We start from the raw sequence: 144,179 nt of genomic DNA, 5'->3' as shown, positions 1-144,179 counted from the left end.
TTCCAAGATTTTAGGTTTCCCCCTCCCAACTCCCCCAGTGTCACCAGATCCGGTCGGGATTTAAAATAATAGCTTTGAGACATGATATCCTTCCAAACATCAAATTTCACTAATATCTGATCAACCGTTTGTAAGTTAAAAATACTTCAATTTTTCTATTTTTTCCGAATTAACGGGCCCCTCACTCCCCTCCAGATGGTCACATCGGGAAAACGACTATTTCTAATTTAATCTGGTTCAGTCCCTGATACGCCTGCCGAATTTCATCGCCCTAGCTTACCTGGAAGTGCCTAAAGTAGCAAAACCGGGACCGACAGACCGACAGAATTTGCGATTGCTATATGTCACTTAGTTAATACCATGTGCCATACAAACAATGAAAAATTAAACATGGGAAAGTTTTTTCAATTGAATGTAAGGTGTAGCATTGAAACTTAAAACGAACAGAGATTATTACGCATATGAGGGGTTCTAAAAATACTTTAGCATAAAGAGCGAGGTATTTAGGAGGAGATAAATACCTCGCTCTCTATGCTATAGTATTTTTAGTAATTTCAACTATTTATTCTACGACCTTTCTGATTCAGGGGTCATTCTTAAAGAATTGGGACAAAACTTACGATTTAGTGTAAAAAGCGAGGTATTAACGAGGGTATAAACCCCCTCACATACACATTAAACATTTTAGAATATAAAAGTTTGTTAAGTAAGTTAATTCTTAAGTTACGTATATTTTTTACTAATAAAAACATTCGTTAAAAATTAAAATTTATAGTTGCCTTTTTATGGAACCGAAAAATTGCAGGGCAACTAGTTCCTCCTTCCCCACCCCTTATTTCTCAAAATGGTCTGATCAAAACTAAGAGAAAGCCATTTAGCCAAAAAAGGAATTAATATGCAAATTTCATTTTAATTATTTATGTTTGGAGAGCGAAAATCAAACATGCATTAATTCAAAAAAGTTCAGAAATTACATAAAAAAACTAGCTTTTTTTACTGAAAGTAAGGAGCGACATTAAAACTTAAAACGAACAGAAATTACTCCGTATATGAAATGGGTTGTCCCCTCCGCAATCCTTCGATCTTTACGCTAAAGTTTGACTCTTTGCCACAATTCTGCTTGTTAAAACAATTAAAAGCTTTAGCGCAAAGAGCGAGGGATTGCGGAGGGGACAACCAATTTCATATACGGAGTAATTTCTGTTCGTTTTAAGTTTTAATGTTGCTCCTTACTTTCAGTTAAAAAAACTAGTTTTTTTTATGTAATTTCATATAAGGAAGTATGCGCATATTGCCTTTTCGTCAGTTGTACATCCCCCTCATCAAGTCCTGAAAGTTTCCACTTAATATTCTTAAGCCATTCATAAAATTAAAAATCTTTATTACGATCTGAATGTTTATATTTCTCATAATATCAGAAAAAAAACGTTATAACCGAGATTACCAAGAAAATGAATTTAATTCAAAGAAGATGCCTGCAGTATACTGATATGCTGCAGTATTGAACTAGCTCTCAAAGGGATTACATCTGTTTGAACTTTTGAATTGTTTGAACTTGATTCCTTAGCCATGAATTAATTCAGTGACTACAGAAAATGTTCAATCTGATACTTGAATTTATAACACAATCAGATTTTTGGCGTTTTGAATTGAGAAAATTAGATACGATAGCCAAGTGTGGTGTGTAGAGAAAATTGGATATAATTTTCCTGCGCGTTAATTACACTTTTTAGTTTAGAGAAGGATTAGCAGTTGGGCCGACCTCGCACAGTTTGGACTGATTGTTCACTTGGATACATTAGTGAGGCTCGGCCCTCACGGAAAGATAAGTTTCTTTCGCTTTATTATCTTTCATTTACTAGGTATATATCCTGCGAACATTAAAATCGGTGATTTATTCCTAGCCAAATTTGTGGGCTATCCCCTCTGGCCAATTCGAATCCTAGAGATAATGACAACGAATACCAGAGATTGCAAATTTGCTGTTTTTTTGCTACGACAAAAAACACGTCTTTTGCTACGGCAAAAAAAGGGGCTGTTCCCTCTTCAACGTCCTGCTCTTTGCGCAAAAGTTTGACTCTTTCTCTCAACTCTAATTTTTAAAACAGTAAAAACTTCAGCGTAAAGAGCAGGGCGTTGAAGAGGGAACAGCCCCTTTCATATACGGGGTAATTTCTGTTCGTTTTAAGTTTTAATGTTGCTCCTTACTTTTAGTTAAAAAACTTGTTTGTTTTATTTAATCATGTTTAAAAGGCAAACCATCAGGAGAGGTGATGCACTGTATCTCTTGCTTGGAACTGATTTTATAAATGATCTTTCTTAGGGTCATTACCTTGATCAGATGCCATCCCCTGCGATAGAAGGCTGCTGCTCCAGAAGCGATATTTCGTCCACATCAATCGGCTCTCTAATCAGGTTCTTCGTGAGCCCCAAAGTTAGTAAGAGGCGACCTTATTTTGAACCATTAAAGCAGATAAAATGTCATAATTTTTCACAATGGGTAGCATTTACTGAAATTAAAATGAAAGATATGTTATTCTGGGTAAAACATACCTTTGTCGTAGAAAACAGGACTTAGTCAGAGAAGAAAAAAAACGAGATTTTAATACTAGAAAAGAAATAGTTGAATATGATCACAAAAAGCTGCGAGGTTTTTTAAAGAATAAAAGTGACTATAAACTTGTTTGCGATCGAAGATAACTTTAACATCTATTATTTTTCAATTTGACATTTCAGTTGATGGATTATTCTCCTGATCAGCAGGATTTTGACTTTGGGGAGCAGACTTAGAATGTGCCTAGTTTTAGCCCAGATGCACATTTTAAATGACTAAATTTTTACTAAAATTTTGTTGTTTTGTTGAACTCAGAGTGTAAATGAACGATTAAAAAAAATACCTGCAGTTAAGCAAAACAGTTATTCAGTGGTAAATTGTTAAATAGGAATACTTTTTAAATATTTGCTTGGTCGAAAGGGGAGGGCTCGTAAAGCTACAAAAGGTGCCTTTACAACCCCAAATTTTCATACATTCCATGAGAGGTCCTTGAGATAAATATGGAGAGGAGAATTTTTAAAACATATCCCTCACCTCACAATTTAATCCAGGAAAAGAGTCTCCCTATAGGCCCGCTCACCTCCTCCTCCTCCTGACAATAACAGGATTATCACTAACAGGTTTTTACGTGTGCCTTTCTACGTAAGATCTATCATAATCTAAAAAAGGTGCATGATGCGGCACTAGACTTCTTCAAGTCCAAACCGGAGATGCTGACCTCCGTTTCAAGGCCCTTCAGCCAAAGTGCAGTGGGAGGATGTGAACTACCGATTCTGTGCTTTCGCACACCCTTCCTATCATGACGTTACAACCGTTACGTCCATTCTCTCATTTATTGCTCTTCACAATGGATATACCTATGAAAAAGAAACCTAAAAATAACCTTATTAGCAAGAAAATAATCAGTTACAATCAAAAGCATGATTGTTGCTCCCTTTTTCAACTGCCTTAGGCGTAGAGAAGTCCTTACCTCATAGCTAGGAGACCTCTTTTATTGCGTAAAGCATATGTTATTGACCCCATTATTCCCTAAGCATTGTTATAAGAAACAATGCTATAAAGATTGAAATATTGCTAACATTGTTATAAGAACATCAATACGAGTGGCATGGCTATTTGACCACTGGACTATTTCAAACAAAATGGCTATCTCAAACTTTTGATCAGATATATTTGAAGAAAAAGGGTGCAAGGGGGGAGAGGTCTGGTTACCTTATGCTCACTTTTGACTGCTAAAAAGGATAATAGAACTTTTAGTTTCCAATCCAATGAGCCTCCTCCAAGTATATATGATCACCCCTTCCATACAATCCGGAATGTTAACAATGGGTAAATTACATAACTTACAGCCCTTGCCTCGGGGGCTGTGGTGTTTTTCCAATCCAAGAGGGATAGCTTTTTCGGCCTTTGGACTACTTTGAACAGGATGGCTCTCTCAAAATTTTGATAAAATTCTTTTAGGAAAAGGGCGTGGGGGCTGGGTGCCCTTCGGTCACTTTTGACTCTAAAGGGTACTAGAACTTTCAATTTCCAATTAAATGAGTCTCCTCCAAAGTTTATCGGACCACCCCTTCCATAAAAACCATATATGTGAACAGTGAGCAACTTGCATAACTTACAGCCCTTGCCCTGGGGGCAGTTCCCTTAATACAATTAATTCCTCAATAGAGGAATAAAATGGGCGTTTTTCATTGGCTTTTGTCTCTCCTTCTCAGTGTTCTGCTTGTCTTCAAAGAAACATTGAAATGGCATACCAGGTGCTGCTTAGTTTTAAGCTGTTAAGTGGTGCAGTAGTTGAACATAATGATAACTTCACTCCTTAAAAATGATTTGAAAGCTTAGTCTTGTTCAAAGCATTCTGATCTTTTTATACTATGCACTGTCGCATACTTACAAAAATACCAGTATTGCACCTTCACGCTTGTAACAGCCGGACTAACTCAACCGAATTAAACGATTTCGTCTGGAATCAATGAAAGAGCAATAAAACAAAACGCGAAAAAACTTTCGCGCTTCAATGCCTTGTCTTTAAAGTGAAAAGATGACATTCAAAGAGACCACCCAGAGTCAGATATCGCGATAAACTAGCCGAAATTGAGACTGGTAATTAGACTCAAAAGTTTGATAGTAAAACAACGGTTATTCATTACGAAAAAGAAGCATTTGGGCAGCCACAGGAAAAAAGTCTAATCTGCTTCTTTTGGGTGTATGATCATCAATTAGTCAGTTTTGATTGATCGATCGATTTTGACATTCCAGCTTTTTTTTAGAAGCAACTTAATAATGCCAATACTCACCGCTAATGCTGAAAAAGAAGGGAATAAATATTATCATAGGCAGCACCTGAATAAAGAACTGTGTGGATATAATGTATTATTATTATTATCTTTTTTTTTCTTTAGACCAGGGCACTTCGCATAGAAGGAGTTGTCGTAAAAACTTCGAAAGCACTCAATGGATTGGGAATTGCAAGTTCAATTGCCCTTTCTAATGCTCGAAAGTGATTGGAGGGTAACCAGCCCCCCACCATCTCTTCCCCAAACAAATCAAAATTTTGAGACATCCATTTTGCTAAATATATTTGAAGGTTCCAGTAATTAGGACTTTGGAAATGACAACTCCCCCTCCTGCGGCCCTCGGAGCAAGGGCTACAAGTTATATTTGTTGCCCATTGTTAATATTTGACGTTTTTATGAACAATAAATAAAAACCATAAATTTTTGTGGTCGTATAACCTACACTTCGAACTTGGCTCATTTAAAGTCAAAAGCCCTTGTGTCATTTTTAGGGTCAAAAGTAATAGGACGGCAACTAGCCCCACTCTTTATTTTTGCCCCAAATGCACCCGATAGAAATATTGGGATATCCATTTTGTTAAAAAATTTCTGAAGATCACATGAAAAAGGCCTTCGGATGGAAAAAAGCCCCTAAGAACCTTGGGCCGAGGGTTATAAGTTATGCCCCGAAGGCATATGAGGCTCTTATAGAATGGGTAGTTGTATAAACTTTAGATAGAGCTCTTTTGATTGGAAATTGGAAGTTATAGGGCCCTTTTTAAGAGTCAAAAGTAAATTGAGGGCAACCAGCCCCCCTCCCACAACCTTCATTTTCCAAAAAAACATCCAATGAAACTTTTGAAACGTCTACTTTCTTCAGCATTGTTGAAAGATCCTATAATTACGCCTTTGGGGATGTCAACCCCCTCACAGCCACCAGAACAAGGGCTGTACGTTAAGCAATTCGTTCACTGTTTACATTTAGTATATGCTATTGGGAAAGGTATGCATGTTTTACCTTTAGTTTTTAAAAAGAAAGAAGGCAGTCAGGTGAGCCTTTCAGAGAAGGTTGAGGGGGGTGTTGAACTAGGTCGAAACACGTCATTTGTATACGACCTGTCCTAAGAACGTAATTCATGAATTACTGAGTATATTAATTTGGAATTTTCGGGAAATGATAATGGGGATGATCGAATGACAAAAAAGAAAATATTTGTACGCTACTACCGCTACTACAACTACCACAACTGCTACTACTTCCACTAATACAACTACTGCAGACACAGTACTACATTTAAAATATTAAGGGGAAATTTGAACTAAATTAAAAGGGACTATGTGCATACACATTGTCAAAAACGCGTAGGCTACCTCAAAAACAAATTTGGGTATTAAGTTGGAACTTTCAGAAAATACTTAAAAGGGAAGATTAGTTAGCCAAAAGTCAGTATGTGCATGCTACTACCCCTGCTGCATTTATTACTTATACTGCTGCTGCTGCTTCAACTACCAGGTCTATTGCAACTACTTGTAAGGCTAAGAGCATTAAGATGGAAATCGCAAAATATATAATATACAGGTCATCAAAAGGATATGTCAGTAATGTCATAGCAACGGCTAACTGTGTTAAGTTGAAAATTTGAGGACTCGATGAGAATGATATTCAAATCACCAAAAGGCAATATATACATATACAATTAATACTACCACTGGAGTTACTGTAACTAATGACGCTAAGGTATTTAAGGTGAAAATTTCAGGGAACGTTTAGCGGGAGTTTCAATTAAACGAACAAATTATATGCATGCAGGTTTTCAAAAGGGCAACTAAGCAATATCATAAGCAGTGCCGCTCTACAATAGCTAGGAATATCATTGAAACTTTTAAAGGAGCCAATTCGATTCAAGATTAAAATATCTACTGCAATTTTTCAGAGTAAAAAGAGATTGGAGGGCAAGCAGCCCTCTTCCCAAGCCCATTCATTTTCCAAACACAACCAGTCAAAATTTTGATATAGCTATTGGGTTCGGCGTAGTAGAAGATTCCAGCAGCTCTGTCTATGTCTTTAGGAATATCGGGTATGTCAAACCCGCCCCCCCCCCACAATTATGCAATTGGTCCATTATGCTTTAGAACTAAATGTCGCTTTAAAATTAAATCTAAAGACACTATGTGTATGGCTCTCATAAGATGCCTCAGCAATATATCGAGAACAACCGGGGGTATTAATTTGAAACTCTCGGCGCTGCTGCAATTACTACTTTTGCTGCCACAATTTAAATAAATCAAAAGAGAATAAGTTTTTCACAAAAAAAAATTTCAAAGAAAAGTAAAGAGCTCCAACAAGCCAAAAATGAGCGGAAATAAAGGCAAATCATCAATAAATAAATGAAACTCGAAACGAAGAGAAATTATAATAAATAATCGAGTCAAACTCAAAACAAGCAAAAATTAACATGGGCAGTCCTGACAGCCCCCATGCCTTCTCAAGACCGAAACATAATTTTTCCTTTACTGAAAACAAGATACATTTAAAATGTTTTCACTTTTTCACTTTAAATAATAAAAAGCTATGACAAATTTAAGGAATAAATATCAGTATATGTATATTAAATTGATAATCCACGGTATTTTTTTTTTATTAAAGCCCAAATTATGTTCTGGTCTTGGGAAGGCTTAGTGGAGCTCTTTACTTTTCTTTGAAAAACTTGTTTTGTGGAAAAAGTTTTTTTTAATTAATAATATTAAAACGTTCAAAATTACTTGAAGAAAGATCTAACTCAAGCCAACAAAATCTCTGCATTAGAAATAAATAACGATTATTACAGATTGAATTAAAACTATTTTTCTGTCATTATAATTGACGAAAAAATATAAATTTAATTTTCTAGGTGAAAATGTAATAATATTTCTTAAATAAAAGTAACCGAATGAATTCAGTTAAGACGGTGAATAAATTCAGTTAAAAGTTAAGACAGTGACTGAATTGACTGTATACGGAAGGGGGGTTGCTTTATTTATCTCTCCTAGCCAAACCCCTGCTACCGCTTATAACCTATATTTATGTGAGTTTACTTGTAAAAGCTATACGAGCATATTCAGTTTTATTTTTATTTTTTTTAGTTGCAACTGACGGGAAGACAATCGTTTAGAAGATACATACACGAAATGACCATTCTACGAGAATAGGGGCGCAATGCTACATATCAACAAAACAACCCATAGCATGGGAGACCATTCATATATCTTTCTGTCCGTCAGCTCGACATAAGTTAAGAATTAGTTCTTCTCCTTTTCGAGAACTTTTTTTTTATCCTAAAAACATCAACCATTGAGACATGTTTATTTCGCCCAGCATTTTTATGCTAACAAATTTCTCACGCCACTTATACCCCTCTACCGCAGAAACTGAGAAAATTTAGGGGCCATGGTTCTTTATAACAAAACAGCAATATACATGTAACACTTTTATGGTATGGGTGTCCCGACTGTGGCAATTTAAGGTAACCTCAAGAATGTGACAAGAATTTGGTCTTTTTTGCCCAATGGGACCTAATGTCTGACCAACAATTGGATTCACTTGTAATCGCTATATTTGTCATCTTTTGGTTTCTGTGGAATTCTCTACGTTGCAGGCTTCGTGGGAAACGTTGTGTACACAAAGGGGATGTTTTCGTTTAAAACGTATTAGTAAGTTAATTTTCTTATCAGTTAATTTGAAACAAATCTTCCCTGCATTAGGTAATTGTTAAGCTTAATCATAATTAAAAAACAGATTTTCTGACGAGAGTAAAACGAAAAATTGAAACTTCAATCCAGCAAAAATTGCTGTTTTGAGATTCATATTACATATTTTAGAAATTTTTTTTCAAACTGGCTCGTGATATTTCCCTATCTTGTATAATTCTGAAAAACTATTGATTTACTGAAAACTAAGCTTGCTTGAGTTTTGTAGACAATTAAAACTGTGTAGTAAAAATAATGGATTTCATGGTCGGTTAAAGATTATTGAGAGCTTTATAGATTACGTTTTGATTTTCTGCAGGTCACTTAAGAATTTTTTGCCTCTAATCCTGTTTTGTTGTGTCAGTTTTGTATTTTCATTATTACACTACTATGTAAGAATTCTACAAATATTTGAAAATATATCGAGGAAGTTTGTTTGAAACAGGTTTTCAAAAGTATGCTGCATAAACTGAGCAGTATACTTGTCGGTTATTGGAAACACACAAAAAAACTGAAGTTAGGTTAATCATAATGAAAAACAACGAAACATGATGATAAAATAATACTTTAGAAAGAAAATTATGGAAAACTAACCTAGCCCACAAAACCTTTCCTAGCCCCCACCCCCACCCCTAACGTGCAAATATATAGCCCAAATTATACAAGTCCAATGCATTGTATCATCCACCTTTGTTTTTGTAGCTATGAAACCAATTTTCTGAGATGTAACCTAAGCGTAATTCTTGAATGTGCTTCCAATAACCAACAAGTACCTGCGCAGTACTAATTTCGTCCGTTTCAAGTTTCATCTTTGCTCTTTGATTTCATCAGAAAACTTGGTTTTTTTTAAATTAATTTTTGTACGTTTATTAGGTTTAAAAATTAAGACAGTAAATCTTATAAGAAGATATTTTTCCAACTTAGGCAGAGAAACCATAGTAGTCAACACGAGATAAAATAAAGCATTAAATATATATATATATATTTAACTTCGAATATATCTTAAAGATTCCCTAAAAAAAAAGACCAGAAATGTCTCCTTATCGGTACCGGTACGCTAAGTGTCCTTACCGGCACATTACCAAGTCTTATTTACTAGTGTTGGTTTTATACTTTTTCCTGATCTCAATCACTTGTTTATTACATAATAGAAATTTATAATGATAAGATAACCTAAACCTTAAAGTTCTATCATCCCTAAATGCGGTTTTTTATGTTCTTTTTGATAATAAATCTGCCAAAAAGCAAGCTAAATAATCAATGAATTTGAATTGACTGTTTAAACAATGTGGTAGTCGCATGGTAGTTGCAGTGTCTTCAGTGGAAGGGGAGGAGGTAGGAGTGCTGTGAGCCCCCAGTTCTTCACCCCCACCTAAACCTTGAAAATCCTCCTTTTTTGGGGGTATTTTCATTGAAAACTATCGCTTTTTGGCATTCTCAGAAAAAAATATCACGTTTCGGTATTCTCGCTGAAAAATATTGCATTTTGACAATTTTCATTGAAAAATTGAAAAAAAATTGCTCCCCTCTAGATGTAAAAAATACACTTTGCTCCCGTATCCAAATATTTGTGAATTGAGGCCACTCGCCTTGCCACTACAACTAGCCTAGTTCTGTTTGTCAGCACATGACTTACGAAAAATATTAAGCGGACTGGGAGAGATAGTACCCTAAAGGGCAGGGTTGTAATGTAAACTCCAGGTATGCGATTTTTGACGGTACCCTTTTCATGCTTCCCAGTCTTTCCACCCTAGAAATGGCATCCAAAATACGCTTTTCAGATGCCATATGGTACTTCATGTTGGCGTTATCATGTCAAACTTATAAAATGCTAGTAGATATAAAAAAGTGCCCCTGTAGAGACGAAAAAAAAAAGAAAAAAGGGACACATCAAAGCTTCCCATGCAGAAAAAAATGGAAGTTCCTTACTCCTCAAGGTGTGTGGTTGTAATTTTCGTGTAAGAGGTTTTAAACAATGACTATTTAATGATGTATTTTTCATTTTGATCTGACATAATTTTTGAGGGGTTTGCATGCTCTTTTTCAAAATTCAAACAAGTCCGTTTTTGCAGTGCCATGTTACTATTCAGATTAATTGACATAATAGTTACCACTCCCAAATCAACTAAAATCAGAAATTTTCTTTTCACTATGCATTTTTTTTTCAAAACGTGTTTTTCTAAACGTTTGGGGTCCGCTCTTAACTAGGTTGTGGCTACCGCTGTAACCATAGTACAGTAGCAAACCTATTAAGAGCCATGTACAAAAAGACGGGTTCTAGACCCGTATCCCCCTTAAATTTTGGGGTTCCAACATTTGAAAAAAATGTAGTATTTGTATAATTCTCTCATTTGTTTTTTTTTTCGAAGTTTCCACCCTATCCTCGGAACAAATTTCTGCATACGTATATTCTTATCTAGAGTTTATTTGATGAAGGAAGTAGCTAGATTTTCAAATTTTTGAAATAAAGAGACGATCAGCAGCAACATTTCTGCATCGAATGCTGATTGGCTTTTTATGCTGATTCCAAATATCTAAAACTCCTACAGTTTTATGTTATTGATTAAAATCTAAGGCCTTGAGAAAATTTACCTGATTTTCAAAAAAGGAAGGGGGCCACCAAAAAGTCAAGCAATCTTCAAGAAAATCACACCATCATATTCAGACATTAAAGAATCTTACTGTAGAGGTTTCAAGTTCCTATCTACAAAAATGTGGGTTGTTTTTTTCTTTTTACCGGAAGAAAGATCACGGACGCGTGTTTAATATTATTTTTTATCCAGTGGCGATAGTCTCGAACCAATAGTCCTATAAGATCGGGAAAGACCTCGTTCGAAATTAAACAAAAAGTTCTAGTGCGCTATTTCAGTGACCAAAAAAATTGCAGGGTCACTAGCCAACTCCCTCCCTCTTTCTCCCCCAAAGACAATCAATTAAAATTTTGAGATGGGAGGTCTCAAAATTTCGATTTTGAGATGAACTCAAAATACAAATTTTGACTTGGTTTAGCTTTGTTGAAAGGTCCAATAGTATTCTTTTGAGGATGACAAGACGCCAATAATCCCTAGGGAAAGGACTATAGGCTACACAATTTGCCCATTGTTCGCGTATAGTATTTGCTATTGGGGAATATATAGCGATTTCTTAGGGGATATTTTCGGCAGGAGGGATTTTCCACGGGGATAATTTTTCACGGCAAGGAAAGATTCCTGGGGGACTTTGAAGAGGAAGGGAAGGGGGTTTGATGGCATGATTTGGAAAAAATCAGAAATGAAATAAAAACAATTTTTTTCAACTGAAAGTAAGTAGCAGCATTAAAAGTTAAAACGGACAGAAATAATTCCGTAATCGAGTGTGACTACCCCTTCCTCAATCATCGCTCTTTGCACCAAAATTTGAGTTTCGTCACAACTCTTTAAGATAGATTGCTCAAATACGGAATAATTTTTGTTCGCTTTAATTTTCAATGTTGCTTCTTACTTTCAGTTGAAAAAGGTATTTTAAAAAAAATCTATTTAATAGCACAAAAGAGAAGACCAAACTGCTGTCAAAAGTTTTCCAGGCCGATCTGGTCTGGGCCTTGAGACCAGCGAGGAGAATCTCCTCCTAGACTCTCCCCTCCTCCCCATCCCACTTCCTGCTATATTACAAAAAATCTGTGTTCACCGTTTTTATTGAAAAAATACTTTTTTTATTTTCATTATAAATAGAAAAATGCCCCTTAGATTTTGAAAGATGTCGTTTCCCCGCCTTGTAAATTTTCATGAATTTATTTACTATTCCCAGGACTTGATCCGGCTTATAGGGCAAACTTTTTTTCTTCTTTTTTTAAGACCTTTCTATACTAACCTGGTTGTAGCCCTAACTTTAATGAGTATCCTGATCCCTGTCTTGCATATGGGGAAGGGGTAGAACAAAAAGTTGAATTGACGACAGAAAACCTAAAATACAGTGTCTGGGCCGAATACCCACCAAAAGGTTCATGCAATTATTAAGAACATAAAATGATTTTCTGCAGTTTCACAGCCAAAGCCAACTCCAGGATTTTTTTCGGGGGGAGGGGATTAAAAAAAAAACACTTTGAAAAACGTATCAATTTCTGTTTATATTTATTTTTGTTATGTTCTTATGAGTAGGAAAAACATTCTGGGGACGGGGTTCAGCCTCCTTACCCCCTCCTTCCAGATACGGCCTTGCTCGCAGCATATAATGATTTTATGTTAGGGTAAGGAATGAAATTAATTTGTCGAGAAGCAACCCAAGTTGGAATTTACCTCTTAAAGATTATCGATTGTGCAATGCATTACACTGTCAGGTATTTTTGTACTCCTTGTGCATTATGTGCATATTCTGTCACAGTAGTGACGTTCTCCTCAACATATGTACACCCTTTCATAAGCAAAAATCTCCACCCACAAGAAGGATATTGCATTTGAATTCGGATATCAGAAATGAGAACGGAACTCGGGGAAAATGCGTCAGGCTCGATTGATGGATTTATACCGCTAATGACTACTTCAATTAACGAAGATATAAGATGAATGATTAGAGGTTGTGGGTTGGATACGTGTTGGTTTCCTGATTTTGCTTAAATGATTATTTGTTATGACAACAGGGTGATGGGAGGGCGAGCGCACCCTTGTATTGTAAACATAAAATAAATCAAAGACTAGTCATGTGTGGTCCCCGAATGATTTCTGGATGACTAAATCGGAAACGTAGGCTGTATTGTTATCTTTTAGACAATTGATTAAGTTTGGGGTGTATAGCTAGTTTAGAAGATTAAGCCTAATGTTACAAAAGCTGAAAGTCAACATCCACTCAACCACCAGCTTACATTATTTCCAGCGAATGTTAGAACATTTAGATGCACACTGATAAACACAATTGTTGGCTTATTGGATAAATGGGATTTTGATTTTAGTCGAGCTTTTGCACAGAATCCAGGTTGATGTTTTTGAAGAATCACTCATTTGGACTATCTGTCTTGGCTTTTTCTACAATTAACAATGACTTGATGCCCACAACTATTCGATTTTAATTCAAAAATTATAATTCAGCCTTTCTATGATGCGCAAATGAAAGTTCAAATAGGGATAAATGCTTTTATTAGACAGTGAAAAACAATAAAAAAAAAACCAATGACGGTCACATATACTGTGACGGTCATCAGCAGGTAAAACAAACGTCATCAGGGAAAGCACATGACGGTCAACGCATATGCGATCGAAATATCCAGATTTTTTGTGTCATTGTTTTCGCAGTCTTATAAAAGTATGGATCCCTATTTGAACTGTTATTTATATTGAATTCAAGAATTGTAATCATGGTTCTTTGTTACTATTTTCCATACTCAGGGAAGGGTTTGCACAAAGAAAGAGCTGTTTTCTGCCTTAACACATCAACTTCGTCCCAAAGTTGGGTCAAAATGCCTAAAGATACAAACTCTGAGATAGTCAGAGTTGTTACTATTTCCTTGGCCTAAAACTCTAAAGCTGAGGGTTTATAGCTTTCTAACCTTAAAACTGAGAAACCTCAGATTTCAGCACTGGTAATCGAACTTTTGTGTCTCTAGTGGATTTGAACACTATGATAAGCACATTGTTTAGAATTATCCAATCATCAAAGTGGAACTACTGCAGTTGTTACCGAGTCAAAGGGTCAGGAAGAATATATGATAGGGAAGAAAATGTGGATTAATGTTGATGCTTCATACCTAAGGTATCTGGCAAAGTTGAAGAGCTTACCCCTGAAGGTACGTTTATGGTAGTGAAGAATGCATCCACTTTTCAAAACCAGTTGAACGTTAAAATATTCCAGTGCCAGTCTGTGCTTTCACACCTCCTTCCTGTTTACTTTCCCCATATTTTCTAGGTATCCGTTTATAGCTGGGTCAACTCTGGATAATCTTACAGAGTCACGACCCAAACTCGTGTTTCAAGACAAATAACATCCAAAACTAGGATTCGAACCCCTGTCCTCATGGACGAAGGATTTGAAGTTTAGCGTACTATCCAATTAATACCCTGTGTTGCATTTCCCATGATGAATAACGTAGCCAAAGATAAAAATTCGAAGCTTCAGCATGGGACATGGTACTTTTAATATTTACTTTCTCCTTTTTCAAATTCAGGCCAATTTTACTCCATATGGGTTTGCTGAGGCTTTTTATTATTTTCCAAAAATTTTAACCACAATATATTCATTAAATCTATTCCCCCCTGCTCCGAAAACTAAATATACTTTATTCTTCTCAGGAATACGTTTCCTGTTATACCCTTGTTTTATACAAAAGTAATCCAAGGCTTGCCATTTGAAGTTTTTTCTTTTGGTAGTTCCAATTTGGATAGGGAGATATACTCTCAACAACCCTCATAATCTTTTTATTACATCCATGGCGTCTCTTTCATATCCAATTTCATTCTAAGCGACGTCGGCAAGCGCTTGGATAATTGTTTTACAAGACTTTTTAGAGATGAATTTCCCACAATCCGGGTGGCCCCAGATTTCTCCTGCCAATCATCTAATTAGAACATCCTTAGAATGAAACACATCCAAGGCGCGTGGCATTCCGGAATCATTGATATAGCTGACGGTTTTGTGTGTGATATGTGACGCTTAAGAAGATGGATCGGTTGACAAAAAGCGGGTGGCAGTGGAACATCGTGAGTGTCTCTTGGAGAAGAACTCTTTGCCGGAAAACTAACTAGAAATTAGAAGCTGATTGATGATTAAGATTGGTTTTAGATATTCGGAGAGGAATTAGACATTCACTAAGAAAATTTGAACAAGTTGGACCAAGAGTGTCAAGCTCAATCCTTTTCAAGGTTCAAATTATCATGGAAAGCACATCTGGAGGCCAAAATCTAATTGAAGGTTAATAAAATAATGGAGAAGCATACATATATTGTATTGTAGCTAGTTGACGTTAAGTTACAGTATAATAAAAGGACTATATATTATTTGAACATCAGCTACCTAGTAATATCTTTTAGATGTAATTGTAATGGTAATCGTACCTGGGTAAAAAGTACTTCCTTCTATTCTAGAATGATATCATATTGATTCGTGTAAATTACCTTTGTAGTTTACTATGCACATTTGAAGGCAGCATCAGGTTAGAATCAATAGGTTTGCATCAATTTCTTTAATTTTTTGTTTAGCGTAGTGATTTATAATTATAATGGTTATTATTTTTGTTTATTATGTTAAATAAAAGTAAAGTAAAAAAAATAGGAATTCGAGGAGTCTGAGAATACAAAAAAAACATTCTTCATTTAAGGACAGTTCTTTTTCGATCCTTTGACGAAACGCGAGCGTCGCTAATTCACATTGAAGAAATTTAAAGGTCTTAAAAGTGACTCGTAGCCAGTGGGTCATTTTTTTTTATTTTTCTGATTAAGGACGATAATCTAGCTTTTCAAGTCTAAATTTGAATGGTGTTTTCAAATTGATAATTAGAAATGAAGTTGTTCTACAAATTACATTTCTCAAAGAAAATAGAAGATGTACAATAAACCAAAGACGAGCAGAAATAAAGACAAATAGCAACTCAAGTGTAAAATGACCGTAAGTCACTATCTATCATTAAAAGGAGCCCAAAATGAAAAGAAATTACAATAAATAATCAAGTCCAGCTTAAAACGAACAACAATTACCACAAACAGAGGTATGGCAAAGGTCCCAATACCATCTATAGACCAGAGCGTTATTTGTTCTTTGCTGAAAACATTTTAATTTTGATCTTTTCTTCTGTTTTTGTTTCTTATGAAATAAAAAAAAATCACCATGATAAAACAGATTGCAGAAAAGAACAAATGAATGTGGATTGATAGTTTAATATATATTGATAATAATTCCTGGAAGTCTCAAAAAATTTGGATTTACTAGCATTGAAAAGAGAAGATGCTTAAAAGGTATACTGTTTCCAGTAAAGCAAAAACAAAAAACGTTCCAGGTTTAAGACGGTATATCTCTACTCCTGTTTGTGATAAATTCTGTTAGTTTTTAAGTTTGACTTGACTTTTGCAATCTTGCAATTTCTATTCGTTCTAGGTTCCAGGTATTTATTGATACTATTTTACGGTCGTTATTTCTGCTAATCTTTTATTAAATAATTTATTCAAAAAGCTTCTTTTGCGGTAATAGTTTTTAATTAATCTATGTTTATTGTTAATTGACGGTTTTTTCGTTGATCAGTAAAAGAATAGTTTTGAACCCTTTTTCAGTTTTCCTCCGTAAGAATCAAAAATTTGGCATACTATTCATATTTTGGATAAAATTGTTTATCAAATTTTAGTACTAGTTACACTACAGTACTTTGGATGGATGAGTACGGGGAATCCTGTTAAAAAAATGGGTTGTAAATCTGCATAATCTTGGGAGTTCTAACGGTATGGAAGGAGTTCTAACTCCACCATGTTAAAACCATGTGTGTATACAGATATTAATCAGCTAACCCACTGAATATGCCCTGAAATTTTCAACTTAATTCGCTTCACTGCTCCCGAGAATCGCTGATACACCCTTTTGACAACCTTGGATATATATATTGTCTTTTGATTTAGTTCAGTATAACCTTCAGTATGCCCTGAAAACTTTATTTTAATATCCTTAGTCCTTCCTGATCCTGAGATATCGCCGGTCCGCTCTTATTGACAAACTTGGGTACACATAGTTTCTTTTGGTTTTATTCAACGTTTCCAGCGATTTGCCCTGAAAGTTCCAACGTAATATCCTTAGGTATTCCTGGTAATTTGTACAGACACACTTTTGACGGTCTGGATACACGGAATATTTTTTTGTTGTTGTTTAGTTTTACATCCCCCTCAATTTTTCCTTAAGTTTCAACTTAATACCCTATTTCATAACCTGAGATATTGCTGATTCGCCCTTTTGACAATCTGGACGCACTTAAACTCTGTTGATATAATTCAATGGTAGTAGAAGTAGTAGTGATAGTATTAGTAGTAGCAGCCACTGTCGAGGTAGAAGTAGTAGCAATCACAAGTAGTCGAAATTACAAGTAGTCATAGTCGTAAGTAGTCGCAGATGTACTTCCTTGTAGTAGCAGTCGCAGTCAAAAGTAGCTGCAGTCATAAGTAATCGTAATCGCAGTCCCAAGTAGTCAAAATCACAGTCACAAGTAGTTACAGTCATAGTCGCAATCAGTTGCAATCGCTAGTAGTTGCTGCACTAGCAGTCACAGTCACAATTAGTTGGAGTCACTAGTAGTCATTGTCACAAGTAGTTGCAGTCACAATTAGTAAAAATGCCAGTGAAAGGTTAGGACCCCTTGTTTAAAATCTTTCACCTTTTAGGCCCCTTTTTAGATGGAATATATTGAAACCTCTGCACTGAAAACTTTACCTCTGAAGCCCCGCTGTTGAGATCAGCTTGTAAATGACGTTGTTATTGTTTGGGATCATAGAGAGTCTTCACTTACCACTTTTTTGGAACATTCTGAACACTTTGGATTCATATCTTCATTTCACCTTATAACTAGCAGAAAACCATAGACTGGCTTTTTTAAACTTCTTTAATTTTTAAGAAGTCTCCGAACCTTGAGTTTTGCAGTTAAAGGAAATCCAAACATAACAATAGATATTTGCATTTCTCTCCCCCCCCACTATGTAAAATTGAAGTGTTTACATCCTTGGTTGATTGGATGATACAGATATGTTCTGAAGTTCACATAGTCCCAGGACAAGATGACTACATAAAAGAAATTCTATTTTGCAATGAATACCCAATAAAATTACTGGAATCAGTTATAGAAAAGGTAAAAAACAGCAGTAAAAGGTGTTACCACAGCACAATCTCTAATTGAAAGCGTCCCATTGGTTGGCGAAACAAAAACTCCACGGTTTTTTCTTACTTTCTGAAATTAGGAGACCGATGGAAAAAAAATCCAGAAGATACAATCTGAACGTTGCATTCAAAAACCTGAATAAGATAAAAACTTTTTTTCAAATGTGACAAATATTAAACTAGCCCTATTCTGGTTAGTGGTGTTTGTAGGATCCCCTATTCTTGTGGTTGTTTCTATATTGGATGGACCCCAGTGGCGGATCTAGAAAAATCTTGGGGGGGGCTCTGGAACAAGGGCACCAATGTGACTCGAGGTGGGCACCAAATTTAAAGTCTATTATAAAAAAAGGTTAAAAAATAAAATGGAACGGAATAAGGGTGCCAGAAGTGTCTTGAGGGGGGGGGGAGGATCGCCCCCTCCGAACCCATGGATCTGTTTCTAGCCTAAATTACTTTTAATTCTTTCATTCATCTAACTTCAACCATGTTCGCTATACAGTTAAAATAAATTGATAGATAGATTTATCATACGAAAGCTCTATTGGGCCATTCACTATTTAATTAGTCACAAAACTAAAATTAAGGATTTTTTGAGTGGGGAGTGGGTAGAGCAGTTCAAAAATAACTCCTTAACATAAATTAATGTTGTAAGTTGCCTTATCATATCCCCATCATTGACGCTCAGAAACCGTACCCTAAATCGACAGGCTCTTAACATAGAGAAAAAAAAAGAAAAAAAGAAAACACAATCTGAAGATGAAGATCTAGCAAAGCAAGTTTAATTATATGATTAACTTTTCCTGAAAACGAGGTTTATCTTATAATTTTATGACGAAATGACTCGTAAACTGATCGTTCGAGCAGTTTCATGTCTGAATCTCTAAGAGATCAAGAGTAAAATCTTGGGTGCGGGGGCCACTGGACCGAGGGTGACAATGTGACTCGAGGTGGGCACCAAATTGACAAGTTTATTTTAAAAAGATTAAAGAAAAGAAAAAAGAACGGAATAAGTGTGCCAGAAGTGTCTTGGGGGAGGGTCGCCCCCTCCGACCCCATGGATCTGTTCCTGGCCTAAATTTCTTTTAACTCTTTTATTCATCTAATTTCAACCAAATTAGGTATATAGTTATAATAAATAGATAGATAGATTTATTCACACGAAAGCCCTATTGGGCCATTCGCTATTTAATTAGTCACAAAACTAAAATTAAGGTTTTTTGATGGTGGATGGGGTTTATTATTAGTCAAAAATTACTTTTAGATTCCGGGTATTTTCGGATATTTTACCAAAATATCTAGAAATATCTTTCGATCCCCTTGCACATTCTGCCATCAGTCTTAGTCTCTTATCCATTCTATGCTCGTGAGAGATTTTTATCGGATTTTTTATTTTTATCCATTTTGAACTTTTAGCTACAAAGCTATTTTTCAATCTGTCATTGTGAATAGACAAATAACCATATTTTCCTGTGTTACCGAACGTTTAGAACAAAGACAAACTAAGATAGGGGAAAGTTCCACGTTCGTAGAAAAATCTTTGCAGCAATAAAAGATTTTTATGCCAATTTTGCAGATACATACTGAACAAGCTGAAGATAAATAATTTTTTGTTCGTTTTTAGTTTCAATTTTGCTCTACATTCATAGGAAAGCTTTGCTTTTTGTTGTTAATTGGGTAAATCAGCTACGAATAATTGAACAAATTGACAAGTTTACTTTGAAAAAAGAGTTAAAAAAGAAAAAGAAGAACGGAATGTGAATGAGGGCACCTTTCCCCTAGATCTGCCCCTGATGGACCCCACCTACAATTGGGAGAGAGGTTTGGATTACAAATTTTCCATCGACGGAGTTATAACCTATTAAATAAATAAAACAAGTTTTTTTAACTGAAAGTAAGGAGCAACATTAAAAATTAAAACGAGCAAAAATAATTCCGTACATGAAAGGGGCTGTACCCTCCTCAACACCTCACTCTTTACGCTAAAGTTTTTATTTTTAAACGTCACTGTACTTCCCAATAACAAATACTATATGTAAACAATAAACTAAGTTCATAACTTACAGCCCTTCCTCTGGAGACTTTGGAGGACTAAGTCGTCCTAAAGGACATATTTATTAGGTTTTTTGACTATTCTGAAGAAAATGGCAATCTCAAAATTTTGGTCCAGTGAATTTGAGAAAAATTGAGCGTTGGAAGGGGGCCTAGTTGCCCACCAACGTTTTTGGTCACTTAATAAGGGCCCTAGAATTTTTAGTTTCCGTTAAAATGTGCCCTCTCGCAAAATTCTAGGACCACTGGATCGGTACGATCACCCCTGGGAAAAAAGACAAACAAACAAACACGCATCCGTGATCTTTCTTCTGGCAAAAAATACAATATTCTACATTTTATCAGATAGGAGCTTGAAACCTCTACAGTAGGGTTCTCTGATACATTGAATGTGATGGTATAATTTTTGTTAAGATTCTATGACCTTTAGAGGGTGTTTCCCCCTCTTTTTGAAAATAATGCCAATTTTCGCAGGCTCCTAACTTTTGATGGGTAAGAGTAAACTTTATGAAACTTTTATATTTAAAATCAGCATAGAACTCAGGTTCTTTTGATGTATATATTGGTATCAAAGTTCTGTTTTTTAGTGTTTTGGCTGTTTTTTAGTGTCTGGAAATTAAGAAATATATTCACCAAATTTTAGCTCTTAATAGAGTTTAAATAATAAAAAAACAAGTCTTTTATTCGCTAAAAGTGAGGAGCGAAATTAAAACTGAAAACAAACAGAAAACTTTTCGTACATGAGGGGTTTCGCCCCGCTCAATGCCAAGCTTTCCGCGCTCAGTTTTTAAGCTACTTTTGAGAAAGCTACATGCTCTAACTAAATGGCCAGTGCATTTCAGGAATCGTTTTTAAAAAATTAGAACCTAAAGCCCAACTTAAAGGTAAAAATTATTGTATTCAAAAAGGGGTCACCTCCTTCGTATAGATAATGATTTCTGTTTGTTTTAAATTTTAATGTTGCTCCTTACTTCCAGCTGAAAAAACTTGTTTTTTTCGTTTAATTTCGTTTTTTAATATTGTCTGGAAATTCTGCCCTCCCCCACTGAAATCCTCCAACAAATAATTCGTCCACGGAAGTTCCTCTCCCCTTAAATACCCCCACCCGCAAAATTCCACCTGACAATTCTATCCCCGCTGAGATCCCCTCGGAAAATTTCTTGCAGACGATTCGGCCAGAAAAATTCTAATGAACATACCTTCATATGAAAAACATTTGAATTTCCAATCATGCCGGACATCCCCCTAATCCGTAGAAAAGCATTCCTAGAAATCTCCCAGTAAAAAGCTACTACCGTGAAAAATTTCTCCATGGGATTTCTCACGCAGACACCCACCCCACTGAAAATCCTTTAAAATCTCCCTAATTCTCTCAAATCTCCCAAATTAAACTTTTCCTTGGACACCCCCCCCCTCCTGAAACTTCCGTCCCTACGGAAAATTATCCCTGTGGACAATCGTCTCAGAAGAAAATCTTTCCCTCGAAAAATGTATGTATACTTCCCAAAACAAATACTATATGCAAACAATAGGCAAATATCATAACTTGTGGTGCTTTCAGTGGCGGATCCAGGGGATTCGGGGACACCACTCCTGACGTGGTGGTGGAATTGTGGTTGGGACCGCTTGCTCTGGTTTGAGTTGGGAAGAAAGTTATTTTTTTTCTTACTTGGTTTTTAATAGTTGAGTGTTTAATTATTGAGACTGTTTCTTTTTGCAAACAAGTTTGAAACAAGGTTTCAGTTACTTTGTGCGGTCTCTGTTAGATTTTTCTACTGACGCATAGTGCCAAAAACTATATAATTAAATTTAGGTTTACCAAGGGAACCATACCGTATTACCACAAAAGCCAACTGGGAGGCAAAGATCTTAATTTCGTAATAACAACGACAACAACTACTACTGACAACTCACCGCAGCACCAAGCCACTTTAGGCCAACATATCCACGCATGCTCCTCCTGCATCCCAATCTATTCAAAGCCTCCCTCTTTACACCCTCCTAGGAAGTTACCATTTCCTTTGAATCTTTCTTTATGACATCCTCCCACCCCAGAAGATGACAACCTGCTTTCCGTCTAGACCTAGACGGTTGGCTAAAAAGGACAATCTTCGGCAATCTGTCATCCTTCACCCGCAGAACGTGTCCTAGTCCTCTCAACCTGTATCTCATTATCAAACAGTTCGTGGTAACGAACGGTGCTAAAGAGCGAACCGGTTCAATAGTAACCGAAAATCTAAAAGCAGAATTTTGATACCAATAGTTACATCAAAAGAATCGCATTTTATTGCTGATTTTAAATATATATATAAGTTTCATCAACTTTAGTCTTACCCATCAAAAGTGACGAGCCTGAGAAAATTTGCCTTATTTTAGAAAATAGGGGAAAACATCCCTTAAAAGTCATAGAATCTCAACGAAAATCACACCGTCAGATTCAGCGTATCAGAGAACCCTACAGTCAAAGTTTCAAGCTCCTATCTACAAAAATGTGGAATTTTGCATTTTTTCCCACAAGACAGATCAGGGGTGCGTGTTTATTTGTTTGTAATACGAATTTAGAAGTTCGTTACGTAAATTAATTCGTAAGCTATGTATATTTTACTGATAACGTAAAATTAAAAGTTCTAGTTGCCTTTTTAAGTAACCAAAAAATTGGAGGGTAACTAGGCCTACTCACCCGCTCCATTTTTTCTCAAATGTCCGATCAAAACTATGAGAAAGCCATTTACCCCAAAAAAAATTGATATGCCATTTTCGTTTTAATTATTGATGTGCGGAGAGCCAAAATCAAAAACATGCATTAATTCAAAAACCTTCAGAAATTAAATAAAAAAAAACAAGTTTTTTAACTGAATGTAAGGAGCGACATTAAAACTTAAAACGAGCAGAAATTACTCCGTACATGAAAGGAGCTGTTCCCTCCTCAACACCCCGCTCCTTATGCTAAAGTTTTTATTTTTTTTTAAAGTAGAGTTGAGAGAAAGAGTCAAACTTTAACGTAAAGAGCGGGGCGTTGAGAAGGAACAGCTCCTTTCATATATGGAGTTATTTCTGTTCGTTTTAATGTTTAATGTCGCTCCTTACTTTCTGTTAAAAAAACTTTTTTTTTTATTTAAAGCCCTAGAAAGCGGGATATTTTTCTGGCTCTCTGTTTTGTTTTTTGGGGTTTGCTTTTTTTGGAAAGTGGGGTGGTTTTTTCAACACTATTTTTTTAAGAGATTTGTATAATAAAAAGAAAATGTATTAGAAGTGCAAAAATTATTAAACTTAAGTTTTGAATTTTGGTGAGCAAATGGTGGCCGCTTTACTGCCTATTTTCATTTAATTAAAGCTATGCATTATATGACATATCACCTCCTCTGTTCACCCTAAAACATTAAAATAAAGGCCGAACTCTTTAGAACTTTAATAAAGGTTCGTATAAGTATATACTTAAAACTAGGTATATGAGTCGAAATGCTCCTTGAAAGGTCAGAGCAATCATTTAAGAAGAAAAAATTTTCACAAAATTGTTTATAAAAGAAGGCAAATAATTATGCGTTTATTTTTTCTTATCAAGCTGGTATCAGTCCCTTTCATGCACAGAACAATTTCTGTTCGCTTTAATTTTGAATGTCACTCCTTACTTTCAGTTGAAAAAATTTGTTTTTTTAATTTAATTCTAAACGTTTTTGAATTAATGCATGTTTTGATTTTAGCTCTCCGCACAAGAATAATTAAAACGAAATTTTTATATTAATTTTGTTTTGGCTAAATGGCTTTCTCATAGTTTTAATAGGACAATTTTGAAAAAAGGGGCGGGGGAGGAGGTCTAGTTGCCCTTCAATTTTTTGGTTCCTTAAAAAGGCAGCTAGAACTTTTAATTTTCTTACGAACGTTTATGTTAGTAATAAATATACGCAACTTACGAATTACCTTACGTAACGAGCTTCTATATTCATATATTTGTATTACGTATATGAGAGGGTTCGTCCCCTCGTCAATACCTTGCTCTTTACACTAAAGCTTAAATTTTTTCGCAATTCTTTAAGAAGGACCCCTGAATCACAAAGGTCGTAGAATAAATAGTTTAAATTACAAAAAAAAATTAGCGTAAAGATCAAGGTATTTAGGAGGAGATGAACCTCCTCATATGCGTAATAATTTCTGTTCGTTTTAAATTTTAATGCTGCTCCTTACATCCAGTTGAAAAAAAAACTTTTTTCATGTTCAATTTTCCATTGTTTTTTTTTCTTAAAGAATGCTAGAAAATCCTGCACATGGAAATTCTTTTCCCCCAAATTCTCCATGGAAAGATTATCCCACTCAACCCCCTCCCCTCGACCCTCCTTCCCCCAGCCAGAAAAAGTCCCCTTGAAAACGTCTGTACATAGGCAGGTACGCTGGAATTTTTTTCTCGGGGGGGGGGGCAAAACTTTCGAAATAGCAGATATAAAGTAGCACTTTTTTTATTTAGTAACTAAATAAATGCAAAAAGCACTTATATCGGAAAATACAGATTAACTTTAATCTTTAGTATTGTAGCGGATGGGGGGAAGAAGACTGAAGCATCAAAAGTACGTTTTAGGCTGAGGTTATGTTCATCAAACAGTTCGTGGTAACGAACTGTAGTAAGGAGCGACCCGGCTCAATAGCAATCAAAACTCTAAAAAATAGAACTTTGATATCAATAGCTACATCAAAAGAATCGCATCTTAATGCTGATTTTAAATATATAAGTTTAATCATGTTTAGTCTTACCCATCAAAAGTTACGAGTCTGAGAAAATTTGCCGTATTTTAGAAAATAGAGGGAAATAACCCCTAAAACTCATAGAATCTTAACGAAAATCACACCATCAGATTCAGCGTATCAGAGAACCCTATCAAACAGTTCGTGGTAACGAACTGTAGTAAGGAGCGATCCGGCTCAATAGTAACCAAAACTCTAAAAAATTGAATTTTGATATCAATAGTTACATCAAAAGAATCGCATTTTATTGCTGATTTTAAATATATAAGTTTCATCAAGTTTAGTTTTACCCATCAAAAGTTACGAGCCTGAGAAAATTTGCCTTATTTAGGAAAATAGGGGGAAACATCCCCTAAAAGTCGTAGGATCTTAACGAAAATGACATCGTCAGATTCAGCGTATCAGAGAACCCTACTGTAGAAGTTTCAAGCTCCTATCTACAAAAATGTGGAATTTTGTATTTTTTGCCAGAAGACAAATCACGGGTGCGTGTTTATTTTTTTTTTTTTTTTTTCCCCCAGGGGTCATCGTATCGACCAAGTGGTCCTAGAATATCGCAAGAGGGCTCATTCTAACGGAAATGAAAAGTTCTAGTGCCCTTTTTAAGTGACCAAAAATATTGGAGGGCATCTAGGCCCCATCCCACGCTCATTTTTTCCCAAATTCAACGGATCAAAATTTTGAGATAGCCATTTTTTTCAGCATAGTCGAAAACCATAATAACTATGTCTTTGGGGATGACTTACTCCCCCACAGTCCCTGGGGGAGGGGCTGCAAGTTACAAACTTCGACCAGTGTTTACATATAATAATGGTTATTGGGAAGTGTACAGACGTTTTCAGGGGTATTTTTTCGGTTTTGGGGGTAGGGTTGAGGGAAGGAGGCTATGTGGGAGGATCTTTCCTTGGAGAAATATGTCATGGGGGAAGAAAAATTCAATGAAAAGGGCGCAGGGCGTAGGACGAATTTGGTCACGTTAGAAAAAAACGTCAAATTCAGAGCTTAATATACAATGCTGGGTGTTCGGAGCCTCTCTATTATGGAGTATAATTTGAAAATAACACAACTATACGAGCGATAAAACATATATACCACAGCAATAACTCAACTAACGAAAGAACTGCTAAGAGATAACACAACTATAAAGCGAAAACATGTGAAAACTAACGGGAAAATAAACGAACTAAGAGGTGGAAGGGGCCCAGAGAAAAAAATATAATCCTTTTACAATTTTGAGCCTAACTTCCGCAAAGGAGTAATAATGTCAGAAGCCCCGAAATACCGAATTATTTTCTTTCAAACAGTTCGTTGTAACGAACTGTAGTAAGGAGCGACCCGGCTCAATAGTAAACGACACTCTAAATAATAGAATTTTGATGCTAAAATATACATCAAAAGAATTGGATTTTCATGCTGATTTTAAATATATAAGATTCATCAAATTTGGTTTTTGTCATCAAAAGTTACGAGCCTGAGAAAATTTGTCTTATTTTAGAAAATAGGGGAGAACACCCCCTAAAAGTCACACAATCTTAACGAAAATCACACCATCGCATTCGGCGTATCAGAGAACCCTATAGCAAAATTTTCAAACTCCGATCTACAAAAAATGTGGAATTTCGTATTTTTTGCCATAAGACAAATCACGGGTGCGTGTTTATTTGTTTGTTTTTTTTTTTGTTTTTTTTCTTTTCCCCAGGGGTCATTGTGTCGACCAAGTGGTCCTAGAATGTTGCAAGAGGGCTCATTCTAACGGAAATGAAAAGTTCTAGTGCCCTTTTTAAGTGACCAAAAAAATTGGAGGGCACCTAGGCCCCCTCCCACGCTCATTTTTTCTCCAAAGTCAACAGATCAAAATTTTGAGATAGCCATTTTGTTTCGCATAGTCAAAAACCATAATAACTATGTCTTTGGGAATGACTTACTCCCCCACAGTCCCTGGGGGAGGGGCTGCAAGTTACAAACTTCGACCAGTGTTTACATATAATAATGGTTATAGGGAAGTGTACAGTCGTTTTCAGGGGATTTTTCTTGGTTTTGGGGTGGGGTTGAGGAGAGGGGGCTATTTGGGAGGATCTTTCCCTGGAGAAATATGTCATGGGGGAACAGAAATTCAATGAAAAGGGCGCAGGATTTTCTAAAATTACTATAAAAAAACAATGAAAAAATAAACATGGAAAAGTTTTTTTCAATTGAAAGCAAGGAGTAGCACCTAGGCCTCCTTCCCCATCCCTTATTTCTCAAAATCGTCTGATCAGAACTAAGCGAAAGCCATTTAGCCAAAAAAGGAATTAAAATGTAAATTTCATTTTAATAATTTATGTGTGGAGAGCCAAAATCAAACATGCATTAATTCAAAAACATTCAGAAATTACATAAAAAAAACTAGTTTTTCTAACTGAAAGTAAGGAGTGACATTAAAACTTAAAACGAACAGAAATTACTCCGTATATGAAATGGGTTGTCCCCTCCGCAATCCTTCGCTCTTTACGCTAAAGTTTGACTCTTTACCACAATTCTGCTTTGCGGAGGGGACAACCCATTTCATATACGGAGTAATTTCTGTTCGTTTTAAGTTTTAATGTCGCTCCTTACTTTCAGTTAGAAAAACTAGTTTTTTTATGTAATTGTAGAAGGTTCAAGCTCCTATCTACAAAAATATGGAATCTTGTATTTTTTGTCAGAAGGCAGATCACGGATGCGTGTTTATTTGTTTGTTTGTTTTTTTTCCCAAGGGGTGATCGTATCGACCCAGGGGTCCTAGAATCTTGTGAGAGGGCTCATTCTAAAGGAAATGAAAAGTTCTAGTGCCCTGTTTAAGTGACCGAAAAAATTAGAGGGCACCTAGGCCCCCTCCCACGCTAATTATTTTCCCAAAGTCGCCAAATCAAAATTCTGAGATAGCCATTTTATTCAACGTAGTCAAAAAACCTTATAACTATGTCTTTGGGGACGACTTACTCCCCCACAGTCCCCGTGAGAGGGGCCACAAGTTGCAAACTTTGACCAGTGCTTACATATAGTAATGGTTATTTGGAAGTGTACAGACGTTTCTAGGGGAATTTTTGGGCTGGTGGGGGGGGGGTGATAAGAGGAGATATGTTAGGGGAACTTCCCTTGGAGGAATTTGAAAAGGGGGAAGAAAATTTTCATGAAGAGAGCGCAGGATTTTCTAGCATTATTTAAAATAAAACAATGAAAAAAAATATGAAAAATTTTTTCAACTGAAAGTAAGGAGAAGCATTAAAACTTAAAACAAACAGAAATTATTAGGCATGTGAGGGGTTCACCTTCTCCTAATATCTCGATCTTTACGCTAAACTATTTTTAGTAATTTCAACTATTTATTTTACGGCTTTTGTGATTCAGGGGTCATTCTTAAGAAATTGGGAAAAATTTAAGCTTTAGTGTAAAGAGCGAGGTACTGACGAGGGGGTGAATCCCTTCATATACGTAATAAAAACATGAGAATACAGAAGTTCGTTACGTATGCTAATTTGTAAGTTACGTATATCTTTTACTAATAAAAACATTCGTAAAAAATTAAAAGTTCTAGTTGCCTTTTTAAGTAACCAAAAAATCGGAGGGCAACTAGGCCTCCTCCCCCACTCCTTTTTTTCTCAAAATCATTCGATCAAAACTATGAGAAAGCCATTTAGCCAAAAAAATAAATATACAAATTTGTTTTAATTATTCATCTGCGGAGAGCCAAAATCAAAACATGCATTGATTCAAAAACGTTCAGAAATTAAATTAAAAAAAAAAGTTTTTTCTTTAACGGAAAGTAAGAAACGACATTAAAACTTAAACCGAACAGAAATTACTTCGTATATGAAAGGGGCTGCTTCCTCATCAGCGCCCCGCTCTTTGCGCTAAAGTTTTTTACTGTTTTAAAAAAGTAGAGTTAAGAGAAAGAGTCAAACTTTAGTGTAAAGAGTGGGACGCTGATGAGGAAGCAGCCCCTTTCATATACGAAGTAATTTCTGTTCATTTTAAGTTTTAGTGTCGCTCCTTACTTTCCGTTAAAGAAAAACTTGTTTTTTTTGTTTAATAGCGATTTAGAACCAGTGATTAATCTATTATATACCACTGAAAGGGAAATTTTAGGGTTAACAATGGAATATGGGTGCTGTGGGGGGTAATTCTTCTATTGCGAAAACCTCAATTTTAATGAAAAATGATAGTTTCCAAAATTGATCCATTAAAGCAGTACTTTATTCTGAAAAAGGGGGATAAACGCCCTAATATCAAGGATAATTCTATTTTGCTGTGGAAAGCAAACTCTGTTTACAAAAAAAAAAAAAATAATAACAGTACAATCGCTAATTACTTCAAAGAGGGTAAAAAGTTAGACAGAAAATGGGTTAATAATTGGGCAGTGACTTGACCGGATAATTGCATGCTGTAAAATCCCAAAAAAAGGCTTCAGACATGTATCTAGATTCTTAATAAATCTCCTACTTTTGCCAGAAATCCCAAGAAACCATGGGGAAATTAAACATTTCACAAAATTTGGGGGGCAGGCCCAAAGTCCCCCCCCCCCTGCGTACGTGCCTGTCTGTACACCTCCCAATAATCATTACTAGATGTAAACGATGGTCAAAGTTCGTAACTTGCAGCCCCTCCCCCGGGGACTGTGAGGAAGTAAGTCACCCCAAACACAAAGTTATTAGGTATTTCGACTATGTTGAACAAAATGGCTATCTCAAAATTTTCATCCGGTGACTTTGGGAAAAAATTGAGCGTGGGAGGGGGCCTAGATGCCCTCCAATCTTTTTAGTCACTTTAAAACGACACTAGAGCTTTTATTTTCCGTTAGAATGAACCCTTTCTCAGCATTCTAGGAGCACTGGGTCGATACGATCACCCCTAGGGAGAAGAAAAAAAAACATACAAATAAACACGCACCCGTGATCGGTATTCTGGCAAAAAATACGAAATTCGACATTTTTGTAGATAGGAGCTTGAAACTTCCACAATATGGTTCTCTGATACGCTGAATGTGATGGTGTGATTTTCGTTAAGATACTATGATGTTTAGGGGGTGTTCCCCCTCTTTTCCAAAATAAGGCAAATTTTCTCAGGCTCTTAACTTTTTATAGGTACGACTAAATTTGATAAGAGCTATATATTTAAAATCAGCATAAGAATCCAATTCTTGTGATGCATCTATTAGTATCGAAATTCCGTTTTTTAGAGTTTTGGTTACTATTGAGCCGGGTCTCTCCTTACTACAGTTTGTTACCACGAACTGTTTGATTACTATCCTTGCCTGTTGGGATTAAGCTATTAAAGTCCTCTTTACTAGCTCAAGTGAGGTCGTATCTAAGTGAGGTTGGATTTTTGGCTCTGATTTACATTGAAACTAAGTAAAGAAATAAAATGGATATACTAATCTCACTGCAATTAAAAGTAACTAAAGTTGATGCTGAAACTGTAATGAAGAAAAATCGGAGACAAATGCATCTTTCCCATTGAAATAACTTAAGAAAACTTGCAGGTGTAGTTATGTAAGTAATAGAATAATTCTTTAAATTGTTTTTCTAATTTTAACAGCCCTTCATTCATAGCCTACTAAATCCTTTCAATTAGAACAAGTAAGTTCCGTTACTCGCCACTACGGAATCTGGGCTATTATCAATATTATGCTCGTGACCATGACCCACTGATGGGTCACGACCCATATTTTGGGAACCACTGTCCTGAGCCACTTATGAGATACTGCTGATACACCCTTTTGATAACCTGTATGCGTGAAGTGTGTGTTGATTTAGTTCAACATCTCGTAAACATTAACTAAGAATTTCACCGTAATACCATTGGTCCATTACCCCAAGGGCCGAGGGGGGCAAGGCAACCCCGGAGGCATAGTTATTGAACCTTTGAACTCTTTTTAACAAAATGGCTTTCTCAAAATTTGATCGGACGTCTTCGAAGCGAGGGGCGCTGGAGGGGGCTGGCTGCCCTCAATTCATTTATAACTCTTGGAAGGGACACTAAAGCTTTCAGTTCTCCCTCCAAAACTTCTGCGATAACTTTTTTCATACGAAGTGGCTTGGGGAAAAGATACTCCATGATAGATGGAGTCCAATTAGCTCTTTACTTAGGGAGCACTATGGTGCTGCCTATGATGAAGATATGGTACCTTAGCTGTCCGTCCAAATTGTTTCTTTATGAGCTATACGATATCCGATATAAAACTTGATATTCATGTTGTGTCATATAAACTCATTCATATGAGCATTAACTATGTCAACTAGAACGCTAACTACAAAACTCTTTCGAATCTAAAAAACGTCCCCAACTTCTTTAACGTATTTGATTTTTAGAATAAATAATGTGAAACTAAAAAAAAAATAAAATAAAAGAGGACAAAGAAACAAAAACAAACAAACAATAGTCTCTTATTGTTTTATATTCACAGTCTTTTCCCATCATTTGAGAGCAATGACCTGGTTGATGGGGATTGATACTTCATCCAATTTGGCCGACTATCGTCACCAACAGTTTTTACAGCATGGTATTCAACAGAAGTCTGGTTAATAAAAGCCAGAAGAGGAATCTTAAGTAAAGGTACTACCAAAGACAAAATTGTTTCGGCCAACAAACATGAGGAGCATTTTTTTTCCTTTTTTTAGTGAAAAATGTACAAATCATTTTATTTATAATTTGAAATATTTAAATAAGATATTCCAGTAATTTTAGTAAGACAAACTAACTGGATACTCGCTTTTTCACACCACAACTCTTTTTTGCAGAGATTTTGTTAAATGTAAACGTGCGTCCCTTTAGTACAGTTTTCCAAAAATCACATTATCCTTTTAGAAGCAAGTTGCTTAGGTGTAATCTAGTTTCCTCATGAACTTGTCAGTGAATTCAGTTATAGAATTTAATTTTTCTGAATATCTTTTGGCTGACTCATCAGATATAATTTTGCTAAATTCAAAAACTTTGAATATTTATGTCTGATAAGAACCACGATGCAGAGCCTAAATTTTATTGTACGTCCACAATATATCAAATGTTATGCTCTAACCATTCGCTAAGCCAGTGTAAGTTGTTTTGGAGGTTATTTTACACCTCTCTTTACCCTCATTATTCCCCATTCTCTCTTGTTTACCAAATATCTGCTAAAGAGTTAAACTTTCCGGATTCTCATTTCACTTATATTGCAGCTGCATCTCCACGTAGCTGCGGGGCCCTGCTTAGCTTCGGGAGCTAATGTCCCCAGAAGTGATTTTCTGTCTTCTGGGGTTGATATTCTTTGATGATGAACCATGCATATTATTTGATCTGCTTTACCTACAAAACATTTCGGGTTTGAGCTACGGATCCTTTTGGCTGATGACCCCCCCCCCCCCAAGATTTTTAGTATTTTGCCAAACATTTCCTCATATTTTTGATATATTATGTCTATTTTTACTTTGATGCACGTAACGTAACGTGTTGTACGTACATAAGTAGTGATACGTTCTGCGTCTATTTTTACGGAGTTGTAATACATTTTTGTGCTCTGAATGAAGCTGGACTACATAAATAATGTTAAAATCCTCGTAGTATTAGCACAGTTTAAACATTAACAGTAATGTTCGTTACATTTTACATTGTGGTTTAAAAAATGGTGTTATCATTTTTTCCTTATTCTGTTTTTTTTTCTTATTAAGATTCTTACTAAAGGCATAAATCTAGAATAATTAAATTTTAGCATGAACAAATTTTAAATAACACCTCGATTAGGCAAATATAATTGAAAATTAGAATTCAATTCAAGGTAGAAAATTTGAGAATAATGACTTAATAATGACAAAAAATTGAATAATGACAAGTTGTAACAGAAAATGGCAAAGCAAGAAGTTGCATGTTTAGACGGGAATCTAGACACTAAATTCATCATTTTTTAATATTGAAAGATAATTACTCTCTACTTTCCACTACGAGCTTCAATGTAATCAATAAAACGTTTCAATATAATTAAATTGTAGCAAAGACAGAAATCCCTATGTTAGCTTGTGCTATGGCAATTTTGTCATTTACACTATGTACTGTTGCTATCCAACTAAACCCTACAACCTTCTTCTAAACACACAAAAACTGTGCTTAAATTTCTTTGTATTTTTCAATAGCGTAAACTCATATTGAATAATCGATAAAAACTCTTAATTTACATCATTAATGATCATCACTATAATGGTTTGGATCATTAACTGTAAACGAACCATTTGTGTTTTTCTTCTCTTTAAGTCAACTCTCATCTCCTTCTTCTTGTAGGGTTGAATGGTTATACAACCCCTCAGCCATAAGCTTTAAAGCTAATGTATTTTTGTGACCCGTTGCTTTTTTCATTTTTGCTCTTTTGTTTTGAAACCAGATTTTGATTTGATTATCATGAAGGCTCAGTTCTCTAGCCAAATCATGCCGTCTTTTCTCAGTCAAGTATCGATTCTGGTTAAATTCGATCTTGAGTCGAGCTAGCTGCTCTGTTGAAAATGCAGTACGAGGTCGCTTGTTATCAGGTGATATTGACTTCCTTTTTAACTTTCTCGTCCGTGGACCTAGAAACGAAAAAAAATGTAAGTATTTTCTACGGGTTGTACATGTTGTTTTGCTTCTAATGTTAATATATATCTGGGAGTTCATAAAACAAGAAAATGTCACCTCATACAAAAAAAATAATTATAAAAAATATATGCTTCTCCTTACTTTCAGTTGAAAAAACTTTTCATATTTATTTTTTCATTGTTTTTTTTAATTATGCTAGAAAATTCTGCTCTACCTTCATGAAAATTTTCTTTCCCCATAACAAATTCCTCCAAGAAAAGTCCCCTCAACATACCCCCCTCTTCTCAACCCCCCCTAACCTAAAAATCCCCCAGAAAACGTCTGTACTCTTCCAAATAACCATTACTATATGCAAGCACTGGTCAAAGTTTGTAATTTGTGGCCCCTCCCACGGGAACTGTGGGGGAGTAAGTCGTCCCCAAAAACATAGTTATAAGGTTTTTTGACTACGCTGAATAAAATGGCTGTCTCAGAATTTTGATCCGTTGACTTTGGGAAAATAATTAGCGTGGGAGGGGGCCTAGGTGCCCTCCAATTTTTTGGTCACTTAAAAAGGGCACTAGAACTTTTCATTTCCGTTAGAATGAGCCCTCTCGCAAGATTTTCGGACCACTGGGTCGATACGATCACCCCTGGGAAAAAAAAAACAAATAAAAAAACAAATAAACACGCATCCGTGATCTGCCTTCTGGCAAAAAAATACAAAATTCCGCATTTTTGTAGATAGGAGCTTGAAACTTCTACAATAGGATTCTCTGATATGCTGAATGTGATGGTGTGATTTTCGTTAAGATTCTATGACTTTTAGGGGTTGTTTCCCCTATTTTCTAAAATAAGGCAAATTTTCTCAGGCTCGTAACTTTTGATGGGTAAGATTAAACTTGATGAAACTTATATATTTAAAATCAGAATTAAAATGCAATTCTTTTGATGTAGCTATTGGTATCAAAATTCCATTTTTTAGAGTTTTGGTTACCATTGAGCCGGGTCGCTCCTTCCTACAGTTCGTTACCACGAACTGTTTGAAAACAGAGTTACACGGAGTTTACAAATAATGTTCTCAAGCAACTTTCCATTTATATAGACACATCAAACAGTTCGTGGTAGCGACAGGGCCCAATAGTGGCCAAAACCCTAAAAACTAAAATAATGATAATAATTGATACATCAAAAGAATGGGCTTTTTTGTGCTGATTTCAAATATATAAGATTCGTTAAGTTTAATGTTACCAATCAAAATCTATGAGCCTAAGATTATTTGCTGGATTTTAGAAAAAGAGGAGAAACCTTTCCCAAAAGTCGAGAAATGTTACTGAAAATGGCACCGTCAGATTCAGCGTATCAGATAACTTTACAGTAGAGTTTCCATGCTTCCATCTTCAAAAACGTGGAATCATGTATTTCTTGTCAGAAGGAACATCACGGATGCATGTTTATTTTCTTCTTTTTTTTGTCTTTTTTTTCTTTAATCTTCCCAGCGATAATCGTGTCGGACCAATGTTCCTAGAAGAATGGGGGCTCATTTAAGCTGAAATTAAAGGTTCTAGCTCCCTTTTTTAAGTGAACAAAAAATTGGAGGGCAACTAGACCCCCTCCCACACTCTTTCCCCCAAAATTCATCCAATCAAATTTGGAGATAGCCATTTTGTTCCATATAGTCGAAATATCTGATAACCATGTCTTTGGGGATGACATAATCCCCCCAACCCTGAAGGAACGGCATTATGTTATAAAATTTTCCCATTGTTCAAATATAATATTTGTTATTAGAAAGTAGAGAAATTTTTTTCAGTGGGGATTTTTTTTTCCTACAGAGAAAATTGGCAATTGGGATGAAAGTTTTGAGAGGCTAACTTTACAGGGGGAACTTTCTATGGAGTAAATTCGCCAGAATTAATATACGAAATTTGTTTTATTTTTCTTACTTTCTCATTGGCATGTGGACTTACTTTCTCATGATGCCTCATTGGCATTTTCTCATTTTACATGTCGAGATTTTCTGGAGGAAGTGTCCGGGGGAAATTTCTAAAGGCGTTGGAATTATCCGGAAGGTTTTTACGTTCGGTGAATTTCCCACGGGAGAAATTCTCGATGGGGAAATTTTCCGTGGGGGAAACTTTCCATCGGTGGGGGGACTCCCGGGAAAAATTCTTCACACAGGGAGATTCCGCTAGGATCTGAAACTGATCACAAAGTAAACAAAAAACAAGTCTTTTCTCAAATGAAAGTATACTGTGGAGTATTTTTCAGGTGGAGTCGTCCACAAGAACTTTTCTGGGGGGAATTCGTAGTGAGGATAGTATATTCTGGGGGTAGTTTACAGGGGAAGGGTTTTACGTGGGAAAAACCTTCTATGGAGGAATTTCAAGTGGGAAGAGAGTATTTTTCATAGAGGGGATGTGGATATCCTGGTACTGTCGAAAAAAAAATCAGGAATTAGATATTAAATAAACAATTTTTTACTTAAATTAAGGGGCAACATTAAAACTTAAAACAAATAGAAATTATGCTATACTAGGGGGGGGGTTGTCACTCCTCAATGCACTAATCCTCCCTTAGAATCAATACTCTTAGAATCATTACTTACAGTAACTGTAGTGGTAGCATAGGCTTACGGAGAGGGGGACAGGGGGGCAGATCCACCCCTAGAATTTCAAATTTACCTTAGATATGGCTGAAAAAGCAGATGGTTGAAAAAGCTAGATGGCTAAAAAGCAGTTGATAAAATGTAGATGAAGCAATTGAGCAATTATCCATAATTCCTTGGAAAGATTTAGTTTTAATCTAAGAAGATTAATGCTGGGGCTTATGGATGGTTCGTAATTTTGCTGATTACTTCTTAGTAAAGATTTAATAGGTATGATAAAACTTACTGGCAAAGTAAGGTTTTGTGAGCTGGCAATATAGCTTCAGCCCCCCAACCTTCATTACAGAAGTGGCTGCCCCCCTGTAGACAAGAAGCTACGTACGCCCATGAGTGGTAGCAGTAATTGTATACATATAGTGCCTTCTGACTAGTTCAATATCCACCACAACGTACCATTAAAGGTCTAACTTAATAGTGGAATCTGTTCTTGAAATATTGCTTTGTCACCTTTTAGAAAATCCACATTTTCATAGCTCGTTTTAATTTAGTTCAATACCCACCGAAATAATCCTTAAAGCTTCATTTCTCAAAAGCTTCGCGTCCCCCCTTAGAATTTCTTGAAAATTTCACCTTCTTACCCTTAGTCATAACTGTAATTGCAGTCATAGTAGTAGCATTGGTGTCACTAGTAGTAATATTAATAGTAATAGCGGTAGTAGCAGCAGTAGTATTAACGTATTGCCTTTTGGTCAGTAAATATGTCCTTTTGATAACCTGAATTTTCATATACTTCTTGAAATTTTCATCTCAATGCTCTTAGCATTACAAGTAGTTGCAATAGATATAGTGGCAGTAATAGTAAATGTAGTAGTGATAGTAGTAGCTTATTAGTAGTAACATACACATATTACGTTTTTGTCAGATGATCTTCCCCTTTAAGCATTCTCTGAAATTTCCAACTTGATACCCAAATCAATTCTTGAGATACGCTCTTTTGACAATGTAAATGCACATAGCGTCTTTTGATTTAGTTCAATACCCTCACCCATAATTGTAAATGGAGTAGTGTGGTAGTAGTAGTGGTGGTGGTAGTTTTAGTAGTTGTGGTAGCATGGAAATATTGCCTTTGTGATTATTTCCCTTATTATTTCCTAAAAGTTCAAAATTAATATACCCAGTCATTACTGAGTTACGCCATTTTATAACCCGCATACACATAACGTGTTTTGTTTTATTTCAACAATAAAAGGCTCATTAGAATTGCCTTCGTCTTTTTCGACTGTAAAGTTCAAACATGCATACTTTTCTCAATAACATATACTATATCTAAATGATGAACGTTTAGAAGAATTGCCTAACTTAGAGCCTTTGCCCTTAGGATTGTGAGGAGGTTGACATCACCAAAAACACAATTACTGGATCTTTAGTCAATTCCGAACAAAATATCTCTCTTATAGTTTTGTAGGATGTGAATTTTAGAAATGATAGGCTTGGGGAGAGTGATTGCCCTTCATTTACTTTTGACTCTTAAAAACGACATTGGAACTTTTAGCTTCCAGTCAAATAAGCCTCCTCCAATCCAAAGTAAACACAACAACCATCCAATACATAAAAACCATATATGCCCCAGGGCATAGCATAAAAACCTTGTTCCTAGGCAATGGGGGGTTGTGTCAATCCTTAAGACATTGTTATACGCTCTTCGGACCATTGTGAACAAAATGGCTATCTTACAATTTCAATCGGATGCGTTTGAGGAAAAGAGGATGTAGGGGAGGGGGAGCCTAGTTGCCATATATCGCGTTTGAATTTTAAAAGGGAACTAGAACTATATATTTTCGATCAAATGAGTCTCCTCTAAAGTTCACGCGACCACTCCTTCCATATAGAACTTTATATTTTCCCGAGGCATAACTTACAATCCTTACCCTAGACCCTGGGGGACTGTGTCAGTCCCAAGAGGCTTGTTATGTGATCTTTAGACCATTTCCTGAATAAATGGCATCTCAAAATTTCTACCTTGTGTATTTGGAAAAAATACGACGTGTGGAGGAGGGGGGTAAATGCCCTCAGATCACTTTGAATTTAAGAAGGACTTTAGAACTGCTGATTTCCAATTCAATGAGCCCACTTCAAAGTTTATACGACCACCCTTTCTATTAACACCTTATATGTCCCGTATAACTTACAACCCTTGCCCTGAGGGCTGTGGGGGGTTTGTCAGCCACAGAGACATAATTTCCGAACCTTAAAACTACGCTGAATCAAATGGCTATCTCAAAATTTGATTGGATATATTTGGTGAAATGATAGGCGTAGGCGGCGGGGGGGGGATGCTTGCCCTCATGCTCATACTTTCCATACTTGAGAGCAGCCTAAGAAGAAAATAAACTAGATGGATGAATTGTTATAAAACTCCATATTTCAGAATTTCCGCTACTACTAACAAGGTGGAATACGCATTATCAACTGCTGTGAACGCTCGTATATTTTGCTGATACACCTGAACCGCAATAAAACCGACACACTTTTTTCATTCGTTTCTAGTTTAAATTAAATAAAAAAAAAACGTCAAGGTTTTTCAACTGAAAGTAAGGAGCAGCATTATAACTTAAACCGAACCGAAACTGTTACATATATTAGGAGGGTCACCTTCTGCTCAAAACCTCACTCTTGACGCTAAAATTTTTCGGTTCTTCTAAAAAGTTTCTTATTGTTCTAATTAAACACCCCTTGTGTTTCAGGAGTCGTTTTCAATGAATTGGGAAAAAATTTAGACTGTAGCGTAACGAGTGAGGTGTTGAGAAGAAGGTAATTCCCCCTTCAAATACGTAATAATTTCTGTCCATTTTGAGTTTTAATGTTGCTCCTTACTTTCAGTTGAAAAAACTGTCATTTCATTTAAATTTCTGATCGTTTTTTAAACACGTCAGGAAATCCGGCTCTACCTTTACGAAAAAATCCTCTTTCCCACGGAAATATTATTAGAACACTTCGATTACGGTTAAAAATTGCACCGGATAATTACTCTCAACATCCCCAAGCGTAAGATTGAGTCGGCAAAGAGTAAGCAAGATATATGAAAAAAAATTCACATAGAAATTCTGGTAAATTCCCCAGTGTAAAATTTTCCCTGAAAAACCCATCCCCTGTAAACTTCCCTCCCCATGGAAAATTCTCCCCGTGTAAAATATTCCCAGCAGAAAATTTATCCTCCCCGCCCGAAAAATGTATTCATACTTCCCAATAGCAAATACTATATGTAAGCAATGGGTAGATTTATTACTTTAAGACCTTTCCCCAGAGGATGTGGGGGGTCATGTTATCTCCAAAGACATATTTATTGGGCCTTTCGACTATGCTGAACAAAATTACTTTCTCAAACTCTTGATTGGACGGTTTTGGGGAAAATGCGTGGGGAGCCTAGTTGCCCTCCGAATTTTTGGGTCACTTAAAAAGAAAAATCGATTGTTTTTGTTTCTGCTCGAATGAATTCTCTCTCGGTGTTCTTGGCCCAAAGGAGCAATAAGCTGCGTTGCTCCTTACTTACAGTTTGTTACCACGAACTGTTTGACATAGAAAAAACTTGAAGGTAAACGAATAAGACTTAAAGTGTTCCCCTAAGACAGGCGGAATCAATATAGTATTTTCCTTTCTCTTATCTTTAGGATTAGAATTTTCTCTTGGCAGTTGCTAGCAAAAATGATGTTTCTGTGTCATGCTACGCATCAATTTTAAATTAAACTTTAAAAATATACACATTTAATCCGACCCAAATCTGAAATACCAGACTGTCTTTGTTGATTAAGTCTTTTTTTGTGGTTAATATAATGGCGTGAAAAACACTTCTATTCATTTGAGACACCATAGAGTTACTAAACCGAAAGCGTGAACTTATATCGATGGTAATAAAACCATAAATAGTAAAGGCTGAAATTAACGTCATACCACAAAATACTTTTTTCAGAAGCAATTTGATAATCGATCAGCGGGGAATTCAATTAATAGATAAATAATTTTGTTACAGTAGAAGACAAAAACAGAGATGTATCAAAGACCACCCAAAAAGACTGTCTTAGACAAAAGGGTATAAATAACAATTTCCGACAAAATTTTGGGGCATAGTGTCGCTGACATAAATTTAAATTAGTGTCGCCAAGAAACAGGTGTGAAAAGTTACTTTAAGTGAAGTAATGCATAATTTGGATTTTAAAAGCTTTTAAAAACCTTGATCTTTTTATAATTAATTAGTTTTTACATAAAACTTAAGACAAACAAAACTTTTATCACATCACTTAATTTGACAAATTGGAAAATAGAAGGTAAATTAAAGATATTCATGAGTCAGACGGCAATAATCTGAGATCAAAATTATTGGCTGCTTATAAGAAGCATCGCTTTTATAAACTTATGGGATGGAGAGAGATCAACGTCTAAAATAACTTACTAAAGATATTCTTTTTATCTTGAATTTAACCAAAACTGAATAATTAATGCCATAACATGGATGAAAGGACAGAACTTTGGCCTTTCAAGTCAACGTACTCGCCCTGACTTAGTAAAGAGCAAAGTTTGCCCTGGAGAGTTAATTCACGAAAATGCTGGGATGAACCAAAATGTTTCTCTTCAGAATCTAGGGACGGGTAGTATTGTATTTTTCATTTTATATAACGGTTATGTTACCTTGAAAGACCGAACTCCGGTGAATTTCAACATCCACCGGTGAAAGTCCAAAATAAGGATATTTAACGAATATTTCGGAAAGACACCAAGCGACAATGTCTTTGTTGACCAGTCAGCTTTGTCTGTATTGCGCAAGGTTTTTTGGTCGCAGGTTACCTTAGGTTATAAACCTTAAGAATGGGTTAATAATTAGATTGGAATCTCAGAAGTATAAACCTACGAAACGCTCAACATTCACCATTAGTGCATGGTGAATGTCTACAAACACATATTCACTTGGCGTATGTCCAAAATTCTTAATATCGGTATTTCAGACTTTCACTGGAGAATGTCGAAATGTCTCAACTTTGGTTTTTCAGCGTAACAGATATGAAAAAAAAACGTATTTTCCAATGATACAAGAAGATACGGTATTATTTATCACTGAAAGCCTTTGTTGACCATGGCTAGTAAAAAAAAAACAATTACGTACCAATATAAAATTTTTAAACAGAGAAACACCTTTAAATCGAAACTAATAACTAAATAAATTGAAGAAAATTGCTCTATATGCCATTCCTGTGCCCATTAACTCTCCCTAGTTTTTAATCCGTGCATTACATCTGTGGCTTAATATAAAATTTATCCGCTTCTACCTTTAAAATTTCCTCCCTTGGATCATTTAATTTCTCAAAAAACATAAAATGCAAATCTATCTTCAAACTCACCCTTTCCAAATATTTTCTTATCACCAAGTGATGACATATTACCTTTTGCTCATATCATCCACTTTAATTCCTCCTTATTAAGCCTTGGCTTATAAAATTACTTTCCCATGCTTCCTTGATCCTAACATACAGAGAAAGAGACAGGAATTTGTTTTCTCACATTGCCATTTCTGAATGTTCTGGTTCTCCAAAATAGTCTTTACTTGTTTGGCTATCCCTCTCTCCGTAAAGAAGTAAGTGAAAAGAAGAGCTAAGAGCTAGTATGGCACTTGTGACGAGGCAAGAAGAGCTACGAGCCAAGAGCTCATATGGTATGAGCTATAACAAAACTCTAAAAATCAATAGATTGATTTATAAGGAAAATCAGAGGCTTAATGCCGGTTAGGATTTAAAATAAGAGCTCTGAGTCACGATGTCCTTCTAAATATCAAAATTCATCAAGATCCGATCACCCACTCGTAAGTTATAAATACCTAATTTTTTCTAGTTTTTCTTCTCCCTTTCCCTCCCCCCCAGATGGTCGAATCTGGGAAAACGACTTTATCAAGTCAATTTGTGCGGCTCCCTGACACGCCTACAAATCTTCATCGTCCTAGCACCTCCAGAAACACCAAACTCACCAAATCACTGAACCCCTCCCCCAAAAGAAAGCGAATCCAGTACGGTTACGTAAATCACATATCAAGGACATTTGCTTATTCTATCCACCAAGCTTCATCCCAATTCCTCCACTCCAAGTGTTTTCCAAGATCCCCCCCAACTTCCCCCAATGTCAAAAGATCTGGTCGGAATTTGAAATAAGAGCTCTGAGAGATGAATTCCTTCTAAATATCAAATCAAACAGTTCGTGGTAACGAACCGTAGTAAGGAGCGACCCGGCTCAATAGTAAACGAAACTCTAAAAAACGGAATTTTGATGCCAATATATACATCAAAAGAATCAGTTTTTCATGCTGATTTTAAATATATAAGTTTCATCAAAAGTAAAATTTAGTCTTTATCATCAAAAGTTACGAGCCTGAAAAAATTTGCCTTATTTTAGAAAATAGGGGAAAACACCCCCTAAAAGTCACAGAATCTTAACGAAAGTCACACCATCACATTCGGCGTATCAGAGAACCCTATAGAAAAATTTTCAAGCTCCTATCTACAAAAATGAGGAATTTCGTATTTTTTGCCAAAAGACAAATCACGGGTGCGTGTTTATTTGTTTGTTTTTTTTCCCAGGGGTCATCGTATCGACCAAGTGGTCCTAGAATGTCGCAAGAGGGCTCAATCTAACGGAAATGAAAAGTTCTAGTGCCCTTTTTAAGTGACCAAAAAAATTGGAGGGCACCTAGGCCCCCTCCCACACTCATTTTTTCTCCAAAGTCAACAGATCAAAATTTTGAGACATCCATTTTGTTCCTCATAGTCAAAAACCATAATAATTATGTCTTTGGGAATGAATTACCCCCCCCCCCCCCACAGTCCCTGGGGGAGGGGCTGCAAGTTACAAACTTCAACCAATGTTTACATATAATAATGGTTATTGGGAAGTGTACAGTCGTTTTCAGGGGATTTTTTTTTGGTTTTTGGGGGTGGGGTTGAGGGGAGGGGGCTATGCAAGAGGATCTTTCCTTGGAGAAATATGTCATGGGGGAACAGAAATTCAATGAAAAGGGCGCAGGATTTTCTAAAATAACTATAAAAAACAATGAAAAAATTAACATGGAAAAGTTTTTTCAGTTGAAAGTAAAGAGTAGCATTGAAACTTAAAACGAACAGAGATTATTACGCATATGAGGGGTTCTAAAAATACTTTAGCATAAAGAGCGAGGTATTTAGGAGGAGATAAATACCTCGCTCTTTATGCTATAGTATTTTTAGTAATTTCAACTATTTATTCTACGGCCTTTCTGATTCAGGGGTCATTCTTAAAGAATTGGGACAAAACTTACGATTTAGTGTAAAGAACGAGATATTAACGAGGGTACAAACCCCCTCATATACATAATAAAAATTAAAGAATATAAAAGTTTGTTACGTAAGTTAATTCTTAAATTACGTATATTTTTTACTAATAAAAAAATTCGTTAAAAATTAAAATTTATAGTTGCCTTTTTATGTAACCGAAAAATTGCATGGCAACTAGGCCTCCTTCCCCATCCCTTATTTCTCAAAATCGTCTGATCAAAACTAAGAAAATGCCATTTAGCCAAAAAAGGGATTAATATGCAAATTTCATTTTAATAATTTATGTATGGAGAGCCAAAATCAAACATGCATTAATTCAAAAACGTTCAGAAATTACATAAAAAACCAGTTTTTTTAACTGAAAGTAAGGAGCGACATTAAAACTTAAAACGAACAGAAATTACTCCGTATATGAAATGGGTTGTCCCCTCCGCAATCCCTCGCTCTTTAGCTAAAGTTTGACTCTTTGCCACGATTCTGCTTTTGAAAACAGTTAAAAGCTTTAGCGTAAAGAGCGAGGGATTGCGGAGGGGACAACCCATTTCATATACGGAGTAATTTTTGTTCGTTTTAAGTTTTAATGTCGCTCCTTACTTTCAGTTAAAAAATCTAGTTTTTTTATGTAATTTCATTAAGATCCGATCACCTATTCATAAGATAAAAATACCCCAATTTTCAAGTTTTCTAAGAATTCCGGTTAATGTCACAGGATCTTGTCGGAATTTAAAATTAGAGCTTTAAAGAACAAGATCCTTCTAAATATCAAATTTCATTAAGATCTGGTCACCCTTTCGTAAGTTACAAATACCTCAATTTTCAAAATTACCCCCCCCCCCCCAACTCCACTTAAGAGAGCAGATCCTGTCCAGTTATGTCAGTTTCGTATCTTAGACAGGTTTTTATTCTACCCATACAGTTTCATCCTGATCTCTCCGCTTTAAGTATTTTCTAAGATTTCTGGTCCCTTCCCCCAAACTGCCTCCCCCAAATGACGCTGGATCCGGTTGTGATTCTAAATATGAAGTTTCATGAAGATCCGATCACTCCTTCGTAAGTTAAAAATTCGTCATTTTTTCTAATTTTTCATAATTAAACCCCCTCCCAATAGAGCGGATCCGTTCCAATTATGTAAATAACCGTTCGTAAGTTAAAAATACTACAATTTTCTATTTTTTCCGAATTAACAGGCCCCCCACTCCCTCCCCAAGATGGTCAAATTGGGAAAACGACTATTTCTAATTTAATCTGATCTGGTCCCTGATACGCCAGCCAAATTTCATCGTCCTAGCTTACCTGGAAGTGCCTAAAGTAGCAAAACCGGGACCGACAGACCAACAGAATTTGCGATTGCTATATGTCACTTGGTTAATATCAAGTGCCATAAAAGCGTCTGGTAAGAGAAGAGACAATACTAAATGAGAATTAAATACAAAAAACAAGTTTTTTTAACTGAAAGTAAGGAGCGACATTAAAACTTAAAACGACCAGAAATTACTTCGTATATGAAAGAGGCTGCTTCCTCATCAACGCCTCGCTCTTTACGCTAAAGTTTGACTCTTCCTCTCAATTCTTCTTTTTAAAACAGTAAAAAACTTTAGCGTAAAGAGCGGGGCGTTGATGAGGAAGCAGCCTCTTTCATATACGAAGTAATTTCTGGTCGTTTTAAGTTTTAATGTCGCTCCTTACTTTCAGTTAAAAAAACTTGTTTTTTTGTATTTAATTTCTGGACGTTTTTGAATCAATGCATGTTTTGATTTTGGCTCTCCGCAGAGGAATAATTAAAACAAAATTTGCATTTTTTTTTGGCTAAATGGCTTTCTCATAATTTTGATCGAATCATTTTGAGAAAAAAAGAGCGGGGGGGAAGCCTAGTTACCCTCCAATTTTTTGGTTAATTAAAAAGGCAACTAGAATTTTTAATTTTTTACGAATATTTTTATTAGTAAAAGATTTACGTAACTTATAAATTAGCTTACGTAAAGAACTTTTGTATTCTCATATTTTTATTACATATATGAGGGGGTTCGCCCCCTTGTCAGATCCTCGCTCTTTACACTAAAGCTTAAATTTTGTCCCAATTCATTAAGAATGACCCCAGAATCACAAAAGCCGTAGAATAAATAGTTGAAATTACTAAAAATACTTTAGCGTAAAGAGCGAGGTATTAGGAGGAGGTGAACCCCTCAAATGGGTAATAATTTCTGTTTGTTTTAAGTTTTAATGCTGCTCCTTACTTCCAGCTGAAAGAACTTTTTCATATTTATTTTTTCATTGTTTTTTTTTTTTTAATAATGCTAGTAAATACTGCGCTCCCTTCATGGAGATTTTCTTCCCCCATGACAAACTATCGATGGAAAGTTCCCCCAGCATATCCCCCTCTTCTCAACCCCTCCCCCAACCAAAAAAATCCTCCTGAAAACGCCTGTACACTTCCCAATAACCATTACTATATGTAAGCACTGGTCAAAGTTTGTAACTTGTTGCCCTCCCACGGGGACTGTGGGGGAGTAAGTCGTCCCCAAAGACATAGTTATAAGGTTTTTCGACTACGTTGAATAAAATGGCTATCTCAGAATTTGGATCCGTTGAATTTGGTAAAATAATTAGCGTGGGAGGGGGCCTAGGTGCCCTCCAATTTTTTTGGTCACTTAGAAAGGGCACTAAAACTTTTCATTTCCGTTAGAATGAGCCCTCTTGCATCATTCTAGGACAACTGGGTCGATACGATCACCCCTGGGAAAAAAAAAAAAAAAAAAAAAAAAACAAATAAACACGCATCCGTGATCTGCCTTCTGGCAAAAAATACAAAATTCCACATTTTTGTAGATAGGAGCTTGAAACTTCTAGAGGAGGGTTCTCTGATGCGCTGAATCTGATGGTGTAATTTTCGTCAAGATTCTATGACTTCTAGGGTGCGTTTCCCCCTATTTTCTAAAATAACGCAAATTTTCTCAGCCTCGCAACTTTTGATGGGTAAGACTAAACTTGATGAAACTTATATATTTAAAATCATCATTAAAATGTGATTCTTTTGATGTAGGTATTGGTATCAAAATTCCATTTTTTAGAGTTTTGGTTACTATTGAGCCGGGTCGCTCCTTACTACAGTTCGTTACCACGAACTGTTTGACAAGAGCTGAGAGCTCATATGGCACTTGTGACGAGGTAGTAAGAGCCAACAGCTCATATGGTATGAGCTCTAGCAAAATTCTAAGAATCAATAGATTGCTTTAAAAGGAAAATCAGAGGCTTAATACCGGTCGAGATTTGAAGTAAGTGCTCTGAGTCACGAGGTCCTTCTAAATATTAAAATTCATTAAGATCCAATCACCCACTCGTAAGTTAAAAATACCTCGATTTTTCTAATTTTTCCTCTCCCTTCAGCCCTACAGATGAACGAATCGGGGAAAACGACTTTATCAAGTAAATTTGTGCAGCTCCCTGACACGCCTATCAATTTTCATTGTCCTAGCACGTCCAGAAGCACGAAACTCGCCAAAGGACTGAACCCCACCCCCTAACTCCCCCAAAGAGAGCGGATCCAGTCCAGTTACGTCAATCACGTATCTACGACATTTATAACCGTTTTCCAAGATTTCTGGTTTCCCCCTCAATCTCCCCCCAATGTCAATAGATCTGGTCGGGATTTGAAATAAGAGCTCTGAGACACGAGTTCCTTCTAAATATAAAATTTCATTAAGATCCGGTCACCCGTTCTTAAGTTAAAATTACCTCAATTTTTCTAACTTTTCCGAATTAACAACCTCCAGCTCCCCCAGAGGGAACGGATCCGTCCCAATTATGTCAATCTCGTATCTATAACGCGTGCTTATTCTTCCCATCAAGTTTCATTCCAATCTCTCCACTCTAAGCGTTTTCCAAGATTTCCAGTTTCCAAGATTTCTATTATCCCCCCCATCCCTCTATGTCCCCGGATCCAATTCGAATTGAAAATGGAGCATCTGAAACATCAGATTCTTCTTTATATCAAGTTTCATTAAGACCCGCAAAGAGAGCGGATCCGGTCCGGTTATGTCAGTCACCTATCTTGGACTTGTGCTTGTTCTTTCCACCAAGTTTTATCCTGATCTCTCCGCTTTAAGCGTTTCCCAAGTGTTCCCCCCCCCCCCTAATGACACTGGATCTGGTCGGAATTTAAAATAAGAGATCTGAGTTTTGAGGTCCTTCTAATTATGAAATTTCATTCAGATAGGATCACTTTTTCGTAAGTTAAAAATACCTCATTTTTCTATTTTATTTGATTAATCCTCCACAGCCAACTCCCCCAAAGAGAGCAGATCCGTTCCTATTATGTCAATCCCGTATCTAGGACTTGGGCTTATTTTTCCCACCAAGTTTCATCCCAATCACTCTAAGCGTTTTCCAAGATTTTAGGCTCCGCCCCCCCCCCAACTTCCTCTTCACCGGATCCGGTCGGGATTTAAAATAAGAGCTCTGAGACATGATATCCTTCCAAACATCAAATTTCATTAAGATCCGATCACTCCTTCGTAAGTTAATAATACCTCATTTTTCTAATTTTTCAGAATTAGCCCCCCCCCCCCAAACTCCCCCAAACAGAGCGGATCCGTTCCGATTATGTCAATCACGAATCTAGGACTTGTGCTTATTTTTCCCGCCAGGTTTCATCCCGATCCCTCCACACTAAGCGTTTTACAAGATTTTAGGCTCCCCCCTGTCAATTCCCCCAATGTCACCGGATCAAGTCGGGATTTAAAATAAAAGCTCTGAGACACAATATCCTTCCAAACTTCAAATTTCATTAAAATCCGATCACTCCTTCGTAAGTTAAAAACGCCTCATTTTTTCTAATTTTTCGAAATTAACCCTCCCCCCACAACTCCCCCAAACAGAGCAGATCCGTTATGGTTATGTAAATCCCGTATCTAGGGTTTCTGCGTTTTCCAAGATTTTAGGTTTCCCCCCTCCAACTCCCTTTAATGTCACCGGGTCTGGTCGGAATTTAAAATAAGAGCTTTGAGAGACGATATCTTTCCAAACATCAAATTTCATTAAAATCCCATCATCCGTTCGTAAGTTAAAAACACCTCATTTTTTCTATTTTTTTTCGAATTAACCGGTCCCCCACTCCACCCCCCCCCCCCCCAGATGGTCAAATCGGAAACTATTTCTAACTCAAACTTGTCTGGTCCCTGATATGCCTGCCAAATTTCATCGTCCTAGCTTACCTGGAAGTGCCTAAAATATCAAACCCGGGACAGAATTTGCGACCGCTATATGTCACTTGGTTAATACCAAGTGCCATAAAAATAGAATTGCGGAAGAAAGAACCCGTAGAGGCAATACGAGGTCTGTCTACCACCAAACCAAGGAAACTGTCAGAAAGACCAATGCAGAAAAAGGACTTGTCAAGGTTGCCTCGTACTGCCCGATTACTGTGTCACCGTTTTAATGTAAGCTTCTAGAAATGCTAGCATTATTGAATGTTAGACATTGTTGCCAAATGCCATGCCACCAGTTTAGTTTTGCGGTAGGGCTCGGTTGCATTGATGCTCTGTTTGCCCTTGCTGCTACTTTTTCTGATTCTGAGGCAACGGGGGATCCCCAGTTATTGGCTCTTTTGATGCGATCTGGGCTTTTGGCTTGTCGGTACACGCCCAGATTCTTTTAGAAGCGCATAAGCAAGGGCTAAATCTGAGTGTTGTCAGATACATTATATGCACAATCACCTTGGACCGCAAATAAAAACATCGTCAAATCTGGTCGAGTCCGCTGTGTTCCAGTCCGTAAATGAATCAGGCAAGGCTCACATGTCTCCGAGTGCTTGTATCCAACGCAAGCGTAATCACGGAAGCGTACTACCACGAAATGTTGATACATTGATTGCCTGGTTTATTATCAATTGCTGTAGCATAATAAATTGTTATGTTCAATTGAATTTCAGTAGCAATTATTAATTAAAGCAATACTTTATTTAAATGTAGATGCATGCGAATATTGAGGTTTTTGTGGTCAGTAAGCGTTACACTATTCTTCAAATCTTAAGCGTATTATTTGGCTCTAAAAAAGATTTAAAGATTACAATTCTGTCTTAATTCCGAATTTATCATGATTTCTTGGTCGTATTGATGACGATGTGTAAAAATGATTAATTGGAGTACTAATCTGATAGAGCTACTGGCCCATTTAGACTTGATGATTTAACAAATTCATCGGAGTCCTTCACAAAATTTTTTGCTCCCCCGAATGGTCCGGGTTTTTAAATTGGTCAATATTTTTAGTTGAATTTTTTAGGGTTTCATGGAACTTGACTCCAATCAAATACATCCCCTTTCCTTACTGCGTACATATCTCCTCTGATGATACCGGCCCTTGATGAAGCCTACCAGAGGTGCGTTAGTCTCTAGCTAATCTGTAAAAATGACATATGACACACTTGCCACATAACGAAATACGAAAAATGAAGAGAACAGAAAGGTAAAACCAAACAAGAATAATATTCTATTCCACATTGTTTTATTGTTCTGGTTTCTTTTTTTATATTTTCTTTCTCGTATTCCAAGCTAGTGGTATCCAATAGATTGGTACTATCGCGTCCATAGGGATATACTAGAGCTAAAAGGAGTTGCCGAATCCTTGTATATTGGTCAATGGATACTAAGACGCCCATATGGTGCATACTAGACCGAAAAAGAGTTGCCAACCCCTCGTGTATAGGTTAAATGGTAATAGGACTGCCATAAGGGGATGTATCTGGAGCCAAAAGGAGTTGCCAACCCCTCGTATATTGGTCAATAGATTGCAGTGCCAAACGGGGTACACTTGGAGTCAAAAGAAGCTACCAGCCCCCCGCTTATGGTCTGTCAGCCATCTGGTATTGCTGTCGAAATAACTGTTTCTGGAACAAGCATTTGAATACTGAGCATATTGTTTTGGTACTGCAACAGCCTCATATCATAAAAGCCGTATCTCAGTGTTCTAATGGAGAAGACCTGACTCTCTGGTGAGCATCACGTTATCATTTTGGCCTTGAGTGTCGGTATAAGAAAAGAAAACTGATCCGAAAATTGCTGAAGTGAGCTTCAGGTGACAAGATGTCGAATAAAAGAAGTTTTAATATGGATTTTAATATGCATTAGGAAGAGGTTCATAATCTATGTATTTTTTTTGTCGTATGCTTAGTGGATGAGAACTGTTTTTATACAATTTTGTTTTATCAAAACATATTTATAATCCCTCTAGTTACCAAAGTGTATGTGTTTGTATACCATATATCATCTTTATTTTTAAAAAAACCTAATTTTTTTTTAAAATTAATTTTTTTCTAAGAAACTTAAGGGGATGGTGAAAAGCTCTATCAAAACTAAAAGTGAGCATAAACACTGCTTTTGGCTGGTTTACGGGCTTAGTCCTTAAGTTGAGTCTTATTTATTTTTGATTCAGAATATTTTTTAAACTTAGAATATTTTCTTTATCTTAGAATTTGTTTCTCAACTTAGAATTTTTTTAACTTAGAGATAATTTTTTGAACTTATATTTTTTTTAATTTTTTAATTAACTTACAAATTTTTCAACTGTTCTTTAATGACATAATAAATACTTATAACACTTGTTTAGTTCTCACTGAAGATCATTAATTTTATTCCACGATCACACGCACATAGCATATTTTCTTATTCAAAACCCATAGACACGGCAATTGGAATTTTCAGGTTTTTTTTTACTAAAACCTGTGACATATGAACAGGATTTTCACACTTTTACTGAACCAAAACGAACCCACCGTAAAATCAGTTTACATATTATAATATATGTAAAAAAAACACTTGTTCTGACATCTATAATTATATGTTATAGACCGCAGCACTAAGGTAGTCAAAAAACATCACCATCTATGACTGTAAACAAATAGATGGTACCAGTAGAGATGCGACAAAACTCATATTTTGGAATGTGAATCTGTGTCAATTCGAGATGGATGTGCGAATTGAAATTGACCTTTCTCTGACTTTTGAAAACAATTCAGTTTGCTCGATTCTGAATTCGAAAAAAATCCTGTTAATATGTCAGAGACTTCAGTAATAACAACCATGACAAATCCAATTGATGTGTCTCTGATTTTTGAGCATTAAGAATAAAATATGTTACGCATATATGAACAAGGAATAAAATCCAGTTCATCTCTATTAAACTTTGGTAAAAACTTTATCCAACTATTTCAAATTCTAGTACACACCCTTAGAGCTCGGTAGCGGTGTCTATGTCTAAAAATTTCTTTTTTTGTATATCTGAAGTTTTAATAAACATTGCAAGCAATGGGGCTACTAGCGTACCCTAGAAATAGTCAAAAAATAACAAAGTAATGCAATAAAATATTTTTGTTTAAATAAGGCTACGGACAATTTACATGTTATTGCGTTACACTTTAGTAATATCATCATAAGAAATTTAAAATGATTCAAATCCCTTGCAAAAAATAATTCATCATGTTTTTATCTTGATTTTTGCACTAACTTCATTTTGGGGTAATATACGACTTTTAAGATGGCTTCACCTACAAGCTCATCGCACATTTCATCATTACAATTATTCTATTCAATGACGTTATCTGTTAGTAAACTACTAATGATACTATTAACGTTCACCAATTCTGTGTTTTTCTTTGAATTGTCTTTAATTGCCTTAGTGGTATTAACTGCCAATACGCTTTTATTCTTCCTGCGATTTGGTTGTCTATTACAACATAATTTTTGCACAGGTAACAGTTCCGGCACAAGACAAGATTTGACTTGTGCCATTAGTGCAACAGTACGCCTGTCTTTTTGTTACCTTCTGTTGAATACTAATACACAAAAGATAGCGATAGAATTTATGAACAGGTAACGTATGACCCACACAATGAGCAAGGAGTTGACCCTCGTCGTCATTTCAGTTTTCAGTTCACTCGGGATTTATATTCATAACTTACATACTCTCTCATCTCTATGCAAAAAAAATATTAAGGCCTCTAAACTTATCACGCACTATGGGTCTCCCTCCACTCCTCAATACAACCATGGACCTTACCTTCAGTATTATCCTTACAAGCCCCTGTCATTTCATCCAGGTGCAAACCACTCCAATCTCTACTTAAGAAATTGCTCAATAATGACTAAACTTTTAGTTATACTTTTTCAGTAGGAGTCAACTATTACTTTTAGGCTTGCATTATCTTTAAGCACTATCATCTCTGAAAGTTTCGTTTAGTATATCCACCATCAATAGTGATGAATTTTTCTGGGTAGTCCAAAAAAATATAGTCTCTCACTGTCATGACAACGCTCGCATACAATTCCAACTATGTTACCATCAGTGGCTGTTTCATAATTCAGATATTTGCCTTTGTCAGCATCCAATGCTAAGATAACACTATCATATGCATAAAATATCTTGAAAAATTTCATCCTCACTTTTTCATCATTGCTATTATTCTGTCCAATGATGATATCTGTAGGTAAACTACCAATAATACTATTAACGCTCTCTGTTGCTTTGCTTTGCAATGAACTGTCTTTAATTTCCTTGGTAATATTATCTGTCCATGCTCTTTTTATTTTGCCCTCGATTTTACTGTCTATTACGACATTTTTTTTTCCCAAGTAACACTTCGGGCACAATGACAACATATGATTTATGACATTGGTGCAGGAGTAAGCCAGTCTTCTTTTAAGTTCCGTCAAATGCTAATACCCAAAATTTAACCATACATGTGATCAGTCAATAAGGTATTACAAGCAGTATAGCCAAAAAGTTGGCACTCCTCATCAAATATTATTCTTAGGTAAATTTCAACTTTAAGCACTTTCATATCTGGAGATACTACTCTTCCATATCCACCGTTTTGCGATTTGATTTTTTTTGGCACTACAAAGGAATATAATTTCTCATTGTCATGACAATACTGGTATACATTTCCAGTTATGTCACCATTAGTGCTTGTTTCGTAGTTCAAGAATTTGTCTTTGACAGCATTCAATGCCACGACAGCTCTAGTATGTGCACACACTTTTTTGAAAAATTTCATCTTCAATTTCTTATAGAAAATCATATGAATGTGTTTATCCTTCCACTGCACAATTCGTGGTGATCGGAACATACAATAAACTACCCACTGATGGTGATCAACCAGAGAGAACCGCGGGAGCAGCCGCATAAATAAAATTTAAAATCATATTCATCAAAGAGTACGTAATAATACCCGTCAAATGCACATGTATTGCACAGACAATTTCACTACCCTGTAATTTCGTAAGACATTCCTAAGGATTAACGTACTCTTGAAACACTTGGTGAGCTTTTGAATAATATCAAACATGATTTTACTATCATTTTATACTTTAAAAAATGGGAACCGAATTTGTTGTGAGTACATGCAATATCATTTAAAGACAAAAAAATAAGTTAAGAAAATACAGTGTTAAAAAAAAGTTGAAAAAATTTCAAAGATCCAAAAAATAAGTCCCCAAAAAATTGTCGCTACAAATATTGTTTTTCTAAAAGAAAAAATCACGAATAGCATGTGTATACAATTTTCATTTTGTATTTCAAAAATATTACTAGCAAATTTATTTTGCTATAAGTATATTTACTGTTATTTTAGATACGAATAAAAAGTTGAAAAATTTCCAAGTTAAAAAAAAATTAAGCCCTGCCAAAAAACGAGATATTACCTATGTCGTGCTCATCACCGATACACCATGTCCAATCTTAATAAGCACCTGTTAATAACCCGAAAAAATTTCAAAGCAAGGGATGGGGCTCAGGGTACATTCAATTATTTGATTTTATTTCTAGTATACAACTTCAAACATTTCCTTAAAACATGCCAATTGCGAGACAAATCCTTCATTTAAATATGCAATTTTCTCAATGTAACAAATTGCTCTCCTAAGGCCCACCCTTGAAAGATATACAAATAAAAAAAACCACTTGTTAATAACCCGTCAGATGTCCGAATACACATTAATAGGACTTTTTTTAGAGTCAGAAAGATGTGAAAGTTTTCTTTTAATTTATGCATATCCCAAACGCCAAGCAATACTTTTTGAAAAGGCTTCATAATATCATTTAAATACAAATTCCTTCCTTGGGACTTTCAGACTTAGATTTTTTTTTACTCGTTAACCCAGAAAAGCTACGACCAAATTGATAGGGTAAAAAGAGATTTACTGCAAATATAAAAGATAAAACATTCTTATAAGTGCCATCAGTAATGAGATTTGGTATAAATGGATAAATGGGAGTTCTTCCAGAAAAATAATGAATTCTTGTGTGCCATATTTTTTTTATACAAATCTGCTCTGTCATTTCTCAAGGAACGTGAAGAATTCCTGTAAGGAGACTCACGTTTTCTTCTTTACTTTGCTCTTCGTGATCACTTTCTAGTATACTGTATCTCCTCTTCCAGGATCATCTTTGTGCTTTTGAGCTTTCTAGGGGTGTTAAGGGCGTCATTTCCTCCATTAGTTTCTACTTGACCACTCAAAACTGAGCCTGTCTCCATTTCAGTTGATTTCATTTAATTCATTGTTTTTCTTATCACCTCTTTCAGATTCAGCTCATCTATTCAAATGTTCACATGTTCTAAATTGTTTGCATTAGACACATAAGAATTGGTGAAACCATGATAACGGCCTTTACAGATACTATAATCGCAGTAAAAAGATATTTCTATTTCAGTATTTTTATCCATCATAGCTTAATTTGAAACTATCAGTGCGATTGCTTTTGATAATAGTTCTAAAAATAAAGACGGGTTAAACTTGAAAATATTTCTTGCTTCAAGTTCCATATTACACATCCACAAACGGGGGTAAAATTTTAAACAATGGAGTTACTAGCGTACCCTAAAATATTGACTTCATGTTTCTTTCTCTGTCACGTCGCTTGGATTCATTCCAAGCAAAAAAGCCAATTCATTGACCTATTCGTTGGATTTGGCAGCTTTCCACTAGAGTTCTTGCTAATTCTTTGGTTCTATCGATAGATCTAAATTGTCCAAGAGTTAAAGAAAAGTGTTATCAATATATTTAATGTCATTTTAAAAAACGAAAAAAAAATATTCCAAGTTCGAAAGGAAGAGCTCTAAGTTAAAATAAAATTCTAACTTCAAACGAAAATTCGAAGTTGAAAAAAATTAAAAATGTTCAGAATCAAAAATAAATAAAATTTGCCTAAATGGCTAAGCCCTTAAACCACCAAAGGCAGTGTTTTTCTTCAATTTTAACATTGTTCTTCAGCAGCCCCTGAAGGTCCAGGTTAAAAAAAATCCATGGATTTGATTGGAAAACTAAAGGATGGCTAGTGGGGAGGGGTGTTTAAAAATCTCAATATGATATACAAACACATGCAGTTTGATAAATATTGTTCTTGGTTTCTTATATAGTTCTTTACCATCCTCTGAAGGTCTTTATTAAAAAATAATCCATGGATTGAATTCAATCGTTCAAGAATGGCTAGTAGGGGGGTGGGTGTTTTTAAAACTAATGATGTTATATGATATACAAACACAAACAATTTGATTAATACTCTTTTTAGTTGTTATTTGCTCTTTACCGTCCCCTGAAGGTCCAGGTAAAAAAATAATCCCTGTAATGAATTTAAAAGTCAAAGAATGGCTAGTAGGGAGAGGTTTTTTTAAAACTAAAGATGATATCTAAAAAAGGAAAAAGGTGAAGAATACGGCATTAGACTTTACAGTCCGTACCGGCGGTGCTGATCTCCGTTTCTTGGCCCTTCAGCCAGGAAGTGCAATGGGGGGTTGGGGTCCAGCCATCCCGTGCTTTCGCACACCCTTCCTGTTTACCTTCCCCAGATTTCTCCAGGTACCCATTTAGAGCTGGGTCGACTCTGGCTAAGCTTACAGAGTCACGCCACTGACCCCCGTCCCAAACTGAAGAATTGGGTACACCGGGATTCGAACCCGCGTCCTCTCAGACAAGGGATCCCGAATCCAGCGCACCAACCCACTCGGCCAGGACGGCTGTTAATGATATAAGATGATATATGATATAAAAACACATATAACTCGGTAACTAAAGGGATTCTAAATATTTTTTAATAGACTAAAACTGACAGAAAAACAGTTCCCATCCACTAAGCATACGACAAAAAGAATACATAGATTACCAACCTCTTCCAAATGTATATTAGAATCAAAATTAAAATAATAGTACTTTGAGTATAACAAACTGAGCTACTTGGTAAATCCTGATTCTTTTAATTGTTGACTGAGCATCCCATACTTAATAAATGCACTTTTGACTACAGTAAACTTAGATAGTTGATATATTCGACGTAATTTACTTGCTGGATGAGTACCAAATAAATTAATAAAAGCACTTTTGACTAGAGCAAGCTCAACTACTTGGCAAATTCCGAGTCTTTCAATTGGTGAAAGAGTATCAAATTCAATAAAAAGCACTTTTGCACAAAAGAAACTCAGCTAGTATGTAAATTCCGAGTATCTTAGTTGCTGAATGAGAATTAAAAATTTAATAATAGCACTTTTGACTACAATAAACAGAGGGAATTGATGAATTCCAAGTGTTTTAGTTACTGACTGAGTAGCAAAAAATGGATAAAAGCACTTTTGACCACAACAAACTCAGCTACTTGGGAAATAGGTGCTTGAGAATGGTAATAAAAAAGCACTTTTGCATAAAAAAACTCAGCTTGTAAAAAAGTTCCGCATGTTTTTTGCTGACTGAGCATACAAATTTAATAAAATCACCTTTGACTATCAATCAACTGAGGCAGTTGATAAATCACGTGTGTTTTAGTTGCTGGCTGAGTACAAAAAATTCATAGAAACACTTAAAACTACAACAAAATCGACTATTCGGTAAATTCCAAGTCTTTTAATTGGTGACTGAGCATAGAAAAATTAATAAAAAGCACTTTTTCAAAGAACAAACTCAGCAAGTACGTAAATACCGAGTGTAATAGTTGCTGACTTAAATAAATTAATAAAATCAGTTTTGACTAAAAAAAAACTCGGCTGCCTGGTAAATTTCGAGTGTTTCAGTTACCAAGGTGTATCAAAAAATTTAATAATGGAATTTTTGATTACAACAAACTGAGCTATTTGGTGAATTCTGAGTCTTTCAAATGGTGACTGAGCATCAAATACTAATAAAAAGCACTTTTGCATAAAATAAACTCAACTAGCAGGTAAATTCCGAGTGTCTTAGTTGCTGACTGAGCATCAAAAATTTAATAAAAGCACTTTTGACTACAACAAACTGAGGGAATTGATAAATTCTGAGTGTTTTAGGGGCTGGATGAGTAGCAAAACTTGATCAAAGCACTTTTGACTACAACAAACTCAGATACTTGATAAATTCTGAGTCTTTTAATTTGCGACTGAGTACCAAACAATTAATGAAAAAGCACTTTTGCATACAACCAACTCAACTAGTAGGTAAATTTTGAAAGTCTTAGCTGCTGACTGGATCTCGAAATATATTAAAAAGCACTTTTGACTACAGTAAACTAAGGTAGTTGATAAATTCCGAGTGTTTTACTTGCTAGCTGAATACTAAAATTGATAAAAGCACTTTTGACTAAAACAAACTCATCTACTTGGTAAATTTCGAGTCATTTTATTAGCAACAGAGTATCGAAAAATGAATAAAACAGCAATCTTGCATAAAACAAACCCAGATAGTGGGTAAACTCCAAGTGTCTTAGTCGCTGATAAACAGCACTTATAACTACAATAAACTAAGGTATTTGACAATTTCAGAGGAACTTACTTGCTAGCTGAATACCAAAAAAATAATAAAAGCACTTTTGACTAAAACAAACTCAACAATTTGGTAAATTCCGAGTCTTTTAATTGAATACTGAGTATTAAAAAATAATAACAAAAAAGCACTTTTGCATAGAACAAACTCACCTAGTAGGTAAATTTCGAGTGTGTTAGTTGCTGGCTGAGTCCGAAAAATCTAATAAAAGCACTTTTGACTACAATAAACTGAGGGAGTTGACAAATTCAGAGTGTTTTAGGTTCTGGCAGAGTACCAAAATAAAATTAATCAAATCATTTTTAACTACAACGAACTCAGTATACTGGTAAATTTCGAGTATTTTATTCCCCGACAGGCTATCAAAAAACTTGTTGAGAGATTTTTTGAGTAAAACAATTTCAGCTACTTGGTAAATTTCAAGTATTTTAATTGGGGAATTAGTATCAAAAATTAATAAAAAAAAAAGCACTTTTGCATATAACAAACTCAACTTGTATGTAATTTCCGAGTGTCTTAGTTGCTGACTGAGTATCAAAAATTTAATGAAAGTACTTTTGACTAGAACTACTAGAACTCTTGACTAAACTAAGGGAGTTGATGAATTCGAATGTTTTTGTTGCTGAGAAAGTGCCAAAATAAAATTAATAGAAGCACTTTTGACTACAACAAACTCAGTACGCTGGTAAATTCTGAGTATTTAAGGTACCGACAGCTTATCAAAAAATTTAATAAATGCAGTTTAGAGTCCAACAATCTGAGCTACTTGGTAAATTCCGTGACTGAGCATCAACAATCTAATAAAAGATTTTTTGACTGCAATAAGCTCAGATGCTTCATAAATTATGATTGTTTACTTGCAGGATCAGTACCAAAAAAATTAATGAAAGCACTTTTGACTACAACAAACTCAGCTACTTGGGAAATTCCAAGTCTTTTAATTGGTGCCTTAGCATCCAAAAATTATCAAAAAGCACTTTGCATATAACCTAAAGCCCTTGCCCCGAAAACTGCAGTTTTTTTGTTAATCATGTATATTAGTCACTTTTTATTATTTGATTGTAAATTGAAAGTTGTTGCGCCCTTTTTAAAATTCAAAAGTGATTGGTGGGCAACCACCTCTTATCCCCCCTCCCCCGTGAAAACACCTCTTGTGAAAAATACCTCTAGGAAATACCACCTCGCAGAAAATATCTCCCCCTGAAAAGTTTATCCCTGTGAAAAGCTCCCCCCAAAAATGCCCCTTGTGGTTGGTTGGTATCCAATCTCTTTCGACTTACAAAAAGACTAGAGCTGTCTGGGGAATTTAAAACAATTTCTGCCTCCATCCTCCTCTCGTCTCTCCTTAGAGCTAATTCTGTATTTATTCGAAGGTTCAGTGAGAGCTGAGATATTCTGGGCTGAAAATACATCCTTTTAGGTATCTCCCTCTCTCCCTAGCTACAAAACAATCAAAGAGCCCCATTACAGATGTTTAAGTGCCTTTTAAAATCGTTATTAATGTCCATTGCTTATAGATAGTTTTGTTATTGGGAAACATACGGACATTTTCTGTGTGGGTGTTTTCTGATGGGGGGCCTGGATAATTTTCCATTAGAAGTACATTTCTGATTGGAGGAGGGGGGCAAACCTTATACATAGATTTTCTTTTCCGCTTTCCTTAGCACTTCTCAACTAAACTAAAAAATAGCATAACTCAAATAAAATATTCAAATTCGTAAAGCCATATTTTCCACGGGTGGTTGTATTTTTCAGGGGAGGGTTTTCCATTGGAGAGGGTGGATAAATGCCAAGACCCGTATACAGTGACAGGGCAAAGGGAACCCCATTGACAGACATGAAAAGAGGATTAATAAATCTGGCTTTAAGAGTTTGTGACGTCCGGTTTTATTTCATGTTCAGTTGACCAAAGGGCAAAATGTACCAGCTACTACTGCTATTAATATATCTGCTACTACTGTTATCACTAATAATAATACACTATTACTGCTACCACTGTTCCTACTTCCACAACTACTACTATGATACTAGCACAATTAAGACTACACGTCTGAGGATGAAGATTTGACAGAATATCGAGGGGAAATGAACTAAATCAAAACAAACTATGCGCATGCAGATTGTCAAAAGAGCGTATCTCAAAAATTGATTTAGGTACTAACTTGAAACTTTCAGAGAATACTTGAAGGGAAAGATCAATTGACAAAAATGTAATATATGCATGTCACTTCTAATACTACCACGTAACTTATAAACTAGCTTACGTAAAGAATTTTTTATTCTCATGATTTTATTACACATATGAGAGGGTTCGCCCCCTCGTCAGTACCTCTCTCTTTACACTAAATCTTAAATTTTGGCCCAATTCATTAAGAATGACCCCTGAATCACAAAAGCCGTAGAATAAATAGTTGACATTACTAAAAATACTTTAGCGTAAAGAGCGAGGTATTAGGAGGAGGTGAGCCCCTCATATGGGTAATAATTTCTGTTCGTTTTAAGTTTTAATGCTAGTCCTTACTTCCAGCTGAAAAAACCTTTTTCATATTTATTTTTTCATTGTTTGTTTTAAATAATGCTAGTAAATCCTGCGCTCCCTTCATGGAAATTTTCTTCCCCCATGACAAATTCCTCGATGGAAAGTTCCCCCAGTATATCCCCCTCTTTTCAACCCCTCCCCCCAACCAACAAATCCTCCTGAAAACACCTGTACACTTCCCAATAACCATTACTATATTTAAGCACTGGTCAAAGTTTGTAACTTGTAGCCCCTCCCACGGGGACTGTGGAGGAGTAAGTCGTCCCCAAAGACATAGTTGTAAGGTTTTTCGACTATGTTGAATAAAATGGCTATCTCAGAATTTTGATCCGTTGACTTTGGGAAAATATTTAGCGTGGGAGGGGGCCTAGGTGCCCTCCAATTTTTTTGGTCACTTAAAAAGGGCACTAGAACTTTTCATTTCCGTTAGAATGAGCCCTCTCGCAACATTCTAGGACAACTGGGTCGATACGATCACCCCTGGGAAAAAAAAACAAATAAACACGCATCCGTGATCTGCCTTCTGGCAAAAAATACAAAATTCCACATTTTTATAGATAGGAGCTTGAAACTTTTACAGTAGGGTTCTCTGATACGCTGAATCTGGTGGTGTAATTTTCGTTAAGATTCTATGACTTTTAGGGGGTGTTTCCCCCTATTTTCTAAAATCGCACAAATTTTACCACAGTTCGTTACCACGAACGGTTTGATTCTCAGAGAATACTTAAAGGGGAAGATCAGTTTACCATAAGGCAATAGGTGCACACTACTACTAATACTACTACTACTGTAACATTTACTAGTTCTACTACTACTATTACTATTGCTCCAACTATTAATTCTATCGCAACTACTTGTAAGGCTAGGAGCATTAAGATGAAAATTTCAAAAAGTATACAGGCTATCAAAAGAGCAAATGGACAATGTTACAGCAATGGCTAATTGTATCAAGTTGATTTTGACTTGGAGCATAGAGAAGAACTTCTGGAATCTCCATTCAATTACACGAACAACAAAACAACAACTTCTGTGACTGCTATTGCAACTATAATAGTACAACTAAGGGTATGAAGGTGAAATTTTCAGAGAATATTTCTGAGAATTTATATTGTACGGATGACAGCCTGCCATCCTGTCAAAAGGGCATATCATTAATATTCCAGGAACAATTCATGTGTGAAATTAAAACTTGCAACGCTTGTTGTAGGGGATGTAGAACTAACCAAAAGACAATATTTGCATCATAATACTACTGGTTCTATTCCTACAACTACTACTGCTACTATTATTATTACTACTACTACAGCTACTAATGCTAAGACAACTAATATTAACTCTGCTTCTATTGCTACTACTATAGCTACTGCGTTGTAACTGTGTTGAAATAAATCAGAAAAGAAAATGCCCACATAGGTTGTCAAGAGGACGTATCAGCAATGCTTACTGGTCAATGGCATTAAGTTAAAGATTAATATAAAAAAAAAAGTTTTTTTTAACCGAAAGTAAGGAGCGACATTAAAACTTAAAACGAACAGAAATTATTCCGTATATGAAAGGGGCAGTCCCTTCTTCAACGCCTCACTCTTTACGCTAAAGTTGGACCCTTTGTCACAACTGTACTTTTTAAAACAATAAAAACACTTTAGCGTAAAAAGCGAGGCGTTGTGGAGGGGACAACCCCTTTCATATACGGAATAATTTCTGTTCGTTTTGATGTCACTCCTTACTTGCAGCTAAAAAAAAACTTGTTTTTTTATTTAATTTCTGAATGTTCCTGAATTAATGCATGTTTTGATTTTGGCTCACTGCATATGAATAAATAAAACGAAATTTAAATTTCGTCAATACCTCGCTCTTTACACTAAAGCTTGAATTTTGTCCCAAATCTTTAAGAATGACCCCCAAATCACAAAGGCCGTAGAATAAATTGTTTAAATTACTAAGAACACTTTAGCATATAGGTATTGTGGAGGAGACGAACCCCCTGATATATGTAATATTTTAAGTTCATTTTGAATGTTAATGCTGCTCATTACTTCCAGTTGAAAAAATGTATTTATTTTCTCATTGTTTTTTTGAATAATGCTAGAGAATCCTGCACCCCCCCTAATGGAAATTCTCTTCCCTCATGATAAATTCCTCCATGGAAAGATCCTCCCACGTAATCCACTTCCCCAACCCACCCCAAACCCAACGCAAAAAAGTCCTCCTGAAAACGTCTGTACACTTCATAATAACCATTAAATATAAAAAAAAAATTTAACTGAAAGTAAGGAGCGACATTAAAACTTAAAACGAACAGAAATTACTCCGTATATGAAAGGGGCTGTTCCCTCTTCATCGCCCCGCTCTTTGCGCTAAAGTTTGACTCTCTCTTTCAAATTTACTTTTTAAAACAGTAAAAAACTTTAGCGTAAAGAGCGGGGCGTTGAGGAGGGAACAGCCCCTTTCATATATGGAGTAATTTCTGTTTGTTTTAAGTTTTAATGTCGCTCCTTACTTTCAGTTAAAAAAACTCATTTTTTTATATTTAATTTCTGAACGTTCTTGAATTAATGCATGTTCTGATTTTGGCTGACTGCAAATCAATAATTAAACGAAATTTGCATATTGATTTTCTTTTGGCTAAATGGCTTTCTCATAGTTTTGATCGGACGATTTTGAGAAAAAAAGGTGTGGGGGAGGAGGCTTAGTTGCCCTTCAATCTTTTGGTTACTTAAAAAGGCAACTAGAACTTATAATTTCTTACGAACGTTTTTATTAATAAAAAATATACGTACATTCCAAATTAACTTTCGTAACGAACTTCTAAAATCGTATATTTTTATTACGTATATAAAGGGGTTTGTCCCCTATTTAATACCTTGCTCTTTACACTAAAGCTTAAATTTTGTCCCAATTCTTTCAGAATGACCCCTGAATCACAAAGGCCGTAGAAGAAATAGTTGAAATTACTAAAAATACTTTAGCATAAATAGCAGGTATTTAGGAGGAGATGAACTCCTCAAATGCGTTATAATTTCCGTTTGTTTTGTTTTAATACTGCTCCTTACTTTCAGTTGAAAAAACTTTTTCATATTTATCTTTTCATTGTTTTTGTTTTAAAAAATATTAGAAAATCTTGCGCCCCCTTCAAGGAAATTCTCTCCTCCCAAGACAAATTCCTCCATTGAAAGATCCTCCCATGTAACCCCTTCCCCTCAACCCCCTCCCAATCCAAGAAAAAATTCCCCTGAAAACGTCTGTACACTTCCCAATAACCATTACTATGTGTAAACACTGGTCAAAGTTTGTAACTTGTAGCCCCTTCCCCTGGGACTCTGAGGGAGTAAGTCGTCCCCAAAGACATAATAATTAGGTTTTTCGACTATGCTGAACAAAATGGCTATCTCAGAATTTTGACCCGTTGACTTTGGGGAAAAAATGAGCGTGGTCTAGGTGCCATCCAGTATTTTTGGTTGAGCCCTCTTGCAATGTATCCAATATTTTTGAATGAGCCCTCTTGCAATATTCTAGGACCACTGGGTAGATACGATCACCCCTGGGGAAAAGAACAAAAAATAAACACGCACCCGTGATCGGTCTTCTGGCAAAAAATACGAAATTCCACATTTTTGTAGATAGGAGCTTAAAATTCTACAGTAGGGTTCTCTGATACGCTGAATGCGATGGTGAGATTTTCGTTGAAATTCTATGACTTTTATTGGGTGTTTCCTCCTATTTTCCAAAATAAGGCAAATTTTCTCAGGCTCGTAACTTTTATAAGTAAGACTAAATATGATGAAACTTATATATTTTATATCAACATAAAAATCCAATTCTGTTGATGCATCTATTAGTATCAAAATCCCATGTTTTAAAGTTTCGTTTACTATTAAGCCAGATCGCTCCTTACTACAGTTCGTTACCACGAACTGTTTGATTAATATATGTTAACAATGGTGAAAATTTGTAACTTGCAGCCCTTCCCCCGGTGACTAAGGGGGATTAAATCGTTTCAAAAGATATAAATACTAGGCTTTTGACTAAGTTGAACAGAATGGCTATCTCAAAATTTTGATCCGGTGACTTTTGGGAAAAATGTGTGTGGGAGGGGGCCTAGGTGCCCTCCAATTTTTTCGGTCACTTAAAAAGGCATTAGAACTTTTAATTTCCTTTAGAATGAGCCCTTTCGCGACATTCTAGGACTACTGGCCCAATATGATCACCCCTGGGAAAAAAAAACAACAAATAAACACGCATCCGTGATCTGTCTTCTCGCAAAAAAATACAAAATTCCACATTTTTGTAGATAGGACCTTGAAACTTCTACAGTAAGGCTCCCCGATACGCTGAGTTAGATGGTATTATTTTCGTTAGGATTCAATGACTTTTAGGGGGTATTTCCTCCTATTTTCTAAAATAAGACAAATTTTCTCAGGCTCGTAACTTTTGATGGGTAGGATTAAACTTGATGAAACTTATATATTTAAAATCAGCATTAAAATGTGGTTCTTTTGATGTAACTATTGGTATCCAGATTCCTTTTTTAGAGTTCTGGCTACTATTGAGCCGGGTCGCTCCTTACTACAGCTCGTTACCACGAACTGTTTGATTTCATAGTGCTTTGAAGGGGATGTAAAAAAAAGGTGCTACGTGCATACTACTACTAATGCTACTACAACTATTGCTAGTTGTAGGATATTGCTAAGGATATGGTGCTACGTGCTACGTGGTAAGGATAAAGGTGCTACGTGCATACTACTACTAATGCTACTACAACTATTGCTAGTTGTAGGATATTGCTAAGGATCTATTGCTAAGGATATTAAGGTGAAGCTTTCAAGGAACATTTATGCGGATGCTGAACTAAATCGAAAAGAACTATGATCGTATAGATTGTCAATAGTCAAAGCAATATCATAATAACGGCTTATATTATTAAATTTGACCTTTCAGGGTAAGTTGTTACAGATTTTGAACTAGTCAGAAAACACTATGTGCATACTTTTGATACTACTTTTACAGTTACTGTAACAAATGGCACTAAGGGAATTAAGTCGAAACGTTAAGGGGAAGTTTTAATTAAACGAAAGAACTATACGTATGTAAGTATTAAAAGGGCTTATAAGCAATATCATAGGCAGTACTGCTCATCATAGCTATTAATATTATTGATATTTAAAGGAGCTAATTTGGTTGGAAATTCAAAGTTCTAGTACCCTTTTTAAGAGTCAAAAGTAATTAGAGGGCAATCAGTCCTCTTCTTTAGCTCAAATTTTCCGAACACTTCCTGTCAAAATTGAAGATAGACATTTTGTTCATTATAGCTGAACAGTCTTGTAACTGTATCTCTAGGGCTGTTGCGTTAGGTCAAACCCTCTCCAGTTATGCAATTTGCTCATTATGTTTGCCTTAGTTATGTTTAAAAAGTAAATGTTGCATTAAGACTAAATTAAAAAGCACTGTATATGTGCTGATCACCAATAAGACATCTCCGCAGTATCCCAAGAACAGCTGAGAGCATTATGTTCAAACTTTCAGGACTACTTCTATTATTACTTCTGCTCTTTAGGTTTAATTAAATCAAAAGAATTTAAGCGTCTCCATACTGTCAAAAATCAAATATAGTATATCCTGTTAAAATTGTTGGAAAACTTTCTCCAGCATTCAAATAGCAGGAAAAACTATAAATTCTTGAATAGAAATCGAAAACATTTAAATTATTATTTGTTTTTTCCTGAAAAGACAAATTCAATATAAACGAACAGAAATTAACAAAAAAAAACTTTTTCCACAAAATAAGCTTTCAGATATAAGTAAAGAATTCCATTGAAAAAAATGAGCTAAAATAGAATTAAATAAACTACCATAAGGGTAAGACTACCACAAATCAGCATCGACAAATAAATGTAGCCCAAAACGAACAGAAATTATAATAAATAACCGAGTCAAACTCAAAACGAGCAGAAATTAACATGAGTGCTGAAAAAAATTCTAATTCTTTCACTTTTAAACTTTAATAAATCAAATATTGTTAACATTTCAAGGAATAAATATAAGCACATGCATATTAGACTGACAATGCACATTCATTTTTTTTTTTTTTTTTTTAATAAAGTGCAGATTATGTCCTGGCCTTGGGAGGACATATGAGCTTTGAGCCCTAATCATGTTAGTTTCTGCTTGTTTTGAGTTTGATTCAGTTATTTATTGTAATTTTTGTCCGTTTTGGGTTTCATTTATTTATTGATGCTGATTATGGTAGTTTTACGCTTGGTAGATTATTTGATTCTATTTTTGATCATTTTTTGGTTTGATGGAGTTTATTACTTTTCAAAAACTTATTACGTGGAAAAAGTTTTTTAGTCAAACAGTTCGTGGTAACGAACTGTAGTAAGGAGCGACCCGGCTCAATAGTAACCGAAACTCTAAAAAATGGAATTTTGATACCAATAGTTACATCAAAAGAATTGCATTTTCATGCTGATTTTAAATATACAAGTTTCATCAAGATTAGTCTTACCCATCAAACGTTACGAGCCTGAGAAAATTTGCCTCATTTTAGAAAATAGGGGGAAATACCCCCTAAAAGTCATACGATCTTAACGAAAATCACACAATCAGATTCAGTGTATCAGAGAACCCTATTGTAGAAGTTTCAAGCCCATATCTACAAAGTTGGAATTTGGCATTTTTTGCCAGAAGACAAATCACGGATGCGTGTTTATTTGTTTTTTTTTTTGTTTTTTTTTTTCAGGGGTGATCGTATCGACTCAGTGGTCCTAGAATGTCACAAAAGGGCTCATTAAAGTGTTTTGAGTAATTACAACTACTTATTCTACAGCCTTTGTGATTCAGGGGTCATTCTTAAGGAATTGGGACAAAATTTAAGCTTTAGTGTAAAGAGCGAGGCATCGACGAGGGGTGAGCCCCCTCAAATACGCAATAAAAACATACGAATACAGAAGTTTGCTACGTCAGTTAATTCGTAAGTTACGTATATTTTTTACTTATGAAAACGTTCGTAAAAAATTAAAAGTTATAGTTGCCTTTTTAAGTAATCAAAACATTGGAGGGCAACTAGGCCTCATCCCTCGCTCCTTTTTTCCCAAATCATCCGATTAAAACTATGAAAAAGCCATTTAGCCAAAAGAAAAATTAATATGCAAATTTCGTTTTTAATTATTTATGTGCGGAGAGCCAAGATCTAAACATACATTAATTCAAAAACGTTCAGAAATTAAACAAAAAAAACAAGTTTTTTTTTTAAATGAAAGTAAGGAGCCACATTAAAACTTAAAACGAACAGAAATTACTCCGTATATGAAAGGGGCTTTTCCTCATCAACAACCCGCTCTTTAGGCTAAAGTTTTTTACTGTTTTAAAAAGTAGAGTTAAGAGAAAGAGTCAAACTTTAGCGTAAAGAACGGGGCATTGAGGAGGAAAAGCCCCTTTCATATACGGAGTAATTTCTGTTCGTTTTAAGTTTTAATGTGGCTCCTTACTTTCATTTAAAAAAACTTTTTTTTGTTTAATTAATGTATAAAACGATAGATTAATACACTAAAGACAGCTCAACCTACGAAAAATAATTACACGACCACTAAACCCTAAAGATTTTCTTAACAAACATCGATATAGTCAAGACTCTTAACAAATTTTTGATTTTTCACACATCTGAAAATGTCAATTTTCCTATTTTGACAACGTAAACCCTTCAATCTTTCAAAAGCGTAAGATAACTTCAATGCTCTACAATTAATAAGCTTAATTTTCATAATTAGACCGTTCAAAGCTTTCACATTTAAAAAAAGTTTCAAAAAGAATCAATTTTTTTTTACATTTTTGCCCTTCCAGCACTTTTAATTCTCATATGTGACAATAGAAAGACTCAAACTTTCAAGAATCAAGAATGTTTCAGAACACTGCAGCCTATAGACGTCTTTCTTGACGATACATTAATCTTGACGAATTTATTTTTTTCAGATTTCTGTGACTTGAAGTTTTCACACTTTGACAATCCCAAGCCTTTACACTTTCAAAGAATCGTAGCTTCTTTCAAAATTCCATAATTCTTAGACTATTTTTCCCAATTTGACAACTCAAATCCTGAGTATTTCAAGAATCTTAACAATTTCCACATTGTCACACTTCTAAAATTTTTGATCTTTATACTTTTTACAACCCAAAACCTTTATATTTACAAGAATCTCAACTGGAATCTCAACTGTTTTTAAACTTCCATTGTTCTAAGATTGAATTTTCATGACTTAACAACTCAAATTCTTCACGCTTTAGAAATCTTTAGAACACTTTAGAAATCAAATTTCACATAATCACGCTTCTAAGCATTTTTATTTTTATATTTTGATAACAAGCCTTCGCATTTTCAAGAATCTTAACCAATTCCAAAAATTGTACAGTTCTTGGATTTTATTTCCGCATTTTGACAACAAAACTAATGCATTTGAATAATCCTAATTTAATCACGGCCTCAACATTTTCGAAATTTTAAAATTTAAATTTTTCAAAGATTGACAAATGAAACGTGTTGAATATTGAGAATCTCAACAACTTTCATAGTTTCAAACAGTTCGTGGTAACGAAATTGTAGTAAGGAGCGACCCGGGTCAATAGCAACCGAAACTCTAAAAAAGAATCATCTTAGTTACATCAAAAGAATTGTATACTTATGCTGATTTTAAATACGTAAGTTTCATCAAGTTTAGTCTTATCCACCAAAAGTTATGAGCCTGAGAAAATTTACCTTATTTAGAAAATATGGGGGAACACCCCCTAAAAGTCATAGAATCTTAACGAAAACCATACCATCAGATTCAGCATCCATCACTTGCGTGATCAAATAGTTCGTGGTAACGAACTGTAGTAAGGAGCGATCTGGTTCAATAGTAACCGAAACTATAATACTTATTAATTATAGTTACATCAAAAGAATACCAATCGTTACCAATAGTTACATCAAAAGAATCGTATTTTTATGCTGATTTTAAATATATAAGTTTCATCATGTTTAGTCTTATCCATCAAAAGTTATGAGCCTGAGAAAATGTCCTTTATCTTGGAAAATAAGATAACGTCCCCTAAAAGTCATATAATCTTAACGAAAATCGCATCATCAGATTCAGCGTGTCAGAGAATCCTACTGTAGAAGTTTCAAGATCCTACCTACAAAAATGTGGAATTTTATTTTTTGCTAGAAGACAGATCACGGATGCGTGTTTATTTATTTTTGTTGTTATTGTTTTTTTCAGGGATGATCGCGTCGACCCTGTGGTCTTAGAATGTTGCGAGAGGGTTCATTCTAACAAAAATTAAAAGTTCTGGTACCCTTTTTAAGTGACCAAAAAAATTAGAGGGCCCCTTCCCACGTTCATTTTTTCCCCAAAGTCATCGGATCAAAATCTTGAGATAGCCATTTTGTTCAGCTCAGTCGAAAAACTTAATAACATAGTTGAAGCAGCCAATATTTATGCCTTTGGGGATAACACGGCCACTGAAGCCTTTGGGCAGAGGACTGTAAGCTACACAATTTCTCTATTGTTTACATACAGAATTTGTTATTGGAATATATACGAGTTTTTTGGTGCGTCGTGGGGTGAGGACTTCTTCTTGGGGGGTAGTGAAATTTTCACTACCGGGGGTGCAAACAAACAATCTTGTTTGTGGCTATCAAAAAATTCGACAGGGTCGTTTTGGGTTGTCATTACTTATGTAAATTATATCTTTTTACATGTGTCAAGATGAGATAAGAGATCCTAGTCACCAGCGCCAATGCAAAGTTTTCTGAAAAAGTGCTCTGAAATTCTCTACATTTGACGATTTCTCAACAAAAATAATAAGTCAAAACATTCCATAATTAGATCCAATTTTATATAGTGCAACTTAGCCCTTGAATCAAAGAGCTGGTAGTTACGAACTGCACTTCAAGATGTATCAACAAAATGTACTATTAATGCTGATACAAATTATACAAAGTAAATAAATTTCAAATGTTCTCATAGCTATTAGCATACAAATTTTATAAACAGGAAATAGAATCTTTTTCTGGAATCGCAGCTGAGCAAAAATGAAATTCTTATTTAAAAAAGAGTCAAGTTTGAGTGGAAGGGGTGAGTCAGCCCTCTATACGTTTTGGATAATCCTGGAGAAGGTATTAAAAACAAGCATATATTGCACAATTATTTCAAATAAAATTAAAAAGCTATACTAAAACTCATAACGTCATAAATTATTCTGCACTTGAGATGTTACACCTTCCCCAATCCTCTTGCTCTTTATGCTAACTTTCGCATCGCAGGAACTTTCCTCGTAAGGGAGCAGGGGACAAGAAAATTCATTTGCGTGGGGACAGGGTACACCAGATTGATGTTAGGTGTGGGGTGGGTCCATTTGTACTCCTGTATGAATGAAAATATTGTTTAACTGTTCGAAAATGCGGACGTTTAAATGTCTTGGGCCTCACTGGTTAGATTTGGTCTAAGACTCACCATGCCATATATTTAAACTGAGTATATCCTAGCCCGAATTTATGGAATAAAGCTGCTCCTCCCACATTAAAGTTTTACAATCTTTACAAAGTTTTATACAATGTTCAAACACATGAGCAACATACCCATCTGTCTGCGACTACTTTAACGTCGAATTGGCAATAAAAGAAAAAAATATGTATACCTGAGGAAGGTCGGTCGGAATAGCGTGTGCAATAAACCCAAGCGGGCCATTTTTGGGACTTTCGACTAGTATCACTTTGGTCAGTGTCTGTAATCTCGTCAGTTGAGCTGGTTCTAGCTTCATCTGAATCAATACCAGGCCTCCATAATTTAATTTTATCCTCACAAATTTGGCTTTTATTGACTAGACTTTGTTTATTGTAAATTGGGTTCTTCGGTAACAAATCTAATATTTGCTGTGGTGTTATTGGTACTTTTCCAAAATTTGGATCTAAAATGTTATCAATTGAAAACTTTATATCTCCATTTGCTAAACTAGATTGTGCATGGTCACTTGTTGTTTGAGATTCATCGGCATCATATAATTTAGGAGACGCACCTCCGACACTTAATTCCTCATCAGTACTACTGCCGCCATCTTTAGATAATTCACTATCTCTATTACTTTCAGCCATTGATTAAGACTTATTAATATCCATCTCTATCTACAACATCATATTCAATTACCTATTAGAATAAGGTCAAACTTGTCTTAGGAAATTGACACCAGGGCGCACGCTTAAGTCTATCTTAGTCATGATTGGCTGTAGGGATTAGCCAATAGAGGCTTGACAGATTGACATGATATATGAGCAATTGTTGAAAGTCAGATGAGTAGGATAGAGGCAAATTCTTTTGACAATAAAATCGTAGGCAACAACTGTTGTCGATGGGTCCAAAGTGTCGACATGGGAATGGGTCTTCTACCCATTTCTCTTATTGTAATGGGTGGTCGTTTTCTGGTGATACTTTAGCCTATCAAAAGAACAAATTGAGGAAATATGTCGACAGAACCAGATGGGAGATTTGTATCAGGAAATAAAAATATCTCCCTTTAAGATATTCAATATAAAATGGAATTTAAATTTTCACAATGTCTGCTTTTTCATTTTTATGTTCTCGAGTCCTGTATAATAGAAGAAGGAAGTTTTAAGGGATTTTTTTCTTGACAGCTTTAGAGTATGGGACTAGATTCCAATCGTTGAATTTATAATGCACATTAACGAGTACTAGAAATATGCTAAAGACAGAGATCAACATTTAAATCATTTCTAGTTGAAGCTAACTGGAAGATTAAGAAGAGTATTGAAAAAAAATAAAATAGGTAAGTCTCCATAGGTAGGACTCCTAGGGGAATTGTGGTATGTACAACCTAAAAGACTTTTCTTGGTGGGGGGAAGGGAGCTGTAAAAAAATTATGTCGTAAAAGTATTCATGGTAGATCTTAGAATTTTTAAATAAAATTAGCACTTTAATTTACTTCTGGCCTTCAATGGGGGGAGGACAAATTCTGGATACATCTTCCCTACCTCGTATGGACGATCAGACTTTAAGGTTCCTGTATCATTATATCCAAAATAAAAAAAAAAATATGCTAAATACATTCTAAGGCCACACTGGCTATGCATGACGTATGAAACAAAAAGAAGAAAGGATATAATAAATGAAAAATAAATCTAATAGACGAGAAAAAAACGAGGATTTTGTCAGCCAGTACCAAACTATGAAAACGAAAATAACCAAATATTTCGACAAGGGCCTCCTTGAAGTCGTCCTTAATGCTCAGAAAAAAAAACCACTTGGCGGAGGTCCTTGTCGAAATATTTGCTTGTTTTCGTTTTCATAATTTGATATTGGCTGACAAAATCCTCATTTTTCTCATCTGTTTGATTTTATTTTTTCATTTGTTATATCTTTTCTTTTCTTTGTTTCATACGTCAAATTCTATGCTCTCAAGTAAACTGATTTCTCCCACTAGTCTAGGGCCCAGTCTTTGAAGCTATATCACTCACTGAAATTTATGCTTCTAAAAATGTGTTTGTCATTCTTCATTGCATCCTGCCCATAACAAATTGAATAATAAAAGTTTGTATGCATTAAAATTTAACTTTATGCATTAATTTAAAACAAAACTTGGCCTTGAAATTAATATAATGAATGGTTTATTTTTGCTGTTTTTTGCTATTAGATTTAAATCTAAACAGAAGCAAGCTAAATTTAAGCAAAAATTAAAAAAACCAAAGGGTAGCATAAATGTCTGAATGACACAGAAATTACAGTTAATAGTTATATTTTCATGATTGTGCTGTCTAGTACTGAACCGTAGAAACATTAGCATTAACTCACAAAAATGAAGGGGGAGGTTGAAATGTGCTTTTCAAAATCTAAGAGGGGATATTTTGTTTTTTTTTTTTTTTTTTATTTCAAAGAAAATGGAAAGAACTGCGATTTTTTGGTGAATACAGCAAAAAAAAGGATATTCTTCAAAATTCAGGTTAGAGGAAAACAAATCTTGGTGGTACAAATGAAGAATGAGACTTGGTGGCGCGCATAATAAACTTGACAATCAAAAGATCAGGTTGCTAAATCCGAAGGCAGTTGGCTATCCGAAGAAATAATAAGCAACTGCCACTGTGGACCATCCCTATGCAATCGTTGGGGATGGTAAGAGGAAATTACTTCCTTAGGGGGGGGGGATAAGGATGAGTAAAATCTTATTTTTACCACAATGTCCCCTAGTTGGATTTTTTTTTATCCTACACTATAGCGCTTTATGCCTGTTTCATGGAGTTTCTTTCTCCATTTCTTTCTATTACTTTCTAATCAATTTCTTTGCCATGAGGATGTTGTCATTTAAAATAAACATTTAGAAGAGTAGGGAGCATGTCTGAGTTACGGTGAAAATGTTTGAAAAACTAGTATTTTGCCCCAAAAAATGTAATAGCTATTTAAAAAGTTCAAAAACTTTTTGCGCGTACTTAATCTTCTAAAGGTGTTATACAGCCAGAACACCCCCCTCCCCCCCCCCAAGACCGGCCATGCACGAAAATTGATTGGCAATTTTCTTAGTAAGTGTAAGTTCTGGAGATATATTCCCTCCACTTGGTTTAGCCCTCAGATTTTTTGCTCTTTCTCCCCCCTGGATATTGAAAAATACCTTTTTAGGAGTTATATTTTCATTGAGTAATCGAAAAAAAAACACACAAAACTTCTCCCGGAATTGAAAATACATCCCCCCGTTGCCCAACATTTTTTTCCGAATTAATGTCAGTGGATTTCCTGTTTAAGTTTTTTACTCTTTTAGTATAACTGACAGAAAAATTATACGAACATGATTCTAAACTATACAATAATAAAAGGTTAAAAAAACTTTTGAATAAACTTTTGAAAAACTTTTGAATAATAAGTAGTCTGTAATATCGGGATGGTCCCACTTATTCATTGTAGTTTTTGTTATAATCTAAACATCTACGTTGCTCTTTGTTTTGTTTTTTTTTTTGTTTTTTTTTCGTTTAATTTTAATTTCTTTCTATCTTCTTACGGTTGAATTTTATTACAGTAAATTCATCGAACAAAATCATATTATTTAAAACATGCAATCCTGTTGTATAATTTTGATTTTTTCTAAATAATGGAGCCCTGCAACGGCTCATTCTCCTCCCTTCCATTTTGCCCATAATTTAAACTAAACCAGCTGCACACATACAGACTTGGGACTAGGATGGCAAGTTTCTCATAATGTTAGTCCGAAGGCTCCCCAAGATAATGTTAAGGATTCCGGCACTAAAAAAGTATTTTTTGAGGCTCGCCACCAGATGACTGGTCAAATGCCAATTCGGATATTTTAAGACATACCTCCTAAAATTTCACTAGTTTTGATGGTGTCTTAAAATGTATCTTTTTTATAAACTACACTCTAAGAAAAAAGCAACTTTCTTTAAACTCACTGACATTATAGACCTGTTACTGCAAGTTTGACTTCATTTGTTTAGTAAAAATAAACAGTCAGTTTCTAGCAATTCGGTCACAGTGAATTGTAAAATGTGTAATTTTTTTTCCGAAGTACATAATGCGGTGACAAAAGTCAGCCCAATGCGGTGAAATACCTTCTTTCTTTTTATGCGGATATTTCAACCCTCATACTAAAAATTGTCTGTCCTTTGTCTAATGCCTTCCTCCTTGTAGCTGAAAAAGTATTAATTTGCGCTACTCTCAAACTTAACAATCGTAGATGTAATATTTGCAGGAGTGTATCTCCGGCATTTTTATTCGGGGGTAAGAGGGGTCCACAACCGGAGAATCAAAGGGCATGGGCCATTTTCTTCGAGATTATTGTGGTCAGCTACCTCCTCCTCTGCGTAAAAAACGACACCACTGAATTTGTGTATCCCTCTTGTCGATTTAGGTTGAGACATTGACTTTCCACATGCAGCCTCAAATAGGCAATAAATACTTAAGATTTCCGAAATAGCGGCTAATACTCATCAAAAAGAGGAAATTCCACGAATACGACATAACAAAGATTACAAACTATCGATTATTTCGCCCAAGTCATTTTTTAAAATTAACAACCTAGGCCTTCCACACTTCCTCCTCGTTCATTGTTTCTCATTGGTCAAAACTGTTTTCAAAATGGCGAGACCCTCACCTGACGAAATAATTGGTTTGCATGCCAGAATTAACTAGGTAGAATTCATTTATGCTCGTTATAAACTTAAGCGAGGCAGGTGGTCTCTGAAAAACAAAATTATATACATATGTATACCCTAACAAAATCATTATTTTCAGACATTAACTGCTTTATCTTTCTTCATGCGTGTTATAGAGTATTTAGTTGGAAGTATTGAGAAGACTAGGCTCCAGGGCTTTCCTGCCACAAAATACTTATTCTTTGTTTTAATCTTAGTGAGGAAAAAGAATTAAATGAACGACTGGAAACGATAAAAGGGACATTTCACAACGACAAAATTACACTTTGGTTAAACCGTTATGTTTCAGAATTCAAGTTCTTTAACAAAGTTTAAGCGTGAAATGGAACAAATTAAATTACATTCTAAGTCGGAAATGAATTAATTGTGCTAAATAGGAAATTTAATGATGCAATAAAAATAAAAAAAGGCAGAACTTGAGATGAAAATAACAGATCCGCAATTTATAAAATTCTGGTAGTCACGTTCATAACCTGTTAGTAATGCGTGATATTCGACCCATTGATAACAGCCAAGTATAAGAATTGAGCGCTGATGGACGGATTATAAAAAAAACAATATTCACACTTATCTGAAATAAGTTACTTTTATGATGGTTATAATACCAAGTGGCGCTGCCTTTTCAATTTTTTTTTTTACCCGAAGAAGCCCTTTGGTTGGATAAAAATTTATTTTCTGATTAAAATACAGCATAGACACATTATAAACACGTATAAATTCAGAAACAGAGAATTCGTAAAGAAATTCGCTACGAGCCGCAAACTTCCAACTCTGTAATGTTATCTCTAACTCCTAATTTGATGTCTCTAACTCAATCTATATTGAATAATTCATATTCTGACTCCATACCGAAATTGCTATCCCCAGAAACATATTTTTTTTCTATTTCGAAATTTTCTACTTGTACGCAAATTGGTTCTTCTAAGTGGTGGTTGGTTCTTCTTTTATGATAGTTATAATACCAAGTGGCGCTGCCTTTTCAATTTTTTTTTTTTTTTTACCCGAAGAAGCCCTTTGGTTGAATAAAAATTTATTGTCTGATTAAAATAGAGCATAGACACATTATAAACACGTATAAATTCAGAAACAGAGAATTCGTAAAGAAATTCGCTACGAGCCGCAAATATCCAACTCTGTAATGTTATCTCTAACTCCTAATTTGATGTCTCTAACTCAATCTATATTGAATATTCATATTCTGACTCCATACCGAAATTGCTATCTCCAGAAACATATTTTTTTCTATTTCGAAATCTTCTACTTGTACGCAAATTGGTTCTTCTAAGTGGGATACTCCGTGGGCCAATCTAATGACTCTCGCAACTTTTTTTTTTTTTTTTTTTTTTTTTTTTTTTTTTTTTTTTTTGGTTCCAAGAAGGTATCATCTATACCAAAAACAGTTGATTTACTTCCACATTGTTGTCCAATATACTAGTCAGAACTTGATAATTTTTGTTCAATGTTCTCTATGCATAAGCCGAAACGTGACTAGAATTTCACTTGACTGCCTAAAAATGATTATAAACCTTTGCAAGCATTAGAAGGTGAGAATGATATTTTTATTGCCAGACACATATTCCATTAATTAAGCAATCAAACCTAATACTAAATAGAGAAATAAGTTTATTAGTTTTCCTACTATCACTACAAATATTACTTAAGTTACCCAATGGTTCAAATTAGATTTTATTTTACTTCGTACTTTAATCAAAGCTGTATTAACTTAAAGATAAACCTATCTCAGCCAGTAATGATTTTAGGCCTGTACAGTGAGGGTAGCTGCCCCCCTCCAGTTTGTCTGATAATTGACATTAAATTCATTTTAAATTATATTTTTACGCTCCAATAACATACCTTGCCCCTCCCCCGGATTATGAGGCCTAAAAATCGCTGCTGATATTAGGTGAAAATTTTTTTGTAAAATCTGAAATATATGAAAATGAGATCAGTTTCTTACAAGTGGGCATATATTTTGGTTAAGGTACATGTCCCCTCTAAAACAAGTAATCTATAACAAGTTGCCCCAAAAGATGCAGATGTAGATGCCCCAGATGTAGTTACCACAAAAGAGCAAGAAGCTTTCGCTATTCCGTTCTTTAGTCACAGAAATACCCCTTCACCGAGCCTGATTTGTGATATTACTCGGAATTTTACCCGGAAAAGGATCTAAACATCCTTTAAAAGTGGTCCTTTTTCGAAGACTTTGAACTAATTTTAAACATATTTCCAATCTTTAAAAAAAATTCTCTAGATGGAAGGAACGAAGTCTTAACTGTGGAATGATAGCAAAATGTTTGTGTTTCGTCGAATATTTCAAAAACCGTTGGAGGGCAGAAAACTAACGTACCAAAACTCGCATAGGGAAAATAAATCTACAAGTTAATAGGGGACGTATGTGAAATGAAAATTGATGACCACCCTTAGTTGGAAAAAAGAAATCAAACAGAATTTTCTACGGTTTTACCAATTCTTGCTGGTGATAGGTTTTTTAGTAAATCCTGTCTAAGACCTTGACACCCACCGTACTATCTAATGTTTTTGAAGTCGTCTAGCTAGACACTTCAGCCTCCCTCTGTAAAATTATTAGGGGTGATTTTTTCCAAGGAAATATGTGCTTTTGAATTCATTGCTTTCATCTTTGATATTTTGCCAATAGAACATGGGATAAATTAACTTTTATATCATTCCTTATATCGGAAGAAACCATCTAGGTTTAATTTAAAGGTACGTTGGGTAAAATTCGGCGTAAAGAAAATTTTCGCAAAAAGTAAAAACTTACATTTAAAAACAATATAATATATTAATGATATTTAAAAATCAAGTTTTTTTGTCATTTTTCTGCGCTTTTTTTTCTTTTTTTTATGTGCACTTATATTGAATTTACCAGGATGTATGATTTTCAGGGGGTTCATGATTGGTTACCGATCTCTAAAATCATAAAGAAGCTTTTTTTTTTTCTTTCTTTCTTGTGGACTAACCATTCACCAGATTATGCATGTAATATCTTACCAGTCTACGCACTTTGGGTTCATCTTTTCTCTTATGCTTGCCATTCTGCGATAATCCTACAGCTGTAACCTGCACCCAAATGACAAAATAGTCCTATCGTCGGAGTCTTAGCATTCACTCACTGAGCCAGGATTATAATGTTGCGTGGACTTTTTCTTTAAAAGGGATCTAAAGTTGCATGACAATACAAGATATACCCCTTTTCGTGTATTCCTGATCGTGTTTTGTGTAATACGATGAATCTGATAGTTGGAATTTCATTAATATTGCTTGATATTTTGGGGTACGATCAAAAATTGGGCTAATTTCTTCAGGCTCGTAACTTTTGATGGTATGCAGTTCAATACTGCAAACTGCTGGATTATTAGTTTCAGATTTATCCATTCATTGAGCCAGAATTGCGATACTGCTTAGATTTTTATTTAAAGGTGTCTAAACTTGCTTAAGATACGAAAATATTGTTTTTTTGTGCACTACTGATGTGTTTTGAACATATTTTTCCAGCTAAAACAAAACAAAAAGCGAATTCCAAAATGAAATTAGGAAGGCGGGTAAACTTGAATTTCATACTTCGTAGGATATTGAAATTCTCGTCTTGTATTGAAACATTAAAACTGGAGAACTGCAAGTAATTTACTTTTCGCACAAGGAACATTACCCTGAAGCTTCGTAACCCTGTCTATCGCTTACAGTGTCTAGTCATCATTGCTCCGAGGGTTGATTGCTAAATTGAAGCTCATTTGAGCACTATTTATCTTGAAACTTCTAATTTTAGCATTTACATTGAAAAATTGTTACTTTGTCTAAATTGGAGTACCAAGAGCATTCAAGAGAAATTGGTTCAAAGCTTAGGATTAGGAATAGTACTCCTGGAAAATTGCTTGTTTCCATGATCATTTCCATCAAGTAGCACTCCCTTCAACAAATTGAATGTTTATGTAAATGAAAGTGTTAAATTAGCTTTTGTAATTTATTTTCATTGAGGCATTGGATCTTCCCTTTGTTTTCTAGAGATTCGTTTCATTTCTCCTTTCGGTGAAATGAACATGACAGCTGTTCCCTGAATGTGAAATTAGGTGGGGATACTTCCTCTTCTCTTTTCATTTAGAAAATTACCCTATTCACTTGGTGAGAAATGTATGCTTAGCAAATCGGTGCTATAATAATAGCTGGCAATTCAACTGTAAGTTGAATTTAATACTATTATTACATATTATTATACCGACGCAAGCACAGTATAAGAGAAATTAGAGAAATAGAAATTCTCTTACCTTGGATTCAGGTCAATGGAGGAGGGGGTCAGTCATATCGATAGAAATTCGACTATTGAATAAGTATTTGTTTTGTTTTTTCCATCAAATTACGAAAGTATGAGAAATTTTCAGGGTTGGGAGGATTGGGGAGGAGGAGTTAACGCCACGCCTTTTCGCCTCGGAATGGCTCTTTTGGAATGTAATTGTAATAATAATGATAATCTACTTATAAACTCTTCAAAATACAATTGAAAGTGGAATAAATAAATATAAAACAAAAAGGAAAACAAATAGAAAAACAATACAATCAAATAGCTGAAAAACATGAAATTAGACTGCGAAGTGGCTCCTAATTCGAAATATCAAAATTTAACAGCCACTCGTGTAGCAAGGGTAAATTTGTCATAATATCTGGAACATTAAGATTCTGTATATTTTTTCTATTCTTATACCACGCAGGTGAATGAATAAATTGGAGATCTCAAATGACGAAAATATGATGCATCGAAAGCTTGGATATTCTTTTTGACAAAAATTGAGAGCAATCAAAAGCAAAACAACACAGAATGGTCACACAAAGTTGGCTGCAGTTTTGTTATCGCTTGGCAATTATACTTACTCCTATTAGCAAATAGTTTCGAGGGCCCTATCGGAAGTTAAAACTTAGCGTTAGAAACTATACGCGAATGAAATTACTGTAAGTTGGGTATAATCGTGAATCGTGATTCCCGATCGCTTGATAGATTCAATGCAAAGGTGAAGAAATTTTCAAAAACTAAGTGGTGATCTAGAAGAAACCTTAACCTTAAAAGCAGTTTCTCCAATTACTTCTACTAACAATAACTCATTGTAACACAGAGCAGCCTATTTCTATCCCATTTAGAGACTGCCAGTTTTTGGGCTTGACTTTGGTCCCAGATGGCTGGCCAAAAAGCGCAATCTTTGACAGTCTATTGTCGTTTGTCTGTAAGTTTGGCCTATCCACCTTAACCTTTCTTTCATTACAGCACTATAAAGTGGTATGAAATATATTTTTTGCACAACTTATTGTTTGATACACGCTAAGTAGAACGAGTACCTATGACAATTTTGAAACGATTCTTCTGGAAAACATAGAAGATATCTTCTTCAGTCGTTCATAGCACTCATACTTATGAAAGTTCATAGAGTCATAATTAATCCATGTTATTACGCTGGTGGCGTTCTGGCTGTATCTTCCAAATCCTTTACAATTTTATCTATGACCTGCCTTTCAAATTTCCTTAATTCACATTTTAATGTCGCACATAAATATTGGGAGTAAATCCCCTTTTCTGTGCTGCAAAGTTCAAAGTGTTTTCTTGGATATTCCTAACTACTTCTCTAACCTTTCTCCCTAGTCAATCTTCAGCTACTTCAGCAAATATCTTCCTAAAATTGTTCCATGCATCTTCTACATTTCTGAAGTCTAAACCCTCTAAAAACTCTTCGGTTCTAGGAAAGCTTCTCTCAAATTCTCATCCTGAAATCTATCCGCATTATAACTATTTGGAAGGTGATTGCCCTTCCTAAATTACAGCTTTAAATTAACCCTAGGCACTACTCGATGATGATTTATACTTTTAACAACAATAACGACCCTCCTATACACCCTAGTGTCCTGAATAGATCCTGTCCGTCTTCTTCAAGTTATAGTAACGTAATCAATACAGTTAACCGTCTTACCAATGTGTTAGTATCAAGTTAACTTTGAAGACATTTAATTACTAAATAACGTACGGATAAAACTAGCTTATTGTACCTATCATATTATAGAAGTCATTCCATTAGAGGCAACTAACTCACATATTTCAAAACTCAATGAGAGTCCAGTAGTGGAGATAGAGGTAGTAAATCAGCAAAATCCGAAAGCCCCTTTCAGGTACGATTGATTAGGAGAACTTTTTCTGTGTGAGACATTGAACTTTCCTAAAAAGCAAACAGTTAGAAGATTAATCACTATATTAGAGAGACAGCGTTTGAAAATAGAAATAGAAGAAGAATATATATAATAAATACTGATGCAACGATTAAAACAGATTCCAACTCTTTGTTGTTTCGAGTTACTTCAAATTGTTCTTACAACATTAAACAAAACCAAAAAAACGAGTGTTTTTCTGCTTGCTAATATTGTGGTTATACACAACTAATCTTACTAGCCCCAGAGTTGAGAAAAGGACCAGTTTAGCAGTTGTTGGAAGAATAGGAAAAGGGAAATTTTTTCTAAACTTGAGATTTTTTCAAGTTTAGAAATTTTTTCTAAACTTGACTACGATTTGAAAATGGCTCACCAAAGGGTCACATGCTAAAAGCTACGGCCTAGCTCAGCATATTTAATTCTAACAGAAAACGTTTTCCGAACAAAAATTCATGAGGAAAGTAAAGAGCAATATTAACACCTAAAAGGCGTAAAAATAAAGTCATATAATATCTTAAACTGTAAGCAAATGTAATTTTTTATTAATATATAAATGAAAGCTGTGTTGCAGAAACTTATATTGAAATTGGCAACAAAGTGAAGTCTCAAATGACCAAAGGATAGTTAGCTACCAGCCTGCTAAAGAATAAATTGTCATTTGCACCATCTAGAAAACAAAAACAGGTTGCTTTAAAGATTTCCAAGTGATAGTTTAAATATTTTGTATAGCAGTTTTCCACACTTTCGAATGAAATGAAATTAAAATAGAAAAATATTACATTGACAATAGGTGCCCTGTTTAATTAGTAAAACTAAGTAAATTGTGATAAATGTTTTTATTCTCTAAATGAATTTATGATTTTTCATTTGCGTTATGTCTTGCAGTCTGGTCAAATTGTGAAAGACCATTTTGAGCCAACTTTGTCAAATTCTCAATATGTTCACTTGACAGCCTAAGGGGACGTCCATTGTATTAGAAATATTCCCATTACAGCTTCCAGATATAGCAGCTTTCTTTGATGAAATAATGCCCAGACACAATTATTTCCTACCATTTTTTTTTTATTTTTGTCTAGATTAAGTTCCTAGAGGCACTAGTTCCTTTAATGTGTACTATTCTTAACGCATTCCCTGGTAGGTGATAACTTTTTGAAAGAATTATTTTAAATTCTCTTCGCGAAATATCCTATCTTACTGACTACATCTTCTTCCTTTCGAGTTTCTTGTCAATATTGTTTCAGGAAAGTAATTTGAAACCGGCTGGTTGACAGCGAGCGCTACCTATTTTTTAGGCTCACCCTCTGGTATACGCTCTTTTTCATCAATAGTTTGTAAACAGTATTTGCGGTTGAAAATTTTTAAATTGAGGGACAGATAATCTGCATCTAATTCCATCGGTAAGCCCATGTATTTTTTCATAGTAGTATTTTATTAGTGTTTACAACAATAAGGAAAGCACGCTAGATTTTTCAAATGAAACTGTTAAGAAGCTAACAATCTGTTCATAATTCATTCAAGTGGAGATTCAGGGAGTAGCCAGTTGGTACATGGATGGCAGTAGTGGTGGACTATTGCCTCCCCCCCCCCTTCCTCGCACAGATAAGAACATGGTCAAAACCAGCATGAAATTGAGTAATATTATGTAAAACTCAAATTCTCGTACTGTTACCAAACAGAAATTTAGAAGAATTGTAGCCTATAGCCTATGTCAATTAATAGCTAAAAATATAAGCTATGCATTATTATGATTATGGTTAAAATTATACAAGATTAAACACTTGAAATTATTGAGTCTATTGACTGGTAAAATTGGTGCAAACAGTATTACTGGCTTTCATATAAAGTGAATATACCACTCAATGCCTTTTTTAATGCTGTTTACAAATATGATAATCACTTCTACTGCAAATTTTAGATTTAAGCATTTTTTGACCTCTTAAAAATGACCTAAATATGGGGTATGAAAAATCAGTAATAATTTGGAAATAAAATTGGGCTATATATTTGCACATCAGAGGGGTAGGGTGACCCCCCTGATGTGCAAATATATAGCCCAAATTTGTTTCTAAACTATTACAGATTTGTAATGACCCTATATAGCCTATAGGTCATTTTTAAGAGGTCAAAAAGTGCTTAAATCTGAATTTGTAGTAGAAGCAATTAGCCTATTATATTTGTAGAGACCATAAAAAAGGCATTGAGTGGTATATTCATTTTATATAAAAGCCAGTAATACTGCTTGCACCAATTTTACCTATTGACTTACCTAGAAGGATCTCTATTTGGAAATGCCAATTAGCCTATCCTATTTCAATGTATATATCCTTTAGGTGTCTCAGTTATACACATGCTAAGAGAAAGCTGATTGTTATCTGATTTGGTAAAATTGTAGTTTGGCAACTATTATCCAGGCTATCTTGGAAAGGGGTTAGGTTAGGAAAATGAAACCTTAAGTAGGCTAATGAATCCAGCTAAAAAAAAACTGAATGTATTGCCAAGCTTATAGATTCTTCCTCTTCTGATTTCTAAGTCTTAGAAATTTGCCTATTTGACAGGACTAACCTATTGAAATTTTAGCAAAACAACATTTTCCCTCAACTTTCAGTTAGTTTTTTTTCTCTGATTTTAGTTGTGAAAATGCAGTTCCTGTTATTTGATTAGAAAATTAAGCCATTCCAGTGGGATTTTTTCTAAATTCAGGAAATGTATGTATGAATTGTTAAAACCTGATAAATTAGGATTGAGGAAAGTTGTGAAGCTGAAAACAGTGTAAATATATGACTGTCCATGTTACTGACTTACCAATAAAGTGAACATACAATTCAATACCTTTTTTAATGCTCTTTGCAAATAAAATATTTGCTTCTATCACAAAATTCATATTCAGGCACTTTTTGAGCTCTTAAAAATGACAAATTTTCAATTAAAATATGAGTTATTTGTTGTTTTCAGACAATAATACTACATTTTCTCAGTACTGTTTTCTTGGTCATTTTTTGACAAAATAATACTTCATTTTTTCAGTGCCAAGTTATTTATAATAAGGCTAGATAGATAGGTTAGGTTAGGTCAAAAATTGCTTAGATTTGAATTGGTGATAGGAGCAATTATTATATTTTGTAAAGAGCATAAAAAAGGCATCAAGTGGTATGTTCACTTTATTGGTAAGTCAATAACATGGACAGTCATATATTTTAATATAAAGTCATATAAATAAAGTACAACCATTTGTTGTACTTCATTTAAGTAGAAGATATTTTCTGCAAGGTTTCACTTTCACAAAACAAAATTTGTTTTAATGTCATGAAAGGCTAGAGCCCTCTAGAAGTTGAAAGAGTAGAGGTAGTCACCTCAAAATACCTTTCTGTGACATACTTGAATCAATAGACCTATCCCTGAAAGTTTCACTTTCCTAACTTAACCCCTTTCCAAGAAAGTAAAAAGTAGCTAAACTAGAATTTTACCTCTGATTCTAAAAATGCAACCTTTATCTTGATATTTATTCTGTAAATCACAAATATTGAATATATTTTTTTCTTTTCAATTGCTTATCAAAATAGTTACCACATTTTGAATTTATGATGACAAATTACTCCCACTGGGCTGGCTATAGTGAGAGGTTATCAGGTCTACACTTCACCTTAAATTGCAGCTTTGAGCAATCTAAGGATTTTTCCTTGTAGAAACTCCAGAGTTGATAATACATGACACATAGTTGAATACATACACTTGACTAGTGATTTGATGTTGCTGATTCAAGTGCTTCCCAGTTATACTTCCATTCTTTTGTTGACCATTTGTTGTCAAGATGGTTCTTAAAGCTGTCTGTGGTTTGGGCAGCAATGGTATCTGGCAGTAATTTGTTCCAGAGGTTGGCAACACGGTTGGTAGGAAAATGGGTGCATTGCTGCTTTGAGGAGAAATGCCTGGATAACTACAAGTTATATCCCCTTGTACAAGAGTCCTGAGATGCCAGAGGAAGAAGATCAGGAACTGCCTTTGAATTAATAAGTTTATGAACCAGAATGGCATCACCCCATCTTCTTCTATAAACCAGAGTTGGGAGTTTCAGCTTGCATAGCCTTGTAGGGTAAGGGAGCTCATACAGACCACTCACCATCTTAGTGGCTCTTCTCTGGACATCTTCAAGAATTGTAACATCTTTTTTGAAAAAGGAGGATGCAAGGACCATGCCTGTCTCAAGTGCTGGCTGAACAAGTCCTTTATACAAAAGGCTCACTTGCATCATGTCATACTGTAGTTAAAAAGAGGCAGTCTGAAAACCTGTCTCTATTTTCTGGAATGCTAAAGAAAAGTAGGGTACTTGTCTCTAATATAAAACACACTTAAGAAGTGAAATTTGATTAATGCTAATGATAAAAATAAAATATAGGTATATACTTTATTTTGTGATTAAACCAAAAAGAGGTATTTCAAAAAAAAACAACAAAAAAACATGTACACACTACAAAAAAAAAGAGAAAAAAGAATACACACTGTCTAAAACTAAAAGTCAAGTCTCTTTGTGCAGGATAAAAATCTGTTTACAATAGTCTGAACTCTATTATTTCTAATTATCATCAATAAAGGAAATGGCACACTTATTTCTATCCCATTTAAAGCTTTCCCTATCCCATTTAAAAAATAGAGCAATCTACTATGACCTGTGATAAGCTGTGTTAATCTATTTGGGCAGATTTTTTATGCAGAGATAGCAAAAAGTACAACAAGGAAATATGACCCCAGAATGCAGTGTTACACTTCCAAAAATGTTGCTTCTTGTAAGATACAAAGTTATGGTGTATCCATTGATGCAGTGTTTTGTTTTGGGCAACAACCCCATATCCTAGAAAAATGTAATTGCTTGTTCTTCAGTCCTTGGCAAATAAAATCTTAACCTTACCCTAGAAACCATACTTACCCCCCCCCCCTCCTAATGCAGGAGCACTAATAGGTAAAAGACATTAGCCCCACATAAACTTTGAGAAATTACTTTTTTGGGGTGTTTTTGTTAGAAAAACAATAAATTCCCTTCCCTGTTGGTAAATTTGGAGGAGTTTAAATTACTGTCCTAGCTATATAAAAAAAATAGACTTAGGTACCCTTAGAGTCAGAATTGCATTCTTGAATCTAGATGTAATATCCATTTCTGTCATAAATTAACTTTACCCATGCCCCTTTTTATCTGCTAATATATACTCTCAATGGTATATAGGAATTCAATTCTCCTTAAGTCAGTGTATATTCCAAATTGAATTAACCCTATGTCCAAACAATGGAAAATTTGTTGTATAGGCCTATATACAATTCATGGTATATATTTGCACATTGGGGGAGGGACAAAGCTAATAACTCTTCTAAATCATTGACAATCCTTCTTGGTAACTACTTTAATTAGCATGTTTTCTTCAGTGGTGACCAACCATTAAAAAGCCTATTTACCATGCTGCCTAATCCATATATATATATATATATATATATATATATATATATATATATATATATATATATATATATATATATATATATATAGTTGTTTGTGTGTTATGTCTGTCTGTCTGTCCGCATATGACGTCTGAATTATTTCATCATATACCAATTCAAAAACGAATGTATTCAAGCCAAAAAAAAAACTAAAAAAAGGTAAAAACTACAAAAAAACAACTAAAAACTAATAAAGAAAAATAAAAAAGGAAAAAACTGAAAAAATAAAGGAGAAAAACAAAACTAAAAAAAACTAAAAAGAAAAAGAAAAAAACTAAAAAAAGGTAAAAACCAAAAAAAAAAACTAAAAAGAAAAAAAGGGGGAAAACACAAAAATTTATTTCATCATATACCAATTCAAAAACGAATGTATATACAGACCGGGACACGGAATATAAATGACGACTGGGACACAACTACAACGGGGACTCTGGGGGGCACAGGGGGATATGTAAATGACGACGGGGACACATGGAATGTCTGATTAGCAATCACCACCAACAAAGCTCAAGGGCAATCATTAGAATCATGAGGTATAACTAAAAAAACTAAAAAAAAGGTAAAAAAGCTAAAAAAAGACCAATTCAAAAACAAATGTATATACAGACCGGGACATTGGGACACAAATGACGACCGTGACACCAGGACACAGGGAATATAAATGACGACCGGGACACTCAAAGAGAAATTATGGACTGGGACACCAGGACACAAATGACGACCAGGGCACAGGGAATATAAATGACGACCGGGACACAACTGCAACGGGGACGCCAGGGGGCACAGGGGGATATATAAATGACGACGGCGACACAGGGAATGTTCGATTAGCAATCACCATCAACAAAGCTCAAGGGCAATCATTAGAATCATGAGGTATAGATCTGAATACGGATTGTTTTCCCCATGGATAATTATACGTTGCATGTTCATGAGTCGGTAAACCTTACAATCTATTTGTTTGCACAGACAATGGGACATCAAAGAATGTTGTATATTCACAAGTTTTACATAGTTAAAAGCACAATATATATATATATATATATATATATATATATATATATATATATATATATATATATATATATATATATATATATATATATCACAGGTGGGACACAGGGACACAACTACAATGGCGCGTAACTAATTTGACGCATAACGACTTACGCGCGCGGGGGGGCGCGAAGCGTCCCCACCAACTAGGTGTTGGGGTGGCGCGCCACCCCAACAGCTAGTATAGGCCTATATATATATATATATATATATATATATATATATATATATATATATATATATGCTACAGGCCTACATTTTATAATGCTAAACACTTATAATATCTAATTTATCTGCATTTTAATTCTAGGCATTACAACTCCTGAGTCTTATTAAATGTATTAGGAATATGTAAATAGGCTAGTAAGCTGTGTATTTATTCATCAGGACAGTATCTAAGGTGAGGTATATTTGGTAAAATTATAAGTAGGGGGCATTTGTTATTTTGGAAAAAGGGTGAAAGAAATTTTCAAGAATGTACCCAATGCATGGTTGTTGTATTGGGAAGGTATTTTGAAGCATCTCCTCTCACCTCTTCACTATCAAATGGGTATTGACCTGTGATGACCTTGAACAACTTTTGTGTTATGAAAGGGAAACTTATCAAAATAGATATAAGATAAAATGATGCACAATTAAAGTGCTTAGATCAATCCTGATCTATAAGGTTGAAGGTTTAGTAAAACTCTGCATTTTGTAAAGTAGTTGTGTTAGTTGAATGGGTAAAGATCTAGATTTCACATGAAGCTGTTCCTTTTTTTTCGCTTTCCTTAAGTGTCTTTCCACTCTTTTTTTTTAACATTAGTCTTTCAATAATGTTTTGCCAATGCAACTCTCTTGTTTCAATTTTAATGCCAAAAAGAATACTGAAAAAACACAAAGCAAATATTTTGAGAGGACAGCCACCTCTCTTCTTCAGTGCGAACAAAATAATATATTTAAGGAAAATGCTGAAGAAAAGCAGCAAAACAGACATGGAAAGTCAATGTGAAAAAGAAAAACAATGAAAAAATTATAAAATAAATCGAATTCTATAAAAGCTGAAAATTATAAGAATTATAATACCTCACAACCACAAAGCAAGTCATTTGCTAATACCTACGGTTTGCACAAAATTCAAAAAATTAGAACTGTCCTAAACAGACACTAGGGAACAACTAAGAAATAAAAGAAAAAATTCATTCTCTCAAAACAAAACAAACCAGCAATTAAGAAAGTCATAGAACTGTCATCTGATTTTAATAATTGCATTCCTTGCAGACATCTTTTGAGACCTAAGGGGCTGTTGATGTGTTTTATTATGTGAATGGAAAGGTGGTTCAAGCTTCATTTCAGGGATTATTAAAGTATCAGCTTCTCTTTTGAGAAAACTGGATATGATTCATTTATTCTTTGATCACTGGAATCTCTGTTCATGGCTAGACCTAAATGTTGGTATTTAAAAATTTCAACAGCTTCTCTGTAGTGCTGGACAATACCTTTGTCATGTGAAATTAAGCTAGCTTGGTTAAATAAAATAGCATATTCTGGGTGATCAAAGATGTGTTCTGCAAGGGCAGAGTCAAGATTTTCCATTTTTTCTGCTTTTTAAGGGTGTTTTAATTGAGATAGAGTGCTGAGTTAATCTATCCATAAGCCCTTGGTCAGTTCTTTGGATGTACTAAAGACCACATGAGCATGGAATTCTGTAGACGCCCGAGTTTTCAGCTTTTGGTATAGGGTCTTTACCTTGATAAATTCGGGAACTGGTCGTTTTACTGGGTCTAGCTTTGGAAAGACATTCCTGTGATTTTAGAATCAATAAGTCATATTATGATTTCTAAAAAAAAAGCCAATACTTTAGTAATCTCTGAAATGAACCACCTTGAATAAAACCTTGAACCACCTTCTTAATCACATAATCAAGCACATGAACAACTCCTTAGATCCCAAAGGGTGTCAGCAAGGAATACAATTATTAAAATTAGAAATCAGATGACATAGTTCCCCAACTCATTTAATTGCTGGTTTGTTTTGAGTGAATGAATTTTTCTTTTATTTCTCAGTTGTTTGATAATAAATAGACTTATCTATTAACAAATGAACTGACATCATTTTTGTACAATCCTAATAAGGGAATTAATGCCAGATTTTACCTCTCACTTAATCAGACTATCTGTCTTGGCTTTTCTACAATTAGCCATGGTTTGATGTCTACATATTCATTTCTCAAAATCAATTTTTTTTCACAATTAACTTCAATTTTATACAATTCTAATAAGGGGGTTAATGTCAGATTTGCCTCTCACTTAATCAGACTATCTGTCTTGGCTTTTTCTATAGTTTAGCCATGGCTTGATGCCCACAACTGTTCGATTTTTAAGATCACATGGGAAGTATTTTAAGCATCATACCCTTGCTCCATCTTTATTCATAAGATCTAATTAATTTGTCAAACTACTTCCTAAAATGTAGGTCAAAAGCCTTTATATACTGTTAAATCCTGTTAGACTAGAGGAATTTGTGTCTTTGTATACTAGAGTCAATGAAAAAGAAAGTAAATGCTCAAAAATGTCTAGTAAAAAAGCTTTTATATGGCTTAAAGTTCTACTGAGGTCACTAGCCCTAGGCGGTATGCTACTGCAAATGTCCAAAATTGGTAAATATCTACATTCACTGTTTGTTTTTTTTTTTTTTTTTTCTCCTTGGATTTAGTCAGTGTTGCCAGTAAACTTTTTCAGTTTAATGCAAGGTTTGATGATGAAAGGTTAGATTATGTTGGGTTAGGTTTTTAACCCATGTCTGATATTTATAACTAAATTGAACCTAATCTAAACTAACATAATCTAATTTTAGCTTTTACAATCATAGCATGCATAACACTAAAAAAAGCTGACTTGCAACATAGTTGAATCCAAACAGAGAAAAGGGAATCTTGGACATTTAGTGGTGAATATCAACTTCAACCAGATTTCAGACATTCCTGGTAACATATAAACAAATTTCGTAGTTTTTGCTACCTACTTATCATCAACATTTGGTTTGTAATACAAATAAAGCCAATTTAAAAAAGAATGTTTTTGTATAAAAAAAATAATTGAAGAAAAACGGGTTTAATTTCTTATAAAGCAGTGACAACAATTCAAAAATACTAAAACTGAATTGGTCTTTTGCCACCCGTAGACTTGACGTAAATAATTTCTTAGACCACACTGCTTTTCCATTTACGAAAAAAAATAATTGAAGAAAAACGGGTAAGAAGAAAACGGTTAATAAGAAATTAAACCCGTTTTTCTTCAATTATTTTTTTTCGTAAATGGAAAAACAGTGTGGTCTAAGAAATTATTTAATGTTTTTGTATAGGTTGTGGCTATATCTATCCCTGTTATAAATGGGGATGACAGGGTCCAGTTGCATAAGTGGTAATTGCTATTTGTGGAATAAGCATTGAATGGTCTATTTCCTTTTTTCTATCTGATTTCTGTCCTATAAGTAACCTTGATATGATTTTGTGCCATATCATTGTTTTTTTGTTTTTTTTTATTATTATTTAGGATGTGTTTTTCAAGATTCTTTATCTTATGAATCAGGACTTAGCAAAGTTATTAGACTCAAAACTTTTTTTTGACTCATTTTTGTTGTAGATCTAGTGGTAAAATGATCAGATTTATACCCCAAAGTGCATCTAAGTTAGTTCCCCTTTGGAGAGGGATGGGACAAAATGCTTCTAAAGACCTTCGTGGGGCATAAATTTAGGCTCTGGATCTATTTCAAAATTCAGCTCATATAGCTCAAATACTTTTCAGCTTTGTACTACAAAGTTTACCAAGGTCAGTGTCCTCTGGAGATTGAGACAGGGGTGTAATTTGCTATGGGGCAGTGGGGCAGCAGCCCCCTCCAGAATGACTTGGTCCCAGTTCTTACTTTCCTGATACACACCAGCTTGTAAAAAAGGAAATTTTGATAGGGTGCCATCTGAGACAGAAAAGAAAAGTTTGCTTTCTGTCACAAATGAAGAAATGGCAAAGTCTTACCTTTTTTAGTTTTGAAATTACATAGCTACTTAAAGACCGTCACTTGCCTTTGGGTCTATAATAAAGGCAAGTTTTTGCTCATCAAAACACTTTGTAAGCTTGTCAGGTTAGCATCTTCCTTGTAGTTATTTACCTATTTGTTGAAACGGTAAAATATCATGTAAAAGTTGTTTATAATGAGTCTTGTTCCTTTTGCTAAATCCTGATTTGTAAGGTATTAAATGATTTATAATATTGTGTCAAATTTGAAAATTAAATACTCGAATAGATTAAAATCCTGCTATAACCATTGGATTTGTGTTGTCTTAACTTAAAGTTGATACAGTTTGGTTTCAATAATACATTACATTTGAATTACATACAATACTTTTTAAAAATAAATTTAAAATTTATAATTTTATATTAATCCTGATGAGGAATTAAATCACATAGTGGCATTCCTCCATTTGCCAGCCAGTATGAACTCAAATTGCCTCTAAACAAATCAATAAAAAAAACACTAAAACAAAACTTAAATCTCAATCTCAATGGGAAAAAACCAGATCTGATATTACTCTCAAAATTATACTAAAATAATAAATAATTATCCATCTTCTTTTGCATTTATTCAATATCATTTCAAATGCTTGCTATTACTGAACACTTCATAAAATGAACATATTCAGCCAGTTTTTGCTTGTATAAAGTATCACCACCATACTTTGAGGAATAAAAGAAAAAAAAATGTATATTTAATTTTGAAATAGAAGTAGAAAATTTAATGCATTCTAAAGAAGTGTTCTGAAGAATTTGCAATGGTAGAGACTACTTTATATAGAAAGATTGTTGCATTGGGAATCAAGTGTTGTATTTCTTTTATTCATGTCTGATTTTTACCCTATGAGTAACCTTAACATCTGTATCTAATCAAATTAATGAGTCCATTTAGTCAATATGATAAGTAAATTCTTAGTTTAGGTTAATGTGTTTTTTTTTTCCATATATCTATTTCAAGAGTTATAGTTTTTAGAAACTTCTAAATTTTATACTTGACTTAAGGGTATATCTACTGTGTGGCAGTATAGTAGCATTCTATGGGCTTTTGAAGCTCAAATAAAGAAAGCAGACAGTTTTGTGGTTTGAAGCTCAAAATCACAAGAATTAGGTAGGTCTATCTATAAATGAGTTGTTTTGGTGATTTTTGAAAAAAATGTCACTGCCTTATTTCATTCAGATGTCAAAAGTTGAGGATGTGTTGAAATAGCAGAATTGTGTCCTTCTTTAGCACAATGTCTTAGACCCATTAAAAAAGGAATTAGTTTTGCAAGGGGTAGTAAGAATATTGAAGACATATAAAAGTTTGTTTCAGTCTAAAATATCCAGGTTGGCTTTCCTTGTATTTTGACAAATGTCTGACCCTTTGGGAAAGGGTAAATCTTAGGACCAGTCTTGAAGATAGTTTCTACCTTCTTGAAGATAGTTTCTACCTTTCTCCCATGTCCAAGAATATAGCAGAACAATATGATCAATAAAGCAAGGATGAAAACAGAACAGTAAAGCAGAAGTAGGAAAGTAAGTTCATAGTCATGTATTAGAAAGCCCTATTAGACAGAGAACTTGTTTTGCATAAAATAGTATATTTACTATTTTATGCTTTTGTTGGTGCATGCAGGTCTGGTCCTTTGAGGGGTGAAAAGGGGAAAGATTGATTAGCTAAATTTTATTTCTACAATAAAAAAAGGGAAGTAAGTAACCACCGAATAATCAACTGAAACTTTTGTGTAAAATTCATACATTCATCATGTTTTATTCTAAGGTTGACTCATGCACATATGTTTCGAACACCAAAATGAAATAAGTTCCTAGTCAATAATGGCTTAGCTAAATAACATTTTATTTTTTTTTGCATCTGTATATGCAATAATTCTATCTGTGCAAGATTTACAAAAAAACTGGTTGGCCATAATCCATCACAATAACAAAAGAATTTTTTTTTTTTTTTTTTTTTTTTTTTTTTTTTTTTTTTTTTTTTTTTGAGAAATAAACATTCACTGGTGAAACACATCAATTTACCTTAGATCTATCTGGCAAAATGAAATTGGAAAAGATGGGTGAAATTTGCAAAATGCCTTGGGATACAAGTATTCTTTATAAATAAAGCTTAGTCTGCTTGTGTCATTGTAAGAGAGGACTTGGCATATGCTTGAGGCAAAGGTATGATAGTTATTTATTTTGTTTGTTGGTACAAACAAAATAAATATTTACATCAACTCAGCCAAGCTTTATGTACAACTTCTTTTACATGTCTACTAATAGGGATAATCTATACAAAACATGGTAGGCTACCTTTGACACTGAAGTCAAAAAACTTCTCCAGAAAGAATTCTAGCAGAAGGTACGTATAAACTTCAAAAGAGTTGTCAAGCGACTGATAAGATGTTCTTGATTTCGCAAGTCTCGCTGGAACAATTGCTTGAAAGACCGATTTCTACTACATCCTACTTCTCATTGTAATAGCCAATTGGGAGGGGGGAAGTTATTTCTTCATTCAAGGTTTTGAGCCTTAGTCCTATTGACAGTAGATTAGTCCTTCACAAATTCACATTATTTTCTCAAGATTTACTTGCTTTCAGTATCTCAGCTGGAGTGAGGGTTTGGTCTTTTCCTGTTTTATCAGCTAGAAGTCTTCCTGTATGTTTGCATCTTGTTCATAAAGAGAAAGGCCATGACTATTTAAAACATTAACACAAAATTATGGGAAAATACCTGTATCATTTTCAGGAAATTTGTAAAATTCAGTTTTATGGCACTTGGTATTTACCAAGTGACATATGGTGATCACAATTCCTGTCTGTCTGTTGGTCTTCCTGTCTGTCGGTCCAGGTTTTGCTAGTTTGGGCACTTCCAGATAAGCTATGACGATGAAAGTTGGCAGGTGTATCAGGGACCAGACCAGATTAAATTAATCTTAGAAAATGCTTAGAGTGGAAGATCAGGATGAAAGTTGATTGGAAGAATAAGCATAAGTCCGAGATACGTGATTTACATAACCGGACCGGATCCGCTATCTTTGGGGGAGTTGGTGGGATTTCCAGTGCTTTGGCGAGTTTGGTGCTTCTGGGCGTGTTAGGACAATGAAAATTGGTAGGCGTGTTGGGGACCTGCACAAATTGACTTTATAACAGGTTTTTTCCTTGATTCGACCATCTGGGGGGGGGGAGATGGTGGGAAGGGAAATCGTGAAAATGAGGTATGTTTTTCTCATGGATGGGTGATTGGATCTTATTGAAACTTGATATATAGAAAGATGTAATGTCTCAGATGCTCCATTTTCAATTCGGATCCGGGGACATTGGGAGGTGGAGGGGGAAATGAAAATCTTAGAAACCGGAGTACCAAGTCTAATTTTAGGTTCCGACCTTGTCACAAGTGCCATATGAGCTCTTGTTATTTTATTGAATGCATCTACTGCACTCACGTATTATCACATATATCAAATTAATTATCATTCGTTTCAAGATATTAGTCTTCATTATACAGTTGAAATGATAGATTAAACATTTTAAGCTTATTTAAATTAGATATATCTAATGTATGGATATCCTGGGCTGTAAGAAGGCAAATTGTATGCATGCAAAGCTGTAATGTTTGTAGGTACAATCATTGGTAATGCTATTGAGTCAGAATGATTGTCTCATCTAATGTATTTTTCTAGAAAATGCCTGCTGTTGAAGAAAAGAAAAATGAAGTAACTGTAGCAGATGGCTCTGACAACACAGATTCGGAATCTGACGAATCTGTGCCAGAACTAGAAGAGGCCAAGGGGGCACAAGCAGCAGTAAGTTGTTTTTAGCCATTGTTTACATTGTGTGGAAAATATGCTTTCATGTGAAATAATAACCAAATATTGTGATACAACTCTCTGTGAAGTGTTTTTATAATATAAATATTTTTATCCAAAATTCCAAGCAGATCTTTATATGTAAATTGTATCTGTAAGACCTATATTAAAGATAAATCTAGTTTGGGGCATTTTGAGAAATGTTTACAAAATTTTATTTATGTTTATACAAATATGTCGTAAAAAAATGGTTGCCTAGTTTAACAGTTCCATAACTAAATTTTTTGAATTTACTAATTTTAAAGTTTTTTAAAAAATTTCTTGTCTTAAGTCAAAATAGACAGTTAAGATTAGAAAACGTAAATTTCTTCTGTGGCACTTAGAGTAATTTTTGTAGCAGAACACTATTAGGAGGATCTGAGTGCTCTATCCCTCCTCGACTAATATTTTCCTGATTGTACAATCATAAAAAAGATGAAGCAAACGAAGACCAATTTTAAATTTCGGTCCTTTTGTTCCCTTTATTAATGATTCTAGGTCTGATTTCTAGTACTTTATTATTATATTTTTTTGGATCAGGAGGGTGGGATAGAAATTGGCTTTCAAAACTGAATTCTTTCCTGATTTCTTAGGTAATGTGCATGGACAGTTGTTTGTCTAACCATAACACATGACATCCCAACATTGTTTCTTTTAAATTTTCAGGCTGGTGCAGTGGCTGGAGCTGGCCCAGAAGACTTGTCTAGCAAATCAAAGCAATCCAGAGGGGAGAAAAAGGCAAGGAAAATAATGTCCAAACTTGGATTGAAACACGTCCCTGGCGTTAGTAAAGTGACAATTAGAAAATCGCGAAACATTCTTTTTGTTATCAATAAACCGGATGTTTACAAGAATCCAGTTTCTGATACCTACATTGTTTTTGGAGAAGCAAAGGTGATTTTTCTTTCTAGCCTGTGCTGTATTACTTTTTTTTAGATTTCTTCTTTTTTGCTTCTAATTCTGAGCATGTTATATGAAAGATTTTTCTTTTTTCTTTATAGTGGAGGCCTAATCTTAAGAAAAGGTTTCCCATCAAAATAAAGCAAATGTATGATTGTTCTGTCTGAAAATATAACTAGTAAAGAGTGCCAAATTATTTTTTAAGAAGGTAATCTGAAAGTTCCATTAAGATCTTGAGACCATTGGTGTGAAAATGTCATTCTTTATTGTTCGTATATCCCATGACCAAGTTTGCTGTTTAGATGTTTTAAGGTTCGTTGAAGCCTCTTCTTTCAAACTTCACACTGTAAAGAAAACTATTTTTACAAGCCCTAAATGGTGTATCTGCTTTGAGCCCATGCGGATTAGCTGTTTTGCTAGTATATCCACTAGAAACTTGTAATTTCTTACAAGTGTTCCTGAACCATGAAAAGACAAATTTGTACATTATAACCAATGGGAAAAGCTGGGAATGAAGTTTTTAAATATTTATGATGTCATGCAAAATTATACAGGGTTTTGAATTAATCCGAGCAGCTAAGCGAAAAGACATGAAAAAATGTCTGAGGTAATGATGTACGAAGATAAAGCGCAATGATATTTATGGCTAGAATACATGCAACAACAAGCATCACAACAAATCCGAAATGGAATTAATGGACAAAGAAATCTGTGGTTAGAATATATGCGACAGGGATGATCACATAGAACCGTAAATGAAATCCGTAGTTAGAAGAGAAGCAACGGTGAGGATAACAATGAGTCCCAGAAGAAAACAAAACTCTATAAAATGGGTGATTCTTTGATGCATTAACTGCAAGGGAGACACAAGAATTTCTTAATTCAATTGTAATTGGTGGCTTGACGCCTCGTGACTTAAAACTGAGAAAAATTGCTGTGATTGTGCTAATGTGTAACTAGATAACCAAATATATACAAGCCTGGTGGGATAGCCTTGGCTCCCGATATTAAAATATATTGTATTGTATCGGATTAATGACGCTTCTTGACTACTAAGGTCCCTGCGTCGGCCCTGCAGTGCATTCCTGCAGCATGATTCGATCTCTGGGTCCCGTATTACCAAGCTAAGGTCAAACCCACTGCGCTACCACAGGACGATATTAAAATATAATCTGGAAGTATGATTTCATTTAAAAATGGCGTATATTAATTGCATTGCATAAGTAAATTAACTCTTTCAAGTTATTTACGAAAATTTGGTCAACGTGTCCTCTTCTTTTCTCAGAAGTATACTGTTCATCTCTAATCATAACGTCTTATTCTAATCAGTGTCCTCTATTTCTTTTTTTTTCGGTGGAGACAATAGGTTTTTTTTTTAAGCGACGAAAAAATAGGCAGTGCAGTAACTTGGCTTGAAGAGTCACTAAATAAGACAGTTAGGTACACCTTTTTTTTTTTTTTTTTTTTTTTTTTTTTTTTTTTTTTTTTTTTTTTTTTTTTTTTTTTTTTTTTTTTTTTTGATAACTATAACAAAAAAAAAACTAAACCAAAAGAATTGGCAAGCTCTTCAACTTCATCCCTAACAGATGATGCAGAGTGAGACCGTAGTGCTGGATGAATGTAACAAACAGAGAAAGCCGACATCACATACACTCCAATAGGGCTTCTATACTCGCTCGCCTGTTCCATCAGTAGTTGCAATATACATATTACCAAAATCAACTTGGAAAATGTTAGAATAATGAATAGATAAATAAATGTTAGAATAAATGAAAAGAATAATGGTATTAGCTATAGCTTCTACAACAAACAAAGCCCTTAAAATGGTAGTATATGGACTGTTGGATAAATAGAACTTAGTATACTGCGCTTATCAATGCTGGAAATAGCGCTTATAGGTGAACTTTCTAGAGCAGGCAGAGGTATCAGGTGTACTGAAAATGTTTCAGATAAAAAAGGTATATATAATAAATCTGGAACAACGAAAGAAAAAATTAAAGTTGTAAGGTTTTCTCTAGAAAATGTATTTTCAATTCCTTGGTCATATCTTTGCAATATGCAATATCCTTGCCATCGTTCATGCTACAAACCGTAGTTGTTCTGAAAAGTCTAGGTTTCATCAATATCATGATTAGATGTTTCATAGATTTCTTCCACCACAAAGTTGATTCTTCCACCGTAAGCTCTTGCAGCTATGGGTAAAGGTTTATTCAACAGACCAAATTTACAATGATTAACTTTTTGTCTATTTATCCTCAGCCATTTCTCTCATTTTTTTTTCATATCATTACTAAGCTTTCCTGGAAGTTGAGCTTGATAGTTTTTGAGCTAAAGAGTTAACATCATCCTCAGACAGATCAAGAGGTTATATTGCTTTATTTGTTTCTTTCTCATTTCCGTCACTAAACCAACTATTGCTCCATGGATGTTGTTTATATGTATTAAGAGGAGAATAGGACCATATAGAATCCTGGAGAACTCCTAGAAGCTTGACAGTCTCTTAAACTATATTCTGTCAACTGTACCTAGATTGGTTATCTCAATAATGCGTCATTGTGCTAAGCAATTTTCTTCCACCAAAACTGCGTTAATTCTCTATTATGACTACATACCCTTTAGCGCTTTTCCTATAAATAAGTTTTATTAAGGTTTTGCTAACATCACTAGATTCTTCCCCTTTATCAAAGTCATCCAAATTTTCAATATCTTGTCTCTTAACTTCCTTTCAAAACCCGTCTACCTAAGTATCATAACCTTTAGCCTTGTTAGTTTTCTGTGCTTTTAATGTCTTCTTTGACTCCTCTTTAGAAAATGAATCTTCCTACACTTCAATACTATTGATATTTGTTATTATTCTGACAACTTTATTGATTGCTTTCTCACGCCCTCTATTTATGGTTCATGTTCTGTGAAGCAAGCAACTTTGCGTTACTTGTATCAAAAGTACACACTATTTTAATCATGAAATTAGTGAGACTTTTTCCTAGAGAATGATCTAATCTTGTTCAAAAAGTAATAAACTTTTCCTATTCTAACGTTTCTGGAAATTTTTTAGTGTTTTTGAAAGCATAGAAAATTTTAAAAATCGTTCAGAATATGGATAAAGCTGAGACTCAGCTGTTGGATAATAAAGAAAATCGTCTTATGTTGAATAGTTAAAACTTTAGGGTTGCAAAAAGAATAATATACCAAAGACTTGCACAGAGAAATTAAATCCGAATATTCTCAATCACTAATTAATCCGTACTTTCCCTCTGTAATTGAAACTGGTAGAAACTAAGTAGGACTTACTACTTTCGATCGCTCTCTGGACATGCCAGTAAGACACTAAGAACTCGCCTAAACTTCATTGCCAAACCTAAATGGGCTAGGGAATAACCAAAACCGGGATTACTCATCTCACTTTTATTCACCGGATTGTCACACAAACCAACAACTTGAATTCATTATGAACTAACTGCAGATCGTTTAAATACAAAGCAATTGAATGGACTGACATCATGCTCTAGTATCGTGAACTTATTAATGCAAAGCCGATTTATGTTTACCATTAATGTTCAAAGAAAAGCTTTCACATCATATTTAGCATATTCTCGGTAATTCTGTCTGTAGTCTTCACGACATATCACTTTAATTTGTTCATTTTCCATCTCTTCTTTCATAATTTTGTGTTGTTCTGGTACGATTTATCACCTATAATCTGCTCATTCGAAACCCTTCTCTCCATTACTTTTACTCGGGCTAAAAAACTATTGTAAAATTGTTTCCTAAATTAGGAAAAAGTTATTTTCTTATATTGAAAAAATACACCCGTTTGCACCTTTGAACTTATATTAAACCAACGGAGATGGCTTCATTAGGCTCTGTTTAGCAAACTGCTCACTATTAGATGAGTGTTCGGCTTAAAGATGATCTCATAAACTTTTAGACTGTTAAAGTACTTGGTGGAAGATTCAATTGAGTATCAAGGCATACAGAATTTTGAGCCCCTGGGTCTACTGTCTTCCTCTTGATATACACAACTGCGTCGAGTGAGTCCCCCCCCCTCTCAGAAATATCATTAATGTTGTTTGTATTATGTTTCATTTTTCTTCAGTTTCCGCATTCATATTCAATTATTTATTTATTTTAGATTGAAGACTTGACACAACAAGCACACCTAGCTGCAGTTGAGAAGTTTAAAACTCAAGAAACAACGCCTGCAGAGGCTGGAGCACATACAACGGTAATTACGGTTCATATTACTCACTTATATACTTATAACGGTAATTACTCACCCCTAATTACAACGGTAATTACGGTTCTTCCTTTTTTTCTGTTTGTGTGTGTAACATTTGATATTTTGTAGTACATTCAAACTAAAAAGACTTCCTAATTATTATGTGTTTATGCTGATTATATCTAAACTCAATAAAAACTAGCACACTTAATCACTTCAAACTAAAAATCAAGTGAAGGTAATTATAAAACACTTAAGTGTTACAGTAAGATTTTTAAGTAGAAAAAAAAAACAATTCGTATAGAATTTGGTTGAAGCTGAAGAAAACTGGCTATTGAAACAGTATTATTAGGTTAATCATTTCTAATGATTACTTGCTTAGTAATAATAGTTACTAAGCATTAACATCATTGATGTTTGCCTATAGTGTTTAGTTTAGCAGAATGTGTTATTAATTGTGGGTTATTAATCTTTTAATAATTTTACTTGCAACTTCAAAACACAATCAAACTTCATTCACTGTCAGTCATCCCTCAGAGCAGCTAGGGAGAGAAATATAGAAACCACTTATACTCTTAAATTTAAAAAAAAATAGAGGGAGAAAAATGGGAAGAAATTATGGAGAAAGAAAACGGATAGAGGAAAGGGACGAACAAGAGGAACATAGGAGATTGAGAAACAGGAGAAAGTGCAAACTAACCAAGGGATAGCAACCAGGCTGCAATGCTTCCAACTTTATATTTTAATTTATTAGCAAACGTAAAAATGCATAAATTATTATAATTTGTACAAGTTGAGTCTCGTTCATAAAGAAAAACAATTAACCAACAATATTGTAAATAATTACCCTAAATTGTATGAGATTTGCTGGAAGTCCAAGTAAAGGGTGGATTTGCATAATAAGTAGAAACCTGTTACAATGCTCATGTATACTACCAATGAAACTTGAATGTTTTTGGGGAGTCGAGGTGATTTACTCAATTTGAATGATTCTTATAAAATGCCTGATTTTACTTATTCCAGTTCATCATCCTGTTATAAGTTAAACCTCTAATGTCCTTGCACCTGAGCAGACACATCAGTTAGAAGAGGGCAATTGTCCCCAATGAATTTTTCTTCGTTGATAAAAAAAAATTGACTTTCCTCCCTAGATTTTGAAAAATAACTTTTTTCCCAATCTATACTTTTTGTGAATTGATTCTTCTGTACCTGCCCCTCCCTCCTCTAAGTCGTCTGTAAGAAGTCTTTAGTCTTCTTGTTCTTTTCCCATTTGTAAAACAAATATGTCTTAAGAGTTGCTTCAATTATTTTGGTTGTAGATGAATGTTGTAACAATTAGTTTCTGTCCAACTAGAAGAACATAGTGATTTCACATTAGAACTAAAGCACTAATGAAATCAATTTAGATTACTGTATATTATGGCAGTATAAATACAGAAAAATGATTATTGGCAAAAGTAGTATTTAAATTGTGTTTTGGCAACACGTCACATCCATCAATTAGTTGTATATAACTTCGAAGACCGCACTGCCTTTCCATGACGAAAGCATAAAAGTTCAAAATAGGGATAAAACCTTTTAATCGACAGAGAACGGATGTAAAAATTTTAACTGGATGTTTCGAACACATATACAGTGTTCTTTTTTTTTTTTTTTTTTTTTTTTTTATTATTATTATTATTAATGTCTTTTAGTTTTACTGCTGATGATGAACACTGTATATGTGTTCGAAATATCCAGTCAAAAATTCTTATATCTGTTTATTGTCGATTAAAAGGTTTCATCCCTATTTTGAACTGTTATACTTTCATCAGTTAGTTGCAGAAATAAGTTCGAATCAGAACAAGTTTTAGGCTAAGCATCAGTGACAATTAAAAATTTCTGGCTTTCTTTTAAATTCAAATAGAATTTTGACTGATAATTAGCCAGTATTTGCAGACTTTGCAAAAAATTTATTGATCCATAACCTGCTGAGAAACTAGAAAGGTTTTGACTAAGGGGTGTAAACGATCTGACCGAACAAATTCAATGCTACCTTTGGCCTCCATTAAACTTTCCACCGTAATCTCTTGTAGCAGCTTTTTTCAATATCGTATTTTAGTTTCGTATGCTTCTTTTTTGTGTTTGATTCCAAATGGTTATGTTATTTGTGAAGTTAAATGCAAATATCCGACTAACTAAAAATGTATTTGTAAGTCTAAATTTCCCATAAAGTCTCCAGTCAAACCTGACAGAAAACAGAAACAAATAGCATTTAAGTACTTCAGACTGCTTATGATACTATGTTATCGTAGGTCGTTATTAGAGAGGAATCTATTTAACAAAAAGTCGCTTGAATCTTCGATTCTCTTTGGTAAGACTCGTGAATTTTAAAGAAAAAATTTGTTTTTTGAAAAAAAATGAAAATTTGAAAAATAACTTGAAAATTCGTGAGTTTTAAAAGGAAAATTCGTTTTCAATAACCTTGCGTTAAAAAGCGGTAGCTCTAAATAACGATTCTTCAGTGTCGAATAGGGTGAGTTATAATGAATTGACAACAATGAATAGAATTTGTAAAAAAAATAAAAAAATAAAAAAAAAAAAATCTGTTATTTTACCATTGTTAATGGCTGGTGTTAAATATAGGATTAGTTTGACACCTTTCTGTATCATCGAAATGAATGATCTTTGTCTTGCTTCTAATGTGACTAATATATATATAGAACAATTCAAGGCGCCAGTTTTGTTTTGGAAGTGTTTCCGGAAGATTATGAAATAACGTTTCGAAATCCATGTTTCTTCTGCTTTATCAAATAAACATATTGAACCGAGCTTTATCAGGTTACTGCCATTGTCATATTACCATTGTGTCTCGTCACGGTGCGCTAGATGGCAGTAAACGATTTTGAAATTGAAATGGCCTAGTTTCCATCTCATGTGTATTGCTAGCATTTTCAATCGAAATTTCTTTCCTGTAGGTTCCTGCTCCAATTGCTGAAGAATCTGAAGAAGAAGAGGTTGATGAAACTGATGTTGAAGATAAAGACATTGACCTAGTAATGAGTCAAGCTAATGTTTCCCGGGCTAAAGCCATCAAAGCCCTCAAAAATAACAAGAATGACATAGTGAATGCTATAATGGTAAGTTTCGTTTACAGTCGTTTATGGTTTAGACAAGATGGTCTAACCTACATTATTTAATAGATTATATCTTTCCACGATGATTAATGAGTATACTAAAAGGTGTTGAAGAAGATGTTTGAATTTCACTGAAGAATCTTTATATTCTTTGGAACTTGTTTAGCTCTGTGTATCTTCCCCGGAATGTGGTTAGTTTTATCGTCTTAAAAAAATTTGCTGGATTCCCTGTTTTTAGTCGATTAGAGGCAACTTCAAGAGGGATATAAAAAGTAAGATAGGATATGTATTAATCAAGGGACATGAAACCAAAAGTATATTTATCAATCAAGTGATACAGAATAAGGGTATTTATGATATGAATAGAGCTGAAAAATGATAACCAGGGAGTTCGTGGAAGAAGAAAAAAACTCGATTCATTTTGCTTATTTAATAAATTGAGGTATTATTATTTAACGGTAGATACAATAGGGTAGAATTAACGATAGAAATGTATTGTGAACAGTGGAGGGGTCCCTTGTGAGGCTAGGAATGTTAATATCTGAGAGAAGAATAACTTGAAAAATAGTGCATTGATGGGAAATATTGAAGCTTGTCTCTTGGAAAGTTGTCAAGCAGGTCCAAATGAAATGCTTATGTTCTCAAAGTCTCAAGTCGAGCAATCTAAAGAAGGATGAACAAGGACTTTATCTGATATAAAAATTACTCTCGAAGATGATCTCTTGATAAGGTTTTTTTCTAATCAGACTATTTTATTGAATATATTCTATTTGTGGTTTTCCGAATAAAATTAAGGAATAAATATCCTTTTTTATTTCTTTTGATTTCAAGAGTTTTGTCTGCCCTTTAAGTATTGCACGATCACGATCTTTTTTTTTCTTTTTTTTTTGTATTTGAACATCTGCGTGATTTTACAATTTTACCGTAAGACTCAGCTTCTTTCACTCTTTTTAATTACTTTATAGTATACCCGTATTTTATCAAATTTGACTTTTAAAATTTTATCATCCGTCAGCAAAAAAAAAACCTCAAAATTTTGTGATTGAAAATTCGTCGTTTTTGTATGAAGGTAAATGGATATTTTTACATTTGTGTCTTTGAGAAACTGAATAAACTGGTAATATTTAAGGTTTATAGACTAGTGAAATCTTGGGAAGTTCTGTACATACAATTGAAGATATATGTCTTATAGAAGCGTTTTTTTAAGCATTCGAAATTTAAATAACGATCGTAATCAAAGATTTTAGCAGATTAGTTAAACATTTATCTAGGGGATTGCTTGCCTGGATCAGTGGTGACATGAAAGTTCCTCCTGTGATTGATTCATAGATCGCCCCTCCACTCTGAGCATGATGCATATCTGTAATTTTGACGGATTTTGAACAAGTTTGAAAACTCTATGAGGATGTTTGTTGAAGGACCCGGATTGATAAAATGATCTATTGTTGATTTTTGAGGGTCCGGGCGACACTTTTCTGTTGTTTTATTTGATTCTACTTTTTTTTCTTTTTTTTGGGAGGGGGGGGAGGGGTAGTGTTTTGCGTTTTCTGTTCTACTTTGCCCATATTCTTGGCAACACGTGACTTAGCAAATTAGTTGGTTAAGCAAGTGTAGGATATTTTGCATTTTTGAAAATATTAATATCAGGCACGAGCCATGGATCATATTTTTGTCTCAAGTTGTTCACAGAATTTGTGTAAAAGTGTCTGTTACATTCTCGGGCTAGTTTCTGTCAATTAGCTAGTTTGGCCATCTGTTCAAAATACACCTTTGAGTACCTAGTGAGTTGAAATGTAAGGACTATTTTGTTGTTTCAGCCTTTACTCTCAACGTTTTAATGGATTATCCAGTATTAACACCTTGTCCATGTTTGTTTATGTTTATATTTACCATTTTGGTTATCTTTCCAGGAGCTTACGATGTGGTAGCAAGAGTCAACATTAAAGGAACGTCTGTAAAACTTTCTATGACTTGCTTTTGAAGTGTTTTGTTCTATTTTCCCCATGTTTAGAATTATACCGTTTAATTCATATTGTCTGAGTTTATCTTGTCCAGGATTTTCAGTGTCGAGTAAATATTTTCCGAATATGCTTAAAAAATTGTGCATTTTACTCGGAAAATATTTGTTAATACATGCAGGAGAATGAAAAACAAGTGCATAGTTAGCTATTTTTGATGATGATGCAATACGTGGTCAGTGGACTTGACAGTCGTTGAAAAAATGAATGTCTTGTGCAGGGCTGTGTAGTCGGTTGTAAGTTCTAACCGGCTCCAGACATTTTCGATATACAGACTCCGACTTCACAGCTCCGTTTTAAAGCTTCGTTTAACTAGATTTTTTATAAGTTATAACCGACTCTAAACACGTTAAATATACCGACTCCAGCAAAAGGTTAGTAAAACTCTGACTCCAAAGCCCTGATTGTGTGTTTCGTTAGCAATTTTCAATCGGAAACAACCATAAAAATAACATCTGACAATTCAATAGTGAGTAAGCACGTAGTTGGATTACAAGCAGGTATTCTGAAGTGTTTTATGTATAAAGGGAATGGTCATTGGGAAAAGTTGTGAGTATGAGTTTGTCCCAATGATCAAGTAGATTTTGATGATGGTAGCTTCAATGTTTGTAATGTAGATGGCATAATTGAGCATCGCAAGAAGATTTAAAAAAAATTCTTAGCAGAGCAAGCCAGAACTCTTAACTATTATAAAGGATTATTTCTGCTCGTTATAAGGCTTAATGTCGCTCTTTGATGACGGAATGTTGTATTGTCAGCTTTGACATGGAGCTTATGCACTATTCGGGGTAAGAATTATTTTGATTTACATTTATATTCTGTTTAAAGGAGGGCACCTCAAAGACCAATAAGGAGTTTCCATAATATTTTGGACACATGGAATTAATTTTGTATTATCCCTTGTCTGTTAGTCACAAAGGCGCATGCTCAAAATTCAGGACGGTAATAAAAGTTTTGGGACTGGAAGAAGTCGGTGTTTTACCAAAGATAAGCTCAAAGAATGACTCAGCAAAAAGCCTCCTACATTCAGTAAAGGTAATGGAAAGAGAGGGACGAGCAAACGAAGGAAAGGCGTCTTTATATTTTATTTTACTACTAATAACCACTCACTGCAGCACCAAGCCCCCTGAAGCCAACACAGCTACGCATTCACTTCTGTTTTCTTTTATGTACATTTAAATGCTTGGTTTGGAGATGTATTATTCGTCTTCAAGGTTTTACAGCTTTGTCAATAAGCTCTCTCTGCTTCTAATGATAATATTCATAGATATAGATCCAGTCTGCTTTAGAACACTTTTGGTTGTACCCAGGAATTGTGAACAAAGGTGATTTTAACTAGCAATGTTAAACATAATTTATTTGTAAAAAAAAAAAAGATTCATGTTCATGGTCCATGAGATAAAAAAAATCAAGAAAGAATCGAATTCACTTCAGAGTATTTTGAAAGATAGATTTTTTCATATCAAACAGTTCATGCTAACGAACTATAAGCAAGGAGTGATTCCTTGCCTAATAATAACCGAAACTTTTAAAAAGCGGACTTGCCTACTAGAGGTTTCAAGTTCTTGACTACAAAAATATGGAATTTTGTATTTTTGTCAGAAGAAAGATCACGGATGTGTGCTAATTGTTTTGTTATGTTTTTTCACGAGTATGGGACCAATTGTCCTAGAAGATTGGGAGAGGGCTCATTCTACGGAAATCAAAGGCACTAGTGCCAAAAAGGTTTTAAGGGCAACTAGCCCCTCCTCCAATGCCGCTTTTCTCCCAAGACATCCGATCAAAATTTTGAGGTAGTTCTTTGATTCAGCAAAATTGAAATGTCTAATAACTGCTTTTGGAGATGACTTGATCCCCCCATAGTCACTGGGGATAGGGCTATAAGCCCCGTAATTCACCATTGTTCATATATATTACTTGTTATGGAAATATACAGATATCTGGGGTGGGAGTTTTTACACAGGTAGAATTTTCCGTGGAGAGGGAAGTTTCCTTGGGAAATTCCACACGGGTAAGGAAAGGGGAGAGGATTTCCTGGTATTAATTGAAAAATTAATGATGTTTTAGCAGTGATGTAGCTAGGGTTTTGAGTTGGGATGGAAATATAAATAATGTGCCAACAAAATCGTCCAGTATGCCGACAAATGCGGACACTCAAGCCAACTAAAAACATAATCTAAATTATAAGATGTCGGCACTGTGCACTGACACTTTGGAATGGAACTTTGAGGACCCCCTTCTTCGCCGTGCCCCTGACTTTTTGTAAAATAATTGAGCTTTTAGAGGCATCGAGAGTTTAGGGTGCAAGAATGCGTTTGAAAATTATCGTTAAGAAGACTTAACGTTAGTCGCTAAGTCTAGGAATAAGGGAAGTTGATGTTGCGTAATGAGAAGATCAATCAAGTTGAAAGTTTCATTTATCTAGGTAATGTTAGTAAGACGGTGTGTGCACTACGAACCAGATTAGAATTTTGGAAGCTACAGTGATAATATGGGTCAACTTAGGTCCGGAAGCGTGGACGCTACGATAAACGGAAGAAGACTCGCTAGATGTTTTCCAGAGAAATTAACTACTTTTCGTTTTAGGTGCCCGGCTGACTGACTGTATCTCAAATAGTAGGCTGTACCAAAAGTGTGGTTCAATCCCGCTTTCAAGGAATCTAATGAGAGAAAGGAAAAATATGACTAGGGCACGTTCTGCGGATGAATTGTCCTTGTCCGTCAATCGTCTAGGGCCAAACTAAAAATAGATCGTCCCTGGTTGGGGTTCGAGGATGTAAGGAAATATTTAAGGAAAATGGGAACTTCCTGGGAGGGTGTAGAGATTGAGGCTCTGAACAGATTGGGGAGGAGAAGTGTGCGTAGTTAAGTCGGCCTCAGGCGGCTTGGTGCTGCAGTATATTTTAGTAGTAGTAGTAGTATTTGATAAGCGGTTAGAAACCAAAATAAAGTTTTTTTCAATTCAAAGTAAGGAGCTAAATTAAAACTTGAAACCAACAGAAACTATTGCATATATGAGGGGCAAGGTCGTATCTAGGGGGAGGCTACTGGATTTGAACCTTCCCTCCCTCCATAAGTTTTGGTCTGCCTCATAAAAAAGTGACGAAAATACTTATAAACAAAGTTTTTATGCGTTTTGTAAAATTTTTTTTTTTGTAAAACACTCCGAAAAAAAATACCCCATCCGAACGAAAATCCTGGATACACCCTTGATAAAGGCGGCTGTCCCTTCCTGAACCCTCGGTATTTACGTAAAGTTGAACTTTTTCTCAACGTTCTTTAATGAAGACCTCTCAAATACAAGGGCCATAGAATTGGAATGACAAGCATATTTAAAGAACTTTAAGACTTTAGCATTAAGGTTCAGGGTTAAGGAAAGGTCAGTCCTTCCCATATAAGAAATAATTGCTGTTCATTTTATGTTTTAATGTATTTCCTTACTTTTCGTTGGAAAACTTTTTTATTTTCTTTTGCTCAATATTAAAAACTGGAAGCTTTTTTGCTTTTTCAATATACGGATAACCCAGTTCTTGCTAAAAGTTCTTGCAATTTACTATTGAGCAGAATTGGGAACTTCCGTCAAAATTGTCAATAAATACAAAAAAGAACAAATATGAAACATGATTTACTTGCTACTAAAAACTAACTTACGTTTTTGTTTTCTGGGACAGAAAAAAAATATGAATTCTTACAATTTTTAATTTCATTTCTTGATAGTCAAACTTAAAAGCGGGAACCCATTTTTTCTTAAATTCCATCCTTTTTTCATTGACTGTGATGAGAAAATGGATTTCTGAGGTTTTCAACCCTGGGGCTGGAATTGTTCAATAGAGTTTTACATTTTGTAAAGCTTTATCCTATATTTTCCTGGGTGCCAAAAAGAGGGTTTTCACTTATACTTGGATCACAGCCTACAGTCTGTGAGCTGAAGTGACTTGACAATTAAATATACAAAATACGACTCATCTAGTCAGGTGTTATTGCACTATTCTATGGCAGGGCAACTATCATTATTGGAGTAGCAGCCACTTTTCAGATTTATACAGATTTTGCATTCATTACTGTATCTACAATTTGGAATTTGAGGTGACTGCATTCAAAACTTGAGACAAATGATATTCCCCTTTCAATTCTTCAAGAAGAACTGTGCTGTTTTATTCGTAATGACAGGACAAACAAAACTGTATGTTAGTACTTATAAAGGTACTGACGTTATTGGTCATTACCTCAAAAACTATCCATTAGAAGATGCGTAATTCGGTTAATCTCTCTTTCCGAAAAGCTCTACATGGCAACACTGTTTTCTTCAAGTCCTGTCAATATTACAGCAGCTGTATGGTACGTAATTAACGCAACCTTGCTGAAAACCTTTATAAATACTCTTAGAAGTGTGATTTTTGACAACACCAATAAAATCATGCCGTTGTGCGATTAAACAGTACTTGGTACAATAAAGGAATAGACTAAATATGCTAAAAATTCCTTTTCTTGTGATAGACAAACTGAGTTCTAAGCGTGAAAGCTGCTTCATAAATACTATTTAACTCTTGAAGCCACTTTCAGTCCGTGATGTTGATTCACTCCAAAATCCTGGAAGTCGTCTGTAGCAGGACATGAACGGGAAGCCAGTACTAACGCTGCTCTACAAAACTAATATACGGCGTCTGCGAAAATCTTCATCGACACTTTATCGGACAATTTCAACGCTTTTTAATAAATGCAAATTTGTCTGTTACAACCACTAGTAATGAAAGATTCATATTCACACTTAGTCAGGCTAAAATCTAGCTTACATCGCCTGAATTGATCGAAGCTGGATGGACTTGACAGGGGCCAAGGGATTAAAAAAAAAATTCTATATTGCGAAGTATACGAACCACCATGCAGATTCTTTAACTTCTTATAAGTGGATTGTAGAAGTGCCATTCTGTCTGGTATGGGCAATCGATTGACTAATATATCTTATTTAGTAAGCTATAATAACAGCCCAAATGCTCTCATGGCGGTTAATGTAGAAAGGGGCTTTTATAAAATCTTTCCACCTCGATGTCATGGGTTGTTTCTGCAAAATCAGACCCAGTAAACATGTATATTACTTTCCATAATTAGTTTTACTTGCAATCATTAACCGGTCAGATAAACGTATTTTGGGTATTTTTGCAGTTTCATCCTTTTTGATACGAAATTGATGTATATACCGTTAAACTTTTAGTAAAATGAAAGGTTTTCAGCAAAAGATGTTAGCATTTTTTCACCAAAAATGTTATGCTTTTTCAGAAAAGCTGTAAATTTCAATTATAAGTTCTTTCAACTGATGAAATATAATAATAGAAACTTGGAAAATAGTCTCAAAGTTTATTCCAAAATCTCAGTATCCCTTTACTCCCCAACCATCCACGTCACTGATTTCAGTACAAGTAAACACAGACCAACAGTAAATAGGATATGATACCATAATGTACACTGGCTGTTATGGAATCTTTGTGTAAAAACTTCAATTACATAAAACACAAGAGAAGGTAACGAGGAAATTTTCGAACACAGTGAAATGCCAAGTGTCTCCAAATGCTAGATGGCACTGTTGGTTGCTTTTGTCGATATTAGCGCCAGTTTTCATTCTTCTAAGTTACCTATACTCTTTGGCAGTGAACACAACCAAAGCAGATATATCGGCTATATATGCAACAGCCGTTATCAGCGAAATACGATATAAAACCAATAAAAAGAAATCAATCTTACTGAAAAAAGTTCATTGATAAAATAAATTGTAAACTAAAATCTTAAAATAAATCTATAAAGAGTCTTTTCGTCTGTATTTATTTCTGCAACTGCATGTTGAAAAAAAAAACAGCTTTCACTAGTTAAAGTTTCCCTCCATATAAATGTCTAAATGAGCTTTTAAAAACTTCTGAATTATTCCATACTTTTATTAATCTAGTTTGGGGTACACTTGTACTTGACATTATAAATAAAAAAAATAAATTGAAAATCACACTACCCCTCCTTCTTCTAGCTCATACTAAAATTATGTTACTAAATGTGATAATTATAAAAATTAATTTAGATTTTACTATAATCCAGCATAAAATTTCATATGAGAGTCTTTTATATTTGGCAAGCCTTTCCAAAGAAATTTATTTCACGATAAACACGATCTGTTTCGACCTTGTTACTATATTAAATCATTTTGTCTGGTTTTTCCTGTTAATATTTTGTTCTCCAAGGATCCGAATAAAATAAAAATTAGTATAACAAGTTATTTGAGCAAAAATAGGAAAAGTATAATTTTCAACAAAAGAGGGTATTGCCACTTTTGCTGCAAAAATAGAGTTTTGTCCGTCACAAATTATACAAAAAAAAACGACAAACAACAACACAACAACTTAACTTATGATGTACCATATTTAGCTTGTAGGGTAATGCAAACAAGTTACTTGACTCTAGAGGAAATCAGCTGCCCTCAAAGAACTAGTTTGGTTGGGCCCTCCTTTATAATTTTTTCATCATTATCAAAGGTTTAGATTTTGCAACCAAAGTCAAAACTCCTCTTCAAAAAGAGGTGAAGAATTAATTTGTAGTTAAGGATGACGGTGATACAAAAAAGGACTGCTGGACTTAGCATGGTGGTGCTGAAGTGAAAACATTTTATGCTTCTTTGGAAGCTTCATTAGGAAGGTTTCTGAAATAAATTTTTACCTTATTTCTCAAATGTTCTTCTCAGACTATTTAAAGACCTTTCAGGCTTGTTTTTCAGACTTTTAAAAGTAGTCTTATTGGACAAAACGCCTACGAAATACTGATAAATTTGAATGTTTGGATTTTTGGACTTCGGAATCTAAACATTATTTCTAAAATTAAGGCTATGGTATTTAGGCGGCAATTAATTTGTATTTAAATAAATTTTTTTTAACTGAAAGTAAGGAGAAACATTAAAACTAAAAACAAACAGAAATTATTACGTATATGAGGGGGGTTTCCTCCTAGTCGATACCTCGCTCTCTGTGCTAAAGTTCAAATTCCTTTTTTCAAAAATAAGGCAAGAGGCTTGTAACTTTTGATGGGTAAGACTAAACTTGATGAAGCTTATATATTTGAAATCAGCATAAAACTACAATTCATTTGAAATATCTATTGGTATAAAAATTCCGTTCTTTAGAGTTTCGGTTACTATTGAGCTGGGTCGGTCTTAGAATTCGTTACGAACTACTGATTGAAAAAGAAAAAAAGATAGGCTAGCTTTGATCAAATAAAACATCTTCTCTTATATTTTTTATTTTCCAAATCTATTTAGCACCAAAACGGAGTTAGACTTTTAACAGATACGGCAAACTAATTTTAATACGTTGTATAAAAGTCCTAATAACTTGAGAAAGGATCACAAGGTGTCATGAATGCAAGCATAAAAGCACCATCTAGGAAAAACGAAAATTATTGGAAAACTTGCAGTAATTTGAAATAAACTATCACATTGTCTCTTCCTGTAACAAGTTTACCTGGTATAGTACTTTAACTGATCAATTACTTCTTCTTAATTTGAGTCTGAATTATGAAGCCAGTAGACTATAAAAATGGATCCACCAGCCTATTAATCTTAGGTTGGCCTATTCTATGCCTTCACTAAGGTAACTTAGACAAAATGATAGGCCTAGCATAGACTAAACCTTGCCCTAGCCTAATTGCTAAGGATTTACGTTGATGTCTAGGTTATTAAGTGATTTTCTATGAAAAAATTGGAAAAACGCTACTCTATAATAATAAGAAGTTTGAAGCTTATCAGATAACTAGGCTATTAAAAAAAATTTAGTCTAGCCTACTTTAAGAACAGGCACCTATATCAGCCAGTAACTTCGCAGTTTACAGCATATTTAGCTAGGATGAAGCCTCACTTGATGCCTTTCTATCTATTGAGAAAAAATTGCAATGTGTATCCAATTCAGGAATAGTAGTTAGGGTAAGACAACCAGTACAGGGACACTTTGATAACTCTGCCTATTCTGGGACAGAATCTTTGATTGGATTACAACATGTCCAATACTGGGACAAAACACTTTAATCTTGGACACCCAATCTATACATTTTTCTGGGTTGCTTCCAAAAAACCTGTTTTCTTTTGTCCCAGTATTGGACATGTTGCAATCCAACCAAAGATTCTGTCCCAGAATAGGCAGAGTGATTTAAGTGTCCCAGTACTGGTTGTCTTATATATTTTTATTAGTATTAATAGTAAAATACTATTTTGAAAACTAATTTGTGGGAATGTTAAGAGAGCCTGAAACCCTAAAAAAGGCATCACAGCAAGACAAAAAGTAAACCATTAGAATAACCATTGTTAGTAACCCTAAATAGGAAACTCACAGCTCTGCCTTGAACAACAAGGCAAATAATATTTATGCATAGGCAAAACGCATGTGTTATCTTTTTTCCTTTGCTGCTAGCAGGGCACTAGAACATCATAGAGAGCTATTAGAGAACAAGGCTTCCAAATGGCATCAAGAAGGTGATCTTGCTCACCGACTCTAAGCCTGCCCTGCAACTCATTAGTTAGGTCCATAAGTAAGTCAGAGACTGACATAGAAAGCTTAAGGAAAATAATAAAGGTATTCAGGAAAATAACATCCAGCTTTAATTCCACCTACTTGCAATTGAAACAGGACGCATCTTCATAGACCCAATATTAAAATAAAAAGCTCTACATAATGCATTTTGGAGAAGAATTCTTAACAAGAATCCACCACAGCTGGTACTTATTTTCCCATCATGTGAAGAAAATACCCCATATTTCAGAATTTGAAGTGATTTGTTGATATTAAGGAAAGAGATATTATTAGAAAGAAGTATTTGATTCAAGAAGTAGCCTATATGATTGAAAAAAAGACCTAAACTGTAGATTTTGTTTTTCAATCCCTGAGACTTTGCAACCAGGGGCATAATTTCATCAAAATCCTGATGGAGCTTTTCAGCTCTGATGGCCAACATATCCCACTACCAAAACCTAGTGTCAACACAAAGGGGAGTTTAAAAAAAGGAGTTGTATTACAAAAGTAACAACACTAAGAATTGTCACTCATCTCATCACAGATTTGTTCCTCCTTTTCATAGGGATCATCCTTGCTGTCAATAAGACCCATGGATTCTGAAAACAATAATGAATTCCAAAACAACTGCCTATTTTTAGACATCATGGGGCAGAACTTTTTGACAATTCCATCCTTCTTCTCTTTGAGTATCCCTCTTGGAATTCTGCTGACCTCCAGCAAATGTTTGATGTCAAACTTTGGTTGCAGAAAGTTGCAAGCCTCCACATCTTTGTCAAAGTCTGTACAGTAGTAAAGTAAGTAGGACCCTTTTTCAAACTTGGCTTTGACAATCTTCATTAACTTTGGCTGCACATATTTTTGTTCTGTGCTTGGTTTTGTGAAACCCATTGCCTAAATTCATGTAGCTCCACAGCTGAGAGTCCTTTTCTCAACATTGACATGCACTATACAAAATCTGGAAAATTATGCACTTTCCCTTTTTTCTACATCTTAGTTTCAATGTTGCCATGGACTCCATCAGCTGAGTTGTGAGTATGACCTTTTGTCAAGTACTTCAGTGTCACAGTTTGAGGTCTACAATCTGGACAAGTGAGGTTTACAAAATCCAGTTTTTATTCTGATTGGTACAGTTGTCTATCCAAAATATGAAATCCTGAATGTCATGCTCTGAAGTAGATGAAATAACAGCATAAAGAGTGTCAACTATGTTCTTGGCTATCCTGCCTTTCATTGCTTTGTGCCATAATACACAGTAATAATGACCTTTTCCTACTGATACTGGGTCAAATTGGTTCACATGTGCACAGGTCTTGTTAAACACAACCAGCTAACTAAAAAACATAGCCTCTTTATTTCCAGGCATATCAGGAAGAAGAATAACCTTTTGTAAATCCACTGCAAAGATAATTTTCCCAGAATTGCTGCTGCAGCTGGATGTATCTGATTGATAGACATGTGTAGCTTTCCTAGCATGTCCAATGTGTTTCTCCCAATCTTTTTCTTAAATGCTTTGTGATTGCAGAATCTGTCTCATCCATGTCGTTTCCAAGACTGTCAGCCATACTGTACTTTTCACACTCAGGGCAAACATCACATGCTGGTATTTTCAATGATATGTTCATTCTCTTTACCTGGCGTCTGTTTGTCTCAAGAGATACCTTCAAAGTTGGAAATTCCTCACTGAAATCTTGATGCATGTTATTGAGAGTCAATGAAGATGGCAAATATTTGATGTTTGGTGCATTTTTGCAATGGTAATGAGGGTGTAGAAGGGCTAAAACTATTGATATGGTTCTTTATCCTCTCAAGGTCTTCAGAAGTCACCTTGTTATGGGGCGCTTTCTTTCCTCTATTATCCACAATATGCTGGTTGACAAGACCACATTTTATTTTTTACATAGCACAGTCCAATGAGTATTAATTTTGAAACCAAAGATATTCATTAACATCTTCTTGCAAACCTCTAACTTTGCTACAGCATTCTGTTACATTCTTGGTTGGCAAAAATGCCTTGAATTGTTTTGTTTAAACATCTTCCCTTTTTTGGTTTCAGCATGGACAGTTTGTCTTTTTATAGGTTCTAGTCTTCTACATCCAGCTAAGAATTTGCTTCTGGGGGCATAGCTTTCACCTCAGAAACTTTCACAGACTTGCTTTCTAGTTCAACATCAAACTCTTTGCAGTGCTTTTTGCAGCAGGTGTCACAATAATCTTCAATAAAAGAGTGTTTCCTCTTATTGTTGTCTTTCCTTCTCCCCTTGCTTCTGTTCCTCTTTCTTTTAGTGTTACATTTGCTGCAACTGTTCTGATCAGAAAAGTGATTCCCATCATGCTCTTGCTCTTGACCTTCATAGTTTCTACCAGCCCTTTCTGAATCCATTTCCTGATTCACTTGACTTCTGTCAACCAAGATTGAACCATTGTCAACAAAATCGCAAACTAGAGTACTATTGTCAATAAGGTCTGCAATTAGTTGATTATTGTCCACAGAGACAATATTCTGGTTCTGTTCTGTGAAGAACACAGAAATGTGTGTAGAGAAATTCTGGTTCTGTGACATCCAAAGCCAAGGGTTGCAGTTGATGAAAGACTGTATCTGTGGATTCTCTTACTACATTGCTATTTAGAGGTTCTGTTTTGAAATTTCCAGCAGACACATCACTGCTGGAGGGCAAATTGGGTCTAAAAAAAAAAAAAAAAAAATCAAGAACATTTTCTTACAGAAAGATGTCTCTATAGAAATCAAATACAAATAGCACTTGAAAGAATATATTTTGCATATAAAATAACATTCTAATGCAACAAGTTCCCTTCATTCTAGTCAGTGCTGGAAAAGAAGTCTCCTGCATTTACACAACCAGTTTGGAGCAAGCTTTGGTAAATGTCAATAGTATTAATTTAAAATGTAGCCTACACAATGGTTAATTTACATTAATGAGGAAAAATAGTATTACTAGCACTGCCCAGTATCCAAAAAGGTTTTGACCTCATCATATGCTCTCCAGATCTTGGATTGGATCAGTAATTAGAGGTAAAAAACAGAGAAGAGAGTCATTTAACACCAATACAAGAAACATAATGCTCAATGGAAATCTTTTTTCTTGTCTTTAGTGTCTTGCCATTATGGTTTGACCCCAGTCAATCTTGTTCAAAAATATGTTAGGAAACTTACCCCACTTGTCTTTCTTTTGCAATCTCCAGTGCAAGCCTTGTAATAGTTTCCTCTCTGCTTGTTCCAGCTCGCTTCATCTTTAAAATGGCAGGTTTTGGCAGTGGGATTCTGGTGAAAATGTCTCCCGTGCCTGTAGATACTAGGCTTGTACCAAAGAAACTATGTAAGATGGAGAAATTCTGATTTTTCTGTGTCTGAAAGCCAGACACAAGTGAGCTACTTAATATCAAGCTGCCAGGAAATGAAGTAATAACATTATCTAGCAGATTTTTCATTTATTAAAAGTCATTTTTAATGATATTCTATTAAGTTATTCACTTTATCACACATAGAGATAAATTACAGACCAATGTAATATAGGGCAGCAGTCAGGGAACCAGGGTAAATTACCCAAATGGGGTAAAAATTGAAATTTTTGGGGATAAAAATGAAACTTTTGTAAGTAAAAAGTATATATTTTTAATTTTCTCTTTTTTAAACCTATTAATATTTTTTCAACTTAAACAATTTAGCAACATATACAGGCCACACCATCTCACTCCCCACCACTAGAGTGTTCTTGATTTAAATCTTTGTACAGTAAAGCACAGCCCTGGCTACCTGCTCAGTCCATGCCATGTTGTCAAGATACAAATACAATGATGAGTCAGAGAGACAGTATTTCTAGTTAATTAATGACAATACCACCATTTTATCATTAATCATCAATATTTCAATAAAGGTTAGCTGCTATTTGAAAATTTAATTCAAGTATCTTAGTTATTATTTGCTGTCTCCCTTCAGATGGCAGCAAATAGAAAATGAAAATACCAAGATGAATTCCTTAATTACAGTTTTACACAAATAGAAGACAATGGTACAATGAAACCACATTGTTTTGTATGTATGAAGATACTGACTTCAGAATCTTTCAAAAAAAGTCAGTTGAAGAAACATTGAGATAATTTGCATTCAGAATCTTTCAAAAAAAGTCAGTTGAAGAAACATTTAGATAATTTGCATTCACACCTGTCCTCCAAACTGCAAGATTATTTTGCAAATTTAGAAATATCTGTAAAAAAACAAAGATTGAGTAGCAACTTCTTTGGTACATTTGAACAGTAGCCTAGTAGTAGCCTAGTTGATTGCTCAAAAAAAGAAACTATGCACTATTGGTGAAGATTTGGTTATACCAGCTGCTGTAAAAATAACAGAGTTTATTTATGGTCAAAAAGAAACAAAGAAACTGAATTAAGTGCCCTTGCCTGTGAGAATTGTGAAAGAATGAATTTCTATATTAGCAGAAAATGTGAAGGAACATGATTTTTTCCATCTTTAGATGGGAGAGGCTAGGGTCATGCCAACTTAGAGGTAAGGGCAGACCATGGCTTAATAAAGGGTCATTACCATGCATGGCCTCCTGGTGGTGAATGTTTGTTTTATGAGGCCATGGGCTCAGTTTGCTTTTGCGAATTGATCTTATATGTGGCAACAAAACTTCGACTTGTAGTCAACAATGACCCTCAGGTTCTTCTCACCAACTGCCTCATACTGTGCATCTCCTAAATGATATGGACGTTTTGGATTATTAAATCCAAAATGTAGAACTTGGAATTCTGAGGCATGAGTTTTAAAAGCCAATCTGATAACCATTTGGATAGCTGGTTCAAATCTTCTTGCATGTTCGACTGGTTTATATTGTCTTGGGTCAATCTTAGGAGCTTGCAATCACCTGCAAATAGCATCAAAGGATTCGTCAACTTGGTTGCACATTCATTGATGTACATTCTGAATAATGTAGGATCCAGTTTATTTCTCATAACATTAAAAAAGAAGGAAAAATTCACTTACTGAATAGAACGAAAGAATATTGATTAAAAGTTGAATATCAGTATTATATATACTGATATTCATTCCTGAAAGTCTGAATAATTTTGGATTTAAGAAAGTTATAAAAGTGAAAATGTTTACAATGTGTTTTATTTTCAGTAAAGTGCAAATTATGTTCTGGTCTTTAAAAGGCACTGGGGGTGTTAGGTCTCTTTTAAATCTTTGCTTCAGATCCTCATTAGTGCTAAGCTCAAGTAGCTCCTCTTGAAATATCATAATCTCTACTTCCATTTTATCAAACTGATTTATGATCCATGGTGAAGCTTCCATTGTCTGAGTATCTTCATCAAGGCATTCTACGTGAGACAATCTTGGAAAGTGGAAATATTCATGCCAACTAATATTTTGCTTGGTAAATTTCAATCTTCCAAGAAGGCTGAAATTAGACCATTTGTTTTTTTGAAATTAAAGCTGTCCCCTTGTAAGGATAAGCTCATGTCATTAAACTTTTTGAACAAATCCGTTTGCTCTCAAAATTGTTCATGTTTTTTTTTAAACCTGGATCTTTACTTTCAAGAAAATCTAAAGCCAATTCAGAAAGTGAGTAAAATCATGTCAAATATGCATCTTTTGACAGCCAGGATATGCAAGAGCAATCTTACATAATTTGCACATTTGTGCAAATGAATGCATATTCAATGCATTGCTTCTTTTTTTTAACTGCACTAATCACACGTTGAAGTGATTGGTGCAATCCATCACTCATTTTTGGCTACTAAGCGTTATTAGTGAGCGTTATTAGTGATCACACTATCAGCAACGGAAGTTGGGAAATCTGCTTGCAGCCAAGACTGGCTCACGAAGCCCAAGTACTTGTACTAACCTCAATATAAGTGATTAAGCAGGGTATTCACTATCCTCCCCATATTGTGATTGCTTCTCAGCAAATGAAATCAGCTAATATGTCTTATTTGATTGCCAGCCCCAATATGAACAAACTTAGAGTCCTCAAGCATCTTTGCTAAAAAAAAAAGAAATCCTGGAAAGTTCATGCAATTTTGAACTCTTGTCTTACTTCTGTAAGTCAATAAATGATTTCAAAATGATGATCGAAATACTATAGAAGGGATTAATTTATTAGATTCCTCCATGTGGTTTTTGGTGCATGCTGGTGGTTTTGCCTTGTAGATTGAGTCATAACTGAGAAGTAATGGCACAGCTATATGAGGAGCAACATTGTAGTGTTACCTTAGCAAAGTCATGTACATTCAATGTATTTTTATTTCGAATGTGTTTTTTTCTTGACCACTTTGAATAGAAGGTGGGGTCGTAGAAATTTGGGGAGGGGCCTCATTCGATTGGAAAGTGAAATCTATATGTCCTTTTTAATGTTCATAAATGATTGGAGGGCAACCAGCCCCCCTCTGTGTTCCCTTATGCCCCCAAGACACCCCGGCACCTCAAGATGTTGGATGAAAATTTTGAGGTAGCCATTGTGTTTGGAATAATTAAAAAGTCTAATGAGTATACTTCAGGGATTGCGACATGACCCCCGTTAGGCAGTGGCTTGCAAGAGCGAGTTTAACATTCAGGGAGTATTGGGGAGCCAAAACGACCTTGAATTTTGACTTGTGAGGAGAGCACTAAGATAAATGGAAAGATACTATTTGGATTGACGTTATCAAAACAGTTCATCTGCAATATTTTGGAAGCAGTTCTGGGAATGGGTTTGAAACTTGTTTTGCACTATTGTTACAGTTAGGCTATGCAGCATGATGCATCAAAAGACACTATGTCGTAAGGTTCGCAAAATAACACATCTGACATATCTTGGGAACAGCTTGGTGGATAAAGTCGAAACTTTCAGGGAGAGGTTGAGTGGTGCAAACTGATCTCAAATTTTCATTTGGTGAGAGAAACAGAGTGAAGGGGGAGGAGATTAAATATGTTTGCCCTTAATTTGACTAACGTCTTTGGTACTAAAAGCCTTGTGGGACTAAAGTATATTCACGGTGAAGTAGCGATGTAAATTGAAAGACACCATGTGTACTTTGGCCATCAAAATACTGTGTTTGTAATATTTGGTGGATCGCTAAGGCTATTGAGCAAATGTTATGGAAGCCATTGAATCTCGAATTTTGTTGTATGGGTCAAAGGGGAGGGGGTAGAGGTAAAAATGTTTTGTCTCCGATTGGCCTACGAAAAAAATCGCACTAAAATACCTAGGGATATAGAATCCATCCACGATCAAGTAGCCAGGCAAATCGAAAGACACAGTAGAACCAGCTTATGAAAATAATATATCTGGAATATCTAGAGAACAGCTCGGAAATTTGAAATTTTTAGGGAGTCTTCTGGCACCAAGGGGACCGAGGTGCCGAAGTGTCTTGGGGACCGAAGGGAACACGGAGGGGGACTGGTTGTCCTCCAAGAGGGAGGGGGAAGGAGGAGGATGTGGAGGTTTATCAAAAGACTACATGTATTCATGTTACCAAAATAGAATGTATTGAATATCCTGAGATTGGCTTGGGGGATTGGGTTCAAACTTTCAAAAGTGTTATTTTTTTTGGGGGGGGGGCAAGGGGATTTTAAATTTGCCCTTATGGGGAGTGAATGGAGAGGGACTTTTGTTGTCTTCATTCTAGCTAAAAGTGTATGCACTATAAGCCCTCGTGCTACTTTGACTATATACATATTGAAGTAGTGAGATCAAGATGGCATATCTGCAGTATGTAAAAAAATATGGCTTTGGTGATGGAATTGGAACTCCAAGGGATCGTTGGGAGTGGGGGTCAAGATGCAACATCTTGAGACAGCTTAGAAGACTGAGTTCATATTCTCAGGGAGTGACGAGTAGGCCAAGTGGACCTCAAATTCTAAGAGGGAGGGAGGGCTATTTTTTGTCCCCGGTCCTTATAAAGGTTCTGAGCATGAACTCCTATGGAACATGGAATGCATGGACGGGGGAGTGACCACGTAAATCCGAAGACACTATCGTCGTCGCTCACTATCGGTGAACTGAGTTAATTAAAATAAAGTTATCTGTAGTATTAGGGAACGTCTTGGACGATTGAGTTGGGACTTTATGAAAGATTTATGGTGGAATAAGTGAACTGTATTTGTTACTCTTGAGGGAGAGGATTGATGGGTCAACATTAGTGTTCTAACTGGTAAAATTAGTCACGGTAAAATTGGGTATTTTACATATTTTGCTGTAATTTTACGGCAATATTTTACTGACATATTTTGCAACGCCTTGCAATTTTCAGTTTTTTGTTTTTTTAGTAGGCTACTGCAGAGTCGCATCTTAATTAATTAAATAGAAAAAAAACAAGTTTTTTCAACTGAAAGTAAGCAGGAACATTAAAACTTACAACGAACAGAAATTATTACGTATATGAAGGGGGTTCCTCCTCCTCAACGCCTCACTCTTTACGCTAAATAAAAAAAGAAGTTTTTCAACCGAAAGTAAGAAAGAACATTAAAACTTACAACGAACAGAAATTGTTACGTATATGAAGGGGGCTCCTGATCCTCAACACCTCACTCTTTACGCTAAAGATTTTTAATACTTTTAAAAAAGCTTCTTAGTGTTCTAATTTAATTACCTTTGTGTTCCAGGAGTCGTTCATTAAGAATTGGGACAAAAAACAAACTTTAGCGCAAAGAGTTAGGTGTTGAGGAGGAGGCAACCCCTTTCATATGCATAATAATTTCTATTCGTTTTAAGTTTTAATGCTGCTCCTTGCGTTCAGTTGGAACAACTTGTTTGTTTATTTAATTTCTGATCGTTTTTTAGTAATCCCAGGAAATCTGGCCCCGCCTCCATGAAGAAATACCTTCCCCATGGAAATATTTTCTAGGTAATTCAATCCCGGTAAAAATATACCCAGGAAAATCACTCTTTAACAACTCTACGCGTAAAATTGAGACGGAAAAAAGAAAGCAAGACATGTGAAAAGAATTTTGTATAGGAATTCTTGCAAAATACCCCTGTTTATATTTTCCTCTGACAAGTTCACCCCCCTGGAAACTTCCTTCCCATGGAAAATCCTCCCGTGGAAAAACCCCAGCTGAAAATCGGTACCCCTCACCCTAAAATCTATACATGCTTCCCAATAACAAATACTATGCTTGAAAAATCAGCAAATTTTATAACTCAAATACTTTCTCCTGGGGCTGTGGGGGAGGGGGTCATGTTATATCCAAAGGCATAGTTATTGGGCCTTTCAACTATGATGAACAAAATGACTATCTACAAATTTTGGTCGGACAATTTTGGGGGAAAAACCGGCTGGTATGGGGCCTAGTTGCCCTCCAATCTTTTTGGTCACTTAAAAAGGGCACTAGAATTTTTAATTTCCGTTAGAATGAGCCCTCGCACGACATTCTAGGACCACTGGGTTGGTACGATCACCCCTGGGATAGGAGCAGATATGATCCTGAAACCTCTACAGTAGGATTTTCTGATACACTGAATCTGATGGTGGGAATTTCACAGAGATTCTGTGACTTTTAGAGGGTAATTTCCCCTTTTTCAAAATCAGGCAAATTTTCTCAGGCTTTAGCCGTTAATGGGTGATTCTAAATTAATGAAACTTATATGTTTGAAATCAGCATAATAAGCCGATTCTTTTTATATATCTATTGGTATAAAAATTCTGTTTTTTAGAGTTTCTATTACTATTGCGCCGGGTCACTCCTTACTTACAGTTCGTTACCACGAACTGCTTGATACGACTCTCCTATAAGGGTTTGGAATTTAACAGAGCCAAGAACTTGTTTGTCGTCTTCTTTTGTCATATAGTATTACAAGTATTTTCACCAATTTATCGCAGATGAGGTTTCAATGAAGGACTTACACCACGTGCATGATATCTATTTCTTTGCTTTTTGTTTGGTGGCTATTTTCAGTGGAAGGAAAACAGCTGGAAAATGTTTGAAATCCCATCTCAATTGTGTCATTTCACCTGTAAATTATAGCCTCACTGATTTCCATTGCATATTTTTCTACTACGAGTGTTTCTACAATTCTTTGGATTCTTCTGGGAATAATTGCGTTGAAGATAGGGGCTGGTATGTGAAGGATTTAATAAGAAGTTTGCTTGGCTTTCTTATTCAATCTAAGACTAGATTTGTTGCAATGCAGGAATTTTGCCAGTCGTTCTAATAAACGACAAGTAAAACGATCTCCTTGAAACTCATATTTTTGCCTGTTTAATCGAGAGGTGAAGGGTTTTACTTCTTCAAGTTGATGAAAAGAAAAACATCTGAAAAGAAAAAAATCTGTCTCCTATTTTTTTTCTTTTTTTTTTCAGCAGACCTATTGGGCTACTGGACATCATAGAGAGATGCTTAATGGCTCATTCAAAAGTTTTTTCTCATATCTACGTTTTGCTTTTTATAAATTCCGCCATCTGCAATTGCCATATGGCACTAAAATGGCACTTTCTGTGCCATTTCTCAAGGGGTGGCATTTGCAGGCTACCAGAACGTCAATCTAAATTGAACATAAATTGAAATAAAGAACATAAATCAACCTAAGACCTGATTTGTTGCAATGCAGGAATTTTGCCAGTCGTTCTAATAACGACAAGTAAAACGATCTCCTTGAAACTCATATTTTGCCTGTTTAATCGAGAGGTGAAGGGTTTTACTTTTCAAGTTGATGAAAAGAAAAACAGGAGATCTGTCTCCTATTTTCTCATATCTACGTGCTTTTTATAAATTCCTCCATCTGCAATTGCCATATGGCACTAAAATGGCACTTTCTGTGCCATTTCTCAAAGGGTGGCATTTGCAGGCTACCAGAACATCATAGACGGAGTTTTTATAGCTCATATAAAAGATATTGCATATATCTACGTTCTTCCTATAAATTTTACCATCTGCAAGTTCTAAATGGCACTAAATTCGAGGTTCTATTTACTTATTTTAATTCAACTAATTGCATTGTATATTTTTGTTTACATGTGATCAAACGTGTCAAATCTGATGTGTTAAATCAAACTCTGTCTTGATACTTTAACCAAAATGGGCCACTTTTTATCTCGAGAAATAAAATTTTGTCCCAAGTCTAAGATGTAATCGGATAGCATGCAATTCTAAAAAAAAGGTACTTTAATTATTCTAAACTTTTAGTCTAAATCCCTGCTGAAGCAATAAACATACCTTACAAGCTCCTTAATCTTGGGCTCAATTATAATGCCAGTTTGGGATTCCTGCCTAATTTTGTAAAAAAAAAGAATTTTTTTTACATATATGAAGTATACAGGAGGGGTGCAAGGGATTAACGGATAAATCGTAAAAAGCTTGGGAACATCGTGGATGGTGTATTAATACAAGCTTAAGGCAATAAGGTTTTTAGTAAACTGGTCTATTCTAATGATTCAACTTGAGGTAGCTCTTCCACGGTTTGTAATTATAGGCCATTTCTAACAAGGCTCTTGGTTTTTTCGTCCATTGACATTTCATGTCTAATGTGGAGGGACAAACGAATGTGAACCTCTGAAGAGGAGGGGAGGAGACGATAGTTTGGCGTAAACATGTCGTTGTCAAATAACATCGTACACATGAATCAATTGATCATCCATTGCAACCAGGAGACATTGTTACTAAGCAAATAGAAAAAACTTATGTATTTCGGCTCTTTTTCCACAGAAAAGAATAACAAAAAATGGAAGTGACAGATTCAAATTGACTCCTTGTCGTTTCTAGGAGGAATTTTTGTTTCGTATATTACTCTCTTTTCAAATAGACCATTAAATTGAGGTACTTCAAAATTCTTCTTGAAAACGTGTCGTTAGCATACACAGACGGTCTGACCGGATAAAACGGACGTTTGTAGCTTGTTAATACACCCTGCCTAAATGTCATAGAATTTCTGGTAAGAAATTTTTAGTGGTTCTCATTAAAATGTAATAGAGTGGATGTTTCCTATCATCCTAATTTTTATTATTTTCTTTTATAATACATTCCCAGTCCCAATAATGACGTCGACAAAATCTCGGTTTCAGCACGAATGAACGGTCTTTGATTTGGCTCTGAAAGTTCAAGACTTTAACTTTATAATGCACTAAAAGGAAATCAGAGAGGAACAAGGAGTAGAACTTTAATTGCAATTTATCTTAAAAGTTAATCATAGGAAAACATAAACTTTTTTTTCCAAAGAAGCCTCCTTGAAAATTCTTACCAAGCATTGTTATATTGGATTGAGCCTTCTGAAATCCGACACATTTTAATGCTGGTTGCATGCTTTGTAAAACCTATTCTTTGATGTTTTATTCTAGAAAATTTTGCTAAAATTGACCATCAACTTCGAAAATCAGGTTTAGATATATCAAATACAGCCTAAAAATACAGGTAAATCATGGCAATTTATGCATCGAATTTGGTAGAAACTTGGTAAAACATATTATCTTGCAATGAAAATGTAACAATTATCATTTTATTTTTATAGCGAAATTCGCTGTGCCTTCCTTACGGTATTGATGAAATACTGCTTTATGTTGGCCAATAATTAATTGCCAGCTGTATAGATAGTCAGCCCATAAATTAGAAAGAGTTAGAGTTCCAATAATGCTTTAAAAAAAACCTCGATTGTCTTATTCTTGTCCTGAGAAAACTCATGGGAGCGTGGAGAGGGAACCGTACGATTTCAATGCAGTAGATCGATACATTTTAGCTTTGCAGTTAAGAAATCTGGTTATATTTAAGCTGCCAAGTCTTTGAAATTCTTTCTGTAACATTAACCTCCTACCCCCCCCTCCAACTCCAAATCCAAGCTGCGCCCCTGCCGCACAGTTCCTTTTACTGCAAAGTCTGGCGCCTTCATTAGACACTAGAACATTTTAGAAAATCGTATAATTGAAATTACCAATCACTGTTTTCGTAGTATTAAGCCAAAATAATATCAATAAAAACTTTATTATAAGGCAAACAAGGCCATACAACCTAAAATGGCCAACTTGACTGGAATCCTGTCTTTTTGACAGAATATAAATACAAATGATAGACTGATATTACACGATTTAACAATTTCGACAAGTCCTTTATCTTATTTTAATACATTGAGGTTTCCATTCAAAACCTAGCAGCAATTTATTGCAACAATTCCAGCTATAAAGTTGATCTGTACTGTAGTTACTTCGAACTAACAGTTTTTACAACCTGGAATGGAACCTTAAGTCTCGTAAGATCGTGCCCTTGCATCAGCAGCCATATGTTATGGCCTTATGGGTGTGCTCCAAAATCTAACCGTCATTAATTATCATGGATCATTTGCTATAATTTCTGTTCCAAATAACGCAAGACGGCACAAAATTTCGTTCAGTCTTGCTATTGCAACCGCAGAAGGGATTACAGTGCTAGGCATTTTTACAATTTATGAAATTCTAAATGGTTGCGTTTGTCGTAATCCGCCATTCTAGATTGAAGGCAATAACTAACAATTCTTATCCATTAGTGATATTTGACTGCTGGAAAGCATCCTCCATAAAGGAATATGGATGGTCGACTGTGAGTTATCTCTACCTAGCTTAGGGTGGTAAATCAGCTGGCTAAGTGGTTAACTCTTCTCAGTCACTTTTTATAAGCTATGGGAAAAACTATTTAAATCATGATGAAAGAGAACAGGAATGTAAACCGAATTATTTTTCTATTCTATATCTAAGTTTACATGCTTTTTAGACATATCCTCTATTCTTCCAAGGCTAGGTTGAATGCACTTGAATCTTTACAGTACTTCAAGCTATAGTGATTCCAGTATTTGAGCTTTATGAGAAATAATTTAACTGTGAAATTAATAAGAGGCTGTTCTCTGTCAGAACTGTTTCTTTTTTACCATTAACGCAGCGGCTGAAATAAAGCAAAGGGAAGAAAAATACTATTCTGCTGTTTGAACCCAACCCTGAAATCGCTTATGTGTCTGAACTTAGACGTGGTATTAGTTGGCAAGGTCGACGCTATACCCTTTATTGGTGCGGTTTGTTTAGATGTTAAAAGAAGCCAGACTGAATTGGAAAAAGGCCCTAACAAGGTATTGAAACAGTTGAAGATGATGTCAGAATATGGTTTTGAGATGAACAAAAAGCGTATCTTAGAGTCTGAAAGCGTGTCTCTCTAAGTGTTTTACATCAAGATCACAAGTGGAAATCTAGATTTTTCAGACTGTCTAGGTCCATGTTTAATCTTTGTGCACTACCCTATTCTAGTGCAAGCGCAGAAAGGCAATTATACAAGTCGATCAACAGAAATTGTCCCGGGAATTTCCTTGATGTTTCGATCATTAGTGCTTTGATGCATATAAAGCAACTTGTGCACCAGTATTCAGACTTAGCACATTCAAGGACCATTCGACCAATGCTCCATAATACTCGCAAGAAATTGGTTCCCAATCGAAGATATTCCTAGAGAAACCAGTGTGAATCGGCTTTTATTGATTGTTCAAATAATGATTAATGGGTGACATTCATAACTGCTATTTCATTTGTGTTAATCACTGACCTGACTAGCCTGCACAACATCTAATGATTTTTGTAACTAATGTAGTAATATGTGATTTGTGGTTGATCTTTACTGTTGTTCTTGATGCATATATTAGCCGAGTCTTCATCATGAATTTTTTCAGGTCAAGTTGGCTGAGTGTTTCTACTTTTTGGAAGTTCGGGTTTTTACCGGACTTTTAAGGCTCAAAGGATAAATTAGGCCCACTTGAAGTGGCTTTTTTCGTCATAAGTCATATCTGGCAATCAAAAGGCTTTTTTTTTACTAATACGGCACTAGGCTGATTTCGTCTGAAAAAGGCGCAATGAAGACATGGTCAAACAGATCCGTCACATCATCTGTAGCTTTTCATGATACTTTTTGTAGGCTTTTGAAATGGATAAAACCTTAATTTTTTCACGAATCGATTAAATCTGACTAGTTAAAGATTTTTTTTTTTTTTTTTTTTTTTTTTTTTTTTTTTTTTTTTTTTTTTTTTTTTTTTAATAATAATAGTCAGCCCGAATTTGCTTTCAAGAATTCGGTTCAGCTCATTCTTTTGTATATCAAGGGATTATCATTATCTGTTCAATAAGTGTTCAGAAAGTATCAACGTCCAATAAGTGTCCCATCTCACTTTCCAAAAAAAGAATTGCGATGTTCTAAAAAGAACCCATCAAATATCTTGTTTTTCGACACCAGGACCTGTATCCACGCTTACCAGTATCCCATGCTGTTTGGTTTGAATTTGTTCATCAAAATAACAGTGTTTCAGTAATCTGACCTTTTTCTTATTGTCATTGTTGTTTATTGCCTGTTTGCTTTCTCAGATGAATATTAGTGTCGTTAAGCCTAAATTAAAAGATTATACGATTGTGCTTTGGAAAGTAACTAAAGTTAGAAAGTGGCGCATTTGGATTTGAGACGTTTTGTTTCACATAAAAAATATGAAAAGGGAATTTTAAATGAACATCTTATTACATATTAATTTTCTAATGTTTCTAGTTGTAACAAATCAGTTGCTTCATTTTCAAGAAAAAAAAAAACAACAAAAAAAACGAACAGCTACGCTGAATGATTTTTTTCTTATTAAACTAAGTTCTATTAGGTTTTTATACTAAACTCTTATTAAAATTAGGTAAAAGGGGGCTTCTCCCTGATCACAAAATCTTCTATTTTAACAATTTCATTTTATTAGAAGTCTTATTTTATTTATATATTGATTTAAAAACACGTATTCTACAATAGAAGTTTTTCAAAGAAAAGTTAAGAACTACATTAAACCAAAGGTAAACAGAAATAAAGTCAAATAATTCTTCAAGCGTAAAACTACCCTAAATCAACACCAACAAATAAATGAAACCGAGCAGAAACTAATATGAGTAGGGATGATGTCCCCATACCTGACCAAAACACAATTTGCACTTTACTGAAAACAGTCCATACTTTGAGCTGTCTGTTTCTATTTATCATAACATCGGGGGAAAAAATCATCATCATAAACAACATTACTGAAAAAACGAATGTGGATTGACTCTTTAGCATATATACTGACGTTCACTTCTGAAAGTGTTAATAGTGTTGGATTTATTTAAGTTAAAAAAGCGAAAACATTTAAAATCTGATTTGTGTTCAGTAAAGTGCAGATTATGATCTGGTGCAATATGTAATTCCTTGTTAAGATACAGCTCGTACGTCCCTTTGACACACTGCATAGATATAACGTGTTTCAATTTAGTTCAATATATCCCTCAAGATTTCCTGAATTTTTTTCTTACTAACCTTAGCCAGAGTAGTAGTATTAGCGGTAGTAAGCTATAGTACCTTTTGATTGGCTCAACATCCTCCTTAAATCGCATTGAAAGTTTCAACTTAATATTCTAAGTTGTTTTTGGCAATAGCTGTTGTCCATTTGGTTCAACATCCTTCTGAATGTCCCTTGAAAGTTTTTTGTAATACCCTTAGCTTCAGCAGCACTAGTAGTTGTTGTCGTCGTTGTATTAGCAATTGCAGTAATAGTAGTTTTAGCAGTAATAGTAGGAGTCGCATTAGTAGTAGTTGTTGTATGCACACAGTGCCTTTTGGTTAGTTCAACATTCCCTTTAAAATGTTCTCAAAGTTTCAACTTACTGCTCTAGACCATTCCTGGGATATTGCTGATACGACCTTTTGACAACCTACATGCATTGAGTGTGATTTGATTTAGTTCAACATCCCCCTACACATTCCCTGGAAGTTTCACCTTGTTATGCTTAGCCTCAGTATTGGTAGTAGTCACCGTAGTTGTAGTATTAATAAAAGTATCAGGATTAATATTGTGATAATATGCCTCTCAACATCCCTCTCAACATGCTTTGAAAGTTTCAACTTGCTACTCCTAAGTGTTCCTAAGAAATTGATCATATATCCTTTTAGTAAGTGTGTTTTGATTTAATTCAACATCCCTCTAAATATTCCTAAAATTTTCACCTTAATACCATTAGCCTCATTAGAAGTAGTAGTTGTAATAATATTGATTACAAGCGCATAGTGTCATTTGGTTGGTTCAACATTTCCCATAACATGCCCCGAAATCTACACCGTTCCTAAGATATTGCTTATATAGTCTTTTGACATCCTACGTGCGTCTGATTTAGTTGAAATATCCCCTAAACATTACCTGAAAGTTCAGCCTTAATACTGTTGACCGCAATAGTTTCATCAACCGTAGAAATAGTAGTAGTAGAAGTATGCCCAGAGTGTTTTTTGTTTAGCTCAAAATCCGCCTCAACATACCCTGAAAGTTTTAACTTACTAATCTAAGTCATTCGTGAGATACTGTTGGTACATCCTTTTGACAATCTGCATGCTTATAGTGTGTTTTAGTTTAGTTCAACACCCCCCTAAATATTCATAGAAAACTTCACCTAATTGCTATAACTAACTACTCACAGAAGCACCTAGCCCCCTGAGGCCAACACAGCTACACACGCTTCTCCTCCATCCCGACCTATTCAAAGCCTACCTCTTTGCACCCTCCCAGGAAGTTCCGATTCCCCTTAAAATCTTTACTTTCGTCATTATCCCACCCCAACCGAGGACAACTTTCTATTCATTTTACCCTAGACGGTTGGCCGAAAAGGACAATCTTTGGCAATCTGTCACCCTTCATCCACAGAACGTGTCCAGCCATCTCAACTTTTCTTTCATTATAACCCTAGAAAGCAGGGTTAAACCACACCTTTCATACAGTTTACTGTTTGAAATACGGTCAGTCAGTCGGGTACCCAAAACAATCCACACACAGTTTCTATGGGAAAAGTGTAGTAAATATTCCTATAATCTTTTCACAACCTGCATTCACAGCGTGGGTTTTGATTTAGTTCAAATTTTCCCTCAATATTCCCTAAAATTTCACCTTCATATTGCTAGCCTTAGTATTAATAGGAGCCATAATAATTTAGTAAGGGAAGTAGTAGTGATGTATTAGTAGTAGTAGTAACAGTAGCATGCGCTCATATTGCCTTTTGGTCAGCTGAACACTCCCCTCATCATGCCCTGGAAGTTACGACTTAATACGCTAAGTCGTTCGTAACATATTGCTGATGCGCCCCTTTGACAACCTGTGTATACATAGTGTGTTTTGAGTCAATTCAACTTCACCCTCAGCATTTTCTTAAATTTTTACCGTAATATCCTTAACCGTAGTAGTAGTCGCAATATAAGTAGTAATTATAGTAGTAGTAGTTTGATGGTGGTAGCAGTAATACTAGCAGTAGTAGAATTAGTAGTGAGCGTGGACTTATTGCCTTTTGGTCAATTGATCCCGGAGGTGCGTCCTCTTGTTCAACCGCATGCAGATAGTTACCCATTTAGTCTTACCCATCAAAAGTTACGAACCTGAGAAAAGTTGCCTTATTTTAGAAAATAGGGGATAAACACCCTCTAAAAGTCATGGAATCTTAATGAAAATCACATTATCAGATTCAGCGTATCAGAGAATCCTACCGTAGAAGTTTCAAGCTCCTATCTATAAGAATGTGGAAATTTTGTATTTATTGCTAGAAGACAGATCAGGGATGTGTGTTTATTTGTTTGTTGTTGTTTTTTTCAGGGGTTATTGTATCGATCCAGTAGTCCTAGAATGTCGCGAGAGGGCTCATTCTTGTGGAAATTAAAAGTTCTAGTGCCATTTTTAAGTAACCAAAAAATTGGAGGGCACCTAGGCCCCCTCCCACGCTCATTTTTTCCAAAAGTCCCTGGATCAAAATTTTGAGACAGCGATTTTATTCAGCATAGTCGAAAAACCTAATAATTATGTCTTTTGGGACGAATCATTCCCTCACAGTCTCCATGGGAGGGGCTGCAAGTTACAAAGTTTGACCAGTGTTTACATATAGTAATGGTTATCGGGAAGTGTACAGGCGTTTCTAGTTGCCTTTATAAGTAACCAAAAAAATTGGAGGGCAACTAGACCTCCTCCCCCGCTCTTTTTCTCAAAATCGTCCGATCAAAACTATGAGAAAGCCATTTAGCAAAAAAAAAAAAAAAAAACTATGCAAATTTCTTTTTAATTATTCATTTGCGGAGAGCCAAAATCAAACATGCATCAATTCAAAAACGTTCAGCAAATAAAAAAAAACAAGGTTTTTTTTTAACTGAAAGTAAGGAGCGACATTAAAACTTAAACGAACAGAAATTACTCCGTATATCAAAGGGGATGTTCCCTCCTCAATGCCCAGCTCTTTACGTTAAAGATTTTTACTGTTTTAAAAAGTAAAGTTGAGAGAAAGAGTCAAACTCAAGCGCAAACAGCAGGGCGTTGAGGAGGGAACAGCCGTTTTCATATACGGAGTAATTTCTGTTTGTATTAAGTTTTAATGTCGCTCCTTACTTTCAGTCAAAAAAATTACATTTTTTTTATTTATTCCAAGAAAGCTCAAGGTCAAGCAGGTCCTCCTTTCCCGATAACAATTACTATATGTAAACAATAGTGAGTTGTATAACTAAGAGTCCATGCCCCAAGGACTGGGGGGGGGCATCCCTTGAGGCATAGCTGTGGGACGTTTCAACAAAGCTGAACAAGATGGCTATCTCAAAATGTTTATTGGATGTCTTTTTGGGAAAGGGTGCAAGGGAGTGTGGCTGGTTGCTCTCCAATCACTTTTGACTTTTATGAAGGGCACAAGAACATCCGATTTCTAATAGAATGAGCCTCTTCCAAAGTTTCTATGACAACTCCTTCCATATGAAGTGCCTTGGTGAAAAGGCACTCGCTCTTTATTCAGGCAGCACTATTGCGCTACCTATGATGTATTTTGCCGGGAATGGCCTTTTGATATAGAGCCGAAATATTCATTTAAGGTTTTCAAAAAATTCACTGTTCTAGATTAAATCCCCACTTGGTTTACCTCTTATTGTTTTTACTTCCGTCCACCTCCCTCAAAAGTCAAAAAATATGCGAATAATGAATAAATCGCTAATAATTAGACTAATACGACGGTTTTTTCCCCAACCAAAGTCTCCTGGGAAATTTCACAGCCCCGCCCTCCTCCCCTCCCCCAAAAAATGTGCTGGTATTTTTGGATACTGTAAGCCCATGTGTTTTAGCTGCATGTGTCTTTGACTGGTTATGGCTGCTTTAAAAGTTTATTTGAACGATAAAGTAGAAAATTATTTATTACCTCAAACTCTATCTTCACTTGTTTCTTTGCTGTCCGTCTTGTTCAAGTTTTGAGTCTTGATGTGAATGACCTCTATTTGTTTATATAGATCTTTGTTTTTCTTTCATTATCTTTGACATTTTGATACGCATTGTGATATCAGAATGAAATAAGACCCAAAACAATTACTGTCTAAAAGCAGGGCAAGAAGAAGAGTAAAGGATGGTTTTATTTTTGGTGGTTGGGAGAACTGGCTCACTTGGTCAAACAGTTCGTGGTAATGAATTGTAAGTAAGGAGCCACTCTGCTCAATAGTAACCCAAACTCTAAAAAACGGAATTTTAATATAAATGGATACATCAAAAGAATCAGCTTATTATGCTTCTTCCAAATTTGTAAGATTCATGAGGTTTAGCACTACCAATAAAAAGCTACGAGCCTGAGAAAATTTGCCTGATTTTTGAAATAGGTGGGAAAACCCCCTAAAATTAAATCTATCTGCAAAAATGCGGAATTTTGCTATTTTTGTCAGAAGACTGATCACGAATGCAGGTTTATTTGATTTTTCGTTTTTTTCCCCAGGGGTGATTTTATCGAAATAATGGTCCTAGAAGATCAGGAGAGAGTGTGTTCGAACGGAAATTAAAAGTTCTATTGGCCGTTTTAAGAGACCAAAAATACTGGAGGTCAAATTGGCCTCCTCCCACGCCCATTTTTTCCTCAAATTATTCTGGTTAAAATTTTGAGATGGCCTTTTTGTTCAGTATAGTTGAAAAACCAAATAATTATGTCTTTAGGTGTAAAATAATCCCCCACAGTCCGTGCGGAGAGGCCTGTAAGTCATGAATCCCCCCATTGTTTACGTATAGTATTTGTTATTGAGAAGTATACAGATATTTTTAGGGGGAAGGGGCTGTTATTTGGGTGGATTTATGTAGGGAGAATAATCCTTGGGGAGGGGAATTTCCGGGGGCTGAATATTTTATTGGAAATGTTACACTGGGGGGATTTGACAGAATTACTATACAAATTCTTTTTAATTGTCTTACATTCTCTTTGCCGAAATTTTTCATGTGGAGACCCAGGGGCTTTTTTCTGCGTGTTTTGATTTCTGGGAAATAATTTCCACGGAAGGGGGCGTTTCTGAAGTGATTGAGAAACTGATTAGGGACTAAAGTCTTATCCAAATGAAAGAATGCTTAGGAAAAATTTTCAGGCTGAATCGTCCGCAAACAATTTTACAGAGAGTGGGGATTCTTAGTAAGGATAGAACCGTGGAGAGTGCAATTCACGTTGGATGAAATTTCCACGAAGGAGTTTTTCGTGAGGAGGAGGGGTATACTGTATAGAGGGGGAGCAAGATTTACCAGCATTATTTGAAAAACGAAAAGAAATTATTCCATGTATGAAGGGTTGTCCCCTCCTTTATAATTTGTTATTTGCGCTAAAGTTTGACATTTTGTCCCAATTTTTTAAGAGCGTCTACTGAAACACGGGGCCCTTTTAATTAGAATTAGAAAAATTTTAAAATTGCTAATAGCTTTAGCGCAAATCTGCCAAAATTAGATGTTCAAATTTTTCTTAAATTTTTCATGTACGATGAGCCAAATTCAAACCCTTACTAGTTGAAAAGCGTTCAGAAATTAAAAAAAAAAAAAAAAAAAAAAAAAACAGTATATTAACTTAAAGTAAAAAACTCAAAACGAAGACAAATTATTCCATATATGAAAGGGGCTGTTCCCTCCTCAACGCCTCGTTCTTTACGCTAAATTTTTTATTGTTTTAAAAAGTAGAGTTGTGACAAAGAGTCAAACTTTAGCGTAAAGAGTATGGCGTTGTGGAGGGGACAACCCGTTTCATATTCAGAATGATATCTGTTCGTTTTAAGTTTTAATGCTGCTCCTTACTTTCAGTATTTTTTTTTATTTAATCTTCGTGTAAGAATGAAGTATTGTTGCAATTTCCTTACATAAAGCCTTGGTTATCAATGCAATGTATGATGGATTTTATTTATAGTCTGTTCAAAATTTCGCATCACTGTTGTCTGGGCTGGCTTTATCAATATGCCGTTGGCCTATAGTCCCCTGACATCTGGTGGTCCACTGAAGCTAAATTGTTGTACTATTTAGTAGGTATACAACGCTTGTTTCAAAATGTTCATTTGCGAACGGCGAGTAAATTTTGATATAACTAGATAGCAATCAGAACTCCGAAGCGGATTTGTATTGGATCAAAATGATCTACTTTTTTGCTGGTCCCATATATGTAAAATTCTTGAAGTTTCAATTTCCCATTTAAAAGTTATTAGAATTTGGAAATTTGTATTTTTCTTTTTTTTTTCTATTTTGTTGAAAAGAAAAGCCCAGCCTAAAATTGCGATTTGGAAAAGAATTGCACTGTTGGCTAATATTTGAAACTATTAATTCTTGAGCAGAGGCTTTGAGACCCCGTCTACAAAAATTCAAAATTTCGTACTTCCGCAAAAAGAACGGCCATAGGTGCGTCCTTATTTTTATATTTCGCTATTTCCTCCTATGAGTGATTATATCTGATAATAGGTCGTAGAATGTCCAAACAGGGCTCATTCAGGACTATTGAGGATTATACCACAGCGCAGTTACGAATGTGACCAACATGCTACTGAGCGAAAACTCTGAAATTGGCAATTAGTTTGGAACCATCGAAGGTCTATTTAGTATAAACTCCTAGTTCTAGAGACGATAATACCTTTTGGTAGCACAATGCAAGTGACAATAGGTGCTATAAGCAATGATGGTCATTATAAATTCCTTACGACTTTTAAAACGAGTAAACTATGTGGCTACTTCCATAAATTTTTTTCATGGGGGAGGGGGGACAAGCCTGCACAAATTTTCCAGGCAATGGTGTGAAAACTATCGAACAAAGTGTCATAATAGTAGCAGAAAATTACCTATAGTTCTTTTTTCGTAGTTATTGGTGTGTTTAGGATTGCAGGGGTAATGGGGAAGGAGGGGGCTGGCCGGTCTGTATTCTTATGTTGTGGGTGTTTACACTAAGACGGTTTTCATGGCCTTTATTTCTCAACCTTTTGTAACTAATTTGTGATACATAGGCTTTGTTCAGGCAACGCCATCTATTTTGTAAATAATTCCGTTTCCCTGATTTGAGGGTTTTTTATTTCTCACCCCCTGTAATTGCTCCAGAGGGTAATTAATTGAGATTCAATATAATAAGTGTTCCAAACTTTATAGAAATTTTATAGATTTTTTTCTTCTATGGTCCTAAGTATATATCTTTGTGTCCTGAAGTTAAAAACTACTTTTATACACATATTAATGGAAATGCATGTCATTCTTTTTTCTTAAAAGAAAGTTTAGAACTAAAAAGAAGGGATTGCTTATTTTTCCTTTTTTTTTAAGAGAAATTCTTATACCTCATTTCCGTAATGTTTTGATGGAAAATTCTTATTGGTATTATATTAAGCCTAATTGACTTGTTATGGGTACTGTTAGGACATATGCGACTGTTGCCCTGTAATAAATAGACTCATATTGTTACTGATACAAAAAGATATGCTGTTATCCATTTTTAACATCATTCATGTGTACCCTGGAGTCCTGTACCGATCCTACCAAATATCGATCTACAGCAACATATTCAATAAGTCTCGCTGTCATTACCATCATGAGAATACCATGTTAGTTTGCAGGCCATTTTGCGACAAAATAAAGTTTTGTTGAAACTATATTATTACACCTACAAAATTTAGTAATCAATTACATTTACTGTTTTCCTTCCGGACGCCAAATTTACCTAAGCTTTGATACCATTGGTAAAAAAACAAAAAACAAAATATTTCTATCTGTTATCTTGTCTATTTTTCTTTTACTTGTATGAAAAACTTATCTGAGTCACTACTGTCCTCGTCAGTTGATTCTACTTGGGTATATTCCAATACGACTGACACCTTGCACTTTTTGGTCATAAAGTGAACAACTAGAATTCTATTGATACCTTCCCAACCCAAACAACAGTTTGAAACTTCTTTGTTCGTCGCGAGCCCCTATTCCCAATCACCCAGTTTTTTATATCTAGGAGATGAGTTTCTGAAACTCTCAACAAGTTTAGTTGAAAACTTCTACTTTCGTCAGTAAAAATGCCAATAGGCTTATGTTTAACGTTATTGAATTTACTCTTGTGTGATTGGAAAGTATGTTTTGCTTTCCCGTCTGATAAAACTATAGCCCTTTATCCTTAACCGAAGATGCTTGTAAATGTTGTTAATTTCCAGCCAATCGCTATTCTAAAAACAATCACGTGATCAAATACAGCAGGCATCTAAAGCCAAGATGCATGCAAGCATTTCTCATTACTGAGATTGTATACGATCAGGTTACAAATTCAGTTTTTAGCAGGCTTACCCTCTTTTGTCTTATGGCTGAGAGGTAAGGTGAGGAAACCTGGAATGTTGTGTTTGGTGTAAGGGGTTTAATTATATCTTATCCGGTACACATAAAAGAGTACGCTAGGTTTATTTATCTTTGTCATGTCTGTCGTCGGAGAGGCTATTTGACTAGTTTTGAATATTTGATGCATCCAACCATGTCCCTTTTTTCCGGATTCACTTCTCTGAATTGGAATCTAATCGCGTTTTTAAGTTTGTGGTTTATTCTTATGTAACGTTTTACATAAACTAGAAAGCAAGACCATTGCTAAATCTAAATAGAAGCAAAGCTATAGAAAATGAAGAAAGAAAAAGAGAAAAGTCATGAAGTAATATAAAGCCATAAAAAATAGCGATTTGATGTAATGCAGGGTGGTAAAAAACAAGAAAAATATCTCGCTTACTTAAAAAAGATACCTAACTAAGTATTTGAATTTTACTAATCCTCTCTTTTTTTATTTCACAGCAAACAATATTTCTCATTAAGAAAACTATGACTTCAAACTTAGGCTTCTCTTTTTTTTTTTTATAAAATAAAATAGGTTTTTTTTCAACTGAAAGTAATTAGCAACATAAAAACTCAAAACGAACAGAAAATATTCCATATATGAAGGGTTTGCCCCCCTCCTCAATACCTTGCTTTTCGCGCTAAAGTTTTTAGTATGTTTAAAAAAGCTTTCTATTCTAATTGAACGACCCTTGTGTTTCAGGAGTTGCTCTTAAAAATTGGGATAAACAGTCAGCGCAAAGAGCAAGGTATTAAAGGGGATGGAGCAACCCCTTCATATACGAAGTAATTTCTGTTCGTTTTGAGTTTTGATGTTGCTCCTTATTTTCAGTTGAAAAAACTTTTTTGTTCACATTCGGATTCTGATTGTTTTTCAAAAAATACCGATAAACCTGGCTGAGCCTCCATGAAATCTTCCCTCTCCCCACGGGAAACTCCCCTGTTGAAAGTTCCTTCCGCGTAAAACATCCCCTCCTGTCCCTCTGGTTAATTCCAACCTCGCTGAAAATTACCCCCCCCCCCCATAAAATTTATTGCGGACGATTCTCCTTAGCATACTTTCATTTGAGAAAGACTTAAGATTTTGATCCGACAGACAGACAGACCGACGGACAGAAATTGCGATCGCTATGTGTCACTTGGTAAATACCTAGTGCCATAAAAACAAAAAATAAACACGCAACCGTGGTCTTTAATCCGGCAAAAAATGCGAAATTCTGTTTTTATGTATATAGGAGCTTGAAACATCTAAAGTGGGGTTCTCCGATATGCTGAAGATTCATTGAATTTTAAGGGGTTTCCCCCTCTTTTTTGAAAATCAGGCAAATTTTTTTAGCCTCATAGCTTTTGATGGGTAACACTGAAATTGATAAATCTTATATATTTCGAATCACCATAATAAGTCGATTGTTTTTGTGTATCTATTGATGTCAAATTTTATTTTTTAGAGTTTCGGTTACTATTGAGCCGAGTCGCTTGCCCAAAACTGTGCACGAAGTCGAAATTTAGCTTTATCATAGGATTTAAGTATTAAATGACGTAATCGAGATGTCTGTAGTTGATTTATGAAGTTTGCTTTATGAATTAAACGTTTTACTGTTTACTCTCATTTTCAAATTTAGCTCTTAGATGGTAATTTAGTTGTCTGTTTTTTTGGCACTTGGTATTAACCAAGTGACATATAGCAATCGCAAATTCTGTCGGTCTGTCGGTCCCGGTTTTGCTACTTTAGGCACTTCCAGGTAAGCTAGGACGATGAAATTTGTCAGGCGTATCAGGGACCGGACCAGATTAAATTGGAAATAGTCGTTTTCCCGATTTGACCATCTGGGGGGGGGGGAGTGGGGGGCCCGTTAATTCGGAAAAAAAGAAAAACTGAAGTATTTTCAACTTACGAATGAATCAGATCTTAATGAAATTTGATGTTTGGAAGGATATCGTGCCTCAGAGCTGTTATTTTAAATCCCGACCGGATCTGGTGACATCGGGGGGGGGGGGGGGGAGGTAGTTGGGAGGGGGAAACCTAAAATCTTGGAAAACACTTAGAGTGGATGGATCGGGATGAAACTTGGTGGGAAAAATATGCAGAAGCCCTAGATACATGATTGACATAATCGGAACGGATCCGCTCTCTTTGGGGTAGTTGTGTGGGGGGGGGGGGGGAGGTAATTCTGAAAAATTAGAAAAATGAGTAATTCTTAAATCAAGAACGGGTGACTGGATCTCCATGAAATTTGACATTTAGAAGAATATCGTGTCTCAGAGCTCTTATTTTAAATCCCTACCGGATCTGATGACATTGGGGGGAGTTTTGGGTTGGGGAAGCTAACATAATGGAAAACGCTTAGATTGGAGGGATCGGGATGAAAATTGATGGAAAAAATAAGCAGAAGTCTTAGATACGTGATTTACATAATTGGAACGGATCCGCTCTATTGGGGGGGGGGTTAATTCTGAAAAATTAGAAAAAATGACGTTTTTTAACTTACGAAGGAGTGATCGGATCTTCATGAAACTTCATATTTAGAAGGACCTCGTAACTCAGATATCTTATTTTAAATCTCAACCGGATCCAGCGTCATTGGGGGGGGGGCAGTTGGGGGGACCGGGGATCTTAGAAAATACTTAAATACTTAAAGCGGAAAGATCAGGATTAAACTGGACGGGAAGAATAAAAACCTGTCTAAGATACGTGACTGACATAATAGGACCGGATCTGCTCTCTTTTTGGTGGAGTTGTGGGGGGGGGGGGTAATTTTGAAAATCGAGGTATTTGTAACTTACGAAAGGTGACCAGATCTTAATGAAATTTGATATTTAAAAGGATCTTGTGATTCAAAGCTCTAATTTTAAATTCCGACCAGATCCTGTGACATTGGGGGGAGTTGGAGGGGGAAACCGGAATTCTTGGAAAACGTGAAAATTGGGGTATTTTTATCTTACGAATAGGTGATCGGATCTTAATGAAATTTGGTATTTAGAAGGAATTCATGTCTCAGAGCTCTTATTTCAAATCCCGACCAGATCTTTTGACACTGGGTGGAGTTGGAGGGGGAAATCTTAGAAAACACTCGGAGTGGAGGAATCGGGATGAAGCTTGGTGGATAGAATAAGCAAATGTCCTTGATACGTGATTGACGTAACCGTACTGGATTTGCTCTCTTTGGGGGAGTTGGGGGGAGGGGTTCAGTGATTTGGCAAGTTTGGTGCTTCTGGACGTGCTAGGACGATGAAAATTGGTAGGCGTGTCAGGGAGCTGCACAAATTGACTTGATAAAGTCGTTTTCCCAGATTTGACCATCTGGGGGGCTAAAGGGAGAGGAAAAATTAGAAAAAGAGGTATTTATAACTTACGAGTGGGTGATCGGATCTGACTGAATCTTGATATTTTGAAGGGCATCATGACTCAAGAGCTTTTATTTTAAAACCTGACCGGCGTTAGGCCTCTGATTTTCCTTTTAAATCATCTATTGATTTTAGAATTGTGTTAGAGCCCATACCATATGAGCTCTTGGCTCTTAGCTCTTCTCGCCTCGTCACAAGTGCCATATGAGCTCTTGTTCGCGTTTATTTTTTGTTTATATTCTGTCTTCTTTTTCTCATTTATTTTGTTTGTCTTGATAGTTTATAATTGATTCATTTTAGCCAAGTACTTCTTTTGGGAGTTTAACTGCTCAGTAAATTCTTTCAGGTTATTATCAACACAGTTTCTATTTAAGACCTTAAAATAGTTTTGAACAATGGCCATCGTAGTCCTTTTTGACTCAAACATCGTTGTCTTTGCCATTCATGAAATAATGTTTTTGGACTCGAGTCACTAATCGGGAAAACAAATCACTTTCTGATTTGTTTTGAATGGTTTGGATTGCTTTCTCAGCAACAACAACATTTGTCGACATTGACGTGACTATCTTCTTCACTTATTTTTGTATGTAATATGAAAAATTGTAATGCGAAAATTTTACTGCAAATTTTTATTCTTTAATTGTTTTCAAAAGTGATTATCGCTACTTTCAATACGTCAAGGGACGTTAATTTTGGCTTCTCTTATCTGTCCCACTCTAATAATTTGGGCGCAAACTCGGTAACT

General features: G+C 35.0%; 3 protein-coding genes across 4 annotated transcripts in view; 2 read left to right on the top strand and 1 right to left on the bottom strand.

The window, feature by feature from the left end:
* Positions 1–33,247: 33,247 nt before the first annotated feature.
* Positions 33,248–72,480, bottom strand: LOC136041806 (homeobox protein engrailed-like). Its single transcript, XM_065726564.1, has 2 exons — positions 71,623–72,480; positions 33,248–33,701 (listed from the first exon to the last, which is right to left on the bottom strand). Exons 1-2 carry the CDS (start codon positions 72,074–72,076, stop codon positions 33,391–33,393), a joined length of 765 nt encoding a protein of 254 aa, XP_065582636.1. The 5' UTR covers positions 72,077–72,480; the 3' UTR covers positions 33,248–33,390.
* Positions 72,481–83,644: 11,164 nt separating this feature from the next.
* LOC136041805 (nascent polypeptide-associated complex subunit alpha-like) lies at positions 83,645–107,027 on the top strand. Its single transcript, XM_065726563.1, has 6 exons — positions 83,645–83,745; positions 96,596–96,718; positions 97,427–97,654; positions 101,793–101,885; positions 104,837–104,998; positions 106,906–107,027. Exons 2-6 carry the CDS (start codon positions 96,599–96,601, stop codon positions 106,921–106,923), a joined length of 621 nt encoding a protein of 206 aa, XP_065582635.1. The 5' UTR covers positions 83,645–83,745; positions 96,596–96,598; the 3' UTR covers positions 106,924–107,027.
* Positions 107,028–114,425: 7,398 nt separating this feature from the next.
* Positions 114,426–144,179, top strand: part of LOC136041817 (poly(rC)-binding protein 3-like) — a 186,804-nt gene continuing 157,050 nt past the window's right edge. For both annotated transcript variants that reach the window (XM_065726587.1, XM_065726585.1), the window contains exon 1: positions 114,426–114,509. The gene's annotated coding sequence lies outside the window, so the exon portion shown is untranslated. The remainder of the gene's footprint in view (positions 114,510–144,179) is intronic.

Source organism: Artemia franciscana, unplaced genomic scaffold (genome assembly GCF_032884065.1).
Source record: "Artemia franciscana unplaced genomic scaffold, ASM3288406v1 PGA_scaffold_38, whole genome shotgun sequence".
Taxonomy (NCBI): Eukaryota; Metazoa; Arthropoda; class Branchiopoda; order Anostraca; family Artemiidae; genus Artemia; species Artemia franciscana.
This window is presented reverse-complemented; position numbering and strand designations above follow the sequence as displayed.

Bases quoted from the DNA above. Each gene is read 5' to 3' on its own strand.
- LOC136041805 (XM_065726563.1), top strand. From the start codon at position 96,599: ATGCCTGCTGTTGAAGAAAAGAAAAATGAAGTAACTGTAGCAGATGGC. The intron at 96,719-97,426 runs GTAAGTTGTTTT...TTAAATTTTCAG, and splicing joins CCAAGGGGGCACAAGCAGCA to GCTGGTGCAGTGGCTGGAGC. The intron at 101,886-104,836 runs GTAATTACGGTT...TCTTTCCTGTAG, and splicing joins AGGCTGGAGCACATACAACG to GTTCCTGCTCCAATTGCTGA.
- LOC136041806 (XM_065726564.1), bottom strand. From the start codon at position 72,076: ATGGCTGAAAGTAATAGAGATAGTGAATTATCTAAAGATGGCGGCAGT. The intron at 33,702-71,622 runs GTATACATATTT...TTTCGTTTCTAG, and splicing joins TTCCGACCGACCTTCCTCAG to GTCCACGGACGAGAAAGTTA.